This window comes from Artibeus jamaicensis, unplaced genomic scaffold (genome assembly GCF_021234435.1).
Source record: "Artibeus jamaicensis isolate MK-2021 breed Jamaican fruit bat unplaced genomic scaffold, CSHL_Jam_final contig_867, whole genome shotgun sequence".
Taxonomy (NCBI): domain Eukaryota; kingdom Metazoa; phylum Chordata; class Mammalia; order Chiroptera; family Phyllostomidae; genus Artibeus; species Artibeus jamaicensis.
Genome location: NW_026521995.1, coordinates 9,948,148 through 10,092,326, shown reverse-complemented (window position 1 = coordinate 10,092,326; position 144,179 = coordinate 9,948,148). Strand labels below are relative to the sequence as shown.

Genomic DNA, 144,179 nt, shown 5'->3' with positions numbered 1-144,179 from the left:
GCGTCCCTGCTGTGTGAGCATCTGGAAAACCACAGGCACAAAGTCAAGACAACCTGTAGGCCCAGAAAGTGAACACCCTACACCCAAGCTGCCAGCCGAGAGCGGCCTTTTCCTTCTTCCTCCCGCTCCCTGAACACCCTGACACGTGACTGACTTACAAACAAAAAGAGAATGGGAGACATGTGGCTTGTTTTGACGGGTGCTGTCAGGGAAATATTTAAAAATGGAACACGGTGAATTGGGCCCGTGGAAAAGGCCTTATTACCTGAACTGAAATTTCTGTGGTGCCTGAGGTTTCATGACAGTCCCTTTGGAGCAGTGGCAGTGTCAAGCTCACTGACACAGCTGCTGAAACGCGGAGAAGAACCTCGTCGCATGTCTTCCATTTTCGTTTGCTCTCCTGGCAACTTGCACTGTGGGGGTCGCAGCAAATTTCTCAGGTACTTCTGTCCCATCAGTGTTTATTCTTGTCGTATGGCTGAGTTTTGTGTGGCTTACATTTTTCAGGGACATAAAATTGCCCCTGGGTTTGAGGTTTCCCTACACACCCCCGTCTGTCTCCCCAGAAAACACATGCTCATTTTCCGTCCCTGCTGCGACCACCACCCCACAAAACAGTGCAGAGGGGTTGAGAGATGGGATTCTGACCTGGAAGTGAGAACGATGGCTCCTGTCACCTGGGGGCAGCCAGGGCCTGGGTCTCCGCTCCCAGGTCCTGACCGCTTAGTGATCACTGCATGCACAGTGTGACTTTGACCCGGCTGCCCCTGGTTGGTAGGTTCTGAGCACCGAGTGCGCAGCTGCACCAGCCCAGCGGTTTCCGTGCGCTTTCACACTGCGGCAGCTCCAGTCTCCAGACTGGCTCTCGGTATGGGCGCTGCTGTTTCCCCATTTACTGGGTGTAAGGACTGAGGCTCAGAGAGGTTATGCACCTCAGCCAAAGTCACAAAGCTAGTTAATTGTGAACTGGAACCCAAACTACATCTTTCCCTAGAACCAGAGGATTCTATTTCCCGCTGGGACTGAAAGACCTGAAAGTAAGCATTTGAGGAAGGAGGGCGGAGAGGGCCAGCCCCAGCCCACTCTCTGCCTTCCAGGGGACAGTGCACCTGATCACAATGGGTGGAGATTCTCTGCTGGGGCTCTTGTCCACGTTCAACGCTGGGCCTCAGGGTGCCCATGAACCCCCTGCAACTGCATGTAAGATACTGCGCTATGTGTGATGTGTTCTTTTCTGAAGAAAGGATGTGTAATTTAGCGACTCACAAAGGGCTGGTGCCCCTCGGGACGTTAGGACGCCCTGTATAACTCTCTGCTACATTGTCTGCTTCTCTTCTAGGCTTTTTGGGGGGCCCTCTCCCCCATCCTTGCTGCCTACCCCATTTTGTTAAATTGTTTGGAATTCAATCCAGGGCTTATTTGATGGTAGTGTGCGGTGAACGGACCACCAAGGCAGCACCCCGACTCTCCCAGTGTGAGAAGACCTGCCCACCTGTGCTTTCTCTATGACATGTGACCCAAACCCAGTAGGTTCTGGACCGTCTCTGAGTGGAGACACTGGGCACAGGCATAAGAAGGCTCCTTGTTGGCCCAGTTCAAGGCGATTGACAACAGGAAGTGAGGTCTGGTTTTACTGGCATGGAAGGTCATGTGTTCACTGAGCCAGGAGATCCTGCTTTCCTCTGCTGGACTCTCACCAGAGGCTTCATTTGGGATCAGATGGTCTTGCTTACCCTGTAGGCAGGGTCTCAAACTCGAGGGGCTCATACTTTCCTGTTGGACAAAGAGAACGTGGCAGAGGTCAGAGGAAGACTGCACCCCAGTCTCTCTGACTCACTTTCTTAAAGTAAGAGCTGCCAGGTGAACTCTCTTGTGGAGCGAACTCAATCAATGTCACTTCAGGCAGGTGAGAGGCAGAGAGGTGAGAACCCCCAAACTGGATATTCCCGAATGGCCGGTTGTTTTCCTCTGACTGGGGGGTCATATCAGAAATAGACCCTCTGAATTACCATCAGTCAGGTGTACGCTTGGATCCGAGGCATTGTGTCCAGGTTCCAAGAAGTTGTGATGAGAACCTGAGCGTTGCTTTCCCAAGCTCTCTTTTTCTGGAACCATCCAGAAAGCCATGAAACCTAGAATCGATTTTTTCGTTTATCTTTGGTTGATGAAAACTGATCTTAATAGTTGGAAAACAGGTTTTTAAAAATCATTTCTTGCTAATTTCCTGTCCCATTCCCAACCCAAGAATAGCCTTTCTTGGGTGGATTGAGACCACCTCTCACACCTCTCAAATGTTACCAAATAAAGGTGTTTTGTTTTTCTGGTTCACTGGGCTGATGTACCTGCAACTGGATGAGAGCTGAGATTTCACGGCATGTAAATATATGTGGAAGTTCTTTGGTGGGTTGGAGGAGCAAGGGGTAGTGGTTTGCTTGACACTAAGAAATGGTTTTAGCTTCAAGCTACCTTAAATCACTTTTGGATAAGGCATGTGGAGGTAAATTAAACAAGGGTTTTATGCCCCAGTACATAGCCACAGTGGTCCCACACGGGGGCCAGAAGGTGAGCCAAGTGTGCTGGCTGACACCCTGGTTGCCTGCTCACTGGACAGAAGAGAACGCTCCTGAGAAAAGGCCCGGGCTTAAAACGATTCCTCCCCCTCAACCCCAAGCTTTAAAACTTTATGAAGAACAGAATACAGCTTAAATAAAGCCCATCTTATTCTTGCCTCCTAGAAGATGTGAGCCAGAGGTGGAGCCACAAGGGAGCAGAGGTTCTCTCAGTGGGTCATGGGACATTCAGAAACCCACCGCTGGGCCAAACACCTGGTCTGCTCCTTGTAGGTGTGTGACCTTGAATGAAGAACTTAAACTTTGTGTGCCTCAGTTTCCTTATCTGTAATATGCACATGATAAGTTGCCCTATGGGGTTGTTGTGAGGATTAAAGCAGTCAATTGTTTACTGGCTGGGGTCGAAGTTGGCTCCCGGTAAGCTCCAGGTAAAGGATGGCTATGATTGCAGCTGCTGCATCGTAACACTCACCTTCTTCGTGCTGTAGGATGCCAGAGGCTGAATTGCTGGACTTTAATGGGGCACCCTACCCCACCTTTTCCTTTCCCTGCCAGAACTCTACCACTGCAGACAAAAGTCAGTGTCTCCTCATCTTAAAGGTCTCTAGGAAAGGACATTCCACCAGTTCCTCTGTTATCTGATCTTGAACAATCCTTCTACTCAGAAAGTTTTCCTTATAAGTAAATTAACCTCTCTTCTTGAAATTAAAGCCATTTCCTCTCACTGAAGCCACTTTCAGATAGAAAAAGTGCTTTAGTTCCTTAAAATAATTCTTCTCTATTTAAATGCTCTAGCAAGTCCCCTTTCTGGCTTTTCTTCTCCTGTAAGGAATTAGAATCATTGCACTTTTCTCGAGGGCTCACTTCTATTACCTACTTGAATTGTTGTTGCCTTCTTTTTTTCTGTGCATCACTCTTAAAAACCAAAGCCACACCTGCAATGAGCCAGGTAGGACAATTCTTGCTGAAGCTACAGGCAAGTAAGAGAGTACCACTTCATAATGCCATTCTTACTTAGTTCTGGTATTATACTTGTGTTCATGGCAAAGGTATGAATAAAAAACTAACAGCTTCCACTGAGCAGACCCTTCTTGACCTTCTTCAGTGTCTCATTGTTTTCTTCCACTTGCCATTCACCATTTTTGGATTTTATGATCATTTTGGATCTTTAAGATCATTATGACCTTCAAAACTAGTGAACATATGAGCTCCTTAGGCAGCACCATTTGACTGTAGATCCCAGTCCTCGCGACCCCTGGCTCAGAGTAGATCTTCAGAATCCGTTGTTGGGTAGAGTTCCCAGGCCACTGCTAGCAATGTGCAGCGACAGGCCCTGCTGGGACTCGGGTGGGGCCTGTGGCGTCCTCTGACAGGCTTTCTCTTCCCCATGTTCCCACATGGACACGGCTGCGAAATGTGCTCACTTGGAAATGGGATTCCTAGATTTTTACCCCAAGTGTTATTTTATCTTAGAGCTGGAAATTCTCGAGAAGCATTTTTAAAGCTTCACAAAGGGAAAATTTGAAATGCTTAGGGCCTGCATGCCGTGCTAATGAGCCCTTTGGAGAGACATGGGGAGAAAAAGTGGGACATTGTGAAATCAAACCAACAATTGCAGTGTCTTATAACTCCGACTTGGTGGGAATTACAGGTTCAGGTCACACTTTCCACTGGGTCACTGTGTATGAGTAACATTCTTCAACAAGAATTCCATAGTCACTTACTAAATATCCATCCATCAGGTTTATTTCCATCTATTCTAATGCGTGTCCCTTACATGCCAGTCAGCTGGCCCTGCTCCCTGCATAGTCTCATTTCTGTGGCTTTGCTAGGGCTATTTTCTTGGAGGGATGCCCTGCCCTTTCTTCAGTCTAGGGACATCTTAAATCTAGGGTACGTTGAAATGTACCCTAAACCTTCCTTCATCACTGTTATTATTCTCTCCTTGTTCATGTGTACAAGTTTTGTCTTCCAGATAACTCGTCATTGACGGGGAGCCACTTCTTTTCCAACCTGTAGTTCCCAGTAGAGTGTGGTGCAGAACGCAATCTGAACCCATGGACCCCAACCTTGCCGACTCCCAGAGTCACCTGGGAATTTTTAAAAAAGATCCGCTGAACCAAAATCTCTAGAGGTAAGGCCCAGGAATAGGTTTTTTAAAAGTTCCAATAGGAAAGTCAGGATAGCTCAAGTTCGAGAATTACTGTGATGGGAGAGGAACCTGTGTCAAGTTCTTGGTACTTAAATGGGTATAGAGCCTTTGACTGGGTGTGGTCCCACAAAGCCAAAAAGGCTTCCTTCTTAAGATGTGCTCAAGAGGTGCTCTGTGAGTCCTAGCTTTTGAGGCCAGGAGAACATTCAGCTATGACACTAAATATATAGAGATACTGGCTTTTCATTCCCTGGAGATATTTTTGTATTTACTTGCTTTTAATATATTCTTTGTTACATCTGTCACCAAACTAAACACAACTGCTATTAGCAGTTCATCAATTTTCTACTGAGAAAAATAAGGCTTTGCTTGGCAAGTAATCATTTTCCATCTATCCTACTTTAAAGGATCGTTCCCATTTTGGCTAATATATAGAATAAGTTCTATTCATCTTAGTTCTTAGGGATGGTTTTGCTCATGACATGCTTGTCCATCTCGGCAGGTACAACCCCAGCTCCCATCATTATCACACTCATACTCACTCTCCTAGGCTGTGTCTGTTTAAATGTGGTGTTGGGTTGGGAGTCCATTCATTTATTTGGACATGGTCTCAGCTGCAAGTTCCAGCTTTTAGACTCACACAGCCAGGTTTGCTCAGATGCTTGCCGTCAGCCTTTACTAACCTAGTGTAGGCTGTCCCCTCAGCCTCTACCCTCAGGCCTTGGAAATGCTTTAACATGTCAATATGACAGAATTTTCTGAATCCAGAGGCATCAAATTTTACTAAGTGGATAGTGTAATATCCACTTATTTTATTTTGAATGATCAGAAAGGCCTGGATATCAATATTAATAAAATTGTTTGTTGAGAACCTAAGCTGTGTAGGACAATGTACTGGGGCTTCAAATATTAGGAAAATAAGGTCCTTGCTCTAGAGAGGAGTGTACTCTGATGGGAGATATTGAATACCATTCACTAAAAAGAATTTACAAAGTCAGATAGCAGATTTCAAGTATCAAATGAATGGCCCCTGTACTCACCGCCCTCAGGCTTTGGAGAAAGGCTTGACTATGGAGAACTTATGGGGGGTCCACTATCATTCAGAGCCTGGCTTGTAGTGGGCACTCAGTAAATGCCTGCTAAATGAATAGAGGAAGGGCCGAGTGGTGGTAAGACACATACTGTACCAGTTGGAATGTAAGCAGAACATACTCGGGAGAAGAAGCACACACAGACATGGATTTTTTACCAATGAACTATGAACCTGTTTTATTAGGAAATAGCATGAGTGAGAAATATAGAAAAATGTACCTTCTTGTTAAGGATAATATTTATATTGCTGGTGGTAATCATTTATTGAACAGTAACTAAATTAGTGGCACTTACTAAGTATATGGATTAAAAACTCACTGTATAAATGCATCGACAGGGACAAGTGACATACCTATTCGGTCAGCTGAGTTGCATACAATAACTACCTGATTTACTTGGTAATCAACTCATTTGTATTCCACCTTCTTCCAAAACAGATTTGATATCAAACCATTTATAAGACTTGAGATAGGAAGCAAGATATAAAGAGGGTAAAGAATGGGGCAGGAAAAAAATCAAGCTGGACTAATCAAGTCTCCTTGCAGCTTGGGCTAAAAGTAAAGCACATGAACTACCTAGAACTGGGACTTAAATAAGTTTACAAGAGAGGAAGGAAGAAACCTGTCTCCTCGCTCTAAATTTCTGAAGGAAACTTTCCCATGGGACTACTTCTACTCCCAAACTCTTAGTTAACTGATGCTATTTCAGTGTCAGTACTGCTGGGACTCTTACTATCAGTAGCTAGACAGCCTTTTATGGGCTAGGCACAGTGCTGCATCCCATACACACATTTCGGAAGTGTAATCCCTCAGCTGCTCTGTGCGTAGGTCCTGTAATCTGCCCCCTTTGCAGGCAACTTTTCTCATGTGCAGCCCTTCTTACAAGTAGCTGGGGGTTCTCCATGAGCGCCTCTCCCCATGGGAGTCAACACAGAGAGGGGGGCAGACTGCAGCCAGCAGGAGGCCTCCCCCGGGGCTCTGTTCTCCCAGAGCAGCTCAAGGAAAATCAGGAGGAGGTGTCAAGACTGAACAAGGAAAGAAGCATCTCGAGTCATTAGGGACACTTGTGTTGATCAACAACCATCTTAGATGTTGAGAAGCAACCATGGTGTGGAGGCCAGTGGGCTGGACGCGGAGTCAAAGCTGACTTTCCCAGCAGGGGAAGGTGGACGTATTTCTCATTTTATTCTCTCCAGCACTCTTTACTACTTCCACATCCCCTTCAATGTGCCCCGAGTCCTGGTGGTTGGCTGCCTCTCAGCCCTGCCTGTCCTCTTTTCATCAACACTTAGTATTATATGACTTTAGATATGAAAAGGGAAGGGGAAAATTTACTGTTGTGCAAACATCCTTATTTTGAAAAAGGCAAATTTGTAAAAAACTACCTATCATCATATCACCTTGACACATCAGCTTATCACTGCCCCACACCACTTCCAGTTAGTCCGTGTGCACCTGTGATGTCCTGCGACTGTGACCACAGACAGAGTAGGCACCTTATCTGGTCCTGCTAACTGTGTTTATTCAACACTGCTATAAACATTTCCTAAGTTGCTACATTGCCTTCATTATTATTTTGCTATTGGCTGTGAACTATTGCACAGGATAAGATACCCTATGATGAAACAATGTTATGACTGCTAGACATTTAGATTTATTTTAATAAATAATGCCATAATTAATACTTTCCATATAGAGCCCCCACCCCCACTTTTAACTTACAGAAAAAAGTGTTTGTCATTGTTTTTCTAAAAGCCAGGCAAAATTTTCTAAATTCCCTATTTATTTATTGGTCTTCCCAGGTTTGTCTGCCTGGGGTCTTCTGGTCAGTGAGGCAAAGATTTAGCTGCTGTTTTTAATCATGACTTTTCCCATCACAAGTCTCTTTGCATGCTGTTTGGTGTTCTCCGGAAAGACCAGAAGAGTTATGGTGATGGCCTGATAACACTTGCCTCATGGTCATTGACTTTGGAGAAGCTTGTGTGAAGCAGAGAAATTCTACACAGTAGGCTGAAGGTGCCTCATAGAGTCCCACTCAAGCCTAAAGGCCCATGGTGGCTCTTTGACCCGAAGCAGAAGTGCTGTCTTCATACTGTATCATTCAGGATCCAACCAGGAAAATGAAAGCCACTCTAAGCATTTAAACAGAGGGCATGTGATCCAGTGGGGTGGTTAACCCGGATGACAGAAATGCTGAGAAGCAAAAAGGGGGTGGGGAGGTGTTGAGAGGTATATGGCAGCAGGAACCATTGCCGCCCTCCCGAAGCATGGAGCCACAGTCCCTGGCAGAAGCTGGAACCGGTGGCCTGTCCCGGCATAGCTGAAGCCATGGAGCAGATGACCCTCTGGAAAGCTACCCAGGGTGGAGAGGAAGGCAGAAATACCCTGGCTTCTCCTTTCCATTTGCCTTCTGATCTCCCACTGGTGCTTTCTTTGGTTGAAGAAAACCCGGTGTCATGAGAGCCTGCAACACACCACTTCCACACACAACTTCCAGGGATGAGCTCCACTTACCTCACCTTCTATGACACAAAGTGAAATGGGGAAAGGATGAAGAATGAGCCCAAGGCACAAGAATTGGCACAAAGTCACATTGCAGATATTCATTCAAAATAGCATCAAGGAAAGAAGAAAAATCCTCCAGAGGAGCTGGTGACGAAAGCAAGAGGACACTGTGTGGTTTAGTTTTAAGCACCCATATCAGCTATAGCATTGGCCTTCTTACTTGCAAATGGTACCTCTGGCTAGTCCGAGCCAAAAGATGATTTACCGAAGACTATCAGTAGGTCACAGAATATCTGGGGGAACAGGGTCAGGTGAAGAAGCTGTACAACCAGGACCATAAGATACATGTGAGGGTGGGAATGGGGGTGGCAGTCACCACAGAGGTGGTGGTGCCAGGCCCTTGGACTCACCCAGCAGACAACTTGAACTGGACACCGTAGCTGGCCCTCCCTGGCACTGCTTCTGAGAGCTGGTATCTCCCTGCCAAGTGGCACCGATCTCCTATGGAGTGGATTCAGCCCCTTCCCTGTCTTCACGACTTGACTGAGTAGAAGGCATCTGACTGCCCAGCTTGTGACATATGCCTGTACCCCAGCTGCAAAGGAGTCTGGGAGAGAGAGTCTGGCTTCTAGTTTGGGGAAGAGTGACTGTTATGGATTTAATTGTGAGTCTCCCTACTCTTGCCTCTCTGGCAATTTTTTTTAAGTTTTTTTTTAATATTTTACTTATTTATCTTTAGAGGGGAAGGGAAGGAGAGAAGGAGAGAAATATCAATGTATGGTTGCCTCTTGTGTGTCCCCTGCTGGTAACTGGCCTGCAACCTAGGCATGTGCCCTGACTGGGAATCGAACCATGGTTGCTTCATGCCCAGGCCTGCACTCAATCCACTGAGCTACACCAGCCAGGCTCTCTGGCAATTCTTATGTTGAAGCCTTAACCTCAAAGTATCTGTATTTGAAGGTAGGGCATTAAGGAGGTAATTAAGCTTAAATGCTGTTATAAGATGGAGTCCTAATCTGATAGAATTGGTAGCCTTTTAAAAAGAGGAAGAGAGAAAGGGAAAGAGACAGAGAGAGAGAGAAGGAGGTAGAGAGAGAGAGACAAACAGAAAGAGAGAGAGATCTCCCCACGCTGTGAGCACCAGGGAGAGAGAGAGGGAGAGGGGTGCTTGGGCAGCCTGCAAGCCAGGGAGGCAGCCCTCACCATGACCATGCTGACACTTTGATCTTAGACTTTGAGCCTCCATAATGGTGAGAAAATACACTCTGTTGCTTAAGCTATCCAGCCTGAGATGACTAAAACAAGGCCTCAATGTGGGAAGGCCAAGTTCACCAAAAGAAGGTTGTTCATAAGCTGTTGAATGGCCATTTATGTGATAAATGTTCAGAACACCACATTACCAAATTTTGTTTACTGCAAGATATTATCAGGTCTTGCTATACTTGGGACCATTAAAAAGAAATACAAATAAGGGAGGTGGTGGCACTGCTGCTGAAATGGTTACAGTGGTAATGCCACCTGCCACAGGAGAGGAATGGCTCCTTTTATACCCCTGTCCTGATGGGGGACATATGCTTCCCATGGTCATGTCATAGCTCTGTCTTCTGATGGGTGTGGTCATAAGAATATCCACACCTACACTTATAAAACGAATTTGAGCCAAGAAGACTCTACACCTGGAAGCAAGATCTCAACAGATGGAGGTAAATGCTTTGGATAATAACAATTCCAGTTTTTTTTCATGCATTTGAAATTAAGAAGGGGGGGTAATGACGATTACATGAAGGTGGGGATTGGATTATAGAATAGTTAACTAGAAGGGCACGGGTTCTCTTGAGGATGGTTACAGTTTATTTCAAAGGTGTGTTGATCTAGATTCACAGAAACCATGGGCACGGCTTGCTTAGGGCAAAGATAAGCCTCCTAGTCAAGTTCTATGCCTGGGGCATAACTACCCACCACGACCTGCCTAGCAGGAATCTGTGATCAGATCACCCTGTGAGGTTACTTTCCACAGAGCCCTCTTTGGGACCACATGGGTCCACACCAGAGACACTGGGCTGGTACCAAGCCTTAGAGTGAGAAGGGAGTTAGAGAACACTCTGCTCATGGTCCATCCAGTACAGACTCTTCCTCATCTTCTGAGAGCTCTAGTCGTTGTGAAGATGGTCTTTTTCTGACTGCTATTGGTATGTATTTCTGTAATGAGGCTCCTCTTCCACAGACTCAGAATGACATGACAAACTAATAAAGAATGTGTAAAAGTTAGCCTCATTCAGGGGCAAGGGTTAGAAGGACAGAACCAGAGTCATCCCTGGGGAAGACTTTTAAACATGCCAAGTCCTCAGAGGATAGCAGACGACCCTTTCATTCATTTCCTTCAAGGTTATGTTCCTGTGGAGTAAGATCGATAGAGATATTTTTGTAACAACTACTAATGGAGTGTCCCCTTGTATGTCTTTCACTGTACTAGGTTTTGGGTATAAAAAGTTGAATAAGACATGGTTCTTAATTCTCAGTTAAGTAAGAAAGGCAAACAGAGAAAGAGATAATTGGAAGATAAGTAACTAGAAGAAAAGAATGAACAAAAATATTTTGACAGCTGGGAGGAGGGAACATTGAACTCTGTCTGGGGAGAACCAGAGAGGGTTCAAAGACTAGGTGCTTGGAAGGTGGCATGGTCAGGCCTTGAGGGTGCCTCCACGGCTTCTATATGAGAGACCAGCTGGACACAGTCACTGGTAATTTCTTGGGTATGAAGTTAGGTAGGCTGGGCCGATGTGGCTAGGCCAGACCGAATGGTACCCAGATAAAAGTTTCTCTCATGAAGGAAACTGGAGACTTAGGATCTGAATATGGTGTTTCTTCCTTAGTCTGATCTTTAGAGATTATTGAAAGAGCCTTCTTATTCCTTTCTTCTACCTCTAAAAATTAAAACAACAAAAACCAAAACAACACACCCTGCATGCAATCCCCTCCGATCTGCTGCTGCAGCTGCAGACAGTCCACAGATGAGAGTGGCTGGGTACCAATAAAATAGGCAGAAGTCTGGATTTGGCCCAAGGGCCATGGTTTGCCAGCCCCTGGTCTACAGGATCAAATTTTAAAATGCAGCATTGTTGACACTGAGTTTGTGGTTTCTGAGGTCCATTGTGAGATTGTGCAGGTATGTAAGACTTGGTGGGGGGACACCGCTGTGGGAAGGCGCAGGGGGCTTAGGAAGGAAAGTGAAGGGCAGTGGAAGAGGTCCCTTGTAGCTCCTGGGAAGAAAGGGTGACATTGGAAAAGCAGGTCCCACTCATTGTTCCTGGCAGAGTGCATCCTGGCCACGGTCCCACTGTCTGACTGCAGCTCCGGACTGACTGGCTGTGTCCTGGCTGGCTGCTGTGAGGCAGGAGCTGCATTCTGTCCCTGAGGTAACTGTGCACAGGATAATTTATATTTTGGTGTAAACGCACCTCAAGCTCCTTTGAGATGAAAGACTCTATATAAAACTGAGTTACGACTCTGCTTCATAGGAGCACTGCTGAGCTTCTCCAAAAGTGGAATTAAACCCCTCTGGCATCTGTGAAGGGCTGGCTGTAGAGGACCATTGGCCATTGCAGCAGCTCTAATTTTTGCTGTGTGCCATAAATCATTCTCCCCCAAGTCCAAAGGCGGCCTTGGTATTTGCCAAAACACTAAGGAGGACAATCTCCAACTGGTCTGAGATGAGGCTGAATTTTTGCTTTTTAAGTTGTTTGGGACATAAGGAGAACACACACACATTTCTACACCCATACACTCATGCTTACATACACACTCCCATTCTCTCATGCTCACACACACATTAACCTCCCCTAATCACACGCTCCAGAATAGCTATTCCCTTACCCTGTAACTTCCTATGGGTTCCCACAACTCTGTTTTTGTTTGTGGCCTGGTCTCACTCCTTTGTCATTCTGTCCTTTGAAACCCCAGAAAGGCTGCACTTTTGTGGAGCAAAGCTATCAACAGGTGTCCCTCTTTCCCGTCCGAGGCCTGGGACTCCACAGACCAGCTTCGCACTGGGCCTCCCTTCAGACACAACTGGACAGGGCATGCTGACATGGCTTTTTTTAGAAAAGACCGTAAGTGCCTTATCTTACTCATTTGGAATTTTCCACAGCTCTTTAACCTCTAGTTTAGGAAAAGTTGGTTTGAGGGTTCTTCAAACGTCCCTGAGCTGGTACAGCAGTTCTGCAAGCTTGTTGCACTTGAGGTGGATGGGCGCCTCCGCCTGCCAGCAGAGTACCTCATTTCCATCTCTCCTCCCTACCAACTAGAAACCTTGTGTTAAAGTAGCACACAGCCTCTATTCAGAGCTCAAACGTAGAGCTGCTATCGGAGGCAGCTTTTGGATTAAGGGACTCTCAAGGGATGCATTAGAGCGGCTCCTTAAATATTCCATTTTAGACTCTCACTAAGAAGTCAGGGGTCTCATCAGGTAAACATTATCTTTTATTTTTCATGGATTTGTTTGAAAAGATGGTTAAGAAAAGCATGTCAGTCATGTTGGGAGAAGCCAGATGCTGTCTCGCTTTTTCCTGTTGAACAGGGCTTGTGTCTGTTCCTCTGAAAGGCCATGAAACAAGAGGTTCACGGAGAGAGCGGCAGCAGCAGTGCTCTGGGTGGAGAAAGGGCTGTGTGTCTGAGGCATGGGTGTGTGTGGTGGAGCAGCCCTGCGGGGTGTGCAGGTCTTAGACGCTGGGAACGCAGTCAGGTCGGTCTTATTTACTCTCTGCTGCAGCTGCTTGGAGGGTGGTCACATGAGCAGCTCATCAGGAGTGGTGCCCAGCTCTATCTTGGCATCCTATCTTCCTTTTTAAAGTATATTTTTATTGTTTATACTATTACAATTGTCCCAAACTTTCCTCCTTTGTCCCCCTCCCACTGGTACCCCTCCTACCCTCCAGCAATCCCACCTTTAATTCATGTCCATGAGCTGTGTATGTAACTTCTTTGGCTTCTCCATTTCCTATGCTATTCTTAATATTCACCTGTCTATTTTGTTCTCAATTATGCTTCTTAATCCCTGCACCATTTCCCCCCACAAATGTTCTTCATATCTATGATTTGGTTTCTGTTCTGGTTATTTGCTTAGTATATTTTGTTTTATTTTTTGTTTTTAGATTTAGTTATTGATAATTGTGTACTTGTTGCCTTTTTATCATTCATGGTTTTGATCTTTTTCTTAGATAAGTGCCTTTAACATCGTTTATAATATGGCTTGGTGAAGATGAACTCCTTTAACTTTAGCTTATCTGGGAAGCTCCTTATCTGTCCTTCCATTCTAAAGGATAGCTTTGCTGAACATAGTAATCTAGGTTGTAGGTCATTGCTTTTTATCACTTTGAATACTTCTTGCCAGTCCCTTCTAGCCTGCAAAGTTTCTTTTCAGAAATCAGCTGACGGTCTTATGGAAACTCCTTTGTAGATAACTAACTGCTTTTCTCTTGCTGCTTTTAAGATATTCTCTTTGTCTTTAACATTTGGCAGTTTAATTATTTTGTGTCTTGGTGTGGTCCTCTTCAAGTCCAACTTGTTTGGGACTCTCTGTGCTTCCTGCATTTGTATGTCTATTTCCTTTGCCAAATTAGGGAAGGTTTTTTTTTTCCATTATTTTTTGAATAAGTTTTCAGTTTCTTCTTCTTCTTCTGTCATCCATGTGGTTCATATGTTGGCATGTTCGGAGATGTCCCAGAGGTTCCTCAGCCTATCTTCATTTTTTTTTTGAATTCTTGTTTTTTTTCTTTCTGTTCTCATTGAATGTTTGTTTCTTCCTTATGTTCCAAATCATTGATTTGAACCCCAGCTTCTTTCCTTTTATTGTTGGTCCTCTGTGGATTTTTCTTTATTTCACTTTATTTCATTCTTCCTTTATGATTTTGCCATATATAATGAGTTCTCTGAGCATCCTTCACACCTGTATTTTGAACTTTGTATCAGATAGGTTAGCTACCTCTGTTTCATTTAGTTCTTTTTCTGGGATTTTGTTCTGTTCTTTCATTTGGGCTATGTTTTTTTGTCTCATCAATTTGGCTGCCTCTTTGTGTTTGTTTCTGTATATTAGGTAGAGGTGCTTTTACTCCCTGTCTTAGTAGTGTAACCTATGTAGAAAGGCACATGTAAATTGTATGTGGAAGAGCTTTAGGTAATTGCCAGAATGGGGCAACCTGCTCCACTGCTGGTCCTGTGTGAGGGGAAGGCTTGGACACTGCCACTGACTGGTCCCTGGAGGTTTGTGTGGCACTCGCCTTGTTTCTAGTCACTTCACCCACTTCCTGTAGCTGCAGCCTTGGTGGTGAAATCCTGAGTCGGTAGGTTTGCAAAAGTTCTAAGTCCATGCAGGACCTTCCAGTGGTGAAAATTCAACTGTTTCTTGTGCTGCCCCAGCCCCAACTGGGGTTTACAGCCACAGGTAACCAGGGATTTATCTTCACAGTGCTGGAACCCTGGGCTATGTGGTCTGGCTTGAGCCTGGTATCACTCGCTCCTGATATGTCCCTCCTGATTTTTATCCACCACACGTGAGTGTGGCGCTGTCCGTTCCACTGCCGCCTCTCCATGCCATACCGCCTCCCTGCCTATCTCTGTGACTCTGCCCCTCCTGCCCATCTGGATGAATGTGTCTTCTTTAAGTTCTTTGTTGTCAGACTTCCATACAGCTCAATTTTCTGATGGTTCTGGATGTCATTAGTTTTGAGATCCGGCTCTAATTCTTTTTATGGTTGTGTGAGGAGGCAAAGTGTGTCTACCTGCACCTTCATCTTGACTGGAAGTCTGGCATCCTATCTTTTTATCAAATAAAACTAAACCGTCTCTCTTTTCCTTGCTGCTTTCTCTTCAACTAGTTGGGTCTCTCTCTCTCCCACTTCTACATTTTTTGAAGTGTATCTCTACTATCTCCTAGTTTCATATTTTAAAATGTATGCCGTTCTCCAGCAATAGAACATTAAAGATTTGTCTTACAACTGTTTGTAAAATGTACTGGTCAGTCCATAAATTATCCACACAATCTGAAAAATAGAGATATTTATTGATGAAGATACAAGATACAAGAATCATTATACATAGGACAATGATGCCTCAGTCCCCTTCAAAGTAGGCACCTAGGGATCTCTCATCGCCATGAGCTACCCCATCATATTTTCCCGAATCTCATCAACGGTCTGAAATCTCTTCCCTTTCAAAGGTGATTTTGGTTTTGGGAAAAGCCAGAAGTGTCAAGGTGCTAAATCTAGGCTGCAGTAGGGTTGAGTCACCTGGGTGATTTGATGTTTCACCAAAAAACTGCATGAGATGTGATGCATGAGTGGGTGTGTTATCTTGATGAAGCTGCCAATCACCAGTTGCCCATAGCTGCAGACTTCTGAATCATCTGAATAGTTTCAGTGGAGAAATGTTCAAGATTAATGCAAAATTCGATACATATTTATTGCTGTACTTGGTCAGTCATTGGGAATGTGATGGCCACACAGCACAGATACTTACTCAATGGGATCAACTGCTCCCGCTGACTAGTACAGTGAAGTTGTCATTGTTCACACACACACATTCTAGTCCACTCTCCATGGCTGCCAGTTTACATCAATGTTGCACAAACCATTCTTGTCATATTAATAATGGTTAGACTTTTTTCTGGATAGACCTTGTATTAACATTTTCTTTGAATATCCAAAGCTATGGCCTCTTGACATAAAGGAACAGTTCATTTGCAGGTGAGACATTTTTCTGAATATTCTGCCACTGTTCCTTCAGGTATATTTTGTAAACATCTGTGCCATTTGTGCCTAAGAATATTTTCAATATATCTCACCCTGGTGAGAGCAGATGTTTGTTTACCAGTTCTCTCTTGTCTCTCTTGTCTCTCTGTCTCTCTCTGTCTCTGTCTGTCTCTGTCTGTCTCTCTCATCTCTCTTACTCGCTCTCTTCCCCACAAGAGATTATCAAGTTTTCTTTAAAGTTTTAATTTGAAGAAAATTGCATTATTTTTTGGATAATAGAGCCAAATCAATCAAACAGTGGTCAAGCATGTATTTGAGTGCATTGTAGATGCTCCGTATTGGGATAGTCACCAGAACTGGGGGAAGACTGTCTCAAAGAATATAATTCCATTGGTGTTGATCATGTATTTTTACTCCTACTTACACTTATGAAATAATTACAAAATATTATCAGATAAAACAAAATAGAGCACTAAATTTCAAACTTCAGATAATAGGTCAGTTTCAAATAATAATACAACTACCATTTCCAAGAACTCACTATACATCAGGCACTAAGCTAAGCCCTTTGCGATCATCTCATTTTATTCTTTCAACAGCACTCATTTTGCATATGAGAAAATAGAAGCTTAGAGAGGGGCTGGGTGCCCAGTGCCACATAGCTGGTGGGGGCAGGGGTACAATCAGCATTCAAACGGCCAGTCTGGGCCCAGTGCTCATGCTCTGGGAGGTGTCAGAAAACATGCCCCAGAAGGAGTAGTCTCTGGGCTGGCACCTGAATGGTTCTTTATCATTCAATTGGGCAGCAGAAGCAGTCAGGTGGGCGATGGACAGGTGGAAGGAGCCAGTGTGTCTGGGGACAGTACAGCAGTGAGTGCCTTGATGAGAAGCAGGAAGGGAAGGTCTGAGTCAAGAGAGGCAGAGGGGTAGGTGCAGGGGAGCCACTTGTGTTTCTGGACTGAGGGGGGAGATGAGGCATGTGCAGTCACATCATGATGAACACTGCCGTGGGCCAGCTGTGTGCTTTGCCCTGCCCTGCCTGGAAGGCTTTCTGCCTGCTTAACTGTGAGGCTCAGACCCTTCTGCTTCAGGTCTCTGAATCCCTGATCTCACCTCAGCTCAGAGGCTTCTTTGACCCTCCTGTTCAAGGAGCAACCCCTGATCTCCCATTTACCTTTTCTTTTATTGTCATAAAATGCGTGTAACATAAAATTTACCTTTTTACCATTTTTAAAGTGTACAGTTCAGTGTCATTTAGTACATTTACAATGCTGTGCAATCATCACCAGTTCCAGAACATTCTTGTCATCCCAAAGGGAAGCCCTATATCATGAAGCAGCCGCCCCTCGTTCTCTCATCCCCCAGCCCTGACAAGCAGTGATCTGCTTTCTGTCTCTATGGATTTGCCTGTTCTGGGCATTTCATATCCATGGAATCACACAATGCATGGCCTTTTGTATCTGGCTTATTTCACACAGCACAATGTTTTAAGGTCCATCCACAATATAGCATGAATCAATACTTCATTCCTTTTTATGGCTGAATGATATTCTATTGTATTTATACACTATGTTTTGTTTATTCATTTGTCATTGTTGGATGTTTGAGTTGTTTCCACCTTTTCACTATTGTGAATAATGCTGCTATGAACATTCATGTACACGTTTTTGTGTGAACTCGTTTTCAGTCTCTCAGGCGAGTATGTAGGAGTGGAATTGCTGGGTCTCATGGTAACTTTATATTTAACCTTTTGAGAAACTGCCAAAGTGCTTTCCACAGCAGCTGCACCATGTTACATTTCCACCAGCAATGTATGAGTTTAATTTCTCCACATCCAGCAATGTATGAGTTTAATTTCCTCACCAACATTTGTTTTTTTTTAACCTATAGCCAGCATAGTGGGTGTGAAGTGGTATGTCATTGTGGTTTTGATTCGCGTTTTCCCATGACATGGAGCATTGTTTTCTGCTTGTTGGCTATCTGTGCAATTCACTTTTGTTCCCTTTATTTGGCTTTATTTTTCTTCGTAGATAAGTTTTATCATTTGCCACTTCCTATCATATTGCATCTTTATTGACTGTCTGTCCTGCGACTAAGTAAACTCTATGAGGACAGGGACTTTGCTTTGTTCATTATTGTATCACGACATCAAGGACAGGGTTCAGTACTGTAAGGACTCAATATATACTTACAGAAAACTCGCTTGGCCCAGGGCCTCCCCTCCCTGCAGGTGGATGAGCAGCAGGGCAGCACTGTGAGGGAGACCCACAGCTCATCCCCTCGTCTGCCCCCCGACCACAGTCCCACCCTCTGCACCCCAGCCTGTGTTGCTAAGACGAACAGATTGTGGTGCCCACTTCCATCCATCCACCCCTTGGCTTGTGGGGAGAGAGGTTGAAGAGCAAAGTACTTACAGAGATAATGGAGGTTTAAAATAATGAGAGCTGGAGCTAAGGCAGCAGCAAGAAGAGCAGAGTGGGAGGAACAGATATGAAGGAGATATTTAGGAGGTAAAAATAACAAGACTAGGTGACTGGCAGAGGTGTCAATCAAGGTAACTTCAAATTTGGAACTCAGAAGGTTGGGAAAGTGGTGGCACCATTAACTATAAAAGGAAGTTGGGAGAAAGAGTCTATCTGGGAGTAGGAGAAGGGGGAGGCCTGTTTTATATTCAGTTTGAAAAAATAAGAGATAAGAGTACACAGCTCCAGAATAGGGAGGTACTGGGGCACAGGGAGTCAGGAGTGAGGTGTGAGACAGACAAGACATGGAATGAAGGAGGCAAGAAGAGAGCAAGAAAAGGGGGGGGGGAAGACGAAGAAGCGAGGAGGGGATGGTATTATAGAATACTTTCCACTCGTTCAGAAGCAAGATTGAAAGAAGATTCGGGAGGCAGAGAGAGAGAGATTTGGCAATTGACTTGCTGGCCTCCCTTGTCTCTCTGTCGTCTCCACTCCCTATAGTCTTCTAATGCACCATAAAACTAGCCTCATCCTGACTACCTGCTGCCTAGGACCTTTAAAAGGTAAAAGGCCATTCATGAATCAAGTCCAGACTTTCATTCTGGAGAGTCTGTAGTGATGCTCCTGCTACAGGCAGCCTTTGAAGCCTGGTGGGGCTTCTCTGCCCATTGAGTGATGTTCTGCTCTGCCCACTGGTGCTCTGCCCACTCACAGAGCCATGGTGGAGAACGACCTCAGCGAGCACAGTGAGTAAAGATACCTGAGCAGAGCCAGCCCTTTGAGAAAGCCTGAGGGCGAATGTAAAGCTGAGCCCCGGGGCTCCTACAGCTCTGGTTCACGTAGTTCAACTGGGCAAGTTGGGCCAAGAATTCCAGGCTCTGCCCCATCGAGGTTCAGGATGGAAAAAAGTCTACAATAGTCTCCCTTCCTTATCTGTGGTTTTGTTTCTCGCAATTTCAGAAACCCGTGGTCAACCACTGTCTGAAAGTATTAGATGAAAAATTCCAGAAATGAACTCTTTGCATTTCACATTGCACGGCATCCTGAGTACCCCCCTTTGTCTCATCATGTAGGCATTACGTCACTCACATCACGGGAGAAAGAAGGGCACAGACAGGACAGTACGGCATTCTGAGACAGACAAATAACATTACATAACTTTTATTACAGTCACTAAGTGGCTGATTTTAATGAATTATTGTTAATCTTCTTACTGTGCCTAATTTATAAGTTAAACTTTATCATAGGTATGAAGGTACAGGAAAAAACACAGCGTATCTGGGGTTCGGTACTATCTGCAGTTTCAGGCACCCCTGGGGGTTTTGGAGCATAATACCCCACAGAGAAGCGGTACTACCATCCTTCCTGAATGTTCAGTGTGGAACATGCTTGCAGAAAGCATGTGAGAGTCATTATTAGGTGTGTGTGTGTGTGTGTGTGTTTTAATGTCAGTGTATGGATCCCTTATACGTCACTGGGAATTTTTTCTTCTATCAAAAAGAAGAATGAAATGTATTTATGAAGAAGGCGTTTATTCCGTAGGGTAAAAGCTTTGACTTGCAAAAGGGCATTTACCAGTGGAAACCTCTGCCCACGTACTCCACAAAATCTCCTGTGATGGGATGTTTGCTGCTGTCCTATTCTCTGGCTGAGGACACTCAGGAGGGTGCTCATATGTGAGGAACTGAGTGTTGGGAACGATGGGGCCCCTTCTCCCTTTGAGCCTGTCACTTTCAGTGGTTAATGTTTTTCTGGCTTGAAGTCTTTCTCTCTGATAACCTTGTCGCCTCATTACTGCAAGTCAGTGCTCACCAGTGATGAGGCCTGTAGTTCTCCAGTTTTGGGCCTGAATAAAGAGAGGAGCTGTGAGAGTTAAATACACCCTACTAGCCCTCTGTGACAGTCACCCCTAACTGACCACTCATCACAAGACAAGCCTTTTGACATTTTTTCTGGGACATAACTTAGTGCCTAAGGTGTCCTAGGCAGAAGAAGGATATACCAGGGTGGGGCGAATATTTTACTGCATGGTACAGACACCATTTTTTATTTAAGTTTTCAGGAAATTTTTTCCTTCTGCAGTTCACAAACAAGTAAGAGTTTGGCTTCATTCTGAATTGATGGGGCTTTAGCTCTGATTTCCATGGATGGTGTGTTTTCTGATTTTATTCAATTGTTAATTAATTTATATAATCATTCATCTAGCAAATATTTGTGTAAGCTCACTGTAAGCTCATTGGAGAGTCCCACTGGGAGGGAGGCACAGACCCTGTCTCTATTCTTCAGTCCTAGTTACGATTCAGCCCTGCCCTGGGGACGAACAGGGGTCACAGAAGAGAAGTGCAGGGCCACCCGGAGTTGTGAGGGCAGGCGTGTGGGCCCCCACACAGCTGTGCCTCCCTGTACCTGATCTGGGGCCACCTCCTTAGCGTCCAGCCAGGAAGATAATCACTGAGAAGTCAACTGGGGGCACCTTACAGGCATTCAAACTCAAAGATATACAAGCCACCGTGTTCATCCAAATCAACCTTGTGGAGGCTTCTCAGTGACAAAATCCTATAGAATGTGCTTTTTCATGAGGCACCCTTCCCTGTTGTAACGCGTGTCTGTAAGATGACAGAGGATGTTGGAATCTAATGATTGTCCAGTTGTTCTGGGATTGTGTTGGAACAGAAGTACCATTGAGGTCTTAGTGCCATAGGGCGTTTTGTCCTGAAGGGAGTGCTGTATTTCTTCCTTGATGTCGCCTAGGAAATAAGTGATTAGAAGGGTCAGTGTGGTTAGGTTAACACCGGGTCTGGCTATAGGATGTAAAATCACCATTCTGAATTTTTGCATGTAAGTTTTAAAACCAGCCTTTGATCTTTGATCTTTTATATTTTTCAAAAGCAGTAATGTCAATTAATGGCAAAGCTAATTTACAATGACAGATTATTAGACTAGAGCTACCTCGCAGGCTTTTAGGCTTCGAAAAGCATTACATAGATTACAATAGCCCTACGTCCCTGATTCCTAATTTCCTTAAATCAATATTAGAGTTGTATTGTATGGTTTTAGCACATACAGAGTAAAAGTGAGGAATTAATTGGGCCACAAAATTGGCAAAAGGAGCCCCTCGGGAGTTAAATGTCACTCACGACGCAGGGCTGGTGACAAGCACCGTTAAGCACGGCTTTGGTCTTCTTGCCATTCCTTTCAGTACCAGCAGTAATAGGGGTGTCTAAAAGTCATTTTCACCTCTCCCATGTGTGTCCCCTTACCAAAATCATTGCCAGCTGGATTTAGAATCCAGGGCAATATAACAGCACAGCTAAGGCTGTGGGTTTAGGGCTAACGCTGACCTGGTTGCTTCCCTTACCTGACTGTTTCTAGTACACACCTTCCCTAAGCTTCAGCTCCTGATCTGTGAACTCAAAACAACAAAAGCTCTTAGTCTGTAGAAATGTGATGACAATGACTAGTGAGCTAATGTATGCAAGGCTCTTAGCACCTTCAATCAATGCTAACTCTTATTATCCCAGGTAACATGTGAATAACAGAACTGAGCTGTCATTTTTCAGGCAACTGCCAACCTGCCTCTCTTCTCTGTGAGTTTAGTCACAAAGCACAGTTCCAATGAAGTTACTCTTCTGCTCAATTCCTGGGACTGAATCAAATCCCAACTCCTTTGGCTTGAACATGGGAAGCCTGTGGGCCCTCTGCAGCCTTTGTGAGCCCTGTGCTCCAGGACCTGTAAAATTATCTCCCCTTTTCGGAGCGAGCCCTGTACCCCAAGGCCTCTGCGAGTCAGCCTCTGATTCCTGCATCCCTAGTGCCCTTTCCTCTCATCTCTGCCTGTGGCCAGTTCCAATCAGAGCTAGTCAGTTTCTTTAGGTGCATTTCCATAACTGTGCCTTTATAGCACTTACCCCCTCACTTTAAATGGTATCTACTGTGGTATATAGCAAACTCCTTGAAAACTGGAACAAAATTTTGTTCATTTGTATATCTCCCATCGTACTTTGCAAGCTCTTTTGCACATAACCAAATAGCAAGAAAGTTGGCTGAAGTGAATTGAAAAGTCAACTTTATTGTCAGTAGGTTATTATAGTAACAACAGAGAAAGGGCTTGTTTATTCTTAAAAAGAACAGGATATTTATGTGTATATATGTGTATATGTGCTGTATTTTGCCACACATGATGGGCACTTTTTCACCCAAATTTCTGAGGGAAAAATAAGGGTGTGCATGATAGATGGGTATGATGATTAAACACCATGGGTATAATAATGGGCATAATAGTCCCACATATAATGTGCACAAAATGTGGGTACACATTATACATGGCAAAGGACAGTATATATGTGTGTATACATATGTGTGTGTGTAATATACATGCAGTCATGCCCCACCTAATGATGGGGATACTGTTTTTTGAGATGTATCATTAGGCAATTTTATTGTTGTGCAAACATGGTAGAGTGCAAGTACACAAACCTAGATAAACAGCCTGCTACACACTTAGACTTTATGGTATAGCCTATTGCTCCTAGGCCATGAACTTGTACAGCACGTCACTCCACAAAATGACGTGAGATCAAGTCCAGCACGAGGAAGCGATGCCATTGAGAGACAGTAAACACAAGACATGTGAGGCTGCTGGTCTCATGATACACGTACTATTTCACAGCAAACTTTTAAAAATAAGTGCAAAAATACTCTAATATAACAATAAAAAGTATAGTATGGCAAATACCAAACCCAGTGGCATAGTCATTTATTATTATTATCTGGTATTATGCACTATACGTAATACTAGGGATGACTGGCAGAGCAGCAGGTTTGTTTACACCAGCGTTACCGCGGATTCGGGAGTGATGCCTGGTTCTATGACATTTCGTATCACTAGGCCGTAGACATTTTCCAGCTCCATTATCATCTTATGGGACCACTGTCATTTATGCAGTCCCTTGTTGACCCAAAAGTCGTTACACACTGCATGACTGTCTATGTTTTCTCACTTGCGAAGTAGGCTTATGGTATATGACATTTTTTTCAACTCTAAGAATCTGAGTTACATGCCTTTTATGGCAAAAGAGCAACCAGGACTCTGCCATTTAGAGCTGTAGGCAATTGACTAGGTGGCAGGTAAGTCACCAAGAGAGGTCTGAGGGTAGTGTACCGGTTCACCCACCGGCCCCACTGGCCTTTTCCCAGGCAAAGTCCACAGTGGATGTGGCTCATGATTTTAGTCCTGTTTTTGGAGTCAGAAAGTTGCAGATTTTCTGTTCTTCACTGGAAAAGTTTGCTTGTATGTTAGTACTTTGCCCACAGTAGACACTCCATAAATATCTCTTGGATAAAGGAGGGGGTAATCTTCCCTTTCATTAAAAAAATAAAATAATAACAATAATTCTTAATACACTCATGACAGGACTCTGTGCTTACATACAATGTCACAATTTCCACCAAGAATAATGCCCCCTCCTAAATATATTATGCATACATTACTTCTTTAATTGTCATATTTTTGTGAGCTTGGCACATAGTAGATGCTTAATAAATACTTGCTAAAGAGAATTGCAATTTATATCCAAGAATTGGATAAGGTTTATTAGAAAGGACTAAATAAGGTTTATTAGAGAGGGCAATCCTTTAACTAGTGAAGAAATCCCATCCTAAAGAGAGAGAGAGAGAGAATGAAGCCTGAGGCATAACTACTTGATTGGGCTTCGGGAGGGGGATTGGTCTAATGGGAGTTTTTACCTCTCATTTGTTTAGAAAAAAATGGAATGAGTTGGAAAGGGGGAAGTTGGGAATCCCCTGAAGGTTTTAGAAATGATTAATTGATGAGTTTCTCTTCTAATGCTGTTATATGTTTCAAAGGTAGAGGGTAAAAAGAGTTGGGAATAAGTATAAGTTTAATTAACCCCACTTTTTAATACTTCTTTTAATGAAAGAATAAGAAATGGAAAGATTAAAATTTAGAGAAAGTCTATAGAAGAGATAATGGAATAAGACCAGGAGAGAGGATAAAAAAAAATTCAAGGAAATTGCTTTGTTGAGAAACGAACCACAGCTGCAGTTTAGCTTGCCAGCAGGGGATCCAACGGTTTAAAGGAAATGGGGAGTTTTGGGGTAAAAACAGTAAGCAGAGCAAACAAGGGAGAGGTGGGTGGAATTTTAAGTTTGAAGATTTCAGTACAAAAAGTTATTAGACACTAAGGACTTTGGAATGACACTTAAAGAGATGAGTCATCACAGAGACAAAAGAGACTTTGAAAAGATGTGAACGTATTAGAAATTAGAGGACACTTGTCCTACTAGAAGTCTTAGAACCCAATCATTCATTCTTTCATTTAGCATTTATTGAGCATCAACTAGCTACTGGGGATACAAAGGTAAATGAATTCAGGCCAACACAATCCCTGCTTCCTTAGAATTTACAAATAACTAAATCAGATAATCTCACTGACGAATGTTTACGTTCAAGGACAGGTTCAGCTGGTGGAGTGAATAACAAGGAGACAGGCCTGGAAAGTGTAGGGGTGGGTGGAGATGTATGCAGACTTTCCAAGGAGTGTGACCTTAGAATTGGGACCTGAAGCTGGAGAGGAATGGGGATTGAGTGGAGGAATCTTTCTAGACAGTGGAAACAGCACATGCAAGCCCTGTGGAGGAAGGATCATGGCACCTTCAGGAAACAGAAGTAAAACCAGGATAGCTGGAGAACAAAGAGCCTGGAGAAATGGGTGGACTGAGGCAGGAATGGTGGACAACACTGTATCTGGAAGAAGGCCGTGGTAATTAGGTTTCAGCCCAAGAACAGTCAGGTATCATAGGGAACTATAATTTCTTGCTTATGGAAGACTATCCAGATGACCAAAACTCACCCATGTATACACCAAAACTATCTATATTTTTACCACATTTGATAGACAAAGGTTTCAATGCATCTTGCTCATTTTCTCTATATCCTTCCTGAAGCTTTGTTTCAAAATTCTTAACATTTTCTCAATGATCCAAAGCATCAGATATTATGCTTTTGAGGAATAAAAGCTGCATGTTCTTGTGTTCACTAATCCTAGACTGTTTCTTTTGAGTCCTGCTCTGTAATCAACCTTTTGCATTTCCCATTGCAGCCACTGTGTCTGCCTCTCTCTCTAACAAGAAGTTCCCAGTCTGTTGTGGAATGAAAAATCAGAGAACTAAATCAAGAGGCTTCAGCTGATCTTTAGTGTGTGGGTTTGTGTCTCTCTGGGTGCCCTTTGAGCATCTTCCTATGGTGGATGCCCTGCTGGGGCTCCAAATGGTAGGATGGCTGGAATGAGCTCCAATGGGTTCCTTAGGTCTGTGTGGTCCAATATAGAAGCCAGTAGTCATGTGTGGCTGTTTAATTTTAATTTGTTAACAATAAATAAAGTTAAAAATTCAGTCCTTAGTCTCACTAGCCACATTTCAAGTGCTTGATGGCCGAATGTAGACAGTAGCCACCATATGAGGCAGCCCAAGTCTGAACACCTTTATTACCACTGGAAGCTCAGTTGGACAATACTGTCTTAGCATATTGGTGGAGAGCATGAACCAACAGATCTATGTTATAGTCATCAATGTTTTTAAACATCTGTCTCACCGTAACTCCAGCCATACACCAAACGCAGAGCTGGATGTCACTTTTCTTGTTTCTCCGAGTTTACAAAACTACATCTTGTAAATTATTTCTTTCAGAATTGTTATAGTTACTATAGTGCTATTGAAGAAATACTTAGAGCACTGCTATTTCCAGCAGAGAAATAGACTCAAAGCTAATTAAAATTCCACAGTTGCTCAGTGGAAAATCTGAGCTCTTGCTTGAGTCACCTTCCCACAGTGTCTCCAAATAGATACACGCTGCGTGTGTGTCATGCGGCCTCAATAATCTGTTTGAGAAATTCCACGATCCCACCTGCGCTTCATCAGTTCGTCCCTTAACATCAGGAGCACTCAGGAACCTGAGACCCTGGCACAAACAGAGGCTCGTTAAAGAAGAAAAATTAGCTCATTGAATCAATGAGCTAATTATCCTAGGTTCTGAGCTCAGAATAGCAAATGAAGAAGAACCAGATCGAAGATATTCTGGCTAAATGTTATATAAAAGTCATGTCAAGGTGTGATGAATAATGCATTAGACATTCTCTGGCTTTCATTCTGAGCCAGCTTGGGAATGTGGTCTGTGCCTGGAGGTTTCCATAATAATCCCAGTAATAATTTACACATCACCACTAATCTCTGTAACAACACGATCTTACAGATAAGGAAACTGAGGCTCAGGGGGGTGGGGTTAGTGGCAGAGCAGGAGTCTAGCTCTCGGCTTATGTGACCCGGTGTGCCCACAGTCCAGCTTCTCACCACTCTGTCCTCAGACGCCTGCTCCTCTGTCTCCTGGTGCCTCTGGCGATAGAAAGTCCAGGGAGGTGGATTAGGGCAATGTAAGGCAAAGTGACAGAGAGGAGGTCTTTGTGATACAGGCTGATAGCATCTTTCTGGAAGCTTCTCTGCACCATAGGTCCTGTGGTGATGGTGTGGCTTGTGTGCAATGAACCTTGGCTTTCACTGACAGTGGAAAACAAAAAGTGGAACACAGCATTTCTTCCCTGGCTGTTGTACTCAGCTGATTCAACATGGCATGCATTTCAGAGAGAAGTTCCACTTTTAAAATGAACCAATAAGCAAATAGAAACAAACCAAACAAAACCAAAAAAAAAATCCTCTAGGGTGAATGGGAAGAGCCTATCTCCTGTGACTTTGGTCATTTGTTATGAGCCCTACCTCTGGGACAAAAGACTGTCCATGGCCAAGCTGGGAGTTTGGCATTCTGAGGTCTCTGCCCTGGAGAAGTTCTGCTATTAACCTGAGTGTCTCATAAATATTTTCTGAGCTTTTGTTGTAGGTCAGGCCCTGGCGATCCAAAGATGAGTGAGATGAAGTCCTTGCCCAAGATACTTTGTAGTTTATCCTGGGACAGCAGCAGATAAGCAAATAACTAAAACGCAGCCAGATACATACTACGATACCAGGACATATGAAGTGCAAGTGAATAGAGAACTCAGTAACACTTCCAACTGAAAACTCCCAGTTTGGCATGTTGGATGGGCATGCAAGCTTGGAGTGGGATGAGATGGGGAGCTGGCTGCAGGATATGCATGGAGCTGAGGCAGTGCAGACAAGGGCCCAGAGACACAGGCAGCCATTATCGAGGCCACAGGATCACTGGCAAGGCTGGCCCAGGACTTAATTTAGGACAATAATTTTAAAGCCATGATTCACTCAGGGATAGAATCAGCTTTAATAATTGACTAGTAAATATGTACCAGCAATACTGAATGAGACAGAAAGAAATGGGTCGAGGATCAAAAAATAATTTTAAGGCATGAGAGCTACAGACTATTCATCAGGGACAAAGTTGAGAAGTTAAAGGCAGGGGAGAAAAATGGAGGCCATGAATCATGGAAGGAGCAGAGTTCTAGGGAACAGAGAATGGACATAAAGTATGTCCTGGGGTCCCAGGGAATATGACCGGAAGAGTAAAAAGGGCTCAGTCACACCATAGTTTATGGTGTACCAGCTCAAACCCACCCTGGGCAGAAATCTGAATCCCTCAGCCAGTTTGAACAGCACTAAACCTCTGGTGAGGTCTAGATGTTCTGCTTTGCACCACAGACTGGGGCACTTTGTGCGCTTGCTTCAGAGACAATGTGGGAGGATGTAAGATGGGAAAATGGCCCACACCTCAGTGAGATCGGGGAGAGGGACGTCTAGGCAGGGAGTGGGGGATGAGGATGACAGAGAACTGGCAGGCTCAGTCCGTGGGGTCTGTGGGCAAGGAGAAAACACGGTAGGATTGGGGGGCTGTGCTTTCCAAAGGCAGGTGGGGGGGGCTTTAGTTTGAGCAGTAAGAGAAATGACTTCCTTCCATGAGACCCCCTCCCACCTCCCCGAAGACTGTAATGGACACTCCCCTGCCTTCACCAACAAGGTGGCTATTCCACGGGGCCTCTGTGGCAGTGACGGTGACAGCATGGTTCATTTGTGTGTATCTCCCATGTTGCACAGTAGCCCTCTAGGCATGAATTTTCACCTTGACTTCAAGGTCATGAATTTTTATCTTGATTTCAAGACTGTCAATGGCAAAGCAGGAAGGTGAGTTCCTGATGACTTCCCCCAGCAGCCTCCAAAGCAGCCTTACTTTCCTTCCTTTCATGTAGTGATGACCATCTCACGCTCAGTAAGTCCTCGTAGGCCTGGCAAAGTGCTACACAATAAAGACTAAATCTTAGGAAGCACCCAACTCGATGACAAGATGCCTAAGCTCTTGGGTGAGGGCCTACTATGGTGAGCAATACTCAGGCAACCAATATTCTACACAAAGAGTTTAGAGTTCACTTTTGAGGTGCTTATTAAAGAAACTTGACCTTCAAATACTTGCTGAATCTCTAACTATACTCAATTCCTGGGGTTCCCTTGGCTTTGGTGCAGCCTACTAGAGGTTGGGCTTAAATGTCAGAGTGTGGCCCTCGTAATGCAAGAAGGCAACATACACGGGTCAGAGTTCAGGAGGTCTTTGCAGGAACTCAAGGCACCAAGTAATCCTACACGCACATACTCATCACTGACTCAGCAAACCTCCCAGCCTCTTTCTCTGTTCTGTAGCCCTGAATGGGCCAGTTGCAGCCTTATGTCTGTCTCACACTTCTCCACAGGCAGCCTGAATGCACCAATGATTTCACTTAAATGCCAGTTCCAAATGATCCAAACTGACATGGGTGGCCAAATGGAAACAATGGGCCTGCAAGCAGCACTAATACAAGGATGCCAAAAAGCTGTTGTAGACTGAGTGTGCCCTTGGGAAGAACTAGAAGTCTGCCTGTGGGTTTCATCAACATGTGAACCATGCCCACCGTGAGTGATACTTCCGTTTCGGTTGCCGGTAGATCCCTTTTACTACATGGTCCAATATCTACATCATGAGCAGCTCTCACATCTCGAATCGGAAGGTACAGTAGACTTAGCATCCCCTCGGTGTACCTGCAGATTTGACCTGTCTGCAGTACATCCTTTTCATTAGTATTTTATTACGTATTTAAAAGTGTTTTCCACTTACACTTAACGCTCAACATTATATTAGTGTCAGGTGCTCGACCTAGTGGTTGGACATTTATATAAGGTACAAAGTGATCCCCCGACAAGTCTAGAACCTCCTAACACTATACCTAGTATTTTATATTATTATTTTAAATCCTCACCCGAGGACGTTTATGGATTTTAGAGAGAGAAACATGGATCCGCTGCCTCCCAACCAAGGGTCGAACTTGCGACCTGGGTGTGTGCCCTGCCTGGGCCCAACCCACAGCCTTTTGGTGTACAGGACAACACTCCACCCAGCTGACCCACCTGGCCAGGGCTATAACGTTATTTTTTAATTTATCAAAAAGTTCTATTTTGTGGCTGACGCCCACGGCTTATTCAGAGAATTTTACATTCTTTTAACTTCCAAAATCAGCATGCATGGTTGACTTTTTTATGGACTTTTTTCCATAACAAAACATTTCATTTTTTAAATAAAGCCTCGCAAGAGTTGCTGAGCAAAAAGTGGCAAAACCTGTGCTGCAATGCAGCTGCTAAGCAGTAAGCCAAGCTCATTCACTAGCCAAGGACCCCCCTCCCTGCCCCATCACTCCCAACACTGCTCTCGCCATTCTGGTCTCAGCCTCAGCAGCACGGCTAATCATTACATGTCACAGGCTTTGGGGCTTGTTCACAAATAGTCAAGACCAGGAACACTCAGACTGCAAATGCCCAGCCTCCAACAGGCTGGCTTGCGTGCTGCTGCTAATCCTGTCCTCAGGAATGAAATGCTTCTTTCTTGAAGCCTTGGAGCCGCTCACTGCAGGGGTAGCATGGCAGGGTGCTGAGCTTCGTGCTCAGAGGGGACACTGTTGCCCAGCCTGTTGTCACCAGTGCAGGTGGCTCAGAGGAGCACCTCAGGTATTCTTCCCTAGGTTTGATAGGCTAAGAGCTCAATGGCCTGCTGGCTTCTGTTGCTGGGCTGGGCGGTGGGTGAAGGTGGTGGTGATGGTTTTGACAGCTGGGAAGCTCCCAGCTGCCCTGCTTGGCCTGCCACCATGTGCCAGGGGCTGCAGCCCAGCTCCGCCATGCAGATGGGAAGTCATTGCCTTCCCTGCTGCTACAGCCCGACTGGGACCCCCCATAACCCCCCAAAGACCCCACTTCCATTCCCTACTCTGCTTTCTCCTTTCAGAGGATCCCTGTGTGTTATAGAAAATGTACTTTTTGTTTTTAGACCTAAAGTAGATTGACGCCAGAGAACTGGAATAGAGTTTAAAATATAGCTCTTAACATCTTGAGGAAATTCAACTAGTTGGTAAGGTCATCTTTTTACATCTTTCTGCCTTCTTGAGTCCTGCGCCCATCTGAGAAAATCTGACGTCAGGCTCTATGTGTTTATACCGACTTCTCTAACTGTTCTCAGCCCTGCTCTAATGGCAACTTCCTTTACAGATAAATTTAAAGAGAAATCTCATTTGCTATTCGGGTCTCATCCAGAATCATCTATTTCAGAAAAGTTTTTTCTTAGCTTGGCTTAGTGATCTTTTAATTATGCCAAACAACTGTCAGAAATCATATTGTAGCGCTTCTCTCAGATGAATGTTAGTTTTCTCTAAGTTACCATACTGCCGCTCCTCCAGAGTTTTCACGGTCTCATTTAGCCTCAAAGATGGGGACAGGCCTCTCCACCTGCGGCCTGAATAAGTCAGTGGGCCCCAAAGGAGATTAATGAGCGTGGCCCCTGCTGGCTGCATGAGCCAAGGCGGGTGCTCTGTGTTGTCTAAGGCTGTGTCTGCCTCGGGCTTGCATTTCGGATCCTGCCACGGGGCTGGCTTCAGTTCCCCCTCTCACCCTAGTCTTATTTACCAAGGGCATGTGAGTTCAAGCAGAAGATGACAGGTAGACAACGAGCTGATTGTGGCCCTTCCTTCTGCCTTGTGAGGACAGCAGAGTCCCAGAGGCCTGGACGCACCACATTCCCTACGGTGACTTATTGCTTTCTAGGGTCCAGCCTCTCATGGTCGGACAGGACCTTTCCTCAGTGTAGAAGCGGGGGTTGAAGGGTAAACAAGGACAAGATCTGGAATGTTCACGCTTTTTTCTCAGCCTGCCTATCACTTGTGTAATTATTTCTCCTACGAAGTTCCTCAAGTGATCACAAAGTGAGCAGATGCTGTCCCTGAGGAGTGGGCATTGGACCTCGGTGTACTGTCAGGGTATGTTTAGTATCACTGGCTTTGGGAACAAAGGAATACACAGAGCGCCATATCTCACATCACGGGGCTCAGCAGCTTTCTTGGTGATAATGCTGCATTAAAGATGGCAGCACCCCGCTAAATAAGCACCTGTGAGGTGGAGAAGGATGCTGCCCGCATGGGTCTCCAGCGGCTGGTGACAGGTAACCACGGTCCAGGTCATTGAGGTTAACCGCTGGGACACTGTCTTTTGACTATTTCCACAAACATAATTGGAAACCAAACAAACCAGTCATTTTGAATGTAATTTGAAACAATCGTGCTTTTATGTATTGTGAATAACTTTTCTATAAGCAGAATTGTGTGTTTGTGTGTTTACTTTAAAAGCCTCCAAATGCAGAAAAGCCTTGCTGTTTGCTAGACAGCTGGCACCTGCTGCCCTGTTCCGAGTGATTAACTCATTCACAATGACTTCTTACCCCTCTGGATAAATGAGACGGTGTCACTGGCCACAAGAATGGGGGTGGCCATCCTATGTCCGATGAAACCATTACCCCGTGAACTTGAGATAGTTCTAATATTTGAGAAGATACATCTGAAAAGGGCTCCACCATGCCTGTCCTTAGACAGCCATTAACAGCAACTAAAAAAGTATGGAAGCAGCATCCACACTTCATACCCACGTCCCTGAAGGCCCACTGAGATTCGACAGATGGAAGCACAGCAGTGGCTCTCTACGTGGCTCCAAACAGGGCAGCCAGGCAGAGCGGCGAGGGAGAGGGGCCGCTCCTGAGAGACGATGCTCCTCTGGGAGCTCCTGTGTCCTCTGGGCGGCCACCGCGGTGCGGCTCCTCGTGCCGGACAGAGGCCACTGGAGCCAGGGGCCCCCCTTCGCCACCAGGGAAGGAAGCCAGCAGCCCTTCGCTTCCCAGACGGGAAAACCTTGATGCAGAGAGAGAAACTGACTCATCAGTGACATGAAGTGCAGTCTCTTGAATCCTAGCCCAGTGGTTAGTTTTTGATTCCCCATCATGGAACCTAAAAGAGGCTCTACAGTCCTCTACTGGGGACTATAGACCCTTCTGTCAACAGTGGCTTTTAAAATTTCCTCTGAAGAGGGGGAAAATCCAAAACCTTCTCCATTTTGGTTAATGAGCATCATTTTTTTTGTGCGTCACCTCCCTCCTCGGGGGAGAGAGCAGTTGTCTGTGCTGTGTCTCCTTTTCTTCCCACATCAGGGCCGGAAACCAAGTGGACTCCGTCCAGTTCCTGCCTTCGAGACGCTCTGATTCTGAACCTTGTTATTTTTAAAAGGGAAAGAAACTGAAATTGAATCAGGGTCCTCATCTTGCTCTCTCCCAAGCTATTTGCTTTAAAACCCGAACACTGAGCTGGCAGATCCTCCACTTGCTTTGAGCAAACAAACGAACTGGGAGGCCCGCAGGAAGGGTCCCCCAGCTTCGGCGGAGGTCAGCAGACTCCGAGAACAGTGGTGGGTTCTGGAACTCCAAAGGGGGACCATCTCATCCTGAATTTCCAAAGGGGAGAAAGACTGGTGTTTTCTATTCGAATGTTGATGATCTATTTTGAGAGTTTGAAGCTGGATCAACTGCGTCAAACTGGCCTTCTACTTATAATTTTCACAATCAACCTACTTTGTTTTTTTCCATCAGATTCACTCTCTCCACCTTCATTAATTTTAAGCAAAAATTTACTGAAATGCATTGAGGTTCTAGGTACCATCCCAGGTCTATCTGCATAGGGATGAATACATACACACATACACAAAACCCTTTTCCTTTCCCACATTTGGGACCAGTTGAGGGAGGTAATTGTATTGCACACAAAATGGTATTGGAGAACGCAGTTTCAGTCTTTTGGACTTAATAGCATGCCCCTAGAATAGATACACTTTCCCAGTCCCAGACACTGTCCCTGCTGAACAAATACAGCCCACCCTGCCCTGGGAGCTGACTGCGTGTGCGTGCTGACTGGCAGAGTCAGGGGGAGGAAGGAGCAGGGTGCTGATCTGAGTGTGTTCAGCTCCTTCCAAACTTGGCAATGAGATATCGCTTTACCTCCTGTGTGGGACAGAGGGTGAAAAAAGTAAGAGCCTGAGGGATGTCTCTGTTATCACTGATGGAGATAGGCCTTCCCACACCATGCAGGGTTCCTACTTCACAACGGCCAGGATTCCCACTGGAGTCCCTGGGCCCCCGTCTGGGGTTCATTCCACTCTACTGGTCTTGCTGTTCTTCTGACAGGTGATGGCAGGAATTCTTTAGCAAGAAATAAACATCTACTGAAACTAAGAATTCTGTCTTGTATTTAAAAAAAGAGACGTACTTGTCTATCAATATAACTTTAAAAAAGTATTTCTGACTTCTTGGGTTGACCTACTGTCTTTGGTTATAAGAAGTAGACAGACACTTTCGAATCCTTTGCCTCAGACTGGATAGAGTTCAGACCTAGTGGTTGGAAGAAGCCAGTGGACGCCCCTCGGTCTCTTCACCCAGTGTAAGGCTGTGGGAAGCGCAGTGGCCGTAACAGTGAAGATGCCTTTGGTCAACTTCAGCAGAGCATTCAACAACTCTTTTCAATGGTGGGATTGGATTTCCACCCAGGCTAGGTAGTTAATGATTTGGATTTGTAATATGGCTCTCAGCACACAGAATTCACTCTTGAAAGTCCATAGTTAAGATAACTGGTGAGGTCCAAACACACACAAAACTTCCCACCTTGGGCTTGCTCATGTCGTCCTGCAGGGAACCAAAAAGAGGTGCGCTCTGAATTGAACTGTGAAATGCAGCTCACTTCAATGGCAGTAGTAGACACTCTTGTCTGCGTTGTCAGTAAAATGCAACATCTGGGTTAATGTCCTGCACAGAGTTTACACCCACTTCTGCCAAAGGACAAAGTAGCCCTCTGTGGAGGAGGAAAGTTCAACGTCCAAAGACAGGCAAACAAGAGGTATACTTTGTTTCTAGTAGTTTTTCTCCGCAGTCTTTTTATTTACTTATTTATTTTAATCCTCACCTGAGGACATTTTTTCATTCCTTTTAAAGAGAGGAAGGGAGACAGAGAAATATTGATGTGAGAGAAAGCACTGATTGGTTGCGTCTTCCTCATGCCTGTATCTGGAGACCACATGCACCCATACCAGGGATCGAACCTGCAGCCTAGATATGTGCCTGGACCAGGAACTGAACCTGCAACCTTTTGGTTATAGGATGGTGCTCCAGTCAACTGGGCCACACCAGTCATGGCTACACAGTCAGTCTTTAGTGCATTTGGTACATGTTCATTTTTCCTTGAGAAAAATTCTTTTAAAAATGCAATTGAATGTACTGTTTTATTTTTTGATGACAGTTCAATGTTAAAAAAACATTTTCAGTTTCTTATTCTGCAAAAGAGTCAATAGAAATACAGAGTTTTAGAATTTTTGTCTATAAAGCCCATTCAATTTGCCATTTAATTTCAAATTTTTAATATTTTAAATGAGCTCACTTAAAAAATAGAATTTCTAGAGGGAAGATTATATTAGTGTTGGAATTTACCTAAAGAAAATTCTCCTGATGCCATAGATTCCTGGTGTGTGGATGAGCAGGGGTAGAATCCCATAGATTGGACAGCATCATCTTAAATCCCTGGGCACTGTTAAGTAAAACAGGTACCTGAGTCATCAGTGATGCTGGGCAATAGAGCTTCTGTTCTAGTTGCCAGGGACTAGAGAGCACCTTCAAGGTCAACCCATCACCTCCCATCCACACACACAATTTCTAACACAGAGCTTTGGTTCCTAAAGCTAGTCACTTCTGTGGCTCATAATTCACATTGTCCCACATCAGAAGCCTTTACATCTTCCTATCTTGCAAGGGCCTTCAAGTAGCCTTGGGATTGCACAGCTCTCCCAGGACTGTCTTCTCAGCTCTGCAAAACCTGTGCCCCATATTACAATCCAGCATATCTTCTCTTTAACTAGACTGTAAATTTATTGAAAGCAAAGAACTGTGACTTTTGGTCATTACAGAATTTTTGAGCTACAAGGAATCTTATGGTAAAGACTCATGGACCAATGTGGAAATACTATTGAAATGTAAGGACCAATACAAAGTCACATAAAAATAATGGCATATTAAGGAGATGGTCCACACAAAAGAAAGCCTCAGTATGTGCTCATTTATAGAAAATCATTTTATTTATACCTTTTTTTTGACTGATTTCACAATTTGAGGGATTGACTCTTTAACACCAAGTACATAGGTTGTATCAAAAAGATAACCATGTTGCTTTTCTGAAATAACCAAAGTAGAAAAAACAAACTTGAGTTTATAGGAACCAAAAGATTTAAACAAAAAAAGAGGTTATATAAATGGAAAAAAAAAGACAGCAGTGAATAGTAGAATACCGACTAGTATTCTAGAGTGAAATCAAGACTCTAATGTACAGCGAGATTTACTATCAGGATTGCTCTTCACTTTTTGGGGGGGAAGATATGAGGGCAAACATATTTGACAACTGTGTGAAAGAAGACAGAATGGCCATGGGTGGGGTGACTGTGCTGGTTTTCAGGGTGCAAACAATTGCTGTATTTCATGTTAACTTAATTTACTCTCCCACCTCACCAATAATAGACATATTCAGATTCTTTACTCTAAAAATTTTTTATTATATTTTATCCTCACCCAAAGACATGCTTATTGATTTTAGAGAGAAGGGAAGGGAGGGAGAGAGGGAGAGAAACATCAGTGTGAGAGAGAAACATCCCAAACCCACAACCCAGGCATGTGTCTTGACTAGGAATGGAACCCATGACTCTTTGGTTTATGGGATGACACTCCAACCACCTGAGCCACACAGGCCAGGGCTAAAATGCATTTTTAATTAGGTTTCATAATACTTGATTAGAGAAGCCAATTTTGTTTTGTTTTGTTTTGGGTTTGTTTTTTTTTTTTTTTGCAGTGACAGTATTCCCATGGAAAATTTTTTGACAAAAGACATTCATATCCTGAGGTATTAGAACAAGTGAGAGCTTTTCTTAATGCTGCCTGAGAACGACTCTAATTTTTATCTTACAGAAAGCTGGATTTGACAGCTAATGGGTCTGTTTTGTTCTAAAATTACCACCTGTTTTAGGTGCTTTTTAAGGTTTTTATCATCACCATTATGTGTGAGATGTATAAGTACACCTGTCCAGAAAGTATCTGGCCATGTGCTATGAAAAATAGAGACATTTATTGAAGATACAAGATACAAGAAACATTGTACATAGGACAATGAAGCCTCAATTCCCCTCAGAGTAGGTACCTTGGAACCTCACACAGTTCTCCCAGCAATTGCGCACGACGATGTCCCTTCTGTTCTGGTAGCAGAAGCCATGGAACAAACTTTGCCAGGACACGTTTCATTCCAAGATCCGGTGTCAAAATCTCAGACACAGTAGTTTTCGGAATCCCCAGCTCAGCTTGTAGTTCTCATATTGTCAGTCGCTGATCTTTGCTGATTGCAGCCTGTACATGTTCAATATTCTCAGATGATCTGCTTGTTGCAGGCCTTCCAGAATGTGCATCACTTTCAGCAGATTCTCGACCATCTTTGAAGCGTTTGTGCCACACTTTTATTTGCACTGCACTCATTGCATCATTTCTGAAAGCCTTCTGAATCATCTGAATAGTGTCCGCAGAGGCATGTTCAAACTTAATGCAAAATTGGATGCAGATTCATTTCTCTACTCAGTCATTTTGAATGTGACAACCACACAGTGCACACGCTCACTCAATGGCATCTACTGCCCCCACTGACTAGTACAGTGAAGTCATCATTGTTCATGCATGAGCATTCCAGTCCACTCTCCTTGGCTGCCAAGTTTTATCAATGTTATGCAAACTGTTCTTATTAAATTGACAATCACTGGATTTTTTCTGGACAGACCTCATATGTATTTTAATTATTCTTGTCTAAGAAACAATTTAAAAAATTACACTTAAACTTTAAAGATATAACATTTAAACAAATGCCACTAAGTTTTAACTGCAGCAAATAAAGAAATTTGATATACTTGCTGACCCTCTAGTTATATACACATTTGATATCTCTAAAAACTAAAGGAACATCCTACTGCAACAGAATTGTAGGCAATGCTGAAAGTGAAGTACCACACACAGCTTCCCCAAAGAGTTTCTGCTGCTTCCTGCAGCTGCGCAGTGGGCACGAGTGACTTCCTCAGGGGTGTGTCCAGGGACATTGGTTCTTCCTGGTCGGAGGCATCCTGGTACCACTGTAGGAGCTGCTAGCATTTGAATTCCAGGTTTTGATTAAACTCCACACCTTAACATACCCAACTTATGTGTTCAACATTTTCTTCAATATTTGTGATCCTACATGACCAAGCTACCATATTTTGCCCTGTATAATATGCATCCATATTTTTGTGCACATTATACATGAGATTATTACAACCATTATTATACCCATGGTATGTAATCATTATACCTATGTATAATGCACATTCTTATTTTCCCTAAAAATCTGGGCAAAAAGTGTTTAATATACGTGGCCAAAGGTAATTCAAACTGGGTTTTTGTCATTTTAACCCAAATAATTGCTGACTAATACATAAAATATTAATATATTGTGTCCTTTTTTTCTAGTCTTGTATGTCTCATACTCCAGCTAATCTGGTAAACTAGTCCAAGGTGTGAGTTCCCCAGAGGCCAATAATGCCTTGTCACTCCCAGGTACCGTAGATGCTCCCTGGGGAAGCATTGTCTTCACCTGGGGAACCACTGATGGTCAGCAGTAGGGGAGTTTGCCCAGGGTAAGGGTATGGACCACCATTCTTCATTGAATTCGGAATATAAACAATACCCAGAACAACTCCCAAATAGAGCTGCTCTGGTGAAAAGAGATGTTTTTCTTTCCTCTTTCCGTAAACTGAGGACAAGTCTTGGTGGACTCCTAGTCTCACATGTGACAGGAGTTCAGGGAGTCAACTGGGCAACAAGCTTGGATAAGAAGGCACTCGGGGCAGGGGCGGTTCTTAATCCATGAAGCACGTGGTTAGGAACTTTAAGGTAGAAAGTGTGTGATAGAGGATTTGAATTTGACAGAGAAGAGTGAGGTGATCCAAATGAGATTTATAACAGGTTGTTCCAGATTGTTCTTCAGGGTCTGTGCAGAAAATCTGAGAGCTAGAGTAAAGCTAATGGCGGAGCCCCAGATGGGACACTGTTGCCAAAATTGCAGCAATAGATTGGAAGGAGTGGGTTGAAAGGACCAAAAGACAGGACTCACTGCCCTGGCTGATGTGGCTCAGGGGACCGAGCGTAGGCTGTGAACCAAAGGGTCGCTAGTTCAATTCCCAGTCAGGGTGCATGCTTGGGTTGTGGGCCAGGTCTCCAGTGGTGGGTGTGTGAGGCAACCACAAATTGATATTTTTCTCCCTCTCTTTCTCCTTCCCTTTCCCTCCCTCTAAAAATAAATAAATACTTTTTTAAAAGGGCAGGACTCAGTGATAACTTACTGTTGGGAAAAGAGAGAACTGGAGGAAGGGATATAAGTTGACTCAAACCTGTGAGACCCCAGGCACCAAGAGGAGAGTGCCATTAATTCGGCTCCGAAAGTGGGAAGGGGGAAGATGGAGGAGGGGGAAACGACACTGACTCTTTAAGAAAAAAGACACAAGTGATGCTTCGAAACCTGATGGTTCTAAGATGAGAGTTCCAAAAAGAGGAGAGAGGTGTGTTTTTTTTTTTTCCACTAATCGAACATTAGATCAAACCACTGGACAGTGAGAAAATTAATTCCATCTGTACTTTAGGAAACAACTACTCAACTCAAGCAACTCAATAAAGAAACCCTCTTATGGATTTTTTTTTTTTTTGCCAAGAGATTTATGTGGGTATTATTTTTCATTCTTGTTTTTCCTTTGAGAAAAAGGGGGTTATTTCAAAAATTAAATAATGATGAATAATGATTAGGGAAAACTGCAAGTAAGGCCTGAGCTAAATTCTTTTTGTAACTTATTCTCATAATCTTCAGGAACTGTTCTAAGTTTTAAGCAGGGGAGACAAGCATGAAATCCCAGTGTCTGGTTTTTGTGCATGCAGAGCAAAGAATGAATGTGTGAGATCCATCAACCATAGACATCATTCAGTCTCTGACTCCAGAAACTCTTTTGCCCACTGCCATGTAGTCTTAAAATAGGAGCAGCCATGCTGTTTATCATGTGACCCAACCCTCCAGCCATAGCCCATTGGCCCCTGGTTAATAAGCTGACCCAAGGGTAGCCCATTTGTGGCCAGATTTCCAGGATGAAGTTTGTCAAAGAGCTTTCCCTGAAGATAACAATGGAACAGAAGACTAATCAGATTCTTTCAGAATTTTTGCTCCTTAGAAACTCAAAGAATGAATCTAAAACAGTCATCTATCATTCGGAAGTTCAATTGTACCTTTCTGAACCCTGTACCAGTTAGCCAGAAATTCCTATAATTATTATTCTTCTTGACCAGCTGACAAAATGAAGCTGATCCCTAGACCAGCGTCACTAGCAGAGGCGACCCACTGACAGTGACTGGGAGAGCCTCTCGGGGGTCCGACAACTACAGCCTGACTACACCCAGACCTGTGGGCCCCCCCCCATCTCCACGACAGCAAGTAGAGTTTCCCGTTCAATGGCACTCAGTAGAAGATGACAGTAACATCTGACCACCCATTACCAAGGCGTATTTAAGAACTCCGTCCTCACCCCTCTGTCCCGAATGTTGCCAGCACCAGTCCCTACATCGGACGTCTTCCCCCTAACTGTCATCAAGGAGAAATGCTTGCAGCAGTTCTAATATATCTAGTTCCAAAGGGGAGCACACTTGTGTCCTGTAGCCTTTCTATGTAGTAGCATATAGGGCCTGCTGCCGTAGGTCAGTCACTAGACAAGCAACTTCTCTGATGGATCATTTCAGATCCAGCTCTTTCCAATTATTGCTGGTATAAGGTACTGAGCAATCAGTTTTTTTTTTCCCATCAAAAGCAGCAAACCCTGCTATGGCTGCTTTTGTCCAGCCTTCAGAGCATCTATTTCAACAATCTTCATAGGCCTAGTGGGTGAGTTGCTCAGTGTGCACTAAATGACAGTTCTCTGATGCTGCTATATTAAAAGGAAAGAAAGAAACCCTTCATGTAGCTCACTGGGAGTGCAAAGTGCCTTAAAAAAAACCCTTGCTGGAGGCCATTTTTCCATTGCTTTTTTTTTTTTTAAGAAAGAGAAAAAGGAAGAGAGAAAGAGAAATACTGACTCAAGAGAAAGAAGCTTCAATTGGTTGCCTCCCATACGCCCCTGTACCAGGGATCACACGTGTGCCTGAACTAGGGATCATGCACGCTTGGACCAGGGACCAAACCTGCAATCTTTTGGTTACGAGATGACACTCTCGCCAGCTGAGCCACACCAGCCAGGGCAAAGTGCCCTGCTTCATTCTGATGTCTGCCTTTCTGCAGTGACCATCAGTCTCTTTGTGCCATGTGGCTGTGACGGTTATAAGGGGGACCCTGCAGAGTGGCTCTGAGATGTGCTGGGGAACGAGCTTCTCAGTCTCACACACTGTTCGGTTCACCGGGCAGAGCTGCCAACATTTCAAACGAGAAGGTTTACCTGTTTCTGGTGACTAAATTATTAAAAGTATGGAATGCACATCAAAACCACGATGACATATCACTACACACACATTAGCATGGCTGTTTCGGAAAAGAAAATCGAACATAACAAGTGTGGGCCATGATGGGGAGAAATGAGCGCCCTCCGTTATTGCAGGTGGGACCTCGAAGTGGGGCAGCCCCTGGGGAAAACATTTCGACGATGCCTCAGAAATTGAAACATAGAATTGTCATATGATCTGCAGTTCCACTCTTAGGTATATACTCAAAAGAACTGAAAACACAAACTCAGACAGGTATTTCTGCATCAATGTTCACAGCAGCATTAATTGCAAATGCCAGAAGGTAGAAAGAGCCTAGGTGGCCACTGATAGACCAATAAACAAGATGTGGTGTATACATGCAATGAAATATTATTCACCCTTGAAGAGGAAGGACATTCTGATACAGGCTGCAACAGGCATGAACCCTGAACACATGCTGTTAAGTGAAATAAGTCAGTAACAAAATCAGAACTATTATACGGTTCTACTTCTATGAAACACCTAAGCAAATCTGTAGACAAAAAAATAGGGTAAAGGTGGCCAGGGGGCGAGGGGCGGGGGATGGGGAGTTAGTGTTTACTGGGGCAGAGTTCTAGAAGTGGACAGTGGTGGCGGTTGCACAATGTTGTGACTGTACTTAATGCCGCTGAACTACACCCATAAACTGGTTAAAATGTTTTTTTAAAAGGATGGAAAAGTGAGTTCCTTTCATTCAATTCCTTGCCAAGAGCGTAGGCAGCTCGGTTCTGTGCTCCGCGTCCTGCCTAGGGTTTGTGAAGGACGCCCGTGGCCACCGCGTCATCGGGCCTCCCGGAGACTGGGAGCTCGGACTGCGGGAGGAAGCTTTCCCCGGACCATTCTGACTGGCTGGCAGCGGTGTTGTTCGTGTTCTCTGCATTTTGAAATGACTTCTTATATTTTCCCAAGTGCGATCAGATGCATGTCCATTTTTCTGCCCGACATTCTGGGCAAGCAAGTTCTGCTGGAGAATGTGCCTGCCTTCTCTTATTCCTGAGAAACACTTTAAAATGAATAAAACATGGACCCGAGCAATTCAGCCTTCGCAGCGGGTTCTCACCAGCTTATGGCATGTCTTTTGTTTTCTTCTACCCTAGACAGACCCAATGGCTTTGCTCTCATGCTGACTTTTACTCATGTGGAGTTGAGACTAACCGGCTGTATGTTGGTCCCATCCCATCAGAGCTTAGTTTAGACGTTAATGATTGGCGATGCCGTGCTACCCAGGACTGCATGTGTGTTCTTATGTCATCTGAACTCCGAGTAGATGGCCCGTCACAGTTTCACCGATTAACTGCCAGAGATAATGGGATAGCGCTGGTCCCTGGCTGACACAGGCAGTCCTGCTTCTACATCCGGCTGAGTGACACCCACAGTCTTGAACATCAGGACTTGGAGCCCAGTTCCAGCTGTGGTTTCTGTGATCAGCAAACACCTGTCCAGGGTAACTGTTCTGATAAAATGAAAACACTGGCAGTCTAACTCTAGAAAGAAAGATCTCTGTCAGACTTCCGGGTGGGCAGCAAATGCTCAGAAAGTTCCTGTGTGAGCCGTTTGTAAATTGGATGTGAGAACACGTGTGCTTCGGGAGGCATCGGGCTAACAGCCTTTGCCATCTTGGCCACGAAGGCTCCGAACACAGCACAGTGGTTGGAGATGCGTGTCAGAACATCGTGAGGGTACAACAGTGGCGGGCACTGCACAACGGTGTGACGAGAGGCACGTCTCCCTTTATCAAGTAAAACAAAAGCAAACTGTCCTAATTTTGAGTGCATTTCCTTTCCTACTCCAGATTTTTCCTCTGTGCTGCTCTGTAATCTAATGGCCTGATTCTGACAGGTTGGCATCTGCCAGTGGTTGGCATCTCTGGTGTGACATCAGCTTCATTTTCTGCAAGAATTTTTAGCCAGAACGAGCACAAATTCCTAGAGTGGGTTCACAGCACATTTTCACTTCAATGTGCAGCAAAGCCAGGGTAAACCCTGGGCTGCCGTGTCCTCAGCTGGCCATCAGCTCACTTCTGTCACAGTTACCCAGGGCCACCGGTGCTGACAGGTTGTTAAATCAATTAGGCCACTCCGTGGAGCTGGGCTAATGTCTTGTGAAGTGTCACCAAACTGACAGGTTCAATGAGGAGAGCATGTAGTTTCTGAAAAACCCTACCAAAAATACATTAAAGTAACGTGTAGCAGAGCCTGTTACACAGGCTTTTTCTGAGTATCGGAGGGGAGCTGTGAATGCGTCGGGCCCTCTGCTACCTCGGCAGGTGATTCCCTTCGGAGAGCAGGACCACCCTGGCCTTCGGCACGTGGCTTCCAAGGTCTTTTCCCCTGGAAGAATTAGATGGTTCCTACAAGTTTATATAGATTTTCTGTTTGTGAAATCAGAATTTGAATAAAATAATTAGAGCCTTGCAAAACGAGTTCTATATGGGAAATGGGCGGCAGGGGGACCACCGTCGGAGACTAAGCAGGTATTGCTTCTTCTATGAGACGCAACCATCCCCATGTTAGATGCAATGGATACAGTAAGGGGGCCGCAGGGTGCACCACAGGTGACATCCACCTGCTGACCTCCCTCCACCACACCCAGCTTGGAGGGTTGCGGTCGTGTCTTCTCCCCTCTTCGAGATTCCTCTTCCGCGTGGGGACTGCTGGCAGCTGGAGGTGAGGGCCGCTGCAGAGCCTGCTGTCCGTCCCTGGAAACCGTTGTGTTTGAGTGGACACGGACCCGGGCGCACCAGCACTGCCTCCTCTGCCTCGCCGCCATGCGCGGTGACACATTCCCTGCCTGGGAAGCCAGGCCCCAGTGGCCAGGCTGGCTCTCACTGAGTGTGCAGGCCAGAGTTTGGCTCACAGTAATACGGGAGTATTTATACGTGAAATCACTGAAACTTTCAGCAAGGTAATAATGTGGTTGCATTACTTCATCTTTGCCAGTTGCCTAGCGTTGCTCCCTCCCATTAACTTTGGAAGAAAAGGGTGAAAGGCAGTGAAGAAATGTCCTAGCCGTAGTTAGAATATGTGTTAATATCCAAAGCAGGAGTCCTGCCAATTTATCCTGCTTTTGTGTGCTTCAAAGAATATCCTTGATTTAGTATCAGATGGCTACTTTGTCCATAGTATTATTGTCAAGGTTTCTAATATGCTTATTCATCCTCTTATTGCTGGCCAAAACTACTCTTCCAAATCCTGAAAGCTAGATCTTTACTGCTCTTTCTCCTCTCTCTCTCTCTTTCTCACACACACACACACACACACACACACACACACACACACACAGCAATATGCTCATGTTAAGCTCTGAGACTTTACATTTCATGATAAATAAGAGTCCTCTCATTAAAGTGTTCTTCTGGAATCTTGTAATATCTGGAATCCCAGAAAAAATAAAGATATCTCTAAATATCCTGCTTGGAGAAGTATCTTGACTGAATTCTTTATGATATTTTGATAGTTTTAAGAAGCTCTAGCAGTTTCTTTTAACCTGAAAATACACATGCTCTTTGTAATACCATGTTCTTGTATGGAAGGGAAAAAAGGGAGGAAGAAAGGGAGGGAGAGAAGGAGGAAGGGAAGGAGTGAGGGAGAGAGGAAGGAAGGAAGGAAGGAAGGAAGGAAGGAAGGAAGGAAGGAAGGGAGGGAGGGAGGGAGGGAGGGAGGGAGGAAGGAAGGGAGGGAGGAAGGAAGGACTAGATGGACCACAGGGAGGGGAAAGGAGAGGAGGGGAGGAGAGGTGGGACGAGGGAGGAAACCACAATCTTGCTTTCTAATTAAAAAGCTAAGTGGAACAGTCTTTCTTAAAATTTGGTAATCATCTAGAATCTCTGTATCATTTTTCCTATGAAAAGCAAATGAATATAGAAATAGTTTCCTCTTTTGGTTTTCAACAAATGAGGGAACTGTGCTCATAGGTTATATTTAGTCCCCAGAAACTGAAGATACTAATGGCTGTGGTTTGCAGAGTGTGGGGATGTGCCAAGTGCTTTGCATTTCTTTCATGCATTCTCACATGAGCCCCATGAAGGGCGCAGCATAGAACAGCTAACCTCTGTGGAATGTGGACTCTGTTCTGAATGCTTTCACAAAATATCTCATTTTACTCTCATAGCCAGACTGTGCATTGTTATCATATAAGGAAACAGGTTCAGAGAACTGAAGAGATTTGCCTAAAGACAGGCAATTAATAAACAGCAGCATGGAGATCTAACCCAGCTCTGCCCGACTTCAGGGCCCAAGTGCTTCTTCCTTCAGGGTATGTTACCTTCTGAGGAGCAAGGGAATTCACTTTACTGTGGATGTATTTAGCTTCCCCAAAGGGGGCAGGTAATCACTTTGCAGTCAGTGAGTCCTATGGAGCCAGAAAGGAGGTATTTCTGAGAGCTTGTCAGTAGCAAGTTAATATCAGCATAGGCCCCAACCTGTGGCTCTCAAACCTCGGTGCTCGGTGCTTGTTAGAATCAGGAGACTTATTTAAAATATAAATTTCTGAGCACCACCTCTAGGTTCCTAGCCACTAACAGCTAACCACTAATTTATTTTTCAAATGGTCCATAAATTTACCATTCAACTTTTTAATAGATTCAAACAATGGCATTTCATAAGGGTCGATGAGGCAACTGGCAGTTGTCATCAGAAGCGTCCAGTCTGGTGTGATGCCCGAGGCCTTGTAGAAATGTTGCAGAAGGCCTGCGCTCCCTCCGAGACATTGTAGCACAAAACACAAAGCATAGCATGTAACCCGAAAACTGGGAACGTTAAATAAATACGCGTTACTGAGTTGCAGTGGGAATTAACCGTGCACTAAATACATTTCATGGCCTTTAATTTAAATGCCAAGTAAGCTTTTATGAAGCTAACCTCTGGTCACTGCCTTTATGAGGAGTAGGAGAGTGTTTTGTTTTCCCAAAGTGCTGATATGTTGGTGTCCGTGGGTTCCCTCTTATTGTTTTTATGTTAGTGTTTCACATCCACATGTGATATAACTTACCTGTCTTTTAATGTTTAGATCTATTCCCTTAACACAGTTATTGAGACCTTAACATTTTTACAGGGAATGGCTGAGACTCAGATTCACAGCCCTGCAATTGCTTCACTATTAGATTATTCTGTCCTCACATCCCCAGCTTGCACTGTCTCCACTTTGCCCATGCTAGTGCTCTGCTCACAGAAAATCTGGGAAAAATAAAAACAATAATGATGATAATGCTATTGGAACAGTATATAGTAAGAAGCAGCAAAGAATTAGTAACTAGGAAATGTTCCTCTACATTTTAAACTAATCAACATACAAAATCCATCATAACCGCATATGTAGATTTGCCTTCTGATAAACAGGTGGCCCCTGACCACGAGTAAGGCAGGCTTCTCTGGAAAAGATATTCATTCTATTTATGAATAGCATCTGTTCCAAGAATGCATAATATTATGGCTCCAGTGAATGCTATATGGGGAGGGGAAAAATTGGGGTGGATTTAATACTACAGCTGTGACTAGTTAGGTATGGTAACTTTCAGGTATTTAGTGGTTTCAGCAAAAGTTCTAATACACATTCCAGGCATCGAGAACCATAAGGAAGACTGTAAAAATATTTAGACAAAGAATTAATACACTCACTGCTCTGAGAGGACTAGAAAGTACATGCAGTGTCCCACTGGCTTCACTACTCTCAGGTCATCATCCCAGGGCGAAGGGACTGTGGGTTCCCACACAGGGACAGAGGTTGTGGTGATGGCACATGTGGAAACAGGGGGTCCCGCTGAGTCTTAATCCTTGCCATAGGTGTGACTGGGAAAAAGGGACTCAGTTGTCAGGGGAGGTGGGTGACAAAGGAAACTGCAGCAGTGGCCCAGGGGCTGACTAATCAACTAATTGTTCCAGCCAAACAACATTGGGTTTGGACTTCCATTGTTATTTTGTAACTACTGCTGATGAAAAGCTGCCTTTCACAAATGATTTATTTTCTTGTTTCATGTTTATGTTTCATGTTTATTAGTTGCCTTACTACAAACCACTAATAATTCTCCTTGGCCTCTCTCACATGGATTTTTGAATGCTATTTGCTTACAGAAAGTTTAATTTTTGTTGGATTAAACCAACCAAATAAATAGCACCCAGTCTGTCTGAAATACTTAGGAGGCTCATAAACAGAATCTGAGGACACTAATCTGAGTTTAAGACAAAACACTATAAAAGCAAAACTCAAAACAATTTTTAAAAATGGACCAAAAGTTCAAGAAAACCTGAACATTGTCTAAAGGGCCTGGCCATTTTGTTGTTGAGGGTTGTCAACCCTCAGCTGCCATTTTGACCCGACTCATGGGGTGAGCATCTGTAACTCAGGATTTGCACAGTGTGAGTTTAAATGCTCACTCCTCCCCCTCCCGCTTTTTTTTTCACTTTGGAGATGTTCAGCCATGCAGTCCAGCAGATAGTCATTTTATCTACCTGACCACAAATATGGTGCTACACTGTGGAAAACAGAGGGGACTGATTTGTTCCTGGATCTTAATTTATAAAGGTGATCAAATGACAACACAGAGGGGTCAATGCCATTGAAAGAAAAGTTGAAACTCCAGGTTTCCCCGGAAACAACAGGTGCAGAGTGCTGTTGGGACCACAGGGCAGGCACCAGTGTCCGGAGGCAGTTAGGAACAAGGAGAAGCCTGAACCTCAGCCTTTATGGGGTTTCTGTGGGAAAGGCAAAGCAAGGCTGGGAAAGCTGCTCAGGATTGGCTGGTCTGGATAACTGTGGTGGGCTTTGGGGCATAGGGGAGCTGCCTATGCAAAGCAGAGAGAATATTGGCTTAGTGTGCGATAGTTAGATAAGGAGGCGGCTCAGAGTATGGCGCTGGATGGCAGGGAGCTGTAAACAATCGTGGCCTTTAGTTTGTCCCTGCAGTTAATGGATGCCAAGTAGACAAATGCAGAACCTAACACAACACAGTTAGGACAGGGATGAATGGTCCCTTCTACCAGGAACTCAGAATCCATTACCCGAACTAATTCCGTGCCAGTAAAGCAGATCCAAGGTGCACCGTGATCAATGCTATGCTAGCAGCTAAAAAAATGCTGTGGGACCTTTATGGAGGCAAACAAGCAAGGACACGGAAAGTGAGTTTTTCACATGGAAGGTTCACATTCTCTTCAATGCTCAACTATGATCACTGCTTCAAACTCATGCAACCCTGCTAATAAATGCTACCCTTATATGCATGGAAGAACTTAAGTCAAGGCCCAGCCAAGTGTCTGATGTGTGAAAAATGTTGAACTGAAAGCAGTGCTCGCTTCTTCCTCCCAACCTACTGTCCCTTTTGTGTTGCTCTATCTTGTGTTATGACCGATGCCATGACACTCTGACATGCCATTCTCTCCTGAAAGGAATATTCTTTTTTTTTTTGCAGTTAGTGTTGGTAAGTAACTTGTTTCATAGGTGTTCACGGATTCTGTTTTTTTTTTAAATTAAAAGTCACACAGGGTTAAAAATATGCTCAAGTTAATTTGGGTTGATTCCTGATTAGCTGGTGTCGAGGGCATGGAGCAGGGCTGGTGTCCATACCTGGCACATCACTGTCTTCTTAAAGCCACATCTGCATCACCTTTGAACCACTGGGATCCCAGCCAGCCACTGTCATTCCCTAGAGGACAGAAAAACAGGGTTTTCCTTATGAATTTGGCAAAGATTTGTAGATTTGGGGCAGGGGGATGTTTGGAATGTTCTGTCAGCCACTAGTAAACAGCAACCCTTTGCTCGGGTGATTGGCGACGTGGCTCAGGAGAGAGGCAGAGAAGCTGGTTTCCATTAACGTGCAGCCTTACGCAGGAAAGAGCTGACAAAGAGATAGCAAATGATTACAGATCCATTCTCCTTAGAGTGAAGGCATATGACTGAAAAATGTTTGTTATTCTTTTCTTCACCCTTAGGGGTGTAAAGTTTTCTGTTTGGGAAGTGTCAAATCTTCCAGCAACAGTTAACAAACACCTCTTGCACTCGATTCCCGAGAGACATTGCTGTGCTATTCTTTATCATTACACACTGATGTCCACGGCTACTGTCTTTGTGTTTGTTTGTTTATTATGTACCAATCATTCTGTTAGCTCTTGACACAATATTTTTATTTCTTGAGCTGTATCCCTGCTTCTTATCTGGGCATGTACTTCAAGTTCAGATTTTAGGGTCTCAACAGTAGGAATTAGAAATTAAATTCTGATCGTGCCCATTGTTGATGAGGCCCAGGAACCCCTGCGGAGGGTCCTGAGGTAGGTGGTCCATGGAGCACACTTTGAAAAACAAACTTCATGCTTAAAAATAGTTATGCAGTCCGACCTCTGGATTAACATACAGCACGTTGATATCTACAAACATTTTATGAGCACCTGTTGAAATGCTCTCTCTGGTTTTCCTATATTCATTGTTTGACTTTCTAGAACAAGCCAACAAGAGGAATTTCAAAGTTTTATCAAGAACATTAATCTTTTCAAAATGGGAACTGGTAGTGTTTTTCAGGCTGAGAAAAACATCAAAGACAATCCACGTCAGCTAAAGGAAACCTTCTAGAAGGTCTTCACAGAAGGGCCCCGTGACAAGGAAGGCGGAGGGTCATCCTAAGGTCCTTGGAAAAATAGCAAGTTAAAGAAACAAGGGATTTTGTTTTTGTGGGGTTTTTTTTAAAGAAAGCCGTTAAGCATTCTTTTTCTGGTCTTTGCACATCTGCCCTGATGACTCAATAGTCCAAGTTCCTTCCTGAGTCTGAAATCCCTTCTCCAGGACTCAGAGAAAGGCGGGGACATGCGGGTACCGGGCTGCACCCTGGCACTCACTGCCACGCAGCACAGGATTTCTCACAGCATCACACAGAAAGTTGTCTTGAAGTACATTTTATGTCACCTAGGTAGTAGATATGTTTTCCTGTGTTTAAATCTCCCCAAATCAAGTAGGTGGGGAACGGGATTGATGCTGCATGGAAGTGGGTGGTGACTGGGGGAAGGAATGTGAATCCTCTAACGGTCAGGATAAAACTAACACATGTGCTTTCTGAGTTACGCAGACCTGACTTAGCCAGAAATGTCCTTTTATCTGAAAACATCATAAGAATATACATGTGTATATTTGCATATGTGGATATGTAAAAATGCTGAAGATTATATATTCATGTTTATACTATATATACATGGCTGGTTTCTCACATCCCATGCCCACCATTCCACGTCCAGGTACTGGTGATTTGTGTGGGACGAGGGCCCCATGAATTTCCTTACCAACTCTTATCTTCATGTGGGGAAATACCACACTGTCCTTTGCCTCTGTCTTCTCACATTATAATTCGGGCCATGGCCCATTCTTAATGATGTATCTTTTCAACCTTGCCCCTCTCCTCTCCCTAATTCTACTCCAAATCTTCAGAAAATCTCCCACCCTTCTCCTCGCTCCAGCACCACCACCTCGTTCTATCCTCATTTTTTTTTCATTCTGCCTTTTCATTGGGAATGGTCTGCATCACGACCATTGCATAATGCTTTTTGCATCTAATGCAAAAGCATTAGAGCAGGGCTAGTGATACATCAGTACTGAAAAAGAAAGAAGCCAAACGTTTTGAAATGAGGTCATCATGACAAGGAGCCAGTGTCAAGAAACCACATAAATCTGTAAAACTGTGAAGTTGTCTTTTGTAGAATCTGGTATTTCAATCTCATTACCTTCCTTACTGCCCATTCCGTTAAATCACAATTTCCTTATTTAATTTTATTTTTTAAAAATTTATTTCATTATCGTTCAAGTACAGTTTTCTGTCTTTTACTCCCATCCCAGCCCACCCCCCCAGTGCTTCCCACCCCCTCCCATTCCCCTCTGCCTTAGTTTTTGTCCATGTGTCCTTTATACTTGTTCCTGTGAATCCTTCCCCTTTTCCCCTGAAATTCCCTCCCCTCTCTCCCGCCCCCCCACCCGTCACTGTCAGTCTGTTCTCTATTTCAGTGTCTTTGGTTATATTTTGCTTGCTTGTTTGTTTTGTTTAGCTTTCTGTTAAAGGTGAGATCATATGGTATTTGTCTTTCACCGCCTGGCTTATTTCACTCAGCATAATGCTTTCCAGTTCCATCCATGCTGTTGCAAAGGGTAGTAGCTTATTAAGCTTTACTTCGGTTGTGTTAGCTTCATTTCTAGTATTGCTCCAATGTTGTTTTCTATGGCGTTTCAGTTATATTACAAAATTTCTGTGAGGGTGACCCAGAAAGCCAGCAATATAAAATTATTCTACAGGGAAAACATGTCCTAATCTCAGTTCACTGACTGATTAATGATCTTGCAGAAACGTTTGGCTCCATACACGTCTGCATCACACTGGGCAAATATAGATGCTCCATGATGACAAGAAGGTACTTCACTGAGGTGACAAATTGAGGGCAAATGGGAATTGTAGTCATTAAAACAATCTATCCCTGAATGATGCTTTTATGACAAGAAGTAACGTGACCACTGCTAATAACTGCAAACTCTCAGAAAAGCTGTAGCATTTTCTTTTCTTTCTTTTTCCTCACCCTAATCCTCCAGGCAGGAGATGAGACCCTTTGTCCCTGTCTAGGCACACCCCTTTAAGGAGCTTCCCACAAAGCCTTCCCTGGTGGCTCCAGCCTACAGAGCACTATGAGCACCAGCCTTAGTGGTAGCAGTCAACATTTCCTTCATTTTCACAACGTGCAAGTACTGTGCTGAGTGCTAAAAAAGTGTCATCTCATTTCATCTCATGGCTCTCCTATGAGGTCAGCATTGTTATTATCCCACTTTGCTTCAGAGGAAATTGAGCCTAACAAAAGTAAAGCTAGGAAATAGCAGAAGCCCCCAAGATTGGGACCCAAGTCATCTGCCTCCTGAGCACATGGCCATGCTGTCCACTGCCATCCTCAGATGCACTATAGATAGTTCACAGCATGACACTGGATTCTAGTTATTCCTCCTGCACCCACCCCAGCTCTAGTGTGTTTGGCTTTCTTGCCCTCTTAGGCTGCACATTCCTCCTGGTTAGGGTTCAGAACAATGGTCTTCATGCTAACTATGCTACATGCTAACTGTGCGCCTCCTGGAGCCCTGGTTTCCAGAGACACCCACCTCAAAGGACCGTGGTGAGGATTGAAAGAAAGTAATGCATATGAAGGGCTCAGATTGGGTGGCAGTGGAAACAACTTTAGATATTATTGGTGTTATGGCAGAAAACACAGCCCTAAATCCATGGTGTGGTTAAATGTTTTTCAAAAAAGTTTTTTCTGTATGGACTCCAGTCTACTTTGCCATTCACTTTTGCCCTCACGGACTTGACTTAGCCAACATCCTTCTCCCTCTCCCCAACTTGTCAGCAAAGTTGTACATTTTATGTCCATTTTCTGCCCTCCACAGTACAAGGATTTTTGCCCCTGAACAGACCTGGCAGCAGTCTAATCTCTGCTGCAAGAGAAACTTGGAGTGGTTGGCAGACTGTAAACCACTCCCCAGTGACCTCCTCCTACTCGGCTTTAGGTAAACCCTCCTTCTGGCTTCAGTTTCTCATCTGCCCCAGCGAACCTCTGAGGGTTCTTCCAGCCTGTAGCTAAGACTCTCAGATGTCTTTTTTAAAAGAAGTTATCCGAGCACTAACCGTTGTCATCATCACTGGTTTCTGCCCTTCATGCCTTCAGTGTGTGTTTCTGTGTGTAAAAGATGTTCATGTGTCTGTTTTATGTCTGTGTGTATGTGCATGTATATGTGCATGAATTTGTGTGACTGTATGAGTGTGTGTGTGCTTTTGTGTGTGGCTGTACATGAGTATTTTTGTGTTTTGTGTATGTATATCTGTGTGTGCGTGCGCATGTGTACATTCGCACAAGGTTGAAGCTGCCCGAATCCAAGTGTCAGGAAAAGGCAGGGAAAGGTAAGCCAGCTCACCTGTGGCTTCAGGATGACCCACCGAGACAAGGACAGGAGGAGGGCGTACTAGCTTCTACCCGGGTGCAGCCCTCCCACGGAGACAGCGGGAGCCTCCAGGGCAGGCGGGTGGGGCGGGGCAATGGGCGGGGCAACGGATGGGGCGGGGCGTGGGCGGGGCGTGGGCGGGGCGTGGCTGGCGGCTGCCGCGGCTCCGGGCATGCTCCGCTGTCGGGGCTGCGGGCGGGCTGGTGGCGCTGGTCCCCTGCCGGCCAGAGCGGCGGCGGCGGCGCGGGGCAGTATGAGGGAGCCGCTGGGTAAGTACTGGCGACTCTCCCGACTCCTGACTCCCACCGTGCGCTTGGCCCGTCCCCACGGCGCTTCGTGGGCCTCGACCCCAGCCTCCCGCGCGCGGCCCCCAACTTCTCCGCCCGGACCTTGCTTGGGTCCGAGCCGCTCCCAGCCAAGGGGAAGGTCTGCCTTCCGCCCGGACCCACCGCCCAGCGGCGCCCAGCCCCGCAGCCGCGAGGTGGAGGTGGACGGGGGGCTCCCGCTTCTCCGGGGGGAAGAGTCCCCGCCCCTCAGGTGCTCAGCGCTGGGCGCGGGGCTCCCCCGTGTCCCCGAAGGCCGCGGCTGGCATTAGGATTCTCGTCGCCCCTCAGCGCGGGTCTCTGGAGGACGGGGGTCGCTGTTTCCCCTTCGGCGCCTTTCCGGCCACAGCCGTAGCCCAGCCACTCCCTTCCTCCCCGGTGCGCCCCGAGTTGGCGGACATCCCCGCCCCGGGAACTGCCCGCCGCTCCTCGGATTGCCGAGGTCCCGGGTTCCCACGCCGCCCACTGCCTCCGGACCTGCCGGCCGGACGTTGGGAGCTGGCAGCCGCCGCGTCCCCGCTCCAGTCCCCGCCCGGCCTGGCGACCCCGCCCCTCGGGTCGGGACTGGGGATTAGGGCGCTAATCGCCGTCGCTCCCATCCACCCCCAGGGTGGCCCCAACTGCTGGTGGTCAAGCAAAAAAGAAACGAAAAAAAAAAAAAGAGAGTTGGGGTGGGGTGGAGTGGGAGAAAGGAAAGAGCACCGCCCGAGAGTGCTGTAAATCTCGTCAACCCGCTGGTTTATGGAATCTGGAGCCGCCCGCCGCCCACCCGGGCACCGCGACACCCTCAGCTCCCCACCCCAGATCACTGTCAATTCACCCAGAATGTCGGGGTTTCCCTAGATGCCTGGGCTGCGGGGAGACTCGGCACCTACAGCTGAAAGCGCCTCTCCTGCACCTTGTTACTGGCAATAGCAGCCGGGCGCCTCAGATTCTTCTGAGGGTTTGAAAAAGAAGCTGTGATTCCACTACTGAAGAAAAAAAAAAAGCCGAACTTGTGCCTGCGCAACCTGGACAGGTCCTAGTCCTGCTCTTCAACGTTCTCTAGGACCTGGGGACTTTGGGGAATGAGCTTAGTAGACAGATCGCCACCCCAATTCCCCACCACACACACACCCTGCCACCCACTCTCCCACCCTTTGCATCTTCTCCCCTACTAACCCCCAATCTCCTCATTTCCCTCCCTAGTCTTGGGGATGAGGGTGAACTAGTGTGGACCACACAAGTCAGACGTTTTTCCAATAGCTTCATCTCTTTCTTTCTCTGGCTTTTTGTCTTTTCAGATTTGCAGATATCCCAGTGATATAAGGTGAGGGTTGGAACATGGGAGGGGATTCTTGGGAGGGGAGTGGAGTGGGAAATGGCATTCGGGTAGCCAGAAATTTTCTTGACAAATGGCAGTCTCAATAGTCTAAACTCAGTGGGCTATGCAGGTAAAACTTCAGGAAAATGATGCCTTATGTCAGGTAGTGTTTGAATTTAAGATAACCAGATTAAAACCATCCAACAACAGAAGCAGGTGTAAATTTTTTTTTTAAGCAACTCATACTCAGATTCTATTTCATGGGACTCGTGCTGGCTTTCATGTGACATTGGGAATTTGGTAAATCATTGGCTTTTCTGTGATGTTCTGTGCACTTGGACTATTTACCTTGATGTGAGGTGTCTAATTCTTAGACACCAGCTGAACAAGCTTCCTTAAGAACGATAAATGTTACTCCTGGCAGGCAGCATGAAGCAAACTTTCACTCCCCTTGGAGTGGGTGAGCAAATATTTGTTGAACAGAGGCCTTAATTTGCTGGGTCTTTCTCCCGCCAACCTTCACCCTCTGTGCAGAAACTGGAGGGTCAGGACATTGGCAGGCCCATGAGGAGGGTGGGTGGATGGGTGGAGGAAACCTATGTCAGAAAAAAAAAAGAGGATTATCTCTTTCTGCCTCCTTGGAACATAACTTAAAATGCCTGAGTGTCCACATGATTCGCTTGACAAGTTCATCAGAGTTATCTAATAACCAGTCGGAGTTGTCACAGATTCCAGGGCGGATGGTGTATTGTTCAGTAGCTATGAAATGGAACTGGACCTGGGTGGTACCACAAAGAGAATAAATAAGGACCCATTTTCAGTTAAAAAATAGCAAATATGAAAAGACCCTTGGAGTCTGATTTTTAAAATGCAATTTAAAAATAAATATGAGGAATACTGTCTGTAAAGAAAGCTCAGCAGTCTGTGGTTCTGCCAAGTTCTTGTCCTTGCTGGAGAGCCCTCGAGTTCGAGAGGACAGCAGACACCAACCGAGCTGTAGGAGCCCAGAAGTTTCTCTTAATGAGCTTGGTGGGACTCCACAGCAATTAATCTGGAGAGAGTTTAGAATAGTTTAGAAACAATTGTAGGATTGAAACAATTGTTCTGTTGTGGTTTTTATTTTGATAAGCAAGGGCTGTATCTCTGAAATCCTCCAGGCCTGTTGCTGAACCCATTCCTTCAGTCTGTTTGCTTTTTTTAACAGTTGTTTTTTTACCTTTTGAATGGCGAGGGTTATATCACTCATTAAAACTTTGCTATTGTGCTTTGTTTCAAGGGCCTGCTGACTTAAGGAACACTCCGTGCGGGACACTCACTGGCCAAGGCCCAGCAGCCCAGGGAAGGCTAGATCAGTTAGTCTCCAGTGCTTTAAACACTAAATGACATTTAAAAAATACAGGAACTGCCCCAATGCTAAAACCTCAATTATCTTAGTTTAAATTTGTGGTACCTTATTTAAAATTTGGATTCCTTTAAATATATGTTCCAAAAATTTTCTGTAGATTATATAGTTGGAAACAGCCTGGCCCATACTGGCAACTGATCAGACTGCTAAATATCCTTATATTTGCTGCTTATTGGTTTTCTCTCGATATTTCATGTATTAGGCTTATTTCTTCTCTATGTAAATGAAAGAATGTAGATACTATTATGAATAGATACCAAGATATACTTCACAGAGGAGAAGAAAGAGAGAGAGTGCCACTGTATGTATAGGAAGAAGAGTTGGAGAAGTAGAAACCAGTTATTGCTGGTTATCTTTTGGCACAGTGGGTTCATTGGGAACTTTTACTTTGCTTAAACAGAAAATTATGTAGCGTTTACTTCTAGAATAACTTTAAGTGACCTTTGTAATTAGAAAATAAGCAGCCCCAGCTGGGTAGCGCAATTGGTTTGAGTGTTGTCTGGCACACAGAAAGGTTGTGGGTTTGATCCCCGGCAGGGCACATACCTAGACTGCAGTTTTGATCCCCAGTTGTGGGCGTGTGTGGGAGGGAACTGATCGATGTTTCTCTCTCTCTCTCTCACTCAAATCAATAAACATATCCTCTGTGAGGATTAAAAAATAAGCAAAAAGTGTAAGAATTATATGAAATCACTTCAACTTTAACATTTCTGTAAAACCTTGGCTCTTTTATCCTAAAGATATTTGAAAACAAAACTAATGTGTTATAAGTGTAATAGACTATTTTAGGAATCTTGCTATGTGGTTTTTGACATATTTGATGATAGGGCAATTAAATTATAACCTATTATAAGTTTTGCAGTTATTTTTTTAAAAAGCCAAACATTTTAGAAAATTAAAAAAACCTTATCTAATTTCATTTCTTAATGACTACTAATTTTTCAGAAATGTTAGTGAGGTACTTGGGGGTCTCAAGAAAATGAATTGAAGTCCCCAAGGTATAATTGTGTGACGGAATCTGAAGGTGGAAAAGAAGACAGGAGTGAGTGTGTGTGTATTCACACAAGTTGTGGGGGGTGACAAAAAAGAGAAGTTAGAGGAGATAATATTTGTGAAAAAAATGAAGTGAACGTTATTTTCTAATAATATTCTTCCCTTTATTTTTGGATCAATGCCTTAACAGTGACCCAACCCAGCCAGACTGGGTTCAGGATCCCTTTTGATCTTAGACCCAAGTGTTTTTTTTCTCTCTCTCTGGTTTTTGGGGTTTTTTTTTGGTCACCTTACTGAAACAACTCAGTGGTGGCTGCCTTACTAAAATGATTACTTCACAGATTAAATATGCTTTGTATGTCTTAGGAGATTTTTAACAACGTGAGGGCCCTGGCAGAGCTGGCCATCACGCTGTGTGGTTAACGACACTGTGAGAACTTACTGTCCCAGGACTTAAACTGCAACTGTTGAGCCCTCTATTTACTAGGACTGAAAAGGGGAATGTCAATGCTGTTGCTCATAATAAAACACATAGTTCTACATTAAAAAAAGCAAAGCTATAGGAAGCCTTAAAAAATCCACATTATCATACGCAGCATGCTCCATTCTGGTTTGTTTTATGTCTGACTATTTACCTCTTGTTTAAAGAAAGCACTTTGTTATATATTAATCATAACATTAGACCAAAAAGTTGTCAGTTGAAGAAATATTTACAGTGAACTGCCAACAATTTGGGGGACTAATTACATCTTAAGTATGGAATGTTGATGAATAGAGCTAAGTTTTGGGTTCTGCAGAGGAGTAACAATGTCTAATCAAGAGCTTTAGAGTGCTGTTTGTAATCTTGTATTAGATTTTATCAGCGAAACATGTAATTTTAGGCTCACTGGAAACAGGTTAAGAATCTCTGTGGCAGCATGCACCGCACACTAGACTCTTAGGACTTCATGTGATTTGCCATTTATCCTTTCTTGTTTTACTCTCATTGAGTCTTCCCCATATGTGATACGTTTTCAGAGATAACGTTTTCTGAGCCCTACCTATGCAACTCCTTGTTTCCAATTTTTTTCTGTTGATGAAATAAGTTAAAATATATGAAAGTATCATCATTTGACCATTTTTACCTGCACAATGATGCTTCATAAGGTTCATTTCATGGCAAAGCCTCACACAATACGTTTCATAGCAGACCCTCATACAATGCTGTAAAATATAAATAAAGACGTTAAAAAAAACCCAGTCCAATTCCACTATTGGTGTTTTTAGTGGTTTTCTTTTTGCAGTTTGACCCCGTCTTGTGCATATGTGTATCAATGAAACTTGTGTTAGCTGGACCTAGGGCTTCGTATCCCGTCCTTATCATTTAACTTGGTACTGTGAGCACTTCCCCGTGCCATTACGTATCTTAAAATGTAATTTGACATGTGTGTATACACGCTATAATTCATCATATGTATGTATCAGAATTTTTAACTATCCCTTAGATAGAGATTTAGCCTATTGTTTAGTATCATAATTAACACTTGGATAAATACCCTTATATAAAACTTTGTGTATATCTCTGGTTCCTTCATTAGGACGGATCCTAAGTCGTAAGATTTGTCCATAGGGTTTCAGATTTTTAAAGATTTCATAACATATTAACTACTTTTAAGAAAGGAAATTCCCATTTACACACAGAAACCCCCCACATTCGTACACCTATTAGTAGGAGAACCCTCATAAGTCACCATGCCCTCACCAACAACAAGTATTGGTTTTTAAGAGATAATAATTTGATAAGTGAATAATGGCATTTTGGTTTAATTTGCATATCTTTGATTACAGGTGAAGGTGAACAGTTGTTTTGTGTTTTTAATGATGTATTTTCCTCTTTATTAATTTTCATTTTATGTTCTAGGCAAATTTTTAAAAGAGAAGTTCTGGTGAATTTAATGAACTTGTTCATATTTTGTTCAATTCACTGTCTTGGGGATTCTTATAACTGTAAATGTGAGAATGAAAATATTCTAATTTTTGTAAATGGAAAGGGAGGAGAAAATGGTGCTGTTTGTGAGCTTCAACCTCTAATGCTGAGGACGCCTGTAACTGAAATAACAGACCGTGGCATCCCCCATGGGGGACGTTGCTGGGCCCCAGGTGTCTTTTTGTTCTCCAGCACGGAGCCCCGTGCCTGGCACTTCCAGTGTGAAGCAAGTGTCTTGTTTAAGTTGGAATAAGTGTGTAACTCCTGTGCTCTGGAACTTGCTGGATGGTGTAGTTCCTGGCCCCCCTCCCGCTTGCCCGCACCCAGTCCCTCAATACTCCTCTTCTCTTCTCTCAATGTGGCCATTTAGCTCTTCTCTCTTAGTTGGCCTCTGTATGGGACCTAATGAGGCCAAGGTCAGAGATTCTGTCTTCATATGACCTATTTAGCTTTGTTCTGTGTCATGACCACAAGTTATATTCATTTCACTGTGTCCAGCTGACATAGAAGTACGTGTTGTTCATCACGAAGGAGAACGGGTTAGAGGGGACAGGTTTCTAGAGCTAGAAGACCCTGAAGAACCTCTCATTCAACCTTCTGATTTCAGTTTTTCAGGGGAAGATGGAAGCCCAAACTGGTTCTCCCTTTGCTTGTGTGCAGTGTCTCAGGATTAATTCAACACAACAGATATGTGTTAAGAAACATGGAGAAATAGAAATTTCTTTCTAGAGTCAGGGTAGAGAGCTGCATTCTGTGCTTAAGTGGGGATAGATTGTTAACAGCATTTTCCTAACTTTATCATCCCTTCCATGTAAACATAAACAATGCAGCTAATATTTAAAGAATTTAGAGCTCTAGCTCAAGAAGACTACCTTAAGTGCTCTCATTCAGGTCTTTGGAAGGGACAGATAATGTGATGAAAATCCATTTGAAAGTGATTTTTGGGAAAAGAAAAATTTGTCAGAATTGGTTGGTTAAGTCAAAGTCAAATTACTTGTCATCTTTTTCAACTAATAATTGTTTCTGACTTCTGTATTTCTCTTAATAAGAAGACCATTACCTTAGTCATCAAGACTCAAATTCATTGTACTTCTTCCCTTGAAAAATACTCTTCTTATTTATTTTTTTCCTTGTCCTCTGCACTAGCAGCCCTGCACGTGACCGTAGTAGCGTCTGTAACTAACTACTTGTTCTCACATATGTCCACGGTCTGGAAACTTCAGTCCACTGTCCTGCTAGGTTCTTTGTGCAGTAGCCTTATTCTTGCTCAAACCCTTACTGGTTTTCCATTGTTTGCTCAAAATAAGTCCAAAATCTATTAATGATGCAGGTAATAGTGGCTATTTCTATATAGATAATTTTTTTCCTTTAGAATTCTTTGTTTCCTGAAAGTTATTCCTTCTCCATTTAGCATAGATGTAGTTTGTCTGCTTTTCAGTTTTACATAACAGGTTTCATAATAGCTCCGTGTCACTAATGAGGAGCCTGAAACCTCAAAGGATGTGACAGTTCTGCTGAAGGTCCCGAAGCAATTACATGGCGTACTTGTGAATGAACCATAGTACTGTGTGTTCAGAAATTCATACTAGTATTGCCGTGAAGACATTGCCATCAAGCGAGACATCAGCTGTGTGCATGTGTGTGTTGTTTGCTGTGTATAAGAAATGAAGCATCTGGAGGGGCCTTCCTAATCCCAGAGAATAAAGGAGAATTTATTTTCTTTTTAGATATACAGTTTTGCACCTTAATGTCACCACGACTGCTATCTTTTCTTGTGTATGCATTTTCTTTTGGTAAATTAGGAAACTTTTGTTACTATATAGATAGGTGAGGTTAAAATAGTAGCATGGGTTTTGAAGCTATCTGGCCTCAGTTTGACCTTGTATCTGCACTTATAAGCTTTGTAACCTTGGACTCAGTCCACCTCATCTTTCCTGTCTGTGAAATGGAGACATTCATAGGTACACCAGAAGTGTGCTGGAGTATAAGATGAAATGAAGTGTTCCAGGCACCTAGCAGAGTATCTGGCACATTGCAGATGCTCAGTGGATGGTTGGTGTTACTACCTTTCATGGGCGCTGCTATTTTGAGCTTGTGGAGCACTCTCTTTCTTCTGCTTTGTATATAGGGAGTTAATTGGGGAGAGGGCGACTAAATAACCATGAACTGGAAGATATTCTTGATGAATTTGTTAGGCATCTGCTGGGCAGTATTTTGAGCATTTTGCCACCTATGACAAGCATCCTTAGGGGGGCAAAAGTAATAGCACATTAAACCTACTGGTGTCATGAATCAATCTGAAAACCCACCTCAGGCAAACCTGGCTGTTCAGCACTGTTATTCCTCCACCTTGTCCCCTTCCAACCACCTGGATTAGAGACTGTGTGCAATGAGCATTTCTCTTTGGGTGTCATCTCATGAATTCAGTTGAATTTAGGTTCGTCTGATGGAGGTGAACAAGAGGATCGTGGACTGGGCCCTGTCTTCCTGCCCAGCTCAGTGTCGCTTGTTTGCCTCTTTCACTGTTTCTTCAGTTATGTTGTGAATTTCCAAGCTTGTGAGTAGTGTTTTAATAACACAGAAAGGAAAACAAAAGTTTGCATTTATCTTATCCTTGCATGTGTTGTACACTGCACAAAATCTTTCTTCCATGAAAAGACAATTTATATCAAAACCATTTTTCTTCTTTCTATATAGAGTTGACTCTTGAAACAATGTGGGGGTTGCTTATTCTCCCAATGTGGAGAGACAATAGGTTACTCCCCTGTTTAGTTGAAAATCCAGGTATAACTTTTGGCTCCCCAAAGACTTTATTGATAACCTGCTGCTGACTGGAAGCTTCACTGATAATATAAAAAGTCGGTTAAGACATAGTTGGTATGTTATATGTATTATATACTGCATTCTTACAATATAGTAATCTAGAGAAAAGAAAGTATTATTAAGAAAGTCATAAAAAGGAGAAAATATTTTTACAGTATTTATTGGAAAAAATCCGCATTTTAAGGGGACTGCAGTTCAAACCCATGTTGTTCGAGGGTCAACTGCATGGACCTACAAAGTTTGTTTTAAACAAATGGTTTGTTTTGCTCAACCTAAGCTGTACAACCAGGGGAGACATTCTCTGAGTGGGTGGGGCCTAGCTCTGATTTTTTCTAGTTAAATTGAGCAACACTCCCAAATCCATTAGAAATTACTATCCTAAAGCTCCTAAAGCCCCACGGCGTCCCATACTTCTCCTTGGAATAAGCGGCAGACCCATCTGTTTTACCCATGAGAAAACTGAGGCCTGGAAGTTACGTAACTTAATAAAGGTCGCTTACAAAGTGAAAGCCAGGCTGGAAACCTAGGCCGCTCCGACACCAGAGCGTGCACCTGCTCATGCTGTGCTCTGCCGCCCTCTCTGCGCTTGTGTGGGACAGCGGTTCTCAGCGGGCGTGGAGCAAGAGCTCTCTGCAGCACCGGACGGTTAGTCGGGGGCACTGGCCCCTCTTCCCTTAGGTTGTCAAAGAAATGGCAGCAGCCAACACAGCAATAGCTGTCGGTGTAAATGAATCAAAACTGTATCTTTTTTTAGTCATCAGCAAAAAATATAAATTTTTGGTGTACCACAGAGTTTTAGTAATGAATTCATGTGTGCCATGAGATGAAAAAGGTTGAAAATTGCTGGTGTAGGAGAAAGTCTGCCATCACCTTCCACCAACTTGAGAACAAACAGCTGGACACTCGCTGCCCACAGAGCTAGGTCCATTAGTGCCAGTGTCCCTCCGACTCGGGTGTCAGTTTTTCTGGTGGTGCTGGAGTTTTGAAACTGCTTTATAAGTTTTGTCTTTGAAATGGTGGACTTTAGGAATGGAGGGGCCAGACAATAGCAGGAAAACATGAGGAACAAAAGTGAAATCAACAGAAACAAAAAGCTGCATCTTGGCTTTCTCAAGAGAGGACAGTACAGGTGGCAGCACCGCACACCCACGGCTCCCCGCAACCTTGCCCCCCCAGCCCCGCAGTGACTCCATGTTCCCAGACCTCCGGTGCCCGGGGGTCACAGGAGATTCATTTCTGCTTCATTGTCAGCTCATAAAAATAGGAAAGTACTTAGTAGTTAGGCTTTTTCTTGGTAAAAACACTTCTGATAGGATAGATCAATGAACTTATTAGATCAAGGAATTTCTCATAGATTGATAGGGTCTTTGAACTTCCTGGAAGTTCAGAGGTCATCCAGTCCAGCACCCTGACCAGTGCGGGGATGATTTCTGTAATAGTGCTTTTCAGACTGTAGGTTGTGACTGATTTGGCTCCAGACCAACATTTTAAAAACTGAAATAACAAATTGGGATGACTGTAATTGAACAACAATAAGAAAAAGAAAAAAATCTTCTTCTGAAAGTGGGAAAAAAGTGAAATAGAATAGAAAATATACGACACACACCAGGATGTAAATATTATTCCTTTATGGTTGTGGCTGATGTGCACGCACACACCTTCAGTCACCTCAGCCTCCGCTGCAGAACCTTCCGGCGAGGAGCTCCCCATTCTCAGAGGCAGTGCTGCCCCCCTGCTGGTTCTCAGGTTAAATGTTTTTCCTGCATTAGTGTATTTAGATATTCATAGCATGGAAATGATGGTTACAGTGTGCTCATTGTCTCGTGTCGTTGCGCCCTGGCCCAGCCAAGGCTAGAAGTTCCTTCCTTACCTGAGACTTTGTCTAGGCACTTGCACCGCCCAGCCACTCTTCCCAGGTGTCCCACAATGAGTATTTGGTACCAGGTAACGAACAAAAGTAGTGAAGGGAAAAGTGTCTTACATGAACTGGCTGGAAAACCATCCTTACAGGGTGATCTTGCTGTGCACATCTACCCTGAGTGGAGGGTTTCTTCAACCTAGAAGCAACCATCCAGAAGACCTCCAGACCCCTTGAGACTGGGTGAAGGTCTTTTCTGCATCATCCTGTCCTTATCTCCGTCACAGTGCTATGACCATGTGGCGAGGTAGCTAGCCCCTATCACGGATACACACATATGCCATGTGTTGATTGTCTGTTTTCCAACTGTCTCCACAGCAAGGCTGAGATTCTCAGGGGCGAAGAATGCATCTTATTCATTATTATAGTTCTAGTGCTTGGTGCATTACACACACTCAGGAATTGTGTGTTAATGTTTCAAACTATGTAGAATAACTTTTACTGTTCTAAGTGACTTGGATGAAAATTGAAGTCTTCATTCACAAAAGACAAGGGGTGTAGGTACTATAAAGCAGTCATAACTTTGGAAATCAAGAGTTACATCCCAAATGATACCAAAGAAGTTAGGATATCGTCCAAACTACATGATGAAAATTAATAACTAATGTAAAATATTTACACAGGGCAAGTAACTCTTTAGAGACAAACAGAAGCATTGTAATATAATAAATTTATACTCTTATATTTGTATGACTTCCACTGTTACATATCCTTTAAATTTTTTTTATTGATTGTGCTATTACAGTTGTTCCAATTTTTCCCTCTCTGCTCTCTCCCACGCAGCACACCCCACTCCCCCGGGCAGTCCCCACACCACTGTTCATGTCCAGTGGTCCTGCATATATGTTTTTGGCTACTCTATTTCCTATACTGTAAGTTAACATCCCTGTGGCTATTCTGCAACTACCTACTGGGACTTCTTAGTCCCCTCATCTCTTCACCCATCCCCCACACCCTTCTATCTGGCAACCATCAAAACACCCTCTGTATCCATGATTCTGTTTCTGTTCTTCTCGTTTGCTTAGTTTGTTTTTTAGATCCGATGCTTGACAGATACATAGTTTTGCCATTTTATTGTTCATAGTTTTGATCTTTTCCTTAAATAAGTTCCTTTAACATTTCGTGTAATCAGGGTTTGGTAGTGATGAACTCCTTTACATTTTCCTTGTCTGGGCAGTTTTTTAGCTGCCCTTTGATTTTAAATGATAGCTCTCTGGGTAGAGCAACCTTGGCTGTTGGTCCCTGCTTATCATGACCTTGAGTATTTCTTACCAGTCCCTTGTAGCCTGGAAAGTTTCTTTTTGAGAAATCAGCTGACGGTCCTATGGGAATTCCCCTGTAGGTAACTAACTTCTTTTCTCTTGCTGCTTATGAGTCTTTCTTTATCTTTAAGCTTTGGCATTTTAATTATAATATGTCTCAGAGTGGCCTCTTTGCATCCATCTTGTTTGGGAATCTCTGTGCTTCCTGGACTATGTGCATGTCTATTTCCTTCACCAAATTAGGGAATTTTTCTTTCATTAATTTTTAAAATAGATTTCCAGTTTCTTGCTGTTTCTGTCCTCCTTCTGGCACCCCTGTAATGTGAATGTTGGACCTACTAAGTTGTCCCAGAGGCTGCTTACACTATCCTCATTTTTGGGGGGAGGATTCTTTTTTTCTTGTTCTGATTGGTTGTTTTTTGCTTCCTTATATTCCATATCACTGACTTGATTCTCAGCTTCATCTCTTCTATGGTTGTTTCCCTGTAAGTTGTTCTTTATTTTAATTCGTGTACCCTTCATTTCTGACTGAATCTTTTTTATGCTGTTGAGGTCCTCACTAAGTTCCTTGAGCATTCTTTTAACCAGTGTTTTGAACTCTGCATCTGAGAGATTGCTTATCTCCATTTTGTTTAGGATTTTCTTTTCTGGCTCTTTGATCTATTTTTTCACTTGGGCCGTGTTCCTTTGTCTTATTTTGGCAGCTGCCCTGTGTTTGTTTCTGTGTATTAGGTAGAGCTGCTATGACTCTCTGTCTTGGTAGTATGGTCTAATGTAGTAGGTGCCCTGTAGGGTCCAGTAGCACAGCCTCCCCTATCACCCAGGCTGGGTACTTGAGGTGCATCCTTCTTGTGGACTGAGTGCATCCTCCTCTTGTAGTTGAGCCCTGATCGCTGTTGGCAGATCAGTGGGAGAGATTTATCTAGGCCAGTCAGCTGCAAGGACTGGCTGTGACCACTGACCACCAACTTCCACTCTCTGTGGAGAATAAGGTGTTCAGGGACAGGGTGGTTGTGTTCCTACATGGTCTATAGCTGTACAGCACATAGCAGCACAGGCTCTGGGGTTTGGGTGGTATAGGCCAAGGTCAACTCCCACGTAACGGGGCCACCCAGCTTGAGCTATACAGCAATCTGAGATGGCTGCTACTTGTGCTGGGCTTGGAAATTCCCAGATAAAGCCAAGCTGTGAAGCTAGGCTGGCTGCTGCTAGTGCTGGGCCTGGGACCACTTAGCAAGAGTTACAGGGGCTGGGGACTCACTGAGGCTGACAGTTGCTTATTTGAGGGATTTACGAAGTTATAAAGCTTGAACTGAGACCAGCCATTCATATGGAAAAGTCACTGTTAACAGCTTGGTTGGGCCCATAAATTGGATGAGACTGAGTCTCAGAGGATCTCCAGGGTGGGGCAAACAGTGTTAGCCAGATTGATAGAGTCTCAGACATGGCACCCACTTGCCAGCCCTGTGGCTTTGTGGGGGGAGGGTTCAGAAAAGGGGCAGTGGCTTCTGCCTGCCTTTCTGTCTGGGTGGAAGCTGTCCTCTAGCTCTTGTCTTGATGCCAGACACTTCATTTCCTCCCTGTACACCACTGGTACTTTTCAATCTTCTACCCTCGTGCTGGAGTTCAGAGGGAGTGAGTCTGATAGAGTACATGTTTGGGTTCTTTAAGAGGAACTGCTTGGAATTCTAGAAGTTTCTTCCACTGACGCAATCCCCACTGATTTTTGCAGCCAGAAGTAATGGAGACTTATTTTCCTGGCCCTGGAACCCTGGCCTTGGGGCCTCGTGTTGGGCTGGGACTCGTCACTCCCAGGATACCCCTCTTGAATTTTTATCCACCACATGTGGAAGTGGGACCAACCTGTTCCACGTCATCACTGCCCTACCAGTCTGGATGGAAGTAGATTCTTTAATTATACAGTTGTCAGACTTTCATTCAGTTTAATGAAATGGTTCTGAATGATGATGGTTGTTCTATAGTTTAGTTGTAATTTTGATATGGTTGTGCATGGAGGTGAACCATGTTTACCTACGCCTCCATCTTGACTGCAAGCCCTGCATCTTCTTATTTGGCTCCCAAAGCAGTCTGGTGAGACAGGAGATAGTGGCACTGCCTTTTGTGGATCAGAAGACTGAGGTTTGTTGTGGTTAATGGCTTGCTGCAAGGATTGCGGCTGGAGCTGTGTATCAGCACGAGCGCTGGGATTCAAACTGTCGCACCCAATGCCATGTTATTGGAGCTGCACACGTCTGCCAAGTTGTGAAACCGGTTACAATAACTGGCATCGATCATTTCAGTGTATGTCTGTCTTTCCAGCAACCCCTTGAGGCAGTAGGTGGGTGATCAGATTAAATGCTGTTGATGTTGAGTGCTGGTGTCTCAGGATCGGAAAGAAACTTCAGAAGGGCCAGGCTTCTCCTCAGCCCCTCTGTGTCCCCTACTGGTGACTGCTGTAGTGGGCATGTCATTGAGGTGGCCTATTCTAAGTAGATTTGGGTGCTGAAGAAAGTAAACTGACTACGACAGGGACTAGAAAAGCTGTGGGACTCTAGCAGTCTGTGGAAGGGAGAGGTGATATTTAGCATGGGGGTGGAGATGAGCTAGAAGTCCAGGCTAAGGTTTGAATCTTTTTTGAAAGATGTTTATGGCTTGGCCTGGGTTGTCTTGCCACTTGAGGGTTTGCTAAATATAATTATCATGCAGACATAGCCATAACGGACCAATTTACCCAACCCCAGAAGGGAAATAAGCCACTGACATGTCTTGTGAGGGTCATTGCTTACCAGTCCAACAGTGGACATGGCACAACCAGCTCCGTGCTGGACACCGGTCTGTCCCTCAGTGTGTGGGATGGTGAGCTGGAGTGCAGTGCATTTTGCTTCTAAAAACCTGATGTAGCAAGAGTGAGAAACTGAGCGACACAAGTCCTAAACTCTGACTTCAGCTGTGGAGGTGAGTGGGTGCGTGACATGAGTCAGTGAGTCCGGGGACCCTAGTCTAGGCTGCCAGGGTTCCGTTATGTTGTTTCTTTACTGCCAGAATGATTGTACCCAAATCTAGTTTAAGTGTCCGTTTCCCGTCTCATACATGTGTACACTGGCAGTTTATCTCGTGAACTGCTAACCATTCTTCAGAACCTAGCTCAAACGTCTCTTTCATCTGTGAATGCACTCAGTTTATTTTGAGAGCATACTATGTGCCAGATTCTGAGGGTGTAGCATCAAACACAGGCCCTGCCTCGCTAGCCTTGCCTCCCTGTCCCCAGCCCCGTGTCTGTAATGGATCTTCTTTCCTCTGTGGTCTGTAGCCCAGTGACTGTTCAACTGAGCCCAAGAACAAATACTTGCCTCTTTGGTCCTTCCACTTCCATCTGAGTGAACTCCCTAGAAGTCACACAGCAGATGAAATTCTGTACAGAGATTTCTCTACTAGTGCAGCAGCGGCCAGAGCTTGTCAACCTCACATAATATGTAGGAATCAAAGGGAAAATTAGAGCCTTCCAGAGTCTCATATTCTTCATGCCGATAACTGAGCCTTTGCTGCTGCTGTTATCTAGTTTGTGATGAGGAGGAAAGGCATGCGCAGAGTATTGTGCGTCTTGGTAGAAACTCCCACCGACAGGAAGCACATGTGTCCCCTTTCACCTGCACGTGGGCAGCAGGCATTTCCTGGCCATTGTTCGTGGGGCTGCGCAGCACTGTTTCCGTGCACCAGTGGAGCGGGGCTGGAGCCGGCCAGCGCTCCCTGGCCTGGTGTCGGTGTGCCTCCTGCCCGGGCCTGCTTCACAGCCTCTGAGGAGCCAGGTCCGGCCGACCAAACTGCTTCCACCCTGTTAACAATGATTAACAATGAGAAGGTGTAGGAAAGAGGATTCTCTTGTATAAACGTAAATGTGGCGGCCCCACCTGCTTTCATATACGTGCCCTCAAGTAGGTTCCTGTCCTTTTTTTTTGGGGGGGGGGGGGACTGTGGCCTGAAAATGGTTTACGCGGGGAAGTAGCTGCAGTGAATTTATGTACCATGACAGGATTTGAATGTGGACACTTTTGGCCCAGAGATGCAGAATGTTTCCTCAGTATTTATTGGGGAGAAATTTGACTCTTAAAAGTTTCACATGGGAAAGAGAAGTTCAGGATTCTGCAGTGGGTTGGGTGTGAGTGCTTGGTCAGTGTGTTGTGCGTTTTCTCATGATGAGCCTAAAAACCGAGGGTCCGCTTTCGGGGGCTGGTTGACCTCCTGCTGTAGCTGCCCTTGCTCAGCGCACCATGCTGACGTGTGTCCTGGCTCTGTGTTGATTACAGACCTCATTCTGCCTTTTTAGAGTGAAAGGTGTGCCTGCGAGATGAAAGCAGGGAAGTGTAAGAAGATTAAACCGGATGCTAGTAGTTTCTCTTTTTAGAAATACTAAGTAGTAATTGCAGCTTCTGAGCCTGCATTTATTTTGGTCCTCTATCCTTATCCCTCTTGTTTTCAGATGACTGGGGCAAGGGATGGTAGACACTGTTAATCATTTCGCTGCTCATATACCATCCCGGACTCTTCGACAAGAGGCAGCCACCTGAGGGTGGCCCGATAACCGCCACGCCTGGCAGCGCTGCTGCGTCCACGCTGCGTCCACGCTGCGCCCGGAGGAGGGGAGAGGCATTCCAGGCAGCGGCCCCGAGTCCGCGCTCAGCGCAGGCACTACGCTGCGTTCCCACCGGGGGCCGGTTTGGACGCAGTTGCGGGGGGAGTTGGTGGGTCCTCATGAGCACTCTGTTGTCCCCACAGTGCGTGTCCTGTCACAGCGACCACCCCGGCAGCTGAGCTTGGATGAGACCAGTGCATTATGTACAGTGTAGAAGACCTCCTGATCTCTCATGGATACAAGCTGTCAAGAGATGTTCAGGCACCACACGAGGCTCAGTATGAGGAGCGCCAGCCAGCGAGGACCAGAGCGAGAGGGGGTCATGGCCTGGTGAATGGGTGTGAGGATGGCCCTGCCGCCTTCCCACACGGTCAGGCGTACCCCGGGACGGGACCGGGGACTGATTCCGACAAGGGCCGCCATGCACTGAGAGCCCGCGGAGAGCCCCCGAGCACCTCTGTGGCCAGAATGTCTGAGGAGGGGTAAGTGAGCACCCATCATTTTCTTCTGACTTGGGGGTTCGGCAGTGGGTGCGTAATAAAATCCTCCACTCCTTATACTTGGCTGGGATGTGGGAGGGGGTTGAGGGACAAGAATGCCACTGTCCATTAAGGTACTGGGATGCTCCAGGAGCGTCGAACACAGGGCCGGGCCCCAGCAGGCCGTCAATAAACAGTGATGAGGGAACGGATTCTGTCCTGCTAAGTAAGCACTGCATTTTGGTACTTGGCTTTTCTGTTCCCTTGTAATCTCTTGATACTGCCTCAGCTTAAAACCATTGTAAAAACTCTGTAAAATCTCGTTTATGTCAGGCAAACCTTCCTAGTACACTAGGCTTTCTTATTAATATGTTTGAATATGTGGTACATCACTGAGGTGAGAGAGGTTTGTATTCTCCTTTCTTCTTGTGTATTCATATAGTGCCACTGGCTCCCAACCCATGTGTTCCTTGCATGCGCGCCGGGCCCAGTGTGGGTCCCCATCTGAACGCAGCTGCGCTGGCGAGTGTTTGCTTGCAATAACAGAAGAGGCTGGTTCCGGGGGGAACAGAGCCAGCATGGGAGAGGAGCCCCGCAGTCTCATCCAAGCAGCTTTGACCTAGAGGAAACCTTTGTCATCACTTCATAAAACTGTTTGTCTTTAATGCTGTGTTGGGACCAGGCTCAGACCAGGGAAGGAGGGCTCTGCCTGTATTGAGCATGTCAAGAAATTGTATGTAACTGGCAAGAAATAGACCTGTCTTTCAGCGCAACAACAGGCACACAGAAAGGGGCGTGGGTTGAGTCTAAAGGGAATGGAATAGCCTTTAATGGTTACAAGTCACCTTTTTACAGAAAGGATTTTTTTTGTTCATTGACAGCTTTCAGGCAAAAAGCAGGAGGGATTTTCTCTCATAATTCAGAGTATCTAATACCTGGGTTATTGAGGAAAAAAACAAAGGTGCTTGCCCTTCTTCATGCCCATTGTAGTGAAAGGAGGCTTGTGTGGACAGGTCAGACCATCTCTCTGCTGGGGGAAGAGTTTCACTGATGGAGCCAGTTTCACAGGGGGACCCAGAATGGAAAAGAACTTCAAGCTACTTTTATATAACCCTGTTATTCACAAATTACACCTGCATCCTCTGCTCTGTTAGGCGTAAGTTTGTTCAGAGCCACGTTCCCCAAAAAACACACCTGCCATGGACTTTGGAAGAGGGTGCTCGTGAATGAGTTGGCTCAGAATTAGGACAGTTTAGTTATTATACACAGACTTGTGCTTGATTTTCTCTTGCCTTCCATTGCTCCTCGTTTTGTGCTGAGCGTATATGTACTTTCCACCTTGGATTGTAGGGTTCTGAGAGCTTGTCACAGTGCCAGGCGTGCAGGGAGTGTGTTGTGTGCTCACGGTGCAGTTCCCTCTTCCCGCCGTCCTGACAGCGTCGGGAAGCAGAAGGCTCAGTTTCTCAGCAGGTGCTGACGGTGGCGTGGGACCCATGAGAAGGCACCGAGCAGGCTGTATGGGGTCCCCTCCATTGGGAAGGTCTGGGTCAGAGATGAGAGGTGGGTCCCCGAGTGGGAGGTGATAGAATCCCCTTTAGAATTCCACACAGGCAGTGTGACTCCCAACCTCGTCCACAGCTGGCTCAGGAATCGCCAGCCCCTATGCGGTAACAGGTGCCGGAGAGACGTGGGGCCCACCAGCCTGGCCTCTAGGTGGGTGGGCATCAGCCTGTCTCCAGAAGCCTTTCCTTCTGTCATGAGTAAAGTGCCCAGATGAGTGGCTTTGTGTAGCTCTGGGATGTCTTTATAGAGATGATAGAGACCTTGACAGATCTGGCCTCTTCCCTGTTTCTGTGGTTGGCTGTTTAAACTCGGGAGGTGTATACTAGCTTTTGGACTGAAGGTTGCTGGTAGGGTTGAAAAAGAAAATGCATAGCACACGCTTGTAGAAATCCATGCCAGTGCCCGAAGCCTCCGAGACTAGCTGAGTTGGGTGGTAATGAAATGAAAAAAAAATTTTTTTTAGTAGCAAATAGAGAACTGAAAACAGGAAGTGAACAGAAAGGTGGGCAGGGGGAGGATTATTTTTTCTCATCAGAAAAAAAATGTGTTTTTGGAGAAAGCAAATAGGTGCTAATAGTTAACAGCTTAAAAATTTAAAACAAGAAAAAGGAAAAATTAAACCAACAATACTTTGGCTTTTGTAAATTCCAAATCTGGATAACAAACAGTGCTGTGGCAGGTGCCAGCCAGCAGGCCCTGGATGAGTGCTCTGATGGCCCTGCAGCCGGGCCCGGCTTACGGTGACCCTGCCTGGCTGGCCCCTGGGTCTGTGGGGAAGACAGGGCCCAGGATGGTCCTGTGCAACTCCAAGCCATCAGGGTGACTAGGACACATCACAAAAGCCCCTATTCCTGCAGTTTCTCTGTGGGTCAAGGTCCACCCTAGAGTGCGCCCCCACACCACAGACCTGTCCCCAGTGCTCCACTGACGCCCAGGCATTTGGAGGGCCGCTGGGCTGAGCAGAGGCAAACTGTTTTATTCTGGCAGGACAGTGGTGATGTAGGCATGCTGGCAATGTCATTACTTCATAGCCAAAGAGCGTGAAGCCCAGAGAGTGTTGGTGACTTGGCAAGGGCCCTGGAGTCAGTGGGGGGGAGCCCAGCGTGGGCCACAGGCCCTGAGCTGCCAGGCCAGCAGGGGCTGGCCTTGTGCAACAACACAGGCTCTGGCCAAACCCTCTGCATGGGAGGCCTGGCCCAGTTTGGAAAGGGCGCTGAAGCCTCTGAGCGCCTCTCATAGTTGTTCAGTGCTGGACCGCACTTCCGGGACCCGGTCCTGGTCCTCTGCCCCCCAGTGGCTCACCTGGATGTGTAAGTGCCGTGAGAGCCCAGCTGCATCCCTTTCCTGTCGGGGGGCTGCGTGAGGAATGCATTCTGTCACACCTGCATCAGATACATGTGTATCATGCTGCTTCTCTGTGACATTGCTCAGGGCTATGTAAACGGAGGTGGTGCTGTCCACAAGCCTGGGTGCAGTGGGAGTGATCAGGATTATTTTTTCTTCTCTGATAATTAACATCAACTTAGAAGAGAGTTCATGAAAGGGCTGGTCATATGCAATAAAACTTTAAAAAAATGGAATACACATATGGGTCCCGACCAGATTTCCAACCATTCAGGATATGTGTTTCTTAACTTGCTGAAGAGGAGGCTGTGCTTTGAGCTTCCGCTGTCACTAGATCAAGTGCTACTGAGCACCCAAGGTGGGACGAGAAGGACAGTTCCGAGGTGAGGAGTGGTGAAGGACTGACCGAACTTACCGAAAAGCTCCTATGCTCCAGCACTGGACCCAGGACCAAGCGTCTGTTCTCATCTCACGCAGCTGTTATCCAAACTGATGACTGGAGAGGAATTGTTTTCCGTGGCTGCGTTCAGTGTGTTGCACTGGCTGTCTCAGGCTGGTAACTTCACAAGCATTCCAAGCACAAATGGTGGACTCTGACCCGCGTTGCGTGACCCTGCTCAGGGGCCTTCCTGGGCCCCGTTGCCTGTGTTGTCAGCCCCCAGCTCTGTCATGGGTCCTCCGGTCCTTCTCTGAGCCACACTTGCCTTTCCTATGTCCTCTCCCCTTCCCAGGGTGCCAGCCACATGGGGCACCATGTGCTCCCCACTCCCTAAGCCCTGCCTGGGATCACCCAGAACCCCCTCTGCCCCTTCTCCGCAGGAAACCCACCTTACCAGTTTGACCTTTTCAGTTATCTCCAGTTGGAGTTACTCGCTCCCTGGAATTCTCCCAACACGTTTTCCTAGTCCCCGGACCGTCAGCTTTGAGAGGGTTGACACCAGTTCTCATTCTCCTCTGATTTTGCTAATCCCTATTGGAGAATTTTGCATTTGTTAAACACTCAAGCATCTTTCAGAAATCAATACATTGATTGGCTCATACCTAGTTCCTGTATGGTAAGGCAGTTGGGTAAGTGCTGAGTGTTTCAGAATGTTCACTGTTATGAGCTGGAGGTGGAGAGGGTTTTGCCAGTGAGAGGACCTGTGTGAGGCTAGTTTGGGGAGGTTCCGTTGTGAAAGGAGGAGTGTTGGCTTTCTGTTCTGGATGGTTCGGGTGGCAGTGCTGATGGTCTCATTCGGATCCACTAACTGATGGCTTCATTTGAAGCAGGGAGGTAGGGGAGAGGAACTAACAGAGACTCAGAAAAACTCCCAGCGGGCCAGCCAGTCCTGGTGGTACAGCGCCCCTCCTCCGTGGAGTCTGCGGGTGCAGGAAGCCGAGCCACCCGAGGGAACGGGGCGGTTGCTGTGAGACTAGCAGGGAGTCTCACGGGCCATCCGCGGGGAGGAAATGCAGGCTCACGGGCCTCACTCTGCGTGGGGATGAGGAAGCTGGGAGCCAAGAGCGGCCCCCACCTGCGGTCTCTCTGGGTTGGAGGTTGTTCCCCGGGCGCTCCCCGGGTCTCTGCCCCACATTTTCTGCATCTCCCTGTCTCTGCACCTTCCTTTACTTCTGCTTCCTCCTCTGCTGACCAGCCTCTGCCCTTCACGGGTAGTTACTTTTCCCAGGAACTTTGCCTTATGGCTGGTGACTTTTGTTCCCTTCCTGCCTCTGTGTCATGGTTTAACTACAGAGCCCCTGATGACCACTGCCCATTTCTCTTAGTCAGCTTTCTGAGGGAAAGACTCGACAGTTTGGGGCCCCCAGTGGGTGCTATGGCCACGGTGGGGGCAGGGGCAGGGCTGGACAGGGGGAGGGAAGGACTGAACAGTAATGTCTGAGCATTATGTGCTGTGGGTAAAGGGGCTCTGGACGAGGGCGATCTCCAAGCTGTGTCTGGGTACTGACCTGTGCTCTTCACAGACCATTCATTTAGGAACTATCAGCATTTCCCCTTTGAGTCATGGACTCCACCGAGCTCATCTAGACCCTAAGTGGTCTGTGAACAGGCCGTGGTACTGAGACTGGCTGAAGGCTTTGCATGGCAGGCCCGCATGGGCTAGCTGCAGAAAAGCCTCACCGGCCTGTCAGATGTCACTATAGCAATCTCAGGTGCATAGTGGGAAACAGGACTGTCTGTAAAACAGCGCACAGTCAGCCAGCATTCCATAGAGCAAATCATTCAATGCTACATTTTTATTATGTTCTAATTTTTGCCATGTAATCAACTACAGACACTTATTGAATACATCTCACATTTGGCACCTCTGTCCTCTCTCTGGCAATACAAAAAGGATGCTCCCGAAAGCTTCTATTTACATCTCTGTTCAAGATTATAATGAGAAGTATTATTTTAGTTCAGCACTAAGTTTAACTATTTGTGCACATACTATTTTGTTCCAAGTCTGGCTTGCCAGCACGCGCACACACACACACACACACACACACACACACAGATTAAGGGGAGAAATGAGACAGGAGAAAAGCTAGCTGTTTTCTGTACACGGAGGAAATGGCTACTTAAAATGCAAGTAGCTGTAACTGAAAGATACTTAGCTACCATCCAACTATGTAAAACACTGTCACCAGGCAACTCATGGTTTTCTTCACGTGTTTCCTTTGAAATATTATAATCAGAGGAAACTGTAAAATAAAGTAACACAGCAGAGGTTTGAATGTAAAAGTCACACCATAATAGGTTGTCTCTGCTTAGCCCCAGGAATTCTAGTAAAAAGTTTTGTTAGTTAACCATGAGAATGACTTGTAATTATCTCTTGTCATCAGTGGGAGTTGTAACTAATTAGAGACTTAGCAATCGCGGAGAGTCTCTGATGTGGCAGCAGTCCGGGGCCTCGTCTTGGGAGGTTTATATTCGATCAGTAAACATCCATTCTAGATAGTGCTACTGGATAGGGTAAACAGTTAATTTTCAGAGGCTTTTTAAGCTTCTCTCAAATCATATCCTGCTTATAATGGTTTTCCAAAAAAGGAATACTTCAAGTTTAACATCTGTTTCTATGCAGCTCGTTCTCTTTAGAAAACCATAGTTCCACAAACATTACTTGTCTTTTAGCTTCTTGCTTCATTTCCTAAGTGTTAGGTGTCGTTTTTCTGACCTTTTCACAGAGTAAAGTCTGAATTGTTTGAGCTGTTACGCTCATGAACACACGTGAGGATTCAGACCTCCTATTTTTCCCATGGTCTTTTTGTAAACTCTTTTTCTGAGATGCTTGGCTCTTGCTCAAGTGCCTGGAGCCCAGTTCTCTCTCCTGCGCACACTCCCCTGTCATTTTGCTCTCACCAGTTTTTCCCTGACAAGAAGCAGGTCGGAGCCTTCAAACGTGAGTTTCTGGATGAGCAGTGATGAGGAAGTGGTCCTCGAACGGGAAGACTTCAGCAGCTCAGCCGGGAACTTCATTTGTGCAGGTGGCCATGTCAGCAGCAAGAGGAGAGTTGTTAGTGTTCAGTTTTTTCTTTAGCTAGAGAATTGGATTGGTTAGCCAGCTGGGACATACCCAAGGGAGAGACACTGAATGGTAAGAACATGAAATAGGTGTCTAAAAACGATTGGAGTGGGTCTTCATTTCCACTCACTTTGTTTCAAAGGTGACTACGGTTGACCATTCAACAACATGGGTTGGAATTGCAGGTTCGGCCAACCGTGGATGGAAAACCGTGTTTTTGATCAGTGTTTGGGACTCTGTGGACACAGAGGGTCTAATGTAGGCATTGTTCTGTGCTATCGTATATAAGGGATTTGGCCATCTATGGACTTTGGTATCCACAGGGGTCCTGGGAGCAGTCCCCCAGTGGATACCAGGCGATGACTGGGGACCCAGAGTTACACGTCAATTTTCGACTGCAAGGCTTGGCGCCCCAAACCCTGTCTTGTTCAAGGGTCAGCTGTATCCCTCTCAGTTCTTCAAAGTAGGAACAGCCTGGACCACAGTCCAGCTGACAGGCTGACGTGCACCAGCTGTGGGGCCTCAGGGCTTCGGTCAGCTCCCTGGGCTCAGCGTCCCTGTCTGTCTGGGAGAGAGTGGACAGCTGGCCGTCTGGTTTCCCTGTTCCTGGGGGCTGCCTCCCCTGCGCTTCCTGCTCTGAGCTTGCCTTCCAAAGAGCAGAGGGACGGAGGCACAGAGCACGTGCCACAAATGTTCATCGAATAAATGAACAAATATGTAAAAGTGAGGGGTGGTAATAGAAACATGAAAGGGAAGTGAAGACTGGGGTTTTATTTTTTCATTGTCTATGGTGACAATGTATGGACTACACTGGGGAAGATATTTTAACTCGGTAAAAATATAATACATCCTTATTAAAGAGAAAATAGGAAAATACAGAAATAATCTGCCTTACCTGTTGGATTTATGTGAGATAACGTGGATTGGAGCTTGCTCTTCCTGCTCTGTTTTCATAAGCTAAATATTGGTTTGCTTTACAACATCATTGTGGAAATGGGTGTAGCTTCTTCCTTAGAGACCAGCCAGCACCGGAGGGGCAGAGTCTTGTTATGACAGTCGCTATATCGTTGTTTCCTGCGATTGTGAAGGCCTATAGATTACAACTGAGACAAAGACAATTCAGATCTAAAATAATCACCAGGTTGAGACAGACAGCTCTTCTCCTCTCTTTCCTTTATGCCCTTCACCTCCTTCCTTGGATGATGTGAGGGAAAGAGTTTCAGAATTAAGGTCTCTGAATTGTTTTGTTGAGTTAATAAGTGATAATAACTAAAAACAAGAGTTTATGATGTTAGACACTTGGCTGCACAGTTTAAATGTATTATCTCATTAATCCTCTCAACAGACTTCAGAAGGAAGGAATTATTACCATCCCTTAGTATAAATGAAGACTCAGAGGCAGAGAGAGGCGGAGTGGGCTGCAGGAGGCATGCAGTTAAGCAGTCGTGTGTTGGCATTTGAACCCGCACCGTCTGACTAGCACCCAGGGCAGAAGCCTGCACTCTCCGGGAACATTGCCGTACTGCTGCCTGCTGGAGCCTGGAGCCACCCGTGGCCTCAGCCCTGTGCAGGTGCCACAGCCTTGACCTTTCTGCTGACCCTGAGGGTTGGCTGCATGCTCACAGGGTTCCCCCCACCCCCAGGTCCGACTACAGGCACTGTCTTCTCATTCCACTCTTATCTGTCCCTTACTCCCTAAAGCTTGGAGATTTCTCAGAAGGTGATTGTTAACCTCTGATACAGGTACAGCCACAAAGCACTCAGATGGGGAGGCCCACATCTTGAAGGAAGGGGGAAAGGCATTTGCCCCGATTTTCACCTGGGTTTTACCAGAGGTGAACTCAAGCCCAGCAATCCACACCATTCCCTGCCCTCAGCCTGACAAGGCCCTTCCTGAGGGTCAGTTTCTCTGCAGTCCCCTCCACCGTGATGGTACACAGATGATGTTTTATACAGAGAGCTATTTGCATAGTGTGGTACATTGACTACACCAGGCCATGCTGAAAAATCAAATCGCAGGCTTCAGGGTCCATTAAGAGCATGTTCTGTAGCGATAGGTAGCTGACCCTTCCCGGAAACATGTCAAACATCAAGCACTGGGGCTGATGAATACGAGTTGCTTGAGAGATGCCTCTACACCTCTGCCCATTTAGAGGAAAAGAGCTTCTCCTCTGAGGTGTGCTAGGTTCTAAATTTAGGTAATACTTGCTACCTTTGTGCTCAGACCGTGCCTCTGGCTAAGACTGGCTGTCCCACCTGGAAGGGAGTGACTTCTGAAGGAGTGACTGAGGTCAAGTACGGCAGCCCACCTCGGTCCCAATGTGATGCCAGAGTCGGAAGGCGATGGCAGCGCCAGCATCCGCTAGGCTGGCTGAACTGCAACTGGAAGAAGTCACTGGGCCTGAGGCCACTTTAGAGGGGCCTCCCACCCCCCACCCTGGCCTCACAGGGAAGCACAGCCGGCTAGACTCCGGAGGCTGCCCACAGGGACCAGATTCAGGATTTCGTTCCTGGAGGAGGGAGGGCATCTCTCCCATCGGCCATGGGCCACACAACAGATGACAGTAAATTCGTGCAGCAACAAAGGATCTTGGAGTCCACCGAGAAGGTAATCCCAGGGAGTGTGAAACCACAGTGAAGGTCATTCAAATATTGCCATTCCAAGTAGGCTTTTACTTGGAAAAGAAAGGCAGTATTGTGGTGGAAAGTGAGTCATGTAAACTAACAGCAAAATTGTATAATTTTTTCATCAATAGCTTTTGTATATTCAGTGACTAGGTTTACCTCTTTCTCTTTAGACATGTTGTTTTTCACATGTTTATATTTCAAGTATTTCCCAAACAGTTCTTATCATTTGTTTTCTTGGCATCGTGTCTCTTCTTTTCGGTGATAAAGCACGGTGCTGTTAGCAAGTGCAACTGCTGTCTCGTCTCTGTCCGGTTCTCCCGGGACTCCTCCATAAAGACCCCGCTTGTCTCATTGAACTTGTCAACACAATTTATTTGGGCTATCGCATTCCACATTTCTCTCCTTATCTTTTTCCCACCCTGTATCAGTGTGTTCAGCATGTTTTTGAAAAATGCACCATTGTTAAGATTTTTAAAATGTAAATTATTAGTCTCATTTTTTAGAAAAAAAGATTTATTTTGTCTTACTTCTTCAAAGGCATTAGAAAATATATCCTTGGCTTTGAAGCCATCCAAGGTAGCACACATTTTAGCTGATTATAGACATCATATATCAAAGCCGGTAAATACCTGCCCTTGATAACTTGTGTGAAGGAGAAATTCACCAGCACTGTCATCATGAGAGCCACCCGTGCCTGTCAAGGCAAGGTTCATTCTAGGTTCAAAATAGACAATTATTGAATATTGGGTTGGCCAAAAAGTTCATTTAGCCTTTTCCATATGATGGCTCTAGCAAGTTCTTAGTTACCTTTTAACTTTGTTCAACACTATTTTATTAGACTGTATTGTGACTGCTGTTATATCAGTGTGCATTTTTAAAAAGCATACCAAATGGAGAATTTTTGTACAGCCATTTTAATATTGAAGATGGAAGAAAATATACAACATTTTTGGTGTATTGTTCTTTATTTCAAGAAAGGCAAAAACATAACTGAAATGCAAAACAGATTTGTGCAGTGTATGGAGAAGGTGCTATGACTGATCAAATGTGTCAAAAGTGGTTTGCAAAGTTTCTTGGTACTGTGGACATTTTGGCCAAATAATTCTTTGCTGTGGGTCTGTCGTATGCATTGGAAGATGTTTAGCAGCAGCCCTGTTCTCTATTCACTGGAAGCCAATAGCAGAAGGTAGCCAATATGCTCAAAATACCCAAACCAGTGAAGTTAGTGGTGAGAATAAAAATGTGTCTTTTACTTTACAGAAAAAGCTAAACAGCCTTTTTGGCTAATCCAATAAATGCTTTGTAGTTTCCTGTGTCATGTAGACTATTTTTAAAATAGACTATTTTAAAATTCCCAGATCTCTGTTTTCCTTAAATTGGGATTTAGGTGCATTGTACAAATAGAAAAAACTTAACCAGAATGCGTAGCCATTTTGATTAGTTATAGATGGCAGTTTTGTTAAAGTGATAATGTAACATTTTGGGGAGGGGAAGAAAACTGGCCACATCAATTCTGTAGGTAGTTTCAGTCTGTTTATATTCTTGTCCTATGTGTGTCTCTCTGTCTTCTGATTCTGCTCACCACACATAGATAGACAGGTAGCATTTTGGGATTTCAGCCACCTTTTGACATTTTGATACACTGCAAGTTTACCAAGAAACCAGATTGTCCATCGAGAAAATGAGCAGAAGCCACACAGTGTGGTTTCTTTCACAAAGCCGTGCACCCCAGGAAAATGTTTGTAAGACCGTAAGGAGTAAGAACAGTGCTTATTAAATCTACGTGGTACACAAAACCCACTCACCACTCTGATGCTGGATGTTGGCCACACTATACCTAATGATTTATTCACTCTCTCTTAATTGGGTCTCTGATCATTGAAGCTCTTGTTAAGCTCTAATTTTTGTCTTCCCTTGGACTTTGCATAAAGTCTAAGACCCTCTAGCCAGCAGGTGCTGAAGATTTTTAAGTGGTTCCTCTTCTGTAGTGTTTCTCAGGCTGTGGATGGGAGTCATAGAGGATTCCCTAAGGGAAGGGACGGCGGCTCCCAGAGCTCTGGACTGTGATTTACCAGCTCACCTGGGTGGGTGGGTGGAAGGGAGATGTGCGAGCCCCCTCACGAAGCAATGGCCAATCTCTGTGGAACCTGGCCCACGAAATGCTCTGCTGAGCATTCAAAACCTAAAGGTTTAAAACCTGGTTTTGATGACAAGAAAAGCAACAAAGGATTGACCTTCAGGCAGGCCCAGTGTTAGGCAGCTTGCACTGTGTTTGAGTAGTAAATGCAGAAGCACTTAGGCTGCTCAGTGGCAAATGCTTTACCTCGAGTTGCTCTTAAAAATATTTTCTACTTTTTCAACCGATAATTTAGTTTTGCTTTAAGTGGCTACTTAACAAGTTATTGGGAGTTGGGGTGGAGGCAGGATTTGAAGAAATAATTCTAAAATAATAATAATGATAAAGAATAGATTTCTGCTCTTCATTTACCATCTAGGCTCCTGCAGAACAGCAGCCTCCTGCCCAGGTGCCGCGAGTGGCCCTGCTCCAGCCCTTCCCGGCAGTCCCCAGGCTTTGCCTGCTGCGGCTGCCCCGCACAGGAGCCCCCCCCCCATTCCCTGGCGTCTCCACTCCACCTTGCTAGCAGTTGAAAAGCAGACTGTGTTGTAGAGATTGTTTGAAACCACAAATGACCTATAGACACATGAAAGAAATTAACCTTACTGATGATCAAAGAAATGCAAATGGAAACCAATGAGAAGTTATTTTCACTTATCTAATAAGAAAAAAAACGATTGTAATAACAGAGATGGGAAAGGTCCAGCAAGACCACCTCTCCTCTGTACTGCCCCGGGGCGTGTAATTGGGATGGCTGATACAAGGTCAGGTTTAACAGTGTAACATAATGCCTCTCATCTACTAATTCCTTTTCTAAGGGTTTATTCTAAATAATAACCTAAGACATGCTTAGTGTCTGTGAACAATAGCGGTTCTCAAAGTGTTTTAGAATGTAATCTATGCAGATGTCCAACAGCGGTTAAGTAAATCATGTACATATGATAGAATACTAATCCACTAAAATTATGTGTGTGAAGAATTCTTCATTACATTGGAAGAAGTAAAGCAGAGTGGCTAACCAAAAGGGCTCTCTGGTCCCACGTCCCGGGTTTGAGTTCCTCCCCTTCCACCACTTAAAAGTTGTATCACCTGAGAGTTTAACCTCTCCATGCCTCAGTTCCCTTACCTGTAAAATGAAGAAGTGATGGTGGTTGTATAGTTAGTGACAGAATTCCTTCGGCATGCTTCGCAAAGTGCTTGACACAGCCGAAGTGCCTAATTAATGCTAGTGTTAACTTTTGTGCTTCACTCTCCTCCTTTGTAAAGTAGGAATGAGAGTAGTCCTTCCTCAGAGGAGTGCTGGTGAAGCTGAAATGCATGTGCACCCAGAGCTCACTGAGTAGGGACCTGGCCCACGGCAGCAGCGCTGTGTCAGTGGTTTGTACGGGCGGTGGGAGACGTTCACATGGTACAGAAGAACCCTAGAAGAACACTAAGGCTGTTTGAAAACCACACCCTTGCACATGCACAGACCAGAAGGTGTCAAAGTAACTGTCTCTGGGTAGAAAGATTATTAGTGACGGTTGTTTTTTTACTTTCCTGTATTTTTCCAAATTTTCAACAATGAATACATATTACTTTTATAATTTAAAAAGCAAACAGCAATTTGAGAGTTGAAACTTTTTCTGCTTGGCCCATGGTTCATCCAGAGAATCGAGTGCCCCAACCTTCCTCTCAGTGACTGGCTTTTTTCTATGAAAGTCCTAATGTCTGGTGATTTGCAGGCAGTGGCTTGATATTTTTTGTACACCGCAACACTGTTACTCAGATTTTTTCTTCCATTGCATTTGAACAGTGACCTTAAACTTGGGATGCACGCTAGACTCATTTGAGGAGATACTGAAATATATTGGTGTTGGGCTCCTCTTTAGACTGATTAGATCCAAATATAAGGTGATGGGCCCTAGGCATTGGTATTGTTTTCTTTATCTTTGATTGTTTATGCTGTTACAGATACGCCCACTTTTTCCCTTTTGCCCACCTCCACCGAGCCCTCCCTCAGGCCATCACCACACCATTGTACATGTCCCCAGGCCATGCATATATGTCCTTTGGCTAATTTCTTTCACCTTCTCTCATCTAGTACCTTTCTACCCCTACCTTGACATTGAAACTTCCCAAAGGCTCACAAGGAGACTCTAAAGGGCAGCCAGGTGGGGAACAGCGGCCTGGAACTAGACTGGCACTTATACTACACCGTGCACCATTTCCTGCCTGGCAGAGAGTTCCTCCCATGAGCAGAGCCCCCTCTTCCACTGGTCAGTCTCAGAGCCGGCCTTGGAAGTACTTTCCACATTGTCTGCAGGGAAGACTCCCGCAGGGTACTTGATAAAATGCAGTTGCACCCCTAACCCCTGCCTGAAGTCGCCTTCCAGGGGGAGAGACTTGGTCATGTGAGTCTTCAGTGAGCCCACTGACGATCCTTACCATGAGGGAGGTGTGGGGACTCTGTCCCAGCTGCACACCGGGAGTTCCTGGGGAACCTGGGAAGACACTGATGTCTCCTGCCTCCACAATTCGAATGAGTTGGAGCTGGGATACTGCCTGAGTATCAGGACCTATAAAGTCCCTCTGGATTCTGATGCGGAGTCATGGTTGACAACCACGAGAACCAGTGGTGATTCTCAAAGTGGGGTGCTGGGACCAGCAGCACCAGCAGCATCTGGGGCCCTGTCAGAAATGCTCGTTATGTCCCACATATGAGGGTGTCATGCGGTATTTGTCTTTCTCTAATTTCACTTGGAATTTTACCCCCAAGGTTCATTTATGTTGTTGCAATGGCAAGATGTTATTCTTCTTTATGGCTGAGTAGTATATCATTGTTTCAGTAACTTATACATACAGAGAACATATGTGTAGTTATCAGGAAGGAAGAGGTTTGGGGATGGGCCAAAGGTGGCAAGGGGATCAATTGTACGGTGATGGATAGTACTTAGGCTTTGGGGGGTGAAAACTTTTTAGTGTCTACAGATGCCGAATTATAATGTTATATACCTGAAACTTAAAGAATAAGTAAAAATACACTTTATGGAGCCCTCCCCCCAGGCCTGCTGAACCAGGAACTGGGGATGGGGCCCAGAAGTCTGTGCCTTAGCAGCCCTCCTGTGATTCCTGCACATGGTGGGGTTTAAGAACCACTGCTATAGGGCGGGGCTGCGAACAGCAGGTTCCCAGACTGGCTGCCCCAGAGTGCAGTGATTTGGGCTGAGCCAGGAACAGACTCTTGGTGGCCCCAGGCTGGACACACGTAAGAATCGTTGCTCTCAGGCTTCCCTTTGTTCCTGTGGGCGTTCAGAGCTCTAAGGGCCTCGACGCGTCTCATGTGTACCCAGTGTCCTCATGTCTTGTGGGCAGCCTGTTGCTGCTGCTCCTGGGCCCTCGAATGCCGAAACCCATGGCTGCCTTCCAGCCATAATTAGTGGGATGTGTTCTCTTTAAAGTCAACAAGTACTGTGGCTGGGAATCTATTTTTTCAAAGCACTAACCTAGATTTGACTTGGAACACCAGTCACAGAAGCGGTGTGTGTTTCCTCCGTCAGTGTAACTTGTGCCCCTTTGTTTTGTAGGTTTTATCATCCACCCGTACCAGCATGGTCCGCTCAGCACCAGGGTGGCCACAACCACTCCTACTGGAGAAGAGGACAAGAGGCCAGTGGAATGCGGGGTCCCAGAGACCGAGAAGACCTGGAGGTCAGAGGAATGGCCCCAGCCCCCAGCCTGCCAGTCCACGTGAGGGAGGGTCCATGGGAAGTTGGAGGAAGGACAGAGAATGTGATGAAGAAGGCGGTTTGGGAAGATGAGCTGAGAGTGGCGGGTCCCGCCAAGCGGCGGAATGTAAGCGTGGAAAGCTGGAACCAGCCGAGGAGGTTAGGAAGGCAGATGTCTGATGGTGACGGGGAGAAACTGTTTCAAGATCTATACCCATTCGTGCAAGGAGAACATGTGCTGAATGCCCAGAGCAAAGGAAAATCCCGGTCATTGCCTAGAGTTCTCTCCCCGCAGAGCCTGAGCTACACGGAAATTCCATTAAGCCATGGGCACTTACCAGGTGTCCCTAAAATGTCATTTTACCCTCCAAACTGTGCACCGAATTTGGAATCCACAGGGAACCCTGAGCAGGGTGGCTCCTCGGCCCCTTTACCGTGGCCAAAGTTTGGGAAACCGCTCAGGCCTCCACCCTATGACTCCCACCAACACTCCAGGGGAGGAGTGGAGAACAGCGACTGTCTGGACGGCCAGCAGACAGACCCGAGCAACCCCTACCTGACCAGAACTGAAAACCCCCAGCAGGAGCTCGGCCTGCCTGACGCTGGTCTCGAGCCACCCGTGTACGTGCCTCCCCCATCATACAGGTCGCCGCCCCAGCACATCCCAAACCCCTACCTGGAGGACGTGGCACCTGGGCGAGGGTGTGATGGTCACCGTCATCCGACTGAGGAGGCCGCCGCCAGCTGTCAGCTTCCTTCTGGTTCCTTTGCAGCTGGGAACGAGTTTGGTGGGAACCCACACTCTCCTCAGAGTTTCTCACAACAGTCCCATCCCATCACTGCTTGTGACAGATCCGTTCTCTATATTCCCTTTGATGACCCACGGATACGACATGTTAAACTGGCCCAACCCCAGGGTTTCTGTGAAGAAACAAAGGTGAATGAGAAATTGCACGACTCTGGTCTGGTCTCTGCCCCCGAGCCAGCTCACGGAAACGTGCACCGCGATGGTGCTGTTTTGAACCCACAGAGCATCATGTCCCCCTCGGGGAGTAAGAGAGGCCCTGCCCTTGCCGACCCCAGTCCCCGGTGGCTGTGGGGCCCGCTCCCTGGGGAGGGAGAAAATGGCAGCTTTCCTGACCAGAGAGACCACCGTGTGATGAGAGGGCAGTGGCCTGATGGGAGAGGCAGCCAACAGGGACAAGCAGAAAGCCAAGTCTCCTCTCCAAACCCACAGGGTGAGAATACCTGCGAGACCCGAACCAAGCTCAAAAAGTTTGAAGCTGGGATTCAGACCAAGAAAAGTTCAAAGAAAAAAGTGAACGAGACGATATTTTGTTTGGTTTCCATCCCAGTGAAATCAGAATCACATCTGCCAGATACAGATACGAACAACAACGACGTAAAGCAGAGCGCTGGTGAAAAGCATGGGCTCGATAAGAGCATGGCTCTGCGAGAACAGAGTCTGCTGAGCATGTCTTCCACCGACCTGGAGCTGCAGGCTCTCACGGGAAGCATGGCCGGGAGAGCAGAGTTCCCAAAGCAAGAGCGGGGGGGACCAGAGGAAGGCAGACAAACAGATGACCTCAGATTCATTCACCCCATGAAACACAGAGAACTCCAGTATTCTGGCTCATGGCCAGGGCACCAGTACAGAGATCAGCAAACACAAACCACTTTCACGGAAGAATCCAAAAGCCCGAAGCCTCTCCCTGCTGAGAAGTCAGGAGGGTCACCTAAGGCAGTGCCGACTCCCAAATTTCTAGACCCAACTGCCTCCAAAGATCAGATGCACACGGAATTAGCTTCCAGTGACCAGTACCAGAGGCCAAAGGTTCCTCACCTGAAAGGCCAACTGTCCCTCAACCCTTCTAGCCACAGTGCTTTTTCAAGGACTTCCTTATTCGCAAACCAGTCCCCTGTGCCAAAAGTGGGCCGTAGTCAGTCCTGCATAGATGGCCATGGACGTGGAGCCAGCCCCGCATCCAGAAGCGAGGTGGTGAAGGGGGCAACCACAGGTCCATGCAATAGTCAGCAGCTGTTCGGTCAGTTTCTTTTAAAACCAGTTAGCCGTCGCCCCTGGGATTTGATAAGTCAGTTAGAAAGTTTTAACAAGGAGCTTCAGGAAGAGGAAGAGAGCAGTCGTGGCAGCAGTGGCAGTGAGGACAGTGAGACTGAATGGCAGCCAGCGGGCCATGCTGACTGCACAGCCAAGAGCTTGGGCTTCAGTGAAGATGGCCAGGAAAGGAGGGCGGAGGGACCGCCAAGGAGGCTGGTGCTGGGGGAGCCCGTGTTCGGGTCGGGAAGGGTGAAGAGTAAGTCCGAGAGTTGGAGTGAGGAGCAGAAGCCTGCCACTTGCCACCAGAGTGCTTATCCGCAGTACCTGGGCCCCTCTCGGGAGGAAGACGGCAGAGGTGAAGCGGTGCCGTCGGCACAGGGGAGCTGGATTGTGGAGAAGAGAAACCAGGAGGTTGGGAAAAGAATAAAGGAGCTGGCACTCAGCCCTGGTCCTGCGAAGAGAATGATGTCTTCTGCGTCGAGTGACACAGCGTCCTCATCCCATCCCGCTGAACTGGGGGAGCCCCGGCAAAGGCAGGAACTCCCCAGTGTTTTCAGGTCTGTGGGGCTGAGCAAAGCGACCCCTCCGAGGCCTGGTGGCGGGGAGCACAGGGACACGGTGGTCCCACTCTCTCTTGCCGACAAACCTCGAGGACTCTCGGCCCCAGACTTGAGATCTGTGGGGCTGACCCCAGCCCCAGAGCAGAGTGCCCGTGAGTTAGACGGGTCTTCAGGTGAAGCGGGTGCAATAGGAATCCCCCCAAACGAGTCCCTTCAAGCGAGGGCTGCGAGGATCCTGGGCATTGAGGTGGCAGTGGAGTCCCTGCTGCCGGGGGCCAGGGGCACAGGACATAACCAGCACCTGGAGCATGATGGTGGTGCCTGCAGGTCAGTGTCCCCTCAGGAGGAGTCGGTGTCCAGGCCAGCACAGCTGGGTGACCCCAGAGAGTCCACCGATGCCTTTTATGGCAGGAGAAAGTGTGGCTGGACCAAAAGCCCTCTGTTTGTAGGGGAAAGAGACAGTGCCCACCGGGCACCCCGGACTTCTAAATGCTCAGGTGCAGATGGAGCCATCCCCAGCAAGGCCCCCGACCCCGAATCTCAGCCCAGTGCCCCGGAGTCCAAGCCCTTCAATCACGAGGACGCGGGGACAAAACCACCCTTTAGGTCCACTTTGTTCCACTTTATAGAAAGGACTTCGAGTGTCACAGGCTCAGAGAGGAGGCTCAGAAGTACTTCCAAAGTGATTGAAAGTTTACAGGAGAAACTGGCCTCCCCACCCAGGAGAGCTGACCCTGACCGCTCGATGAGGATGAAAGAGGTGAGCTCCATGTCTCGGATGAGGCTGCTGAGCTCCCGGAGCACGGGCTCCGTGGAGGACGCCGAGGAACTGAAGGCTGAGAGGGGCCCAGGGGCTCATCCGGGAGGCCTGGCAGCTCTGGCAACTGGGGACCTGGCTTGGAAGGCGGGAAATGCATTCTCCGTCTGCAAGGGTGGCCGCCCGCTGGAAGAGAATGGGCATCTGGCAACGGGACGGGAGAAGAGCTTGGATCGGGACTTCTGGTGCCCAGGTGAGGAGTCAGGCAAGTGGCAGGGGTTCGGTATTAATTTGGAGTCCTTGGGGCATAAAAAAATAGCAGGTTGATAGATAATGAACATTTGCATATTCAGAAAAGAATAAATTGGTCCTGTCAATTATTGTACCAAAAGAGTCTTCAGTATACAAAGAATTTAGAAGCCTTCCTTAAAAATCAAGTCTTGTAATATACTTTAAATGATTATGTCTTTATAGAAATAATTTACATAAATTGCTGTATAAAAGTATCCATATGACAATTTTCTGGGCCCCTTACTGTGACAAGATGGGCCAATAAAGTGTTCTAACTTGGGCGCAGGCACCTTGATCAGTCCTGTGAGGAGACCACGGCATCTGTGCTAGCCGCTCTCTCCCAAATACTGGCGTTCGCCCGGATAACCCTCCTCGCTCTTTATTAACCTAATGAGAACAGACACAGGTTGATTTAAATAAACTACCTGCCCCGTGATGCTGTGTCTCATGTTTCACCTTCCAAACTCTTTTGCCCCTGCCCCAGCCCCATTTTTATGTTTTTACTACCACACCCTTTATGCATCTAGTAAACAAAAAAATAACAGTGTTCACTTTCTCAATACCCCACCCCTAAAAAGTTTACTCATTAACTCTGTTTCTTAAAGTCACCTAAGTTCTGTTTTTGAAATCCCAGGAGAGATGGTTTTGGCAACAGCACCCTGCAGTCCTTTGGGCCTCTCCATCCTCTCACTTAGGGCGTCTTTAGAGCCTTCTCTGTTTCATAAAGCCACCAGGTGGGTTCCCAGTGACAGGAACACTGTGCTTTTCTTCAAGCACAATTTCATCATCGCAGCTATGACACAGATGGGCCAGGAGGAGAACTCTGGGCATCTCTGTTCCAGACGCTTTTGTCGGGGGCTGGAGATTGTCAGTTACGTGTGCAAAAATGATCAGAAGAATAGCCGAGGTAGTTACCAAAAGGTCTGCATCATAAACCACAGACCGGAAGGGACCCTAGGTCACTTGTTCAGACCCCTTCACAGTAAGGGAAACCATGGCCCTGAAGTGAGTGTCACTGTGCTGCCTCAGACCCTGCCTGCCTCCTGCGCCCGGCCCTTCCATCTCCTGGGCTGCCCCAGCAGTGCGGGTCCCCCGCCCCGCTCCTCTGTTTTCTGTTTTGAAATCCAAGGAAGGATTTATTTGTTTATTGACTTTTCCACATGGACAGACATCATCTAAACATCTCCATTTTTAGAGTTCAGAATGTCAGTGTTTTTTTCAGCTTCCTCTTACTTGCTTCGAAATAGATTTGATCTTTGTGGTGATTCTTTTCTTTTCTTTTTTTTCTTTTCTTTCTCCCATTTCCCTCACCTCCCATCCCCTTTGGCAGCTATCAGCTTGTTCTCTGTGTCTGTGGGACTGTCCTGTTTTGTTTTCTTTATTCATTTCTTTTTAGATTCCATATATGAGTGAAAACATATGGTATTTGTCTTTCTCTACCTGACTTATTTCACTTAGCATAAAACCTTCTAGGTCCATCCATGCTGTGACAGTGGCAAGATTTCGTCCTTTTTTATTGCTGTGTAATATTTCATTGGATGTATATACCACAACATTTTTATCTTGTTGTCTACTGATGGGCACTTGGCTATTATAACTAATGCTGCAGGGAAAATAGGGTTGCATGTATCTCTTTGAATTAGTGTTTTTGTTTTCTTTGCATAAATACTCAGAAGTGGAGTTGCTGGGTCATATGGCAGCTCTAATTTTAATTTTTTGGAGAACCTCCATACTGTTTTCCACAGTGGCCGCACTAGTCTCCATTCATCAGTCTGCAACAGTGCACGACAGTCCCCTTTTCTCCACTTCCTCACCAACACTTGTCAACTTTTTAATGACAGCCATTCTGACAGGTAGGGGGTGATGCCTCACTGTGGTTGTACTTTGAATTTCTTTGATGATTAGTGATACTGAGCACCTTTTCACATCTGTTGGCCATCTGTATGTCCTCTGTGGAGAAAGGTCTGTTCATGTCCTCTGCTCATTATTTAATTACATTGTTTAATTTTTTGGTGTTAAGTTGTATAACTTTCTTATATATTTTGGAAATTAACCCCTTATCAAATTATCATTAGTGAATGTCTTCTCCCATTCAGTAGATTTCCTTTTCTTCTTATTGGTTTTCTTTGCTGTACAAAAACTTCTTAGCATGATGTAGTCTAATTTGTTTACTTTTTCTTTTGTTTCCATTGCTTGTCTGGGAAGATAGATCAAGAAAAAATACTATTAAGAGAAACATTGGAGCGTTTACTGCCCATTTTCTTATAGGAGTTTAATGTTTTAAGTCTTTAAATCCTTTTGAGTTTATTTTTGTATACGGTGTAAGAAAGTGATCCAAGTTTACTTTTGCATGTTCCTATCCAGTTTTTCCCACATCACTTAGTGAAAAGACTGTCTTTACCCCATTTTATATCCTTGCCTCCTTTGTCGTAGATTAACTGACCATATAAGTGAGGATGAAGTCCAAGAATTTAAAAGTAGATGGAAAAGATCATTTGTTTCAGCTAAAAGAATCCAGAAATTTTTGTTAAAAAAGTCCACTTGGCACTTTTTAAATTTTCCCAGAAATGCAGTATGATTCTTAGGACTGTTAGCCAATGTTGCTCTGTTCCTTATGCAAAATACTACATTATTGAAATAACCGATTTTTCAGGGCCCTCTTGGATCAGCTCATCTGACAAATTTGGTCTTTGCTGAGGATGAGATTACTAAGATTGTGGAAAAAGTGTTATGTAGCCCATTTTTGAGCTGTGGGAATTTATTAGGCTCTGCACGAACCCTCCTCTCCTGCCTGCCCCGCCCGCCAGCCCCTGTCCACCCACTCCCTCTGAGTGCTGGTCCAAGAGACAGCAGAGGCTCTTAGGGTGAGTGTCTTTACCTATAAAATCAGACAATTCTGTTAGTCCTCCCTCTTCCTGAGAATTACAAGGACTTTAAGGCAAATCCTATTAAAATAAAACACCAGTGTGTAAAGATTTCTATGTCCCAGTCCAAGGCCACATATTTCAGGAAGTATTTTATAACAGAATTTCTAGTTCAATGAAGCACTCCCTCAATTTTTAGCTTGATCATTTGGCATGAGAATGGGATGGGCTACGTATCTGAAAACACCTGGAGAATGCCAGCTTTAATCTTAGCCACTAAAACACCACTCCTGTGACGTTATTTTTTTAAATCATAGTTACTAACAAGTACAGATACTTTTCTTTTCTCTCTCTCGTCTTCTGATGTATTTGCTAATACACAATAAAATAATGAAAAATCTGAAACCAGAGAGCTACGGATGATGACGGACAGCTACCTCAGACATTCCTAAGTAATGCATAGCCGGAGGCCACTAGGGGAGGGTTCTTAGACATGCGGTGGCCTGGGAGAAGCTCCCTCAGTCTTCCATGGGACGGCCCAGGCCTCAATATTCAAGTTCATTTGTTAGAGAAGTCGTAAGACTGAGGTAGTACAACTCAACATATAGTAAAGCTTCTCCTCATTGTTGCTTTACAAATTAGAAGAAAGCCTTGTTGCTTTGTTGCTGATAAACTTTCAGACTTTGTTTTCCTCTTGCTAAATTTTATTTTGAACACAAGAATCCCCATGTCTCTCCCCACCCCACTCTTTCTTCCATCACCCCAATGTGTCAGAACCACTTCAGTGTTCCTGGGTGCACAGCACATGTAAATTTAGATTTTGTTATGGAATTTCAAACCAAGAATATACCATGTTTGTCTGTAACTGCCGCCCCACACCCGCTCCCAGAACTCTATATTCTGTGTTGTGTTGTAGTTCCTGACATCAGTAAGTGTCTTTATTTCAGTCTGGTGATGGGTATTTCAGCTAACATCTTTTCAGTGGACTTGTTGGGCTCTGGCTAAGATACCAGCAGCTTGAAACCAATTCAGGGAATGGAATCCCATCTCCACTGTTTCAGAACCTGCCGGTTCAGAACCTGCTGATTCCCTCAACTTCCATACACTCTTCCAACTTGAGTCTGGCCATGGAGCGAGGAGAGACGCTGCCCCAGGGCCACTGTGGGGGAAATCTGCGGAGGTTTCACGGCGCCACGTGCTACCATCGGAAGGCTGGACATCTGCATGTCTTTAAGGGGGCATTCATACATGAAATACCACTAGGCCAGCCTTAGTGACTTGTCTTTACCTGAACTGTTGCCCACAGGAGCCAGGACCCCAGATCTGTGGGTGCCCTCTCTGTTCCATAGATCCGGGCTGGCCAGTGGGGCAGCCCCTGGCGCATGCTGCTCTTGGGCACTTGAAATGTGGCTCATCCTGATGGAGACGAGCCGTAAGCACAAAATATGCCCTGGAGTTCAGAGGCTAGCACCGAAATAATCTAAAGTTGCTCAGTTTTTATACCAATTACCTATTGAAATTATATTTTGGATATATTTGGTAAAATTACATGCATCATTAAAATTAATTCCATCTGTTTTTTTTTTCTTTGCTTAATGTGGCTTCTAGAAAATGTAAACTAGACCTGGGCCCTCCATGATCCGAGGAAGGAGCCCACATTCTACAGAACCCTTTTACTGTTCTCTGTCTCCGGGCCTTTAGCTTCAACCATGGGGCTCTGGGGTGCAGGCACATACCGCGGAGGTGTCCCCATACCTGGCCCGGAGGGGCTGGTCAGTGCCCAGGGTCTATGTAATGAGAGGCTCACTCACTGCCCCAGGTCTCCCCAGCCTTTCAGAGCTGTGGGTGCCCTTTCCAGAGCCATCCATGAGGGACCACCCACCTTGTTCCCAGTGGGGAAGCAGATGTCTTTGCTCACAGGCAGCCCCTCCCCGAATCAGCTCACTGCGAGGCCGATTGAACACAAAAGTGTGGCGCTCGGCCGGTGAGATCCTCTGCTGTCCCCCCAGGTGATGTTCTGTGAGACATCAGAAGGCACCGACTCCGTGAGTTCCACTGCCCTTAGCCTGATGGGCACTTGGAGCATGAATCACGTTTGAGGAGCAGTGAGCTCCTCTCCTGAATGCAGCAGCTGCCCTCTCTGGTTTAGAATGTCAGACTCGGGATGCTCTAAACGCTGTCTTAGTTGTCACACTGGCACCCTGTCGTAAATATGTCATGGCGAAGTCGAGCCTGTGCAAGGAGGAGGTGCTGCTGGAGATGCTGTGATCTGTGGCTTCAGGGTGCAGTTTTCCAGAGGCCTTAAGAAGCAATTGTTTATAATAGTTTCTACAGCCATCAAATTGTACCATCCTTCCATATTGCTTATGTGTTTTCTCCTAAAAAGTTAGAAAACCTTTGGACTGCTGTGGCAGGAATTTCTGACCACGGGAGGCACACGTGTGTGCTTCAGGTCTGCCTGGACCCAGAGATCTGCCTGACCCCAGGGGTGAGGTTTAGTGTCTCCTGACACAGTACTAATGGCAGTTTAGGACTGTCGTTTTTTGGGTAGTGTCCCATCTGGGAAACCCAGGACATCTGGGCCCAGTTTGGGATTTTTCGGTGTGGGCTACATACAGAATGGACCCATGGATGGCCCAGACTCTCTCACTGGTGTGGGGGAAGGCCCAGAGGATTTGTGCTCACAGGCCTGTGTCCAGCCCTGGGCCAGCCTGCTGGGTGCTGGCCGTCAGAGACAGGAGCCCAGCAAGCTCTGCCTTAACAGCATTGGATCACAAAGATGCACACTGCAAACTTTCATTGGAGTTTTAATTTACAAAAAAATAATTAAACAATGCTTATCACCACATGAGCACACCTCTGCTGGTTAACAGGCATTGCATTTAAGGCTATTTATGTTTCTCCATCAACATCAGGAAGGGACAGTCAAAATATTAAGAGCAACTCACATGTTTTTCATCTGTGATTAGATAAAGATCATACTTGTCCCTTCAAAACAGCTTTTTGATGATAGTGTTCTACTCAGTGAAAATAAGATTGTTGAAATGGATTTTGCTCCCTAAACATATTTATTTATGCACTGAGAACTAAACCAGAAACAGACCAGTTGAATTTTCCCCTAATTTTCTTTTCTATCTTTTTTCCCCCACAGATTCGTACGACCCTAGCAGAGTGGAGAGGGTGTGATGAGCTGGCAGTGAAGTGCAGGCCTGCCGTATTTGCTGACTGAGTGTCCCATGGTTTTGTCTGTCAGCCAGCTTGTCCGTGTGTCAGCCGGAAACTGCTGGTTTTGAGTGCACTGTGACGTCCATTACGACTGCTACCAGGATACTTCATGCCTACAGAGTCACTTTGTGGAAGTAAAGGAGTAGTCTTTTGAAACCATCTGTTTTTGTAACATGAAGAGTTAATACCTATTTAGAAAAGTGTCCCATGGACTCTCCTGCGTGATGGATTTAGCCAAGCTGGTAAATAGTTTGGTGTTAATCTGGTTCTGTGACAATCTGAACATGGACGATAGAGTGAATGATTTTGAAAGGACCATGAATGTCATGAGTCCCCTTCACATCCCCAGGGCCCGCGGTCTGTGCTCACGTGAAGGAGTTTGGGACATAGGCCGTTGCCCAGTGTTTCTGCACTTTGACTTGAGGGGAAATGTGAATGAGTGTATCTGATCCATTTCTAATCAATTTGGCCTTCTGCTGCTGGAAGTAACTTAACTCATAAGTAACTTGCCATCGGAGACCAAAAGCAATATCTTTTTAAGTTTCTAAAAGATTATTAAAACTTTCTATAATGTACTAAGAGTATTATTGATCTGGTAATGAAATACTAGGATCATTTGCAAACATGCCATCGTCTGCTTTGCACTCAGTATTATCTATCTATTTTTATTTCCTGTATGGACACCTAGAAATTCTTTATATGAAAAATAATTGCTTGTTTAAAATAGACCATTTTAACAAAGTGACTATATTTCTTTTTACAAAAATGCTATTTTTCTATGTTGTAAACAGTTGTTAGGTGGCAGATTTATAAGGAAGTATTATTTTATTTAAGAATCTGTATCCCTTTATGTGAGGGGCCCAGAGAGGGTTCATGCTTGCTTTAAAGCATATACCCCTTACCCAGTCACAATTCTGCTATTCCTATTTTACCTTAGAAAAAGATGTCAACATAGACATTTTACAGGGTTTATCAAATAAACTTTTAACAAAAAACTTTTTTACAAATATAGCTACAAGATTATATAACCCTCTCAAAACCAGCCAACATCCTTATGACAATTTTTGCTGCCACGTCCACTAGAATTACCAAAAAGCATAGTTTCATTCTGTGCATCCATGGGCTCCACCCCGAGACCATACTTCCCTCCCCTCGCCCCCTGTCCCTTTAAGAAATATGTATTTTTATCTAGAATGATTCTTAATTAGTCTCTGCATATTTTTAAAGTGCTAGAGACATTTTAAATATGCCATTACAAAAGTACTACGAGGCCTATGTATTCTACTGTGTTTACTGTTGCATTGACCTGCACAAAGTTCATGCATTTCTTATGCCTGTGCCTGTCCTGTCTAAGGAAGGTGTTCTTGTCAGCTAGCATTTCCCGACTATGTTCTTGTCTCTTCCCTCCCTGTCTTTTCTTTTCCTTTCCTTCTTTACTTTTCTCTCTTTCCTTTTTTTGGAGAAGCCACCTTATCTATTTTTAGACATTTTAAATTCCTAAAATGTGAACTGCTGGGTGGTCTGCAATTTGGCCCTAAAACAGCTCTGACTGGGCTTCCACGCCTGTTTTTATCTGTACCATATGATTCTGTTTCATAAGAACTTCATGTATTTGGACTGTAATAAACAACACAGAATCTAAATAATTCTAAAAAATCTTTTCAAATACACTTATCCACAGTCTTGGGTCACTTCTTTCCAGAGTTTTGGCTCTTGTGAAAAGTTATAGTAGGCTCTGGTTTTCACAACACTGACAGAAGGGCCAGGTCTCTGCTAGGGGAAGCTTAGGTTATTCTTCCCACGAAAAATTCACTGCTTAGGAGGTTTATTACTGTGTCATAGTCGGTGAGTTACTGAGGTCACCCGACAGAACTAACAAGGGTGGTTACCTGGAGGGCCTAGGGACATCCTGCTTCCCTGTTTAAATGCAAGTGAAAGAAGGTATACATATATATATACATATATATACATATACATATGCAGGTAGGTATGTACATATACATAGAGACACATACATTGTACATACATATAAATGAATTCGGTTGACTTCCTTCTAAATTTCGTTGATCCTATGCAAAGACTTCTTTTAAGGAAAAGAATTAAATTTCAGCCTATTCCTCAGGAGAAAGAGAAGGGTAAAGAGAAGCCATTATTGTACCTTATGTATATCACAAACAAACCACAATATACTCTTGTGTTGTTTCATTCTAAATTGTTGTATTATAGCTTTCTGAAGCCATTCTGAATTTAGTCGATATTATCAATATTTATACTTCTAAGCTTCATTTCTGGATTCCAGCTTGCAAATAAATCTTCTGGGGAAGAAGGGAAGGTAATTTTGAAAATTTGACTTTTAACTTGCAAATTCTAAGGAAAATAATACAGTCTAATCAGACATTTCCCAAAGGTGTTGAACTGATTGTTAATCATTCTCATTATTTCTATTGCTCATAGATACATACCTCTTGGATATTACTTGTGGCTGAAGAAAAACTTTTTGTCTTTTGTGTTTGTCATCATTTCTCTCATATGTTTGACTAACTTCTGGTGTTTAATAATTTAGGGCTTGTACAATTAAATTAAAAGTTCTAATTTTTACCATTTGGACTAAAATTATGAGGAATTCATATGAAATGTATTTATATGTCTTAATTTGCAACAGGAAAAGATGTTGGTAATACAGCTCTAATTACCTTGTTGAAGAAAAATTCTCAATGATTGAAAATCAAATATCTTTATCATTTTTGATCCTTACATTTCTGCAAACCACAGAAAACCCCTTATATGGACACACAGCTCCTGACTGCAGTTTTGGAACCCTTCTTCATGTTGTTCACAACTATTTGGATTTCTTTTTTAAAAGTCACTTAAAAATGGCTACTCTCTGAGATCTGCTGTGTGTACTAGAAGTGTAGGTTGAGGTTTGAATTCATGTGGAAATTCTAAGTAGAACGTTTCCTATTCATCTGACTATTGGTGAAGGGCTGGTGTTAGTGGAAGTTCAAGTGCTTAAACTCCACAGATTCTGAAACTAGACCCTGACCACTCTTTGTGGCAGCAAAATGACTTACTCTGGCAGAAGCTTGGCTTAGGGCTCCCAAGGAAAAATGATGAGCCCACCCACTGGTGGCTTCCCAGTGGGTGAGGGAGAGCTGCTCCCCAGCCTGGAGTGACAGGGACGGATGGAAGATGAGCTTAACCTGCCGTTACCTCCGTGACCCCCACGGACTGTGGGTGAGCTTGTTGGCTCTTTTGTGTGTTTTCTTTAAAGTGATGAAATACTATGCAGTTAAGTGTCAGGTTATCATCTCTTGGAAAGTGATCAGTGCAGCAGAATTCTCTCTGAATGTCTGAGCCTAGAGAAACACTCCCATTTTCAGAGTTCTTGCATGCAGTTGCTTCAGCGTTGGGGCCACTGTTCCGCCAGATCTGCCTGTGCAGGGGATGAAGCTTGGGGCGGAGTGAAGGCGGGAGTATGCTTCTTAAGCTGAAGCCAGTATAGCATGCCTGGGGGATTTCTGCATTTTCTTTGTTTTTCACTGCAGATTCTGTACATCTGTTCGTGGGAGGAGAGTTTGCTACTCAGGACAGAATTTAAGAGACATTCCAAATGACCTTTAAGAGTCTGCATGGTGGGAGGTCCTTTTCCTGGATAGTGGGTTGGTCCGGTGTGGGACCCACCAAGGGAAGATGATAAAGTAACAAAGAGGGTCCCCGGCCTGTGTGGTAGGGAGTGGATAAGATGGTAATTCAGACAGAGGCCCCTTGGAAAGGTCTGTGTGGCCTAGCAGACTGCCTGGTGGGACAATCCTTGGGTTCATCAGCAGTGTGGCGAGGCGGGCAGAGCCTGCAGATTCCTGGCTTTGACTTCTGAGAGCCCCTGTCACAGTTGTGTTTACTACAGAGGACAGGGACGTCCTTGTACTGTGGCCTCTGACTGAAACTTGAACCCAGAGGCAAGTGTGGCCACTCATCCATCCCACTGCCTTGACTGGGGGTGAGGAGGAGCGCTCTCCCAACCACGTGGAGGCCAGGCCCGGGGCCAGCAGCTGAGCCAGAGGGGCGGCCCTTCTGTCTTGCTGCCCTCGCCCTCCCCATGGCTGGCCCAGGCACTGCCGTTTACTGTCACAGAGCAGGAGGGAGACAAAAGATTGAGAAGCACATGGCAGAAATTAAAAATGAAAACCGCATGTCTCGGTGAGGGAGAAAAGCAGTAACTTACAGATTATAAACTCAGTGAGGTATTTATTGTTTACCTGAATCAGCTGAAATTTGAGACCTCAAATGTATGCCTGGCCATATAGCTGAGCAGGAGCATCTCAAAAAAAATAAAGAGAGAGAGCAAGAACTGTGAAAATGTGGTGAAGACAAAGCCCCGTAACCCCCCGGGAACTCTGTAATTGCACAGCGTTTCCTTGGGCACCATCAAGGCAAAGGCAGGTGGGGAGGGTCCCAGGAAAGATGAGCGCTACTGGCCAGAGGCCAGCTGCAGTCCAACCCCCAGAGCAGGTGGTGTCGGAGGCCTCTGGTGATGAGAGGTGAGGGTGGGCGAAGACTAGAGACACCAGCGTGGCACGTTTCAATGTCTTAAAGAAGCCCTTACATTGTTCTGCATAATGTAGACTTGCAGTTTCAGGGTGGCTGGCCTGCTCCATGACACATGCCCCAAATAAAGACGTTGCAGGGAAGTGTCTGTGCTCATGGTCTTCAGCTGCCCTGTGGGCCTTCAAGGCTGATCCCGGAGGGCAGCAGGCCGCCTGGGCCCAGCTTGGGTGGTGTCAGTAACAGGGACAGGTGGCCCGAGACAGTCGGCACCTTTGGTCTCCACCAAGTATTTCCTGGGTGTTGGCACTCTGCTTGTGTTCCTTGCAGGGACTTGCTGACATGGTGCAAAGGGGCCTGGGGTCAGTTTGGGGACTGGGTTTGAATATTTACATGTGGCCTTGCACATGTCTCTTCCCCAGATTCTGTTTTCACACGTACTGAATTTTTCAGATCATAAGATGCACTTCGGTTTTAGAAGAGGAAAACAGTGAAAAAATTTTGAAGCAAAAATGGGGTAAAATATTTAATAACATAAATAACATAATATTTCACCAATGTAAACATAAAGCTACACTCGGACTATAAGATGCACCCCCAATTCCTCCCAAATTTGGGGGGAGTGCATCTTATAGTCTGAAGATACGGAACCTCTCTCACTCCATGAATATAAGAATCGAATATACAGAAAGGCCCCTAGCACACTGGGCATTCAGTGCGTGGAAGGTGAACGTGGACCTGAACTTGATGGGGGGAACACAAGTTGGTGTCTGGCAACTTGTAGGTTTTAAATGCAGGCCTCGGTCCTTGGTCAAAGACCCCTCTCTCGTGTCTGGTGTCGCATTTCTGGAAGCAGAGGCACGTGCTCTCAGTTTGCTCCTAGTAGCTCAATAAATATACATGCTGTTTGCCAGTTTTAAAGTTTGGTCCTCCTCTCCAACTTAAGCTCCTTCTCTTTCCCAGTAGTTTTCCCGACCGTGGTCCGTGTCCTCCCCTGGGCTCCCTGTGTGTGGGTCTCCAACTCGAGCGTTCCAGGGCCCCCGCGGTAAGTAGTCCGAACTCTCAGACCATGCTGAGGAGCAGGCTTTAAAGAGAGACCCAGTGGGCTGATCACTGAATCCACATATTAAAACATTACAGAAAAAGAAGTCCTCTGACCAAATTAATATTGTAAGATGAACTGGACAACCTAGGACTTGGAGGACCCAGTCCTGAGCTTGGCTCCGTGTTAACTAGCTGTGACCAGCTACCTCTGATACTCTCTCTGGAACATTTCCTGAGTGGAGAACAGAGATTGAACTAAGCTGGTTTCTTCCAACTTTAAGATTATATGACTATTTGGGGGGCACATTAAAGGTCCATAGGGTCTTTTGCCCTCCCCAGAGGGTCCAGGAGTAGTGATTTCAAAACTGTGGCTAAGCGGGGCCGAGGACCAAGTTGTCGCCAGGGGACGAAGCCCTGTCATTGCTTCTTTCACCAGGGAGTCCCTCCCCATTCCAGTCTCTCCCCAGCACCATGGCCACAGAGCAGCCAAGAGGCTGATGACCTTGAAGTCTCCCAACATGTTCTTAGAGCAGGGCCCTGGGGTGTTGATGAGCCAGACAGCCAGCCCAGGGCATTCGTCCAGTGTCTGCAGACTGCTTTTCTCGCCATTTGGCTGCCTGGGGCCCTTTTAAATGCACTCAGGTTTGGAGATGTTTGGGTCTCACCAGCTAAACTTCTACCCCACACATAAATCTTCCCTCAGGTGGTTGGTCGGCTCATATTTATTTCACAGGCTGGAAATGCTGTCAGTCACTCCATTGCTGAGACTTTTGGGGACAACAGCTCCATGGAAAACAGTGCCAGCCCTCCCAGGCCCCATGGACCTCTGGTTTGGATTTAGCTGGAGAACCCAGGGCTTCTTTGAGCTACAGGAGGTCTGCACCTGATCACACAGAGGCTCCACTGACTATTCTCTCAGCTGCCTTTCTCAGCTCTGTGCTTCTTGCTACATTAACTGTGGATGTTTTTTACCTAGTCTAACTACACTGGCGTATTTCTAAGAGTATGATAGCAGGGTCAGCTTGTGGAGAAATAAACCCAAGTGCACATTTAGCTGTTGTTTCTTTGGTGTATTTAAAATAAGTGCTCGACATGGGGTGAAGGGAAGACAGGGACACTAACACTAACATTGTCAGGCCCCCACTATGTGCCAGGTGTGTTATATGCCTGCTTAATTAATGCACACCATTTAAAAAAAGACAACAGGTATGGAGAAGATGAATAATTCCTTACAGACGCAGCAATCAGCAACAGGGATTCAAACCTATTTCAATACCTCAGAGTCAGTGCTGTTTATCTTAGCTTGCTATACCTCTGGTGGATAAGAAGATGATCATCAGTGAGTCAGGAAAGTAAAAGGTAACAGCTTATAATACTGAATGCATTTGTTAGTGTCAGTTTCAGCTGCTTATGTCAGAAAATTGGAAACAACCATGACTTAAAACAAGATAAAGGCTTATTTTTCTCACACTTCTAAGCAATCTAGAGGCAGGTAGTCCAACAGGTTAGCTCCATGACAGCTGGGAGCCAGTCTCCCTGTATCTCTCTGCTCTAGCATCCTCACCCAGTGGCTTCCACCCTTAAGGAAGCTTCATGGTCCAAGATAGCTGCTGGGGTCCAAGCCATCTTAGACAAATTCCAGGTAGCTAACAGCAGGAAGAATTCTCCTTACCATCCTTTAAAGAGACTTCCAGGCAATCCAACACTATTCTGCTTATATTCCATTTGCTGGAACTTAATCCTATGGTCAAACTAGCTGCAAGGGAGGCTGGGAAATGTCGTCTTTTAAACTGGGCACCATCATGGGTCTGAATACAAAACTTCTGTTACTAATACAGTGATAATAGTTATTGACTGGCAACCAGCAGTCTCTGCCATACTTAAACGACCTCAAGGCATTAGCCGCAGAGTGGGTGGATGCTCAACAGCCAGTAGCACAGAGCAGTTCCTCTGCTTCCCTGTCTCTGTGGAAAGCTTTGTGATGGGAGCCTTGCAGTCAGCACTGAAGATTTTGTCCCACCAAAGACTAAACATGTTGCCCCAAATGGAGAGTATCTAACAATGCCTTCCTTCCAGGGAGAGAGCAGTCATGAGCCCAAAAGGGCCAGCTGTAAACAACCACCTCTGCAGACCAGTAGTAGAGCCTGTCAACTGCAAAACCTGGCTTTCCAGGGAGATGCACCTCCAGGGGAAGGAAATGATTTGCCACATTGCTGGCCCTGGTAAGGAGAAAGGGTGTGGGGTGAAAAGGCAAACACAGGAGTCCAGGCGTCACGCTCCTGGGTTCTGGGAACCACAGTCTTCTTCACCCTCCTCTGCTCTCCTGTGGGCATGTGGAGGCAGAGGCTGTGGTCTCGGGGCGTCTACAGCGAGGGCCCAGCAGTCTCCAGGGTGGGAGGGGCCGGGCCAGTGGCCCTGGAGGCAGGAGCCCCACCAAGCAGCAGGAGCCCCTGCATCCTCCCTGGAAAGCCCCGGGAGCAGCCATCTCGCTGCCTTTCTGCCCGAGAGAGGACCCTCCAGGCCTTGGAGACCCTGCAGTACCACAGGGAACTGGGGCTCACCCAGAGCAGTTCTGATAGCAGGTTTGCCACCGAATGAATGTGCTGCCTTTCTAACTACTTCAGTTCATTCTGTGGGAGAGTTCTGAACTTTCTGCCCTGGTTTTCTGAGATTCTTACTTTCAGAGGTATCTCTGTTGAGGAAGACACAGCCCTGAAGCACTTTGATTTTTTTGTCAGACTTTGCGACTGGAGGAAAAAAATGAGACAGAAACCACAAGAAAACATGTAAAGATGTCAGGGAGAAAACCGCCACCACGGAGGGCAAGCTGCTGCTCCGTAAATCAGCACGGCGTCCAACACGTGCCCCGGGTGTGTCTCCGACCTGGGCGACGAGTCCAGCTCTGAGTGGGTGGGTGTGGGGTGCTGAGCAGGAGGAGACAACTGCCACATTTCAGCAAACCTACAAGACGTGCCATTGTTTCAGCATTAAAAAGGAGGAAAATACTACTGGTTAAATTATTTCTTGCCTTGGGTTGTAAATGCACCCCAATTTTAGAGATGTTGAGGTGTGAACAAGAGATGTGCCCATACAGCTGACAAATACAGCAACTAATGTTCATTCCTCCCTCTCTGGGCTCCCTCTCGCACAAGTCCCCCCGGGTGGGGCTCCCGCTGGGCTGCTTCTGCAAAGATCTGTGATCTCAGAGCTCCTGGCCATCAGCACAGGCAGTGGGGACTTTTGGGCTGTAGCTTTCAAACTTGGGTGTGTATCCCAGTGCCTGGCACTTGTTAAAAAAGAAAAGGAGGCCGATTCTGTAGGTCTGGTGAGGGAAATAAGACACGTCTTCTTTAAACTAGAACATCACGTGGTTTTAGTGCGCTGGGTCCCATGGACACTTGGGGAAAGTCTGGCGTCCTCAGAAGTGGTTTGACAGACCAGGCACCGGGGCTCTCCCGGCCCTTCCAGACTCAGGCCTCTCCCAGGCAGGCCTCAGCCTTCTCTTCTCCAGACAACGTCCCTTCAGGTCCCACTTAGGGCTCATGTTTTGCAGCAGCTTCCCTGACCTCACCAGGTGAGCCTGGGACTAAGGTCCGAATGTGATCCCCCCAAATTCGTGTGTCGAAAACTAACGCCCAAGGAGATGGTATCAGGAGGTGGAGCCTTTGGGGGGCAATTAGGTCAGGAAGGCAGAGCCACCCTCATGAATGGGATTAGTGCCCTTAACTAAAGAGACCCCAGGAAGCTGCCTAGCCCCTTCCACTGCCACCAGAGGCCACAACAAGAAGTGTGCAACCCAGAGAGGGCCCCCACCCCACCATGCTGGCACCCTGGCCTCAGACTTCCAGCCTCCGGGACTGTGAGAAACCGGTTTCTGTGGTTCATAAACCACCCAGGGTGTGGTATTTTGTTACACAGCAGCCCAGACAGAATGAGACAGTTTGAGGAGCTGGAAGGCTCCTCCTGTGCACGGCACTGTGATGACTGGAATGGGGTGTTGTCAGAGTGTTGAATGCCACTGTCCCTCCTCCTGGGCAGCCAGCGTCCTGAGGGTCTGGGCTGTGTCTGCCTCATAGGTCCACGGCCTAACAGTTCGGCTCAGACTGGCGGTGCCGGTTACCAGGCCTTTTTCAAAGCCGGAGCACAGCCGTTCAGGTGTTAAACAAAAGGAGGAAGTCGGGGCCGCCGGGTCCTCTATTTCAGTTTGGTCAAGCAGGAAGTGAACACCATAGTCCAACACAATTTTACAAGTCTGGAAGTGTTTACACCAAAGTGTTAACAATTGTTCTCTCTGGAATTGGGGTTATGGGCATGTGTGTATTGTTTATCTGGATTTTCCATAAGAAACTGCTATTGTGGGGGAGAAGATAAGATTAAAAGAGAAAGTGGAAAAAATGGACAGAGAGTTGAACTGGCTGCTTAGGTGGTAGGAAGGTGGATGGGGTAGGGGTGCAGGGTTGAGATGGGGCAGTGGGGGTCCTGCTGGGGCAAGGGCAGGTGGAGCCTTTGGGGGGCAATTAGGGGAGGGAGGGAGACTGTTGGGGAGGGAGACTCGGCGCTGCCAGAGCAAAGCAGAGACGGTCCAGCATCGGCATCAGGGAAGGTGGGCTGAGGGCCTGAGCAGGTGGGAGCAGGAGGAGGGCAGGGCGCACGGTGGGTGTCTCTGGCCGGCAGACACTCTCTCTGTCACCCACCCAGCCTGAGCTGGGCCCCACTGGCTTGCTGTGGGCTGTGTGGATGGGTTGTGGGTAGAGCACACACAGCCTCTTCTAACCCATTCACTCTCACAAAGTCCGGTCCAGCTTCACCCTCAGTCTGACCTCTTGTAAGTCAGCAGGAAGTGGCTTCAGAGGCCCCATTCGCATTGGCTCACACCTGCCATCCTTTCCATAGGGGGCCATGCCCTCTATTGTTGTACAGCTAAGGATAAAATCCAGTGATGTCGGATGTGACTCTTCACTTGGTTATTGGTGTCAGGCTATTTTTCTTTTCCATAGGAGACAGGAGGCTCTTTTAAAAAGGCTCCTAAGTGCAAGCTGGAGGTGCAGCAGCCAGCCTCCAAAATGAGCCCATAGCCCTCACTCATGTTTGTGGCCTTTCGAATGTTCGTGGCGTCACGAATGTTCATGGCGTCACGAATGTTCGTGTCCTTGTGGCATCTCCTCCCACACTCAGTGAGCCTACACTTTGTAACCAGCCAGCATGTTGCAAACATTATGGTTTGCAAATTCTGCAACCAGGTCGTAAAAAACACTGGCATTCACCTTGCCAGTTGGGTACCTCGCTTTGAGAGGAGCCAGCTGCCACGTGGAGAGGACACTCAGGCAGCCCCGTGCAGATCCCCTCAGTGGCGGGGAGCTGAGGCCTCGGCCAGCAGCCCGCATGGGCTCGGGAGTGCGTTGCCCTGGAAGTGGACTGTTCAGCCCCAGCCCAGTGGCTCCCACATGATGACAGAACAATGAGAAATGAGAAATGTTTATTATGCTTTTAAGGGGCTTTATTTTGCAGAAATAGAAAACTTAGTCTGGGTTTTCTAGACCTTGAGGAAGTTAGAAAGCAAAAGGGAATCTTGTGGTTTCTGCTGGGAAAGAAGGAATATGGGACCGGGGCCTGGGAGGATTTGTTGTGGCAGCTGCATAATTTTGCCACAGGGTCTGTTCTTTTTGTCCTCAACTCTGGGACAGGTAGAAGCTATCAGGAGAGCTCCTCCCACCTTTGGGAAGCCCTGCATGAACTTGGACGGGATGCTGTGTCCGCCTCATGCCAATGTGGCGCAGCCCGGTTTATACCACTGTTGTTAATAAGCGTCTTTGTTCTAACGGTCTTTTACTCTAGGAGGGCTTCCTGTCAGAATTATAACTGTGCCCATATTATACCTGGTTCAGACGCATTCCATATACATAGGATGGTACCAGGAAGAAAAATAAGGTAAAGTTTGCCAAACTTATTTCATTTATGATAGTTCATTAAGTTTGAGTACCTCCAATGGGTGGTGCCTGTGAAGGGTGTCATTTTTTCCTTAATTCAGAGAAGTTTCAAGGCACAGAACCTTTGCGTGGACCCTGGTTTCACCCACTCCAGAGAAAGCACATCTTATGAAAATCCCAGGTGGTTGCTCAGGGCAGGTTTCCTCGACAGGCCGTGGCCGTGGCACACCAAGGAGTCTCTGCGGGGCCCCCCACTTCCCGGAGTGAGCTCTGGTCACAAGCACAGAGCAGCCGCCTCCGCAGGAACCCCCACAGTGGCAGTGCAGAGCCCCTGCCTGCGTGGAGGACTCTCAGCTCCAGGGAACGGGACCGTCCGGGGCCTCGGTCAAGTCGGCCTGCGTAGCTCTGTCTGCGTTGGAAGGACCTTTATGAAAAGTGGCAACTGGTCATTTTTCTGAGGCATGCACAGAACTACTTCAGTTTGAACCTGGGCGTAGCAAGAAGTCACTCACCAGAGAGGAAGCCCAGCGTCTGCCTCCACATGGCTCTGTCCCACCCATTGACAAAGGCACGTCGGGGTCTTCGGGGGCATGTGATTGGATTACTGTGCAGCAAATGTCTGTTCTCTAATCCCCAGGGCCTGCTCCCCAATGCACACAGTGAGGGCAGAGTTTCAACCCCCCTCCCCACTGATTTGGGATCTGGCCCCATGGCTTGCTTTGGTCAGTGACAGGTTAGCAGATGTGATCTGAGCAGAGGCTGGAAATGTGCTCACACATACCTCCCCTCCTGTGCTCTTCCTGTTACCGGGATGCTGTGCGCCAGGCATTCCCACTTTTCTTGAAAAAACAAACAAACAAACAAACAGGAAATACACAGGGGCAGGCCACCCTGGTCAGCCTGAAGACCCGTGGCTTGCCACCCAGGCGACCCACAGACATGAGTGAAATGAACAAATGCTACTGCGCTACGTCCCTGAAAAGCAGGCGGTTCCCGGTACAGAGTGTGGCAGTGAGAGCAGCTGCTGGTGGAGGCGTTTGAGGGCCCAGCAGCTTTCACGTACCTGCTGCTGCAGCTCGGGGGGGGGGGGGGGGGGGGGGGCACTGCACACTCTCCGGGCAGGGCCACAGGAAGCTCGAGAGTCCCCGAGGACCGTGTGTGCCTGAGAGGGGGTCTCTGTGCCCTTTGACCCTGCCCTGGGAAGTCTCCCCACCCACCTGGCTCCCATTTATTATGCCCGAGGCTCAAGTTGAGCTCAGACTTTCCCTCTTACACCTCTTCAAGGGCTAAACATCATTAGATAGCTCCTCTGATTTTTTGTACACTCAAACATTTTTCTAAAAATCCCAACAAGAAGAATGGCTTTATTCCTTCTTGTACAGATTCATTTCTTTGGAAAGATACTTGGTTTCTAAAAGGACTGTGACATGGAGAGAACAGGAGACATATTTGAGGTTTGTGGAATGCAAGTCGAAAATTCAGTCGAACATCAGCGCTTGTCATCAGCCATTGGAATAAATGGCTCAGGGCTCAGGACTGTAGTTAATGAAGTACAAACATCTCGGTCAGAAAAAAGAATCCCCTCTCACAGGTTGGGGCCTGCAGAGGATGCCGGGAGCACTACACAGGGGTTTTCATGCAGGGACCCTCGAAGTCTCATGGGAGAGGCTGCCAGGAAGTGTTTCGTTGTTCTTCCGTGTGAAATTTAAAGTGTGGGCTTTATTCTGCCCTCAAGGGAAGACTGGGGCAGCCACTGTCATCCTGAGCAGAGTGTCCTGCTGATGTCTGAACACTAGAGGGCAGTGTACACTCATGCCAGGGAGGGTCTCAGCGCACTGCAGTCCCCGCTGGGCTGTGGCAATCAGAGGCTAGGGGTTTGTCCTGCAGACAGGGCTCACAGGCCTGATTAGCCAAAGGTCTGGTTTGAGGTACTTGGCCGCAACAGGCTGGCATGAAGGAAAGGCTTTTAAAGGATTCAGTTCCTGGACCATTATTTTATTTGTGAAAATATGTAGATAACTGACATGCATATGTGGGCCGTAGAGCCAGTTGGGCCTTGAATGAATTAAAGTTTTGTCGCTGTGAACTCAAGCCTGTCACCATAGAAGGGGTTCTTGTGAGGGTTGAATAAGATAATGCCTGCGAAGAGCTAAGCAAGGCCTCTGTGCAATCAGTGTTAATCCACAGTCACACTGGTGGCCTGGAAAAGAGTCCTGCCCACCCCCTGCAAGGACCCAGCAGGAGCCCTCCAGGGCAAGAGACCCTCACTGACTTTTGCTGAAGTACCAAGAGAGCCCTCAGTTCCCAGGCCATGTGACTTTCCTGGCCACCTTCATTGAACTGAAAGAACCCTTCAGGTGGAGACCAGAGCAACAACAAGCAGGTTCTGTGTGAGGGCTGCCGGCTGACCTTGAACTTGTGCCTGTAGTAGTCCTGTCACCCTTCCTCCACCAGGCAATGCTGGGCTCCCCTGGGTGGAGGAGGGGATCTCAGCAGCAGTGTCCCTGTGGGGCCCGACTGCTCCTGGGCGTCTGTGGGTTCTCTGTGGTGCCCCAGTTGGCCGGTCAGAGCAGCCCTGGAAGCATCGTGGCAACCCTGAATAACACCCCCTTGTTCAGTGCGCACACCATCCCACCTGTTTGCAAATGAGCTCAGTCTTGGGAGCGTCCGAAGTTTCTAGAGGCAGTGGCTGCTTAGCGCTCCTGGATGGTCCAGTTTGTAGATTGCAGTGGGGAAGAATGAGGCTTGAGTGACCTTTGAGATCATTTTCCCAGCAGCCCGGAATCTCAGATTCTCAGTGTTAGGCGTTGTGAGTCACCAAGAAGCTGGGGGGCAAATAACTTCTGGCCGCTGCAGGCTGCTCCCTGGTTGTATAAGCAGCTTGATGGCCGTTTTTGCTGCTCTGTCCTCCCTGGACAATTGTCAGACTAAGGATGGTAGCAGTGTCTTCAGAGCACAGGTGGGTTTGCTGACTGCCTAGTAGAACAGAGAGAACATGCCCCACTGGGGCAAAACTTGGTCAGGCTCACTGCCCACTCTGGACGATGTGGGTTCCCAAGTGCAGGGCTCCTGCCCTGTGTGCCAGCATCACCTGTGGGACTGGGGGCTCGGGGACGCAGGGCAAGGGGACGCAGGGCAAGGGGATGCTGCTACCCTGCCCGCTGCTCTTGCTGTAACGCAGCCCCTCATCCTAGCCCGAGAGTCCTGTGTGTCTCCTACACCACCTTCGGTCTGAGGCCAGCACACTCGTTAGCTGACGAGGAGGTAGTGGCCTCAGACCGACCATGTTCTGAACCAGTTTCAGCCAAAGTGCTCGCATCCAGTTTTCACACAACCCTGGTAGCCAGTCACAGCAGGTGCTTTCTTTCCCATTTTCTAGGTGAGGAAATGTAAGGAAGTTTCCAAGGTCAGCTAACGCCACAGCAGAGGACACACTTAAGCCTAGGAAATAAGTGCTAGAGACAGTATTTCCTCCCAACCTTTCTTGTCTCCCCCAAACAGGATGGGGTAACTAGGGGTGACACGTCTGTTTGTTTGTTTGAGGTACAACTGACGTACACAGTTATCTGAGTTTCAGCCGGACCACATAAGGGTTTGACACTGTGCATATTGCGAAGTGGTCGCCACATGACAACATCCGGCACCACATGCAGTGCAACAGGTTTCGTCTCGTGATGAGAACTTAAAGTTCTCGAAAGGGCAACTCTCTTAGCCACTTTCAAATAGACAGCACGGTATTATGGCCTTCAGTCTCTGTGCTGCCTGTCACATCCCTGGGACTTGCTTATTTTATAACTGAAAGTTTGCACCTGTGACCCCTTCACTCAGTCACACTCCTCATACCCCCACCTCTCTTCTGTGTATCTGGTTCTTTTTTTTTCAATTCCAGATGTAAGTGAGATCATATATATTTGTCTCTGATTATTTCACTTAGTCTTCAAGGTCCACCAATATCGTCACAAGTCACAAGATTCCCTTTTTTATGGCTGTATGATATTCCACTGTGTACACAGAGTATGTTTGCCTCGTCCATCTCTCCGCTGGTGGACGCTGAGGCTGCTTCTGTGCCTTGGCTGCTGTGGACAATGCTGCAGTGAGCACAGGGGCACATGTATCTTTTCAAATTAGTGTTTTTGTTTTTGTTGTTTTCAGAGAAATGAGCAGTGGAATTGCCGGACCGTATGGTAGTTCTATTTGTACTTTCTGGGGGACCTTCCACATCTAGGCCTTGTTCTACTGTCCAGCATGGGGGCCACTGGTGCGTAGCCACCGAGCCCCTGGGACATGGCCGGGCCAGACTGAGAAGTGCCATGAGTGTGAGCTACACCCTGATGTGAAGACTTCACCCCAAGAAAATGAATGTCGCATGGCCCAGTGTTTTTATATTAACCCATTGAAATACTATTTTAAAATATTGGGTTAAGTAAAACACATTATTAAATTAACTTTACCTGTTTTCTTTTACTTTTTAAAGGGGTGCTACTTGAGAGTTGAGTCACCAGTGTGGCCTCCATGTGCGATTCACACGTTATTTCTCGGATGCTGCTGCTCCGCCAGCCATTTCTTGGTCCAGAGAAGAGGCAGAGATTAAGCGGCCTGTTTGACCTCACAGCGCACGTAGTGAAAGCCGGGATGAGACGCACGCGCCCTCCCCGCACCCGCCACAGCGTCGGGGTCCACACGCTGGCTCTGGGGGAGGCCCACCGTTGAGAGGGTGGAGAGGAAGCCGAGTCCTAAAGGAAGACACACTCCTGTTTTCTTCGTTGCCGGCCCGTGAAGCACCCAGCATGACACCTGGCACATAGTAGGCACTCCATGTGGGTTGTAAAGTTGACTCATCCTTCATGTTTGTTGCTTGTGGAAGCAGAGTTCTCATCCCCCAAAGCCTTTGCAATGCTGTCCCCTGCTGGCTGCTTCTTGGAAGTGCACAGCAAAGTTCCTCAAGCTGTGTGGGTGGGTGTTGCTTGTTCTGCATATGTGTTCCATTCATGTGTGTACACTGTGTGCTGCAGGAATGTGTTGTGTGTGCATGTGTCACATATGTATGTGTTCTGCTTGTGTTGCATAAGCATGTGCTGCAAGTGCATGTGCTGAGTGTTGCATGTGGACACTGGGTGTCCTGAATGTGGTCTTGCATGCATGGGGGGCGATGACTCGTGTAAACAACCTGCTCTTGCTCTAACACTCGAAAGGGGACAGTGTCTCTTAGCTTAACGCTGCTCCCCCCACCCCGTAGTCGCCAGCAGGCCACTGTGGGGAGGGACTTGGGTATAAATCAGGACCTGTGGCAGTGCTGGGTCTTGTCTCTTCAACCCAAAACTAGTCCCACAGTCACGCTCAGTGTCCCCTGTGGGCCACAAAACATCTCAAGTGCGGTGTTCTAGTTCAAGCCTGTTCTTCAGTTCAGATGCTCCCTCTCTGCCTGGAGCTACTTGCTTTCCGGCCCAGGGGTGACACTTGAAGGGAAGGCGACAGTGAAGGGTCAAAGGCTCTGGGGGAGACAGGTTCTCCATGGTGGTTGGTGTCCTGTGCCAGGCTTCCAGGACAGCTGAAAACAAGTGGCAAAAATGTTTTCACGCCTTGGAAACATGCGTAACCGGTGACTAAGTGCCATTACTCTCCATTGTGCAGGGTCCCCTGAGTGCAGACTGTGGGTTACACGGTGGGGTGGGGGGTGCAAGGGGGCACTGGGACTCGGTAGCTTTCTTTCATTCAATGTGTTAAGAGTGAAGCACATTGAATCAAATCACATTATCTCTAGAAACTACATGTGCAAGGACAACCTATGAATCCACTCTAAAAAAACATTCTCTTTTCCCTCCAAGGGGCAATTAAACTGTGATTTTGGATAAGAATCTAAGGACTAGTCAGCTGGTGATCTTAAGAAAATCGGCTCACTTTTACAATGGTGTTTTTGCCCATTGAATGTCCCATTTTCTCAATGGGATGACTGAGAAGATCAAGTGAGGTCTTGCATGTCCCTGGTCCTCAGCCCTGGCTGCACGTTTAGGAATTGCTGCCCAAGTCCCCATCCAGACACAACAATCAGAAGTCCTAGGCATCTTGATCAGCCACCAATGCTTTCACAACTCTCCCAGGTGGCTCTGCTGTGTGCTCCCAGCTGCTACACGTGACCCATCCTAGAACATGGCAAAGTCTCAGGCACATGAAATTCTGCATGCTATTTGCACGTGGGAACCAGGTTCTCCACAGATGGGAATTGTCAGCGACCAAAAACTCCAGACCCAGGGGTGCGTGGGCTGGGCCAGGCTTGTGTCCACCACGTGAAAGACATACTCTTGTTCTGTCATCCTCCTGAGTACCTCTGATGGCAGGCGATGGGGCGAGGGGCTGGCTTTGTGAAAGAGATGACAGGTTGGCTTTGCCCTGGGTGTGGGATGTCTAGGCTGTGGGAGGAAGTAGCACCGCCTCTCCCCAGAGGACCGCAGGCGGCAGGGCCAGGCCTCAGTTACCCCGGGCTTTTGGGCTCTGCCCCCTTCTGCCACCTCACCTTTGGCTGTCCTCTGACTCCTCACAGGCCCTTCCCTTTGGCAACTCGTCCTGCTATGACCCAGAAGATGAGTGTGTGGGGGCGGCTCATTTGTGCCCCTTTCTCCAGCCCTCGTGGGAATAATTCTCTAGACTTTGTTCACGTTCATTTTGTGCCTGGAACAAAACAGAAGGCAAGGGGAGACCCTTTTGTCCTTCTTCTTATTTTCCACAGGCCTTTCAATTGCACAGTTATTTCCAACTGTCAGAGATGGGAGAGGAGACACTGGGAAGATCATTCCCTTGGCACAGAAGTTCTTCAGGGAAGTGCAACAATGTCAGCTGGCCCATTGCTCCCAGTCCTGCTGCGGTGTCTTCAGCAATCTTCCCAGTTTCTGGGTGGCGGGGGCATAAGCCTATCCACAATGACAAATAAAGTCCCATCTCCTCTGAATCAACATATACCTTCGAGTGGCTCACCACTTCTCCCTGCTCCCCAGGCCCCCAGCCCCGAGTGCTCTTCGGGAAAGGTGGATGCAAGTCAGTGGTCCAGATTCAAGGGACATGTGGACAGTTGGGGGAAGACAAACAAGAGATTATAAAAAATGCACTAGTCCTTTTCTACAGGGAGATTTGCTTCTTCAGAATTTGAACTTGCAGTCCTCCTTACTAGACACCAGTTGCTGCTCCTCATCCCCACCTCCAACCTGCTCTCCGCTCCTTCCTGGGTGCATGACCCCGCGGCTAAAGTCTACGTGTCAAAGCCTCCCCCTGTGGCCGGGCGTGGCCACACAGCCGGTTCTTGCTGATGGAATGTGAACAGGAGGGGCATGCGCCACTCCCGCTTCACTTGCTCAAGAAGGAATTTGCAGCCCAGGACGCTCCCTTTCTCCCCTTCAGTGACATCTCATGATCTGGCCCTAGCCTTGCAGGCAAAGGCGCCAGCCTGGGAAATGGCAGAGTCACGAGACCAACATCTTGCAGTGAAGCTCAAAGCTTCCACTTATTTAGCTGAGCTGGTCCCCAGTGTGGAGACTGTTATGTGAGTGGGAAATAGATACCTGGATTCCCTTCAGGCACCAATTTTGGTGTTTTTGTTACAACAACTTAGTCTTCACCCAAATACATTCATCCACAGTGTAAGTTTCTCTTCTATATCATGGTTTCAGTCCTTGTGTGACCCTTAACTCTTCTCTTCTTAAAAAAGGCAGCTGGCAGGCCTCTACTTTGAAAGTAACTTGACTTCCATTGAAGTTCCTTTTAATCCCAGGGGTGGCAGGGGCTGATTACAATGGAGTAACATCTTACATATAGGTTTTGGCCTAAAGTTAGAGCACAAGGCAAAAAGCCTGTAAACCAAAGTGATCCTTGCAAAGTCCTTTAGGAAGTCTCCATGGCAAGAGCATCTCTCAATAAGCCAATAGAGACCAAGCAGCTTTTCATCCAGATCCCATGAAGTGTTGGGGTTGCAGTCACAAACCATGGAAGAGAAGGCCTGCCTCTGAACCAAGTTCAGCCCAGCAAGATGCCCACAGCATGAAAGGGGCTCTGGTTCTTCTCAGTCCCTGGTTCTTCACCAGAAGCCACTGCACCCTGACCCCACAGGGACGTTGGAAATGTCTGGAGACTTTGAGATCGTTAATACTGGGGAGGGGTGCTGCTAGCTTTTGGTGAGTAGAGGCAGAAAAGTGACTAAACATCGTGAAATGCACAGGGCAGCCCCCTAACGGAATTATCAGGCTCCAAACACAAATGCTTCTGGGGCTACCAAACCCGGCTCTAAGGCACAGGCTTAGGGAGAGGAATGGAAGTTATTGTACAGGCACCTCCGGAATTCTCCCCGGCTCTCTCCCTGACTCACGTGTGTTCATTCCATTTCAGTTTGAGGTAGTTACATATCCTGCTCTGGTTGCTCTGCAGGGCCAGACAGGATGAGGATGGCGAGATCATGGCCCTTCAGCAACCCCTCAATATGCTGGTGTCCTAGCAATCAAAATGACCTACCTATTGGGGTCAGTTCCTGGCTGGTTCAGGAAGTTGTGTCAATAATAATTAACTGTGCTTTATCTTATCTAATTTTCTGCTTTCTAAGTGATGTAGGCTCCCACTCCCACATTGGAAAAAAGCTCTGCTGACCTGCTGCTTTTGTCAAGGACACCCTGCAACAGCCAGTCTCAAAACCTCACTCCAAGTTCTGTCCCGAGCGTTTCCAGAAACAGCCGTTGTGCGCCAGCGCCCTGGTGCCACGTTAAACACTCACTCTCCTGGCCGCAGCCTCTGTGCTCAGTGATCTTCCCTCCAGCCTCGCCTTATAAACCGGCCTTGCAGCGGTAGTTCTCCTCTGAACCCTCCTGTGGGTCTGCACTTTCCCAGGAGTGAGGTGAATGGACAGTGCCTGGTTGATCTTGGGGCAAATGGGGCCCTGTTCTTAGGAGAAAGTGGGGCAGCGGCTGGTGTAGGGGGAAGAAGGGAGGCTCAGAGAGTTGGAGTGCCTGGAGAGCTCAAGTGGGCACTTCGTTTCCCAAGTCTGGGGGCACCTTGAGGATGGGCAACCACAGACCTGCCCCTGGACAGAATGTGAGCCACAGACAAGTCTTCTGCCACCATCACGGGGTCAGAACAATGGAGACAAAAGAGCTACCATTGCTGAGGTTCTCCTGTGCCCGGGGCACTGTGCCTGCTGCTTTAAATACAGTGTCTCATTCAACCCCACCTCCGAGGAGCCTCACTCTCCACGCCCACGTCAGACACTGGGGAAACTACCTGGAGAGAAGCGGATCCCAGTCCCTGCCCTTAGGGGGCTGTGTTCCAGTGCAGCAAACAGACAAAACGAGTAAGTAAAATGCATGGTACTTGAACTCAACACCTACCTGTGATAGATAAAAATTAGGAATAGGAGAGAACTTTCTTAACATGGTAGAGGGTAACTAAAAAAAAATCTCCAGCCAACATCCCACTCAATGATCAAATATTGAAGACTTTTCCTATGAGATTAGGAAGGAAACAAAGTTCTAATCATTCTGTATAAGAGGTCCTAGCTGGCATAATCAGGCAAGACAAATTAATTGGTGAATAAATAATAAACTTTATAAGTTTATTTATTGGTAAATAAAAATATAAACTTTATAAATCATACTCTTATTATTGTCAGGTACTATAATTTCGAACCAAGAGATTAAACTATTAGTGAAGTTCTCAGGGCCACTGGATTCAATATCAATTTTTGGAAAAATGTAAATTTTTTAGAGTAACAAACAATTAGAATGGCACATTTAAAATGTCATTTACGACAGCATTAAAAAATCAAATATCTAGGAACTGAAGGTGCTCATATTCTATACTAACAACTACAAAATATTTAGAGAAGTTTAAGAAAACCTAAATAAATAAAGGGGTAGCTCATGCTCATGCTTTGGAAGATTAAATATCATAAATATTCTAATTATCTCCCAAACCCTCCCCAAGTTGAATCTGTAGAGTCAATGCAATTCCTTTAAAAAATCAGTCATTTTGTGGAACTAAATTTCAGATGGATGTGCAAAAGGCCAAAGATAGCAAAGATAATCTGGAGGACTAACAAAGCAAGAAGGTATACACTATGAAATACAAATCTATTACAGTGCTATGTCATTTAAACATTGTGATGTCGGCTCAAGAACAAAAGATGGGCTGGAGGAAGGGAATGGGAAGTCCGGAAACAGATCAGCACATGAAACATCACTGATTTATGACAGGGCAGTGGGAAAAGGTGTTCTTTATGCTCAGTGGTGCCTGAGTATTGGTGCTCACGTGAGGGAAAGATGAGTCTTTACCCTTCTTTGTGCTATTAACAAAATCAATTCCAGTTGGACTTTAGATTTCCTTGTGATAGGTAAATTATGATGTTCTACAAGCTAACATAGGAGAATATTTTCATGAGTTTTGTTGCCAAGTGTTCTTAAGCAACACAAAAAAACTGACTTAAAATAAATAAATCATTTTACATTAAAATCAAGAATTTCTGATGAGGAAGAGATAGCATCAAGAAAATAAAAAAGCAAGTGCCGATGTGGGAGAAAATATTTATAATACATATTCCAACAAGAGACTCAGATCTAAAATATGTAAAGAATTCCTACAAATCAGTAAGAGAAAGACAATACAAGAGAAATGATTACAAAGTTTTGAAAGTGTGGTAGAGAAAAATATTCGTGTGGCCATTGACTTATGAAAAGTCATTCGGTCCATCAGTCATGAGGGAAACGCACATTCAAACCGAAGCGCGGTGCTGGTGCACACAGGACTGAAGGGCGGGCTGTTCAAAGCCCACAGCAGTGGGTGAGGGGCGGAGGAGCCGGAGCTGCCCCCGCTGCCCCCACTGCCCCCGCTGCCCCCGCTGCCTGGGGTGGTGGCAATGGGTGCACTTACTGTGCTGAGGAAAACTGGCTGCAAGTGCCTGCTAAAACTGAGCATATGTGACTCCCATGATCCAGCAACTCCATTCTTCAGTCTTTACCCCACATATTCACCAAAAGACACGTGCAAGATGAGCCTCAGCTAGGCACAATGCAAGTGAGTGACTAAATTAGGGTATATCCATGCGATGAAATAAATACACAATGCAACGAAAAGGAACAAGTATCTATGTCCTTTGACAACATAAATAGGTCTTGTGAACAATATTATGTGATAAAAACCAGGCATGAAGAGGACATATTTTACAATTCCATTTACATTAAGTTCAAAAATAGGCAGTGTTCATCTATGTTGGTAACAGTCGAGGAGCAAAGTTGATCTGCAGTGATAGAAGTCCAGGTGGTTACTTTGGGGAGAGGGCCGGCGAGTGTGGAGGGGTCCTGGGGTGCCGGCTGCACCCCGTGCCCAGGTCCGGGGGTGGTTACAGAGCACACGCATATGTAAACCTGTCCAGCTGTGATCTGAAGCACAGGGCGCTTTACATACTGAACTGTAAGCATGTAGCTCCTCAATTTGAAAATTAATCTATTAGTAATTAATTAATCTATTACTAAGTTTACAGGGTTAAAAAGGAGCCCCACCAATATATTCTTTGTTCAAGTGGTATGTGGGGTGCAGGGGTGCAAAATTGGGGGCTGACAGTGTGGATCTGGAAGTTGAAGCTTCTGATCTTTTTTGACTATGCAGACAACCTGGTCTTCTACTACCTGCCTGGGAGAAGGGGGAAGAGGCTGGTGATGACTCAGAGCTGCTCTGGCACCAGAGGTTCTACCACTGACCGTATCCAGAGTTATTTCCTGGGGAAAATGGACACGCCTGTGCACAGCTGGTGAGGGTGTAAAGTGGAGGATAATTCGGTGGTTATCGACAGAGCACGGCTTTTAAGATGCATATTTTTTAATCCAGCAACTGCAGTTCTAGGAGTCTGCACATGTGCCTGCGCAGGCTCTTTACCAAAATTGAGGCTGTTTGTTGAAAATTATAGCTAAAAAAAAAGCAACATTCTAAATGTCAATAGGAAATGAGTAAAAGCATACACCAAATGAAAGTCTGTGCATTATACAGCCATGAAAAAAGATGAAATGAACTGACATAAAATATATCTACAAAAGATGTGTTTTAAATGAAAAGTTAAGAACCAATGAGAGAGATCATCTGACTTGGTCATGAATAAGGGTTCCATGATCAGACAGCTGGGACTCAAACCCGTCTATGTCACTTCCCAGCAACGTGACCTCGGACAAGTCAAGGCCACACAGGGATGGAAATAGTGTCTAACAGGGTTTGTTCGACTAAAATGAATTATTGCATGTTAAGGATCCTATCTATATCGCAACAGTACTGGTGCCAAATAGGCCTCCTAAACTGCTAGTTGTTATCGTAAATATAGAATGATCCCACTTATAAAAATCAAGAGAACAGAAACTGTATCTCTCCCCTTAAGTACATGTGGATACATTTAAAGGGGATGTAGATAATATTTTACTATACATATATGTATTGCCAGTATAATACATATACAGGGTCTGGCACAAATAACACCCCTTTTTATGACAAAATCTTTCATTACAAAATCATAAGCGTGTAATTCTGTAACATAACAACATCACACTCAAGGACACCATATGACATTTTAGGTGAGATGTTCAAATTAAAATACAAATTATTACAACCATATTTTAACCCCACCAACCACAGTGAAGTGGGCATTACTTCCGCCAGACCCTGTACATATTTAATCCTCACCTGAAGACATACTCACTGATTTTAAGAGAGAGGAAGGGAGAGAGAAACATCAATGTGAGAGGAAAACAATCCGTTGGTTGCCTCCCACACGCACCCCGACCAAGGCAGAAACCGAGGCACGTGGCTGAGCTGGGGTCCAACCCGCGATCCTTCGGTGTGTGAGATGTCACTCCCACCAACTGCGCCACACCAGCCAGGGCCCCAGTGTTATAAATAATATATATATTTAAAGATTTTATTTGTGAGAAAGGGAGAAATACATCAATGTGTGGTTACCTCTCATGTGCCCCCAACCAGGAGCCTGGCTTGCAACCCAGGCATGTGCCCTGACTAGGAATCGAACCAGTGACCCTTAGGTTTACAGACCAGTGCTCAGTCCACTGAGCCACACCACCCAGGGCCCCAATGTACTATTTTTAATGGTGCTGTTATTGGACTGGGATGGGCCTGGAGTGGGTCCGCCTCAGGCCAGCCTGTAATGTGTAGTTCCTGACTTTGTGTAGGAAAAATTTCACATGAGTCCAGGTGATTTCGAGAGTATGTTTATTAAAGCTAGGACAGTGAAAAGAAGGATTCAGGGTAGATGAAGCAACAGGAGAGAGCCTAGACAGGGCTCTGCTCTGGTTCCCTAAAATGCTATGGGAAAGGAGTGAGCCAAGGCAGGGCAGCTGTTAGCTCACTGGGGAGTCAGAGAGAAAGGGGGCCTCGGAGACGGGAGCAGCAGGTAAGCCCCAGTTGAGCTGCCGCTGCCCACTGCTCTCCTGGCTGCAAGTCCTGTGCAAACCCTTGGAGTTTAGGAGGAAGCAAAACGTGCTTGCCTGGGGAAAAGGCAGGGGCGTGCTCTCCAGTGAGCCCCGCTGAGTCTGTCCTGAGGGCTTTTCATCTTTTGTCTGTAGGCAAGAGTCTTAGGGGAGGGTTTCAGCAGAATATCCACCAGCTTTCCAGGTGCACTTTTAATGTGCTGACGGCGTCAAAATGAGTGCATAGGGGGGGTGGGAATATTCTTTGGTCTGCTATACTGTTTTACTTTTATCTCGGGACTGTGGCCCGAGATAAAAGTGGTTAATGTTTTTGTTGTTATTTGTTCCCCTGATTTCACCTGTCCTTGGGTTTAACTTGCACAAATGGTAACTAACTGGGCCTCTGTTCTCTATTTCCCAGACCAGGGTGGTTTCAGCCATGTATTCTCTGGTTAGGGAGGAGGCGTATAAACCATTCGCTCTCAAGTGTCCTTGGTCAGGGGAGATAAGTTCTTACGACTCACCAGATGACTGTAAGTTGCTGAAACTGTTTGGCCCTGTTTAATTTTCTTGTCTCAGTTTCCCCACTCCACCTACCCAGAAATTTTTTGAGCTTTTAACTGTCCTGTCACAGTGCATCTTAAAAAAACCGCATTCTTTCAATTATTTCTGCTACATAACGGAACAGCTCCAAAGTCGACCAGGCTTTAGGATGCAGTCCGCCTGAACCGCGGCGTCTCTCTCTCATTCCTGTGGACGCGGCCTTCCCCACTCCACCCTGGCTCCACCTTCAGCAGCGCCAACCCCAGCTGGGCCGTGATGAGGAAAAAGCGGAGGACAATCCACACCGAGTCAGGCACGCAGAGGGAGGGACTAGCACAATCGCGAAGTCGGGGTTTTGCCCCCACCTTCCTGGCCTCCCCTCTGCAGTTTTTCCCACTCGGAGGAACGCCCCTTCCCTCTAGACAACCTCCTGCAGTGAAGTTTCTAACACACTCAGCCATGATGAATTCTGGGTGACTGATAAATTGTGTATTTGTCCTCCAGGTGTGTTTGCCTTTTTCCACGAATAAAAGAGCAGACTTACCCCGCCCCCGAGAGCCACAGTGTGAGCCACGGCCTCACGAGGGGTGGCAGCCAAGCTTCCACGTGTAATCTCTCCTTCTGGCACCTGAGCGGTGTCCTGTACCGCAACCAGAGCCGGTGCCAACTATTTATGTTAATACATCAAACGCCTGCTCGTAAGCCCAAAAGTCATGGGATTTGGAATAGAGGCCTGGATCCTGTCTTGAGTCTCTCTGGGATATCTGGAAATGTGGTTTTAACTCTAGACCCCAGAAAATGGAAATGATAATAGTTCTTACTTATATGGATGCATTGTAGGAATTTATGACACTTCTACTTAGAAAGCACTTTGAACTTCTGAAGGAAATATCTGAATGTATTGAATTTCTTCAGTGTTTTCTCTTTCATGTACACTTACTTAATCATCTAGTATTTATTGCTCATAAAGAACAAATAATTCTTTTTCTTTTCTAGTCAGGAAAATATTTCTTGAATACTGCAAGAGAGCATCATAGAGAAGCAGAACGACTTTAAAAATAAAATGACTAGTTTTTAACCAGTATGATCAAACAAGTGTTGTCCTGAAAATGGACTTACTCCAATAACACTGGGATGTCCTGGAAACCTTGGGGGTGGGGAGCGTAAACTGACACTGAAGGTGCTGCTGTCTGAGTTTAGCCAGGAAAGGGGAGCGAAGGACTTTGACAGTGGGCTTAGTGAAATGGGGAGCATGGACCTGTTTGCTTGTTCAGCCGGAAAGCTGCGGCCTCACACTCCAGGGGATTACAGCGTTTCTCCACAAGCCTCTTTTCCTCGTCTAGTGCTGGATTGTGGGGGGGCACAGGGTGAAGTACTGCACCATAGAGGCCTGTCAGTCTGCCTAGGGGGTGTGGATCCATCCAGAGCCTGAGAAAACTTAGAAAGTTGACTGGTCATTTTGAGAAAGCACCTGGCCCGTCCCAAACCCCACCTCCTGGATATAACCCCAGGGGAACCAAGTTAAGGGCTCGCTCTCTCTCTCAGCCTACAGCACTTGCACAGTGCACACTCCTGCTCACTCCATGGCCGCGTGGCCCGTGGCGTCCAGCAGGGAGCTTGAATACCAGAGCACAGCAATGGGCTGCAGCTGGGAGCACACTAAGTGAGCTGAGGCCCTGTGCTTTAACGTGGAGCAGAAACTCTGGGCAGAGGCCTTCATCCTGGCCCCCCTGAAGACAACGCTGGACCTTTTCCATGGTGAGACAGTGGAGATGGACCACTGGGAAGTCGGGAGGGGAACCCCCTTAATTGTACATAATCAATAAACCATAGCACAGAGCCCCATCCTCCCGTGCGGGTCTCAGGAAACTCTTTCCCTTTAGACTCAGCAACAACTCCACTACCGCCTAACACAAAGGCATTCCTCAGAGAAGACCACCTAGTAAATCCATTACTCTCAGTACAACGTTTATCTTTTGCACGCATTTGTGGGAATAGCTACTACTGTGCTTGAGATTTGACTCATTGCAACACCATCTTGTGAGAAAGTTGTTAAGGAGCCTGACAATCTAGATGCCCATAGAAACTTCAAATAGAATAACACGAATATGGCAGGAGATGCTGGCAGTTCTACACGGACAGAAGAGGGAGGGATTAGTGAAATCCAGCAGAAAGCGGTGTCACCTTGAAAGATGGGTAAATTAGGTAATTAAAAAGCTGTTATGCAATGTGAGGAAAGATGGGAAGGCACGGTGCCTCTGGGCAGCCATTCTCCACGGGTTATGTTCCTACCTTCTACCCCCAGTGGATTCATCTATCGGGTTATTGGGGGCCCAGGTTATGGAAAGAAGATGTTGCCAAAAGTATGTAGGGAGCTAGATGCTGTGCTTGGCTCTGTCCCCTGTCCACTAGGGTTTTATCCTGAAGTAGCAAATAACCACGGGAGGTTTTTGAATAACTGAATGACTCGATTAAAGTAGTGTTTAAAACACACTGGTGCAGCAACAGGAATTCCGATTCGCTGCTGATGGAATACAGAACAATACAGCCACTTTGAGGGATGGTTGGGCAGTTTCTGACCATGCTAAACACACTCTTGCTGCACTGTCTAGCAGTTGGGCTCTTTGGTATTGCAACTCATTGGCATTGGCAGCTCATTTGTTACCTTAATGAGTTGAAAACTTATGTCCATACAAAAACTTGCAAATGAATTTGTAGTGGCCAAAACTTGGAAGCAACTAAGATGTTCCACAGATGAATGAATCAACAAACATTCACGCAGTGAATTCTTATGCAGCAATAAAAAGAAATGAGCTATCGAGCCAGGAAAAGACATGAAGGATTTTTAAAATCATATGCCTAAGGAAAAGAAGCCATCTTGAAAAAATCTACTTACCATAGGACTCCGGTGACGTTACAGTCTAGGAAAGGCAAGGCTATGGGAACACAAATAAGATCAATAGTTCCCGGGGTTCACAGGGAGAAGGGGCTGAATAGCCAGAGCACGTAGGATTTTTCAGGGAGTATATGGTTCTCTATGATAATGTCCAGGTGACTACGTGTCATTATACATTTGCCAAAATCCACAGAATGTGACGCAGAGAGTGAATCCTGATACAAACTGTGGCCTTCCCACATCTCCCTGGATGCAGGCAAGCAGCAGAGTGTGGACGGCAAAACTGTGCCACCAGCCCTGTCCCCACTGTGTTCTGGCCGTCTGCCTGTGAAGACTCTTGTCCACAGGACAAGAGAAAAGCCAAGAACCATCACAGGAAACAGCAGGTCTGCTGTCTGATGTTTCCGGCTTTTAAAATTCTCTCTCTCTCTTCTTCAGCATCTCTCCAAGGGTGGTCTCCGAACCAGCAGTTTCAGCATCACCTGGGGACTTGCTAGAAATGCACGTTCTCAGGCCCCAGCCCAGAACCACTGAATCAGAAGGTCTGGGGGTGGGACTTGGCAGCCTGTGTTGTGACAAGCAAATTCTTTTTCCGTTCTGTTCAAGAGAGGCTTCGTGTGTGATGCCTTCCGTTTAGCAGGCCAAACCATTGCACGCGGAGGAAGTCTCCAGCTTCTTTACTTTCCCAATTGCTGTATCGATTTCCGTCTGTCCCCATGTGTTCACTGATTTGGAGAACCAAATAAAGGATATAAGAATGACAACTGAGCTAGCAAATCATAATATTTCAAATAGGCTGTTGGCTCTTTGGTATTCAAATATAGCAGAGGGACTCTCTGACATCCGGTCATTGATCTGAGAGCAATTTCAGTCCATTGTACAAACCTGGCTCCTTTTGCTTAAGTAGGAGGCAGTTCTGTTCTCCAGATCATTACAAACCCTCCTCCTGACACAGCCTTTACCCTGTGGGGTGGAAAAAATAATCATCAGGTTGAAATTTTTAAAGAAAAGAAACATCAGATTCAGAAACTGTTTCCCTGTGCAAAATAAAATTGGTTTCCTTTAATAATCAAAGGCATCATTTTGGTAAGTGCAGAGCCTAGTGGTGCATGACAGAGTTTGAAATGTGGCGCAGCACTTAAATTACATAAAACGAAGCAGAGGTTCAAAGGATCAAAGCAAAGGAGCAATGTAAGTATATTTCAGCTCTGAACTTTCACCTTGGTATTGCAGTCCAGGTTTGTCCTAGGTAATGAGGAGAGATTGTGAGTCCTCTGAACTGAATGGGAGCCCTCTGGGATCATTAAGACTATTCTTTGCAGATAGAAATCTGTGCCCATGTCCTGGGCTTGGAGGGCTGGCTCTTTCTTTTGAAATCAAGGAGACTTCTTGGCTCCACTTGCTCCACACCCTTGTAATTATTTGTCCTGTCTCTGGGCGCCCTCAGGACTTTCACCCCAATATACCCTCCTCCACCCTGAGGCTGATTCCTATTCATTCTCATGTCACTCACAGAGGAACACCGTGACCACCACACTAACTTATCTCCTTTTGCTTGACTTCCCCATGGTATCGGTCTTCTTTTCCTAATATAGAGCCTGTTGCAATGTCTATAATTTACTTCACAATCCATCAGCAGTGACAATGTGAAATTATCTGTGCCAGTGAGTTGAAAGTTTGCCACCTACACAGGTGTGATCCTCTAACACATTAAAAACAAATAGTATGATGAAAAATGGGAAAAGGAGCTGAGCAGACATGTTTCCTAAGACGTCCAAATGGCCAACAGGTCCATGAAAAGTACTCAGTGCCACTCACTAGTCATCAGGGAATGACAAGTCAAAACTACAGTGAGATGTCACCCCGCACCTGTCATAATGGTTGTCATCGAAAAGGAGAGATAGCACGTGTTCATCGGGACGTGGGAAAGGAAACCCTCATGCATAGTCAGCTGGAATGCAAGTTGGTGCAACCGCTATGGAAAACGGTGTGACGATTCATCAAAAAATTAAAAATAGAACTACTATATGACCCAGCAATCTCACATCTGGGTATTTATCTAAAGGAAATAAAGTCAAAATCTCAAAGAGGTATCTGTTCATTATACTATTATTCACAATAGCAAAGATGTGAAAACAACCTAGGTGTCCATAGACGGATGAATGAATAAAGATATATGATATATATAAGATATCTAAATGTCATATATATGATATATATCATGCATCTTCATATATATGATATATATACATCATACATCTTCATGTACATGATATATATACATCATACGTCTTCATATATATAATGGAATATTATTTAGCCATAAAAAAGGAATCCTGCCATTTGAGTCAACATGAATGAAACCGGAGGTCATTATGAGTAAGTTCCGAGGGTCTAATGTACAGCATGGTGAATATAGTTAATACTAATGTACTGTATACTTGAAATTTGCTAGGACAGTAGTTATTACCTGTTCTCTCCATACACATGTGGTAGGGGACCGGCCCATTCCCTATCTGTACCCTTTCTACCAGTCGGGATGGATGTGATTTCTTTAATTCCATAGTAGTCAGATTTCTACTCAACTCAATTTCTGATGGCTCTGAGTGATGGTTGTTCTATATTTTAATTGTAATTTTGATGTGGTTGTGTGAAGAGGCCAGCCATGTCTGCCTATGCCACCATCTTGACCAATATCAAGTCCAATGTTTTTTATGAAGTAAACTTTTCAGGCAAGGGGGTACTTACTTGGACACCTAAACAGCTTTTGTCAAGCTTTCAAATTAGTTATCTAAACTATTTGGGGCCTGCATGCAAATAAACATTCGTTTAATAAATGTCTCTGTGTGGGGTAAAATTTTATCTAAGACTTGCTTTTATCATAGCCTGGTGGACAGGTGGAGGGGGTAAGCAAGTATCAATCACTTGGAATTTCTGCAAGGCTGCTGTGGCCTCGCAAAAAGAGCCCAATGGCCGGGCGAGACCCGACCGTGACGCCTCGCCTTAAGTCTCGTTGCTTCTGGTCAATTGCAGGTCTAAGAGCGCAGGGACCACTTATACAAATTGCAGGAGCCAAGTCCACTTTGGGGTGGACAGCCAGAGTGTCCAGGCTTGCCAGGATGGCCAGAAGACAGCCCTGGGGCACACCGGAGAAAACACGTGCACACTTGCAAAGAGTATGAGACGACACTGGCCGAGAATAGATCGTGTTTTACATAATTGCAGTTGAAAAGAAGGTTAGCAAGTAGGAAAACAGCAAGAATTTTCATATGCTGACATGTATTTTAATTAAAATAATTTTTCTTTTGAATTTGAGTTTCGGTCCTTTTCTGTAATTAAAAATTCTCTGCTTCCATAATGATGGAAGATTATGCACAAATATGGAGAGAGGGACAGCTATTTTCAGCAGTTGTAAATTATTGAATTCATTACTAAGTTATCCTGCACCCCTGTTTCTGTCATTTTCGTATACTTTTATGTCAACAGAGCACAATATACATCATGTGTAAAAAATAAAAACAGGAAAAAAAACCAGCTCCGAGTACAGATGTGTGATGATTATCTGTTAGACTGAACTAGGAAACACCTGGTGTGTCTTCCTTTGGGTGTGTGTTGTCTCATCGGGGGAGAGCTGGAGCCTCTGGTTGGAGCCAACGGCTCTTCATACCGACGACTGGTCACTCCGGGACAACAACATGTCCTGCCTGTGGCTCGCTTCTTTTGACTAACCAGGACTTGAAGGCTAATCAGCATTGCATGGATTCCGCTCCCAAGTTCCTCTGTGCAGGGGCTGCTGAGCCCCTGAAATGTGGTTAGTCTGAATTGAGATGCGCTCTGAGGACAAATACACACGGAGTTTCAAAGACCTAATATACAAGAATGTAAAATATTTCAGTCATGTTTACACTAATTACATGTTAAAATAGTATTTTGCAAATAACTAGACTGGGCAGTAAGCACACAGTGCAATATAGGGATGTGTTATAGAGTTGTACACTTATATAATGTTATCAACCAAGGTCATGCCAATAAATTTAATTTTTAAAAGTTCACCCATTTCTTTCGACTTTTTAGTGCAGCTTACTAGGAAATTCTAAATCACATGTGAGATTTATTTGGTATTTCTATTGGACAGCACTGCTCTAAAAAAAGGTTCTATTTGAGAAGGAGCTGAGAAAGGGAGGCTGGGCACTCTCTGTGCCTGGCACTCTGCTGGTGGCGGTGCTGGGTCCTGCCATCCTGGGTCCTGCCAAGTCATGCCTTCTAGACCCATCTCACTCAGACCAGGTCCGAAGTCCCTCCCTCCGCCTATGCCCCAGGGTTTCAGGCCTCCACTCTGTGCCAGGGGACAGCCAGCTAACCTGATAAATTATTCTGTGTGAACAAGTGATAGATGCTGTTGGACTAATGTGTTCTCCTTGTCTATGAGCCAGTCCTGCAGTTCCACACGGTCCTTCTGGGTGACGATTCTCATTCATTCAGTAAGTACCTACCAAGTACTGACCACGTGCCAAGCACACTGTTAGTCCCAGGCCAGAGACACTCACTGTCTTCTGAGAGAGAGGGAGAGAGAGAGAGAGAATCAACATAGTGAGAAAGGTTCTGGAGTAGCAGAGTCAATGCACACAGATATGCAAATAAATGGATTTAGAACCAGGGAACATAATACAACTCAATGCTCAGCAAGGCCCAAGGATCATCACAAAAGAGCCAGAGTCTAAGAAGCATTTTGAACAGTGAACAAATGATCCGTCGGGGGAGAAGTGAGAGCAGAACCTTCTGTAGGAGGGAACAGTAGATACAGAAGCACAGAGCCCGGAATATCTTAGAGGACTCACTGGCGGGTGGGAATTTGAAACCCCCCAAAGCAAGGTAGGTCATTTGGCATTCCCCACCTATGTATGGGCTTGTCAAAAGGAATTTATCCAGCTCTGGCTTCTAGGGGCTAAAGAGAAAGAATAACATCATTAATAACTGGTGAAAGGGTTATTTCTGCCCAAGTGTTAGAACAGGAGGTGAACCACTGTTGAACAAAGGTTTCAAGGACTGCTTAACTTTCATGTAATTAAATCAAGAAACCGAGGAGAGTGATGATTAATTTCATGTGAGGTTCTTGAAGCTCCTGAATTAGAATAATCCTTCATTTATTTTATTTCTGATCAAAAGGGGAAAAGGTGGGAGAAGAAGAACCTAATTAGTCACACTAGACAAATAGTATTTGTTTAAGAAGCAGTTTCTTGGCCCGTATGGAATCAGCAATGGTCCAGAGGGGCGGCCTATGGTTGTATCTGGGGCCGCCGCTACCTCGGCCTGGAAGTCAGGAATGGTTTGCAGCTGCTGCGCATGGGTGGGTGGTGGGCAGTCATGCGCAGGGCCGTGGGAGGCCTGAGACCGCCCCTCCCAGGAATTTCCTGGCAGCCCTCACCAGGTGCTGTCGCTGTTCTCTCCTCGGCTGGGTGCTTCTCAGTTGGTAGGATTTGTATTCCTTGGGGGGCTTCAGGCCTGGGTCTGATCTGGTCATGGTCCCTGCCTTTCTTAACAATAAACAAATTCTTAGAAAATAGTATAGTTTCTACCTTCTAACATTCATTTGGAAAATTTCAATCTTACAGGAAGGTTGAAAAACACTGCACAATGAATAACAATGAACAACAATGAACACTTTCATCCTTGCTGACAATGTTAACACCTTGTACTCGTCCCCGTGCTCCTCTCCCACTGTAGGGTGAGTGGAGGCAGGCCGGCTTCCTCACCCAGCTGTCTGGGTGCCTAAGGGAAGCAGTTTTCCCATAACCTTGAATGGGCCTGATAAAGCAGCGTTCTCATAGTCTCGACACTGGGTCCGATAAACGGTTCCCATAACATGAACTGGGCTCGTATGCACAGCCTCACGCTATGTTACATAATTTTTTGGCTTTTTGCTGACTTTGTTTGTCCCTAGTACTTAAGCAGGTAGGGGCTTCTTATTTGAGAGATGTGCAACTTGCAGTGTGTGAGGCTCGCACGCCATGTGTAAAAGGCACGTCAAGCATCCCCACAGCTCCGTGCATTTTCTTCTGCCTCCTCGAGTCTAGAGCTGACCTGCCAGGCCTTGGCCGGCTGCAACACACCCTCTGTCTCGACCATTTCTCCCTCCCCCTCCTCTCTCCTACTTAAGAAGCAGAGACACCACCACACTTTATTCCTAACATTACAGCCTGTGTCTCCTGAGAATAAGAATGCTCTCCTATATAATCAAAATAACATGATCACACCCAAGTCATTAAATGTCAGTGTGATCTAATATGGAATCCATATTCTAAGTTTCCAAATAGCCTAGATGATGTCCTTTAGAGCTGCTTTGCCAAAGTTCTCACACTCCATTTGGTTGAATGTTTTTTCAGTCTTTTTTATGATGGAGCAATCTCTTTCCTTTTTCTGTTGGTTTAGTTGTTGGTGGTTTGTTGTTTGTTTTGGTCTCTCGTGACTTTCAATGTCGTGACGTCTTTTGAAGAACCCAGGCCAGCGTTCCTGTGACCTGTCCGTGTTCTGGGTTTGTCTGACGAGCCCTGATTCTCAGGCCGGGTTAAACATTTAGGCACGAACACTAGCCCAGTGACACATGTCCTTCCCGCTGCGTCTCATCAGGAGACACATGAGGTCAGTTTGTGCAGAGTGCAGACTTTTATGAGTTATGTGCTTGAAGTTGTCCAGATGGGGGATAACCCTGAATAGTTTTACCTACACAGCCCAGATGTGGTGAATAAGACACCACTTAGCGGTCTGCACTGGTCCAGCTATTTTTTACTCATAAAGCATAGAAAACGAAAGGACATGTTCTTTTGGGAATCCTTTCAAGGATGGAAAGGGATTCAACTCTTTCTCTTTCTTTCTCTCTCTCTTCCCACATTCCCTTGGGTTACTGGTCTGATGTGAATATTATGTTAATCACTCTCCTGCTGCCTCACTAGCTCATATTAATGAAATATTCCACCTGGCACACAGTTCTGCCTGCACAATGCTGGCCAGGGCTACCTCTCTGCCCTGGGGAACCATCTGCTTCCCTTGCACATGTGGAGTTGAACTTTTCTTCTCCCCTTTTCATTCTGCTTAGTAAGCAGACCCTGACCAGCAACACCTGCATCCTATTCACTCCGCAACCCAAGCCAAAGGGTAGAGGAGCTGGCCTTGCAGGAGGACTGGCTGGGAGCAGCATGGAGGTGGCCCGGCTCCCGTTCCTCTTCTTTTCCTAACAAGAGAAGCAACTGGGAGGTTTCACAAGGACTCTTGTCCAAACTCAATAGCTACTGATGCTTATTGTTTATTGATTAGCATGTACATTCTTGTTAATACCCACTGATGCTAAGCCCATTAGCAGCCCCTGCTTCTTTGCTGCATCCCCTTCAGTCAAAGAAAAACTTAACTCTTTATTGGGGCCCTAATAAGGCAGACTTTGGAACAAAGGAGAAAGCAGAACCACATTGTTTCCTCCCCAAATTTAGCTCACCGATCACTTCATCCTGCAAGCATTTACACAGCATGGCTACAGTAGCCATTGCTGAAATAAACAGACCACTCATTTGAGAACAGAGTCAGCGACGCGGATGCCATATATCCCTGCAGTCGCTCTCTGCGAACGGCTCGGTGCACACACGCAAGCCTTGGCCAGGCAAGTCTGCACCGTGTTGTTACTATCTCTGCTATGTCAGGAGGCTGTGCTGGGAGCTTCTTTTTTTGTAATGAATGAATTAATTATTTTAATCTCACTCTAGGGTATGTTTATTAATTTTAGAGAGGAACAGAGAGGGAGAGGGAGAAGAAGAGTGAGAGACAGAGAGACCTAGTGGTTGCCTCCCAAATGTGCCCAGACCAGGGGTCAGGCCAGCAACTCAGGCAGGTGTCCTGACCAAAAATCAAACTGCAGTTTTTTGGTGAATAGGATGATGCTCCTGAGCCCCCTGGCTGGGGCTGCCAGGAGTTTCTTAACACAAGGTTAACATCACCAGTCACATTGTCCCAACCATGTTTGTTTTTCTATGCACAAACATTTAGGCCACATCTTCCATCCCCTTCTCAACATGGGCATGAGGTTGCCTGCTGACCAGCGGCCTGGGATAGTGACTTGCCTTCCAGAGGCTCAGCAGTTACGCCAGGGGTTTGCACATTCACGGATAAACATGCGTTTCACCATCGAGCTACTAAATGATGCTAAAGCTTCTTTACTGAGCACGTGATGGGCCAGTGGATAAACAAGATGTGGTCTATATGTACAATGGAATATTATTTGGCTTTGAAAGGAAGGAAATTCTGACACGTGCTACCACATGGATGAACCTGGATGTTATGCTAAATGAAATAAGACAGTCACAAAAAGACACGTACAGTGTGATTCCCGTTATGAAGTTCCCCAAATCACCAGACTCATAGAGGCAGAAAGTAGAAAGCTGGTTGCCACAAGCTAGGGGATGGGAAACGAAGCGGTGGTGTTTAAAGTCTACAGATGCCATTTGGGAGGATAAGAAGGTCCCCGAGATGGGTAGTGGTGATGGTTACATCACAATGTGAATGTACTTGGTGCCACGTAGGGGACACTTAGAAACACCTAAAATGGTTAGTTTTACATTATGTATACTTTCCCACAATAAAAAAGTAAAAACACTGTCATGAGATAAATTGACATTACAAAGAGACTTTCTTATTTGATGAGTTTGAGAATGTCTCTCCTAAAACTTCTTTAAAAGTACTCATTGTCTATAAGTTTTTAAAAAATATATATTTTATTTATTTTTGTTTAGAGAGAGGGGAAGGGAAGGAGAAAGAGTGGGAGAGAAACATCAATGTGTGGTTGCCTCTCATGTGTCCCCTACTGGGGACCTGGCCTGCAACCCAGGCATGTACCCTGACTGGGAATCAAACTAGTGACCCTTTGCTTCACAGGCCGGTGCTCAATCCACTGAGCTATACCAGCCAGGGCTTGTCTGTAGGTTTTTAATAGTAGAGATGGTTTTCTACGAACTGCCTATGTAATCTTTACCTCAATGTCCTAAAAAAGGAAGTTTCTTCTATTTGCCATTGTATATATAATTTGTCTCTGAAGCAATAGAGTAACATTCCTAAGACCTCTTGAATGTTCCTTTGTGGGTTTACTCTCTTCCTAGGAACTCTGGAAAGGAAGCTTCCAGCCTTTCTGGCCTGGCACCCCCGCCCACTGGGCCTGCAAGTCTAGAGGCGGGGACTTCTTTCCACTCCAGATGCTGCAGACTTGGAGTGACTGAATCGGCCCTGCTGTGGGTGAGTGGCCCTGCTGTGGGTGAGCGACGGGTTATCACAATGTGGGTATTTGAAATATGGTCTTGTGTGGAAGGCACTTTTTGGACAGTTCTCTGAAGAACACCATTCCTGTGCTAGAACACCTGATCGTTGCCAAAAGTTGTTGATCTCCTTAGCAATGATGTATGTTTTGCATTGCCGATAGTTAATGGTTAGTCACTGACCATTTTTAAATGTTTCTTACTAGCTTCAAGTCCTTTGATTAGCTTATTTGATCCTGGTAAGTTAAGGGGGTAAACTGTGACATACTGTTTTTACCATTTGGGGGTGAGAAAAATAAGACCAGAGCGATAAAGAGATTTGCCTAAGGCCCTTGCTCTCAGATTTGAGTGGGTTTCAGAATCGCCTGGAGGGCTTGTTAAAACTCAGTTTGCCAGACTCCACTCCATAGCTCCTGATTCGATAGCTCTGTGTTGGGGCCTGAGAACGGGCATTTCTCACAAGCTCCCAGGTGATGATGGTGCTTATCCTGCTGGTTCCTTAGAGAAGCACTGGTTTAAGGCCACAGAATTGTTAAGTGGCAGAACCAAGCCCAGTGTTGCTTCCACCCCAAGTCCTGTTGGCCAGTTGATGAAAGTGTGTGCAGAAGGGGTGGTGCCAATTCAGAAACTGAGTCTGCAAACCATTTCTCAAAACCACACCATCATTTTGTGATTGGGCAACAAGTAACCCCTTGAAGGCAGGAACCACACTGTTCACCCCTTTTGCTCACAGCTTCCAGCACAGGAAGCCACAGGGGGCTGTTTGTTCATCATAAATGCGTAATTTCCCAGGATAAGTAATCCATCCAGTCCATCTATTGATTGCTACGGTGGACTGATGATCCCAGGGAAAACTGGTGAGCTAAGTGCTCCTTTTCTGCACCCTCACCTGCTTGGATATTCTTCACACTCACGTAGCTCGGCGTGGACTCGATGAATTGAAGGCCTCCCTCTCTCCTGCCTGCAACACAGAAGGCTCCTTTCCTGGAGACAGTCTCTATAGCAAAATGCTGTGAGACCCATAAATCTCCATCTAATGAATTGGGCCCGAAGGCTGAGTTAAATATGAAGCTGAACAGTGTCTGCAGCCGTTCGCAATGCCAACAACAATACAGAGGCTGCGCACTGTCACCCGGGTGTCTGGGGCTGCTGAGGGTGGCCCGGCCCTGAACTGCCGCATCTGTCGCACGTTAACACCGGCCAGACAACTTCGTCAGGATGGACAGTGTCCTGCCAGGGCATACTCTCTCTCTATTTCTCTTTCTCTCTCTCACATGCGTGTGTGTGCATGCTCTCACACACATGTTTATTAAATCTCCTACATGCATACCCTCAATGTGACACAAATCATTTCGACCTTTGTTGTTCTAATTGCCTAAAAGAGTGAATATTAATTTTGTGGCAAACACAAAATATTTAAATACCCAATATGCATGTGTGTGTGTGTGTGTGTGTGTGTGTGTTGCAGGTGAGGAAGTGACTCATGAAGGCCCAGGAATCGGCCAGGAGGAGGGTATGCTCTGAATCCTGGGTTTGTTGCAGCTGACCTGGCCGACTCTGCGGGCCCACACTGCCCAGACACACAGGCTGCTGAGGCAATGCATCTAGATTGATGGCCTGCCATTTTAATTATTTATGTGTTTTTACTTTCCTAGTTCCTGCCAATAACAATTGGAACTCTTCTGGCTTATGGTCTGGCAAATGTCAAAAAAGAAAAAAGAAAAGAAAATTTAAAAAACCCACACAGCAGAAACTACATTTCCAAACCATCTGAAGAGGGAAGAGAAAATAGGGAGTTTCTGAATTAATGCTTAGCAATTGGAGTTTTCTGTAATAGTTATGCTTGAGAGAGAAGGAAAAAATGCGTTCGTACCCTGGGACTATGCACTGTGTGCCCAAGAACAAGGCAAGTGAACTTGAACTTGTGGGTATGAGTTTGTGCAAATCCATTCCAAGTCATCTTGGACCCTGGAGCAAGAAGAAAATTCAGTGGTGGTTCTGCCTTTATTTATAGTTTTGATATTTTGTTCACCATGGATCCTTTTGCACTAATTTTCATTTTTGAATGTTTGTGTATTTTTTCTTGTTCAAGCCTTATGGGGCATGAGCAAAATTAAATTCTTTGTAGCTGTCATTCCCACCATTTTCTTCATGAGACATGTTTTCCAGCCTGTGCTATTCAGCTTGCTTGCTGTTAGGAGCAAAGATGTTAAGATACCTCAACAGACAGATACACTTCTTTTCCCACCTGTTGGGCAGCATGGGCTCTATATGTGTCTGTCAGTGACTCAGACTTTGTGGGGTCTGGTAAAGTATCTGAAGTTTATTTATCCAGGATATCACTTAAAATAAGACACCAGGGCCTTCCTGCTGTATTTTATTTATTCTGTAAAGTGAGAGTACTAGAACTATAAGTAGTTGTATGCATTTATCTACAGCATTAATTTTACCTAAGAAGACTGGCAATGGCCTTCACCTGGAGGGCAAAAGTGCGTGAGAAGCCCCACGGTCTCAGGATCGCAAAGCCAGAGAGAAAGAGACAAGAAATCTAACTTCATTAACAGGAAGCCTAAAGATCTAGTTTGAGAATCAGCAAAGTTTTCTGTAAATGCAGGAGTAAGTATTGTGAGCTTGTATGCTTTATGGTGTCTGTTACAACTATTTAACTTGAAGGGGAAAAGCAGCTCAAAACAATATGGAAATAAGTGGGTGTGGCTCTGTTCCAATAAAGCTTTATTTACACAGGCAGGCAACAGGTCAGCTTTGACCCAGAAGATGAGCTGTGGTTTGCTAACTCTGAATCTAGAATGATGTTTTCCTTTACTTAATGACGTTATGTTAATTTATCTATATGTTTCCAATGAGTAACAACGATGGTTGACATTTTTAGAACCCCTATTATTTACTGAGCATATATGCAACGATTCTCTCTTGAGCCCTCAGAAACTAACCATCCAGTCCCTTCCATCTCATCTGACACCCCTAATCCAAGCCCGTCCTCTCTCACCTGGACTCCTACAATGGAATCCTAATGGACATACCTTCCTCCATGCCTGCCTGTGTGTTTTATTTCTATACAGAAACCAGAGTGATCTTCTAAAAATGCAAATCAGATCATATCCCCCATTTCAAGCCTTTTGATGACTTGCTACAGTGCGGGTACTACGGCCCATGTCTGCACTGTGAGCTACAGGGCACCGCGGGGCCTGGCCTTCCCTCTGCCCCTGCCGCCTCGCTCTCCGGGTTCTAGCCACAGTGGCCTTTTTAAAGTCCCCCAACTCACTGGCTCTGTGCCACCTCAGGCCTTCCCGTAGCTGTCCCCTCTTCCTGGAATGTCCCCTATCCCAACACTCTCTGCTCTTGGTTAATACCTCAGAATCCATCTCAAACATCACTTTCTCGAGAGTGTTTCCCATTTCCCAGGTGAGGTCAGGAGCCCTGTTGTTTATTTACTTGGCTCTAGAGTGTTTTTATTCCTTGTGCTCATTTCCGTGGATAAATTATTGCTCGTTTATTTTTCAAGTGCTTGGTTTCTGTTACTCTATGAGCTCCACGAGGGAATGATGACGACTGTCTTCTTCAAGCTGTGTCCCCAGCACCTACCGGAGAACCTGGCACAGGGCGGGTACTACAGAAACTTGTCATTAAGATATGTGGAGGTCAGTCAAGGCATAGTGTATCCAGTGGAACCGGAACCCTTGCCCAAGGAACTATCATTAGATTAGGTCAATAGGAAAGGAGGAGTTATAAGGAGGGAGGGGTGACCAGGAGCCTGAGCATGTCACTCAGCCAGAGAGAGGTGTGAAAAGGGCACCAGCTGCCTGGAGAAAAGGAGAGGCAGCTGTGAAGCCCAGGCCCAGGCCCAGGCTAGGGTCTGCTCAGGATTGGGAAGCAGAGGTCTGGGGCGGGACGGGTGGAGGCTGAAAGGACAAATTTAGGAGGGGCTGGTTGAAAAGCTTTCTTCCTATCGTTTCCTGACCTGTTAACACCAACAGTCTGCTCCTCAGCTCCCTGCGATCCCAGATACGTACAGCATCCAAAAGCCACGTCAGCTTTTTTTTCTCTCGACATTTTAAAATGCCTTTGGATGGCATAGCAATCAAATACAGCCTATGGTTGAGGTTCTCACATAAGCTTATAGGAGACAGAACAATGAAGTTTAAAAACTTGAATTTCCATTCCCTGCCATAAGGAGGCAGCATGGTGTAGGGTTAATGGGGTGAGATCTGGAGGCCCACAGTCTGAAAATGAATCACACCTCCGCTGGTGACGGCTATTGACCTCGTCAAAGTGTCTTCACCATACTAGGTCCCACTCTCTCCATCTATAACGTGGAGAAAATCAGAGCGCCTGCCTCAAAGAGTATGAGGTCTGTCTGGAAAAAGACCAACCATTGTTATTATAGTGAGAATGGTTTGTGCAACATCAGTGTAACCTGGCAGCCAAGGAGAGTGGACTGGAATGCACATGTATAAACAATGACGACTTCACTGTACTAGTCAGTGGGGGCGGTAGATGCTGTTAAATGAGCATGTGTACTGTGGGGCCATTGCATTCAAAATGACTGAGCAAGGTGAGAAGCAAATCTGCATCAAATTTTGTGTTAAGTTTGAACATTCCTCTGCAGACACTATTCAGATGAATCAGAAGGCTTTCAGGGATGATGCAATGAGTGCAGCACAAATGAAAGTGTGGCACAAACGCTTCAAAGGTCATCGAGAATCTGCTGAAAGTGATCCACGTTCTTGAAGGCCTGCAACAAGCAGATCACCTAAGAATATCGAACATGTACTGGCTGCAATCAGCAACAATCAGCAAATGACAGTGTGGGAACTGCAAGCTGATCTGGGGATTCCAAAACCTACCGTGTAGATTTTCACGCAGGATCTTGGCATGAAACGTGCCAGGGCAAAATTTGCTCTGTGGGTTCTGCTATCAGAGCAGAAGGAACATTGTGCTTCAGTTGCTAATGGTGTTGGGAGAACTGTGTGAGGTCCCAAGGTGCCCACTTTGAAGGGAACTGAAGCATCATTGTCCTATGTACAATGTTTCTAGTGTATCTTCTTCAATAAATGTCTCTACTTTTCATATCACATGCCTGGATACTTTCTGGACAGACCTCCTATTTGTATGGGTGGCACGGTGCAGGCCACACACAGGCCGAGAACATCAGAAGCACTTAGTAAGTAATATCGCTATTCTGACAGGAGGTCCAGCCTGTGGGGACACTCCTGGCCCCACAGGACTGGGATGATAAAGAGGCCATGTTGGGATCCAAAATTTATGCTCTCAGTTTTGTGTGTGAGGGGGTTCTTGGGATCCTTTTGTGGAATATATCTTTTGGTCTGCCCCAGTTCTAAGCCCGTAACCAGAAAGGGCGGGGGAGTGGGATTTGGTGGGAATGGGACAGCTTCCCTCCCCGACACTGAACTGTCAGCTCTCACTATCAGGAAGAAAGCGCCCCGGGGAAGGAACCCAGGCTTGCTTTCAGACTGACACTTTAACAAAGCATGGAGAGCCCAGGGACGCTTCTTTGATCTCTGTCCCATCCATTCTTCTCAAAATCACAGACCCAGGACCTCCCACCAATTTCTGATCTTTTGTTCCAAGTCAATTCATGAACACTCATAAACTGCTTTGAAGATAAAAGCACTGAATCAGTGCACGAGATGTCACTATTATTTTAATAAGTGGAGCCTGCGCATGTCTCTGTGACATATGAGCTGTCCAAAATATTTGCCCTGTTTTTTACTTCAGCTGCATGGGAAAAGAATTCACATCGTCTCGTGTGTATGTGCTTAACATCCACCACTATGGGGAATGAACCCTGTTTGCATAAAAACGCTTGCCTTTTCTCCAACTAAAAAAAATGATGTTTCACTTGGGGATACCTCTCTGTTAGCCAAAACTCAAGTAAATATTTTTAGAGATATGTATTTTTAATGTTTAATTTATTGTGATGCTCACAAATGCCAATGAAATGTACTATAACATCCACAAGGCCAAAAAAGTTCAATGCACGTTGAGAAGAAATATGTGTGTGAACACAATACTGGGTTCCTAAATGAATGCAAGACTAAATTCTGCTTAAAGAGGAGAAAGAGAATCAAGGATTTTATTCTCTACTTCACCACCAATGGCTATTCTATCCCTGGGCTCAGAAGGGCTGTTTCAAGGAATTTGTCTGAGGAGTCCATTCTACCATGTCCTGGCCCGTGGCCTTGGCCACCTTCGCTAACCCCTCTACTAATGTTTCCACCAAAAAACGTGTTTTCATTTGCAAAGCTTCACTGGCAGCTCCCGACGTGGCACTAGAGCTGGCCTGTGTGTGCTGACGGCGGGGACATGGCAGAAAACGAGGAAAGCTGGGAGAGGGGGTTGATGAGGGGGCTGGAGTGTGGGGGCCCAGAGTGGATTCATACGCCTTAGACCTATCTACACTGGCACGTGGGAGCACCCCACACAGCTCCCACGGGCTGCAGGCTTCAACCTTTTGTTTCCACTCCAAGCCTGAGCACGACATTCGGTTTAGCCTGGTTTCGCCCCTCAGCTCTGAGGAAGGCGGTGTGGTGGTGGCCGTGCCTCGGGGAAGACACTAATCCATAAATGGGAACCTGCTGTTCCACAGGAGGACGACAGGGCCTTCCCAGCAGCCAGCACTCGTCCTCTGATTAAGGCTGAAAGTCTTGGGGCCCTGGCTAGAACTGTTTTCCCCAATTTCTGCTTCTTTCAAATGTTTCCTTAAAAGTCAGGTTGACTTTTCACAGGCCTGGCTCTTTTGGGTTAACCAGGGGCCCTGACCAGACATGATCAACTGCCCTTGAACTCCAGAAGCCCCATTGAGCACTAACCCCACTGCAGACCTCCTCTCCCTTCAAGTCCCAAGCAGCCACTGCCTGTCCCCTGTCTAGGATCTGCCACCCACTGGGCTGTGGCTCCTCTGCCGTTATTTTGTCTGTACTGTAATTAAAATTTTCACGTAGGCCTTGTTTTCTGGGCCACTTAGTACAGAGCAGGGAAGGAAGGAGCAATCTGGTTCGACCCAGCCCGAGGAACGCCAAGCCCAGGACGCCTGCCCAGAACTGGCATCCACTCCACATCAGCTGGCACCCCGCTCAGCTTGGTTTCTCCGACATGTGGCACACTAGACATATCCTGGAATAGTTTAACACCCCTGAAGCAAGAATATGTTCCAGAAAACTCATGCAAATACCTGCTCAGGGAGATCATCTCTACTTGTGGAAAAATAAATGAACGCATTCAGAGGTCTTTGATCTCTTACAAGAACAAATAGTGCCTGGCTGTCACCTGGGTGTCCCCCTCCTACCATCAGTGTAGGACAGTGTAGAGGACTGAGGCTCTGGTGGACATCTGTGACTCCATTAGAACCAGGGCATGTCCCTGAGCAGCTCCCGGGACTGGCGGAAACAGACCTCCCCAGAACTGAGGAGTGCTTTGGTTTACTGATGATTTCCAGAAAGTGCCAGCCTCACTCTGGCCATGGCCTACCCTTCAGCATGGTAAGTACTGAGTCTGCGGTGGCTCTCCTCCTGCTGCCTGTCCTACAGGCCTGGCTGTCCGGGTGGCCTGCAAACGACCTTGCCTTTTGTATGGATCTTCAAGGGATCACTCTGCTTCCCCATCGCTGATGTACAGAAGCCGGATGCCTCTTTCTCAGGGCTTGTTCAGCTTCCTGCAGCTGGCTTTGCTGGCAGTTTTGAACATGGGACAGGAAATCCATACCATTCCCTGGTCTGGCCGATTGATCGGCCTATCTCCTGGTCCCCAGAGGCCACAGCCTGAGAATGCTGTCTCTTCCTCCAGGTAGCAGCACTCTTGGCTGGAGGAGTCCAGCAGCACAGAGGCTCATTTATGTATAATTGATGACATAATAAAAGCTGCTCTGGCTGTAGGAGGAAATAGGATAGGGCATAAATCACCCTGCCAGGGCAAGAATGAAATTGAGACCCAAATTTTAACAATAAGGACTGCACTCTTGCTCATTAAATCATCATCAGATAAGGGAATCTTCTTATATCACAGAGCCTCTGACTGAGGAGGGGGAGGCACCCCCTTGTGCTCAGGGGATTTGGAAAACAGGGATGATGAAAGCAAATGGCTTTTTGGGGGGTACCTCTCTGTGCTGACACCCTGCAAATGAGCCCTCCTTGTTTGATCCTCCAAGCAACCTGCCCAGGATGGCTCTCATTAGAGAGATGGGGAAATCGAGACTCAGAGAATTAAGAAATTTGTCTGAGGTTCAACTACAAGCAATAATGTACATGGAAATCTAATCTGAATTTTAAATTCCGGGCCCCCTTCTAGCATCACACAGTGGAAATGATGCAGGAGGCCTGGGGCCACGTGCTGAGACCCACAGGAGGGTAGAAGGTTTGGGGAGCCCTGTGAGAGCAGAGAGTGGCTGCGAGAAGGGAGTAGGGACAATACGGGCAGAACCTGCACAGTCTGCTGGGTTGGTGGGACTGGGGAGAGCGGAATCGGCAAAGCCTACACTTTCTGAGTAAAACATGTGTAGTGCAGCCCCAAGTTTGAAAGTGTTCTGTCTGATAAGGCAACATGCATGTCACGATGATTCCTGGGGATGGTCTCCTTTATCTCCCAAAAGGCCTCATAGAAGGCTTTGCACACAGTAGGTGCTTAATGTATTTGTGTCCAGGATAGCCATCACCCTTTCCTTTGGCCTTCATGCCACTTCCCCTCCCTCTTTTCGGTGTGCTTGCTGAGATAAAGCTGTGTGCAAATGTGCAGCTCATTTCACACTGATAACATCTAGGAGGCTCTGTCATTGGGATGAGTTCCTAAATCCCATCTCTGAGTGTGTTACTCCTGAGAAGCGTCTCTAGGGTGCTTCCAGCAAGGACTTGAACGCCATCCAGACTGTGCGCAGCACAATCAGAGAGTGCTCAATCTTCTACTGACCTGTCCCTCTTTAAATCCCTTCCTTGCTTGGACTGTGTTCACCTCCTGAGACAGAGGAACGCGTTGGGCAAACAAGGCTGGCTGGCTGGCTTGACAACTGTTTTACACAAAGTGAGACAAGATGCCCTTTTGCGAAGATAAAGACAGGAGGCCTACCCCTGCACCAGGTTTGGGACCCCGGGGGACAGCCCCTCCCCTGGCCATTTCCTGCAGCTCTGAGTCTTGAGCCCTGCCTGGCCCAGCCTGCTTCAAAGGCTCAGCGACCCCAACGAGACCCTGCCTTCCCTGAGAGAGACAGAATCAGGGGGCCAGGCAAAGACATAATGTGGGGGAAGGGCCTGAGCTCCAGAGAGGCGGACAAAGGGGCCACACTGTGGGGAGGAAGGAGAGAAATAAGTAACTCCAGCAGGGTCACGCCAAAAGTCCCCAGGCATTCAAAAGGAAAGTTTCCAATTCGAATCAAATATTTTTTCTCTTGCTAACCATGCCTGAAGAGTCATGCCTCATTTCTAGTCTCAGCAGTGTCTGGGGAGGACAGTAGGAGCAAGGCTGAAGGTTACAGCCTCAGCCGGCTCCACGCCTGCAGATTCCTCCTCGAGCCCTTTCCTGGAGACCCCAAGAAGGGGGAGGCTGACAGGAGGTGGGGACGGGCCCTTAATGAAAGGAGACTGGGGAAAAGAGTGGCAGTAGCTGCTGCTACTGCTGTTGTACACCGAGCTTTCCACGTGTAGGGGAAGAAATGGGTCCCCGTGGGCAGGCGGGCGGTGGAGCCTGAACTGAAGGATCCTCGGTGACCGAGCAGCGCCTCTGTGCCAGACCTGGGGGACAAGCTGTGAGGGAGGCCACATGTGCAAAACGGAACAGTTTAAGCCCCTTAAAAGAAACATCAAGTCGCTGAGAATAGTTATTTCTGGACAAAAGGATTCCAGATGATTTTTTTCTCCCTTCTTATTCTCATCTTTTTGACATACCCGCACTTTCTAATTTTCTACAGTGAACACAAATTACTTGTATGATAAAAATTATTTAAACTACTATTTTTAAACTATTTGAATTTAATTTTTGTTTCTTAGCTTAAGACGCGAGCCTTGCCCCAGAGGAGCTTCGTTGAAATCTGCTGAGGAAGACGACGCTGGCACCGAGGGAGCTGGAGGGAACCGTGGAGGCCGGGGAGTGGCGGACGTGGCCTGAGGGCAGGCTGGCAGCCTGGGCGGGGGAGGTCGGGTGCCGCGGTGGCGGTGCCAGGTGTGCTCACCAAGGGGCCCCGGCACACGGCGCCCTCCCTCCCTCCCATTGCCCACCGCCCTCTTTTCTTAAAACATCTCATCTGAAATGTCTAAAGATACATTTCTAACAAGATTTTTACTTTTTCTATTTAATAATTATTTTAATCACAATTTATTATAATGAATTTGTTTTGATCAAGTGCAGACTCTTTAAAATAATTTAATCTAGAAGAAATAATTTTTGAATTTCCATATTTGTACATATTTCTGTGGCAAAGAAGGATAATGGAGAGTCATTGAACAATTCTCAACCATCAAAAGATGTATTTTTTGGAACAAAATATTTTGTGGAAGAGGAGTGGAAATACAAGTGAAAGATATTAAACTTCAAATAGTTAAAGAAGAGAATATTGAGTATTTTTTAATGAATGATAGTTGACATGAAATCACTGTACTGTTCATCTTCCGTGTGATATATTTTAAAAGCTGATGAAACTATTTTATTTTAAAATGACAAAATTTTAATTATACCAGAAATTATACCTTTTACAGCTATTTAAACTTATGAAGAAAAAATTTAGATGTCAGCTCACGAATGTGCACAGAGACCGGTTTTCCCAAAGCCTTCCGGGGCGCAGTCAGCCAGAGCGCCGGGAGACCGTGGCTGCTTTGCAGAGTCAGGTTCCCAGATCTGAGGAACCAAACAAGGGACCCATCGCTGCCATGATAGCTTATAAAGAAAAACTCCCAGGATTTTATATCAGCTTGACATCTAGTTTTGCATAGTCTTCAACCTACACATTGCATGTGTTCTTCCAAGACAAGATAAACCCCTCAGTTCTGCCTTTTCCCCCCAATTCTTAATTTTTTTCCTGCTGTCGGGGACTCAGGCAGTCCGGGCTGGACATGGGGACACTAGCTGGGCTCTGCTTATTCAACCCTGGGTGCATATACACAGTTGAAATACATACATGTGCATGTCACTGACACACATATATAACATGTGCCTATTTATGGACAGAGACAAGTGTTTGGCTGGCCTCTTTAAACAGTATTGACTACATAACTAAGTGCAAAGACCATATTTGTCAATTCATGTGTACTTAAGCAAAATATAAATGAATTTTTAAAAAATTAAAATGGTAATTTTATAATTACCAAAAAGAG

The 144,179-nt window shown here is 45.9% G+C and overlaps 1 protein-coding gene and 1 long non-coding RNA gene across 3 annotated transcripts; one reads left to right on the top strand and one right to left on the bottom strand.

The window, feature by feature from the left end:
• Nucleotides 1–48,949: 48,949 nt before the first annotated feature.
• LOC128625785 (uncharacterized) lies at nucleotides 48,950–53,526 on the bottom strand. The gene is made up of 2 exons (XR_008389611.1): nucleotides 53,429–53,526; nucleotides 48,950–49,151 (listed from the first exon to the last, which is right to left on the bottom strand). It is a non-coding gene; the product is annotated as an uncharacterized LOC128625785 (long non-coding RNA).
• An 88-nt stretch (nucleotides 53,527–53,614) lies between these two features.
• On the top strand, nucleotides 53,615–97,787 carry JCAD (junctional cadherin 5 associated). Of its 2 annotated transcripts, XM_053654735.1 has the most exons (5): nucleotides 53,622–53,724; nucleotides 55,062–55,087; nucleotides 70,222–70,560; nucleotides 85,278–89,047; nucleotides 95,101–97,787. In XM_053654735.1, exons 3-5 carry the CDS (start codon nucleotides 70,280–70,282, stop codon nucleotides 95,133–95,135), a joined length of 4,086 nt encoding a protein of 1,361 aa, XP_053510710.1. In that variant the 5' UTR covers nucleotides 53,622–53,724; nucleotides 55,062–55,087; nucleotides 70,222–70,279; the 3' UTR covers nucleotides 95,136–97,787. The 2 variants fall into 2 exon arrangements, with proteins under 2 accessions (XP_037021385.2, XP_053510710.1); XM_037165490.2 differs by lacking the exon at nucleotides 55,062–55,087 and having other exon boundaries at nucleotides 53,615–53,724.
• Nucleotides 97,788–144,179: the final 46,392 nt, after the last annotated feature.

Excerpts from the sequence above, each read along its gene's own strand:
- JCAD (XM_037165490.2), top strand. The coding sequence starts at position 70,280 with ATGTACAGTGTAGAAGACCTCCTGATCTCTCATGGATACAAGCTGTCA. Across the intron at positions 70,561-85,277 it reads GCCAGAATGTCTGAGGAGGG|GTTTTATCATCCACCCGTAC; the intron begins GTAAGTGAGCAC and ends TTTGTTTTGTAG. Across the intron at positions 89,048-95,100 it reads TCGGGACTTCTGGTGCCCAG|ATTCGTACGACCCTAGCAGA; the intron begins GTGAGGAGTCAG and ends TTTCCCCCACAG.